The sequence below is a fragment of the Pituophis catenifer genome, unplaced genomic scaffold (assembly GCF_029215685.1).
Source record: "Pituophis catenifer annectens isolate HBS135680 unplaced genomic scaffold, rPitCat1.0.hap2 SCAF_1, whole genome shotgun sequence".
Taxonomy (NCBI): Eukaryota; Metazoa; Chordata; class Lepidosauria; order Squamata; family Colubridae; genus Pituophis; species Pituophis catenifer.
The window spans coordinates 100,094,815-100,202,011 of record NW_027256881.1 but is presented as its reverse complement, the minus strand read 5'-3'; the positions used below and the strand labels follow the sequence as shown (position 1 = coordinate 100,202,011).

Below are 107,197 nucleotides of genomic sequence, written 5' to 3'. Positions count from 1 at the left end.
TACTGATATAACAGTTACAGTGACTCTGTGAACTGAATAAACTGGAGTTAAGATTGCTCATCGAGTTTAGCAACGATGCAGAATAATCTCAGGTCATGCTTGCAAAGCAGAGGGAAGGTCACCTGCAATACCAAGAGGAATCCCATGGCTGCTTTGGGATTTCTGAAATAAATGTTGTAGTCCATTGCAGACTTTAAGGGGTAAGGAAGGTGAATTTGCGTCTCAGAAATTTGATCATTTCAAAATGTAAACTGGGTTGTTTTGCCCTACCTGCATTTTCAAGCACGGAATTATAATTTAAAATAAAATGGTGTGTTTGTTGTCATCCCAGCCGCACTATTAAGTGACCTTATATTTAAATAGCATGATATTGTGGTACTTGATATGTTCATGTAACTTCTTGGATAATTCAGTTTTAAAATTAAAAACTAAGAAACTTCCCTTCAGAGATGTTCTATTATAAAGTAAAAATCAGTAAAAATCTGATGGTATCTTTCGAAAACCAACCTTCAGCAAATTGTTAAGCTAGAGTGGACATAACTATAATTGAAAATTCTAAATCTATCAAGAGTTGGTGATATGCACTGAAGCCACCTTTCCCAATTTGTGCCTTCTAGATGTGTTTGACTGCAGCATTCATGATTCCTAATCAGCAGGATCTTTGTGTTGGGTAAAGATTAAAGGAATTTAAAACCATAATATGTAGACATAATCAGATTGGGGAGGCTAATTGAAAAAGTGACTTTCTTAAAAATTAAATATTGTCATTGTGAAAAGAAAAACCAGTGCTAATTATCTCTACAGTACCAGTATTTTCTATTCAGAAAGCCTTATTGTGGCTAGCATTGGAGAAATAATTGAAATTTTGATCATTAAAAAAAAAATCTTGATCAAAATACATTCACTGATAATATTTTTACTGCCAGAATTAGATGCTTGCAAGTGTAAAATGAATACCAGATGTGATTAAAATGCAATGTTAGTGTTTCTATACCACTGTAAATGATGATTGAGTTGTAATGACGAGGATCATTTTAATTATTCTTATTCTTACTAGATAATTAACTACTGCTGCAGCTTTTGTAATAGACTGCCTGAAGTTACTGAATATTAATATACATGTGGAATAGACACTTTGAGAGTTTGGAATCTGTCTTCTCTCTGTACACCAATAAACATGACTGAAGTTATTCTGAGGGCACTTTGAGTGCAGATCAAATTGTGGGGAAAGTAAATCAAGGGAACCTGATGGCTATGAGTGGACGTTGTCTTACCTATCATTGAATGTGACCCTTAATATCACTAGGGGAGATCATGTCTCCCAACAGTGTATGTATATTACATCTTTTTGGATGTGTGCATGTTAAAGTTAATAGTACAAAAAACTATGAATCACTTTGACTTATACCTTTTGATACTTCGTTCTATTTAGTATGTTATTTGCCCTAAGTATTGCAATTATTGCTTGGATATTTTTTTTTCTTGTGTGTTTCCAGTGTTACAATAATTTTGCAATAAAAATGAAATCGTGTATTTACTGGGGAATTGGAAAATGTTATTTTTCTTGAATAATAGTAATAGATCTGTTTATTAGGGAATCGATTACAAATATGCTGTATTAGATTTTTCATTAGAAAGTGAAAAAGGATTCAGTTGTCTTTCAAAATAAGCTATCATACTAGGAAAAACAAGATGATAAAAGACTTGGGCAACAACAAAGATGTAATATAGACTTTATTATGAAGTCAATATAGACTTTATTATGAAGGACAAGGAAAACTATTTCATGAAGAATAGCAACAAACAGGCAAGCAGAGGAAAAATTGGTTTTAGGAGGACAAGAAAAATAAAATACATTAAAATGGGATTACTCTTGAGTAACCATGGAGGTTATAGAGACAAATGTGGGTGATTAGTAATAGAAAAATTATAGTATTACTCTACAAATGTGATTCTAAAATGATATATATTTGTAGAGGAAAAAGATATACAAGAACTAATTACAATAGATGGTACTCTACAAGAGGCAAGATGCCAATCAGGAAATCATTGATGTAATTATTGAATTGTTGAATTCAATATTGAATTGTTTAATTTTATAATCTTCCAAATTTTTAATATACTAATCACACTATGTCTATTAACATTGACGTGACATTGATGTAGAGATTAGAAAGCAGTGATATAAAATACATGTACTATGATGAGCTTGCTCTCCATCATAGTATTTTGCTGGTGCTTGTTGCATACTTGCAAATGCCAGATAAAAACTGTAGTTACTTTGTTGATAGGAATAGATTCTCACAGGAGTCAGAGGGGGAGTGGCAGGTGAGCTGGAATCAATATCAACATGAGATGTGGAGCTACTTTCAAATGCTACTTGAAAGAATTTTGGGGAAAAGCTTGGAGAGAAGCTGCAAGTGAAGCTGGTGGCTGGCAGCTAAAATGCCAAAATTGATTCTGCCCACCTAGTCTAAACATAGTAAGAGGGCCTGTTGAGAATTCCTTCTCCACAGGAAAATTTTCTGCCAGGGTATATAGGGACAAGGTATATGTAATACTGTTTGTGTTCCACAATATAGTTAAAAATATTTCAGCATGCTGTTGGCCTTAGGTGAAATGTCTGGCCTACAAATATTGTCAATAAATACGAATAATTTGTTTAAAGTTCAGAAGGCAACTATTTTGGGATTTTGTCTTCCCAAAATAGTTGCCTTCTGAAGTGGTCTTCCGGGTGCGCTTCAAGGTGTTGGTCATCACCTTTAAAGCGCTCCATGGCATAGGGCCTAGCTATCTTCGAGACCGCCTGCTGCTACCGACGACCTCCCATCGACCCGTGCGCTCCCACAGAGAGGGCCTCCTCAGGGTGCCATCAGCCAAACAATGTAAGCTGGTGACCCCCAGGGGGAGGGCCTTCTCTGGGGGGGCACCTACCCTCTGGAATCAGTTGCCCCCAGAGATAAGGAGAATCCAAGACCTCAGTGCCTTCCGCCGTGCCCTTAAAACCCATTTTTTCCAGCAAGCCGGGCTGGCTTAAGAAGAAATTTTTAAATGTTTTAAATTGGTTTGTGATTTTTAATTTTGGGGCCAAATTTATTTATATAGATTTTAATTGTTTTTAATATTTATATTTCATGTTCTTAATTCTGGCTGTACACCACCCTGAGTCCTCAGGGAGAAGGGCAGTATATAAATTGGAAATAAAATAAATAAAATATTTTTGCTTTATTGACTATAGCAAGATTTTTGCTTGTGTAGTTCAGGAGTCAGGAAGAGCAGTAAAGAGCCAGATCCTGCCCATCTGCCTCTGTGGGCATGGCTGAAAGGTCTGCAGGACAAGGAGCATGGCAGCCATTGAATATTTGATACCACTGATGATAGTACTTTTTTTGGAACTGCTTTCAAGGGTTAGAGAATGAAGGCACTGATTAGCAATGGTTCTTCCCAAGTGAGCAGTTTCAGTTAGTGTTGTTGAATAATACTGAAACAAGCACTATTGGAAAAGTTTTGATTTTTTTCACCATTTATAAAGTGTTTTACTATTGTCTGCAGATTCTTGGTCACCCAGGTCATGGTTGTCCCAAGGGTGGTTTTTCAAGAGGCAACTGGACTTTGTGAGTTTTCTTCTTCTTTGAAGAAGTTTCGCTTCTCATCTCATTCAGAGCTGAAGAAGCTTCTTGGATGAGAAGCGAAATGTCTTCAAAGAGAAAAAAAAACCCCTAGAAAGTCCAGTTGCCTCTTGAAAAAGCACTTTGGGTTTTACTATTGTGTTTTGCTTCTTCACAATGATATCAGGAAGCCCCTGAGAAAGACTGCAAGTAATAATTGAGCAATTGGTGCACAATGAACAAGCAGTTACAAGGACAAAGCTTGGAACCTAATTATTATACTGATGGTAACAAATATTCATGTTTTGCTTGAAACCTAGAGAAGTCTTAGATGATACAATATAAATATAGTATTGAATGTGTTGACTGTAGAGTTCACCAAAAGGAAAAAAAATGAGTGTCTCTTTTTAGGAATTTCTTTCTAATAACATTTTTCTTTGCTATAACACTTGTGAACTAAGCATGGATTGATTCCCGCTTGTGCAATGGGAACGAATGGTTGTATCTGGGGTGGTTTTACAGGGCTCAGCTTTCTTCCGTGTTAACATTTAAATGAAGCTGTTGATTGGGGCAAGGCACCATTATTAGATGAAAGATAGCATCAGGTGGAGACCATGACCAGTTTTTGCTGGTGTTATCATTTCAAGCCTTTTTCTATTGGGAAGCCTTGACAAAAGTGACTGAGGCATTCATCACATCAGATGTAGCACACTACACAGGGCAGCTTTTGGAACAATCATGAAGTTGTAATGAGTCCATAATATGAAACTTGTCTACCTACTGGTAAGTGCACCTTAATAGTCTTGACAACTGTGCTACATTTGCTGCACTGACTGGTGGTTTGATTCTAGATCCAATTCAACATACTGGTCATTACCTTTAAAATCCTACAGTCACTCCAGGATACTTATTGGGACTATCTTTCTTGACCAATCGCATACAATAAGCACCAAGCCCTAATATGAGGGGGGGGGGGACCCTCACATCCCCTTTCCTAGAAGCCAGATATTATCTATGTCTGCCCCCACAACTGAAATATATTGCTTTCCTGGTGGGGTGTCTCAATCCTCTTGGCTTTAAAAAAAACACTTAAAAGCTATTTATTTCATAAGACACTTGGACTGATTAGTTTGGGATGAACACTTTTTAAAAAAGATTTTTATAGATGTTACAGAGCAAAAAAGATGTTGAAAAAAATGTGATAGTAATATTTTCCCCTATCATATAAACACAATTATTAACAGAATTCTATGGTGCAACTCATGAGATTTTATATTCACTGTAGTTGCTTGAATCATCTATTTTTGTGGCCATTTTTCTCCTCCAAAGATCAGTAGGCTATAGCATTTGCCAGCTCATATATTTTCAAGGGCTGTATTCTTTCAGTAAATTCTTCTATTATTTTATATATTAATTACAGGCTTTTTGAATAGCAACACTGAGCAATTTCTATTCATTAAAGAGAACTCTTAATTCATGTCAATTTAGTAACATTGTTTAAAACATTCCAGTTCAACTACAATGAGATTTAAAAATGCACATTTATTTGATTTTATTAAATTTACTATGGTTGCAATAATTTTTAAAAACAAAATGATTTCCAATTAAAAAAATGAACTGTGACCACATAATTTCTTATTTTATACAGTTATACAAATATTCTAAATACACATTTTCTTATGATGGCAAATAAATTTTAACTGTACAGTACATAATGAAATATTTAAGCATATTTAGAAGCAATAGAAATGTCTATACAAAAGCAAAAATGGATTTTTTATTTAAAGTATTGCAACAGTCCCACAGTTTTATAACAAAAATGTCTTTGCACAGTTCCTCACAATGCCCCCATTAATAGCCAAAGCAAGACAGTGATTTTAGAAAATGTTTCAAAAATGCTACACTTACTACTGTTTGCAGTTTCATCAAAACAACAAATCTACTTGGAATCAAGCAAAATGAAGAAATATCCCAATCAACTTTAAAATTGTATAAAATCCATTGCACATTATTTTAGTCAGTTATTTGAAAAGTAAAAAAGTGTATTTACAAAATATTTTGCAGTCAAAATTTAAAGTTGATGAGTTATCAGTAACACACATCCTGATAGTTCAATAAAACACAATAGCAGTTTCCCAAAGATTTTCAGTATTACTACAGAAATCCACAGGGAAATATTTTTATTATTCTGAAATGGGTTTACAAGATGTTAACACAGTTTTTTCAACATTTGTCTTATAAACAATGTTAAAAAGGCAAAAGAATGGCATCATTAAAAATGGATTATTAACAGATTATCAAATGTATTTTTAATTTACTTAGAACAAACATTCATTAGTTTTAGAACACGTCAACAATGTATGAAAATCCTGGACAAGATGAAATTGAAGGACCATGCAGGACAGTTTAGAGTGGTAAACATTGAAAACAAAAATAGCACCTGGAATCCTGTGACATTAGACAATCTAAAACTGATCAAGTAGTTGACGAAGATATGGTGCCTTAGATAATTCTCGGCTCACTCTGGAGACTTTGAAAAGCACCGGACAGTTCAATGAAACACATGGTATCTGTCGATCAAAGCAACTTGTACAATTCTTGCATATCTAGAGGAATATATAATTAATTAGTGCAAAATACACTTAACTGGGAAACAATACATAATTAGCGTGAGACAGTATATGGCTATTTCTGTTCAAAGTAATTATGTGCAAGACCAGATAGAAAAGAAGACATTTAAATTTTCTCAGCCTCTCACTGAGAAAATAAATAAATATGGTAATAATAAAATAAATAAAAGGAGGCTGGGAAAACTAAGATGGCCATTGATCAGGAACATCTCAAATGGTCATAAAGCAGGTTAACGGTAATGTGGTTATCAAAAAATAATGAAGAAAATGCTGATAATCCATTAAATTGTACAATCTTTCAAGTTTCTAGTTCTTGATTTTGAAAAAAGTTTGTAAGTATTGAATGCCTGGGACCGGGGCGGGGGGGGGGGGAAGAACTACACTGTCTACTCTTCCTCTAAGGATTGACGCAAGGCGGTTCTAATTTCATGCATGAAAACACATGATTTCCACCAAATCCTTATCAACTCATTTCAAGCCTATGGTCTTCCACAGACCTTGAAGATCTGTGGACCCTGAAAATCAGAATGAAACATAGTGTTGAAGACTACTAAGGATACATAATGGTAAACGGAACATATGGTCCATTGGATGAATGCCATTACTTTAAAAATTAAAACAAACTATACTGGACTCAACCGTTCGTTAAGTCTATAGTTTCCAAAATAGTGACATAAGTTTATTTACTGAAAAATAGTGCATGCCTAAAATGCTTGTCAGTATCCAGAGGACTATGAACTGATCCAATCTTATTGGATAAATCAAACCTTTTTATATGCTAAAAGATAAAGTCTCCAAAGGCCAAATTGTAATGATTATATTAATATATTATAGGTAGTCCTTGCCTTAGACCACAATTGAATTCAACATTTCCATTGCTAAGCAAGGCAATTGTTAAGTGAATTTTGCTCCATTTTATGATCTTTTCTTTTGCCAATGTTGTTAAGTGAATCATGCAGTCATTAAGTGAATCTGGCTTCCTCCACTGACTGACTGACAGAAGCTGGCTGGGAAAGGTTACAAATGGTGATCACATCACCCTGAGACAAACAATGCAACTGTCATAAGTATATGCCAGTTGCCAAGTGCCCCAGTGCCATGTGACTCTGGAGTTGTTGCAATGGTCATAAGTATGAAAACCGGTCATTTTTTTCACTGCGGTTGTAACTTTGAACAATCACTGAACAAATGGTTGTAAGTTGAAGACTACCTGGAATGTTTTCTTGGCAACAGTCATCTGGGATTTTTTTTTTATCCAGTCTAGCTTTCAGCCTTGTAGCCTCTATGTAGCTACATAGGATGTTGCAATGAGAGAGGGAATTGGGAAAAATGGAATGGAAAAAAATCGGCCACTGTTTTCCTTTGAAGTGACATATTTTACAATCTGGACCTAATTACAGCATAACCAGGAGCAGTGTACAGACATCCACTAGGGTACATTCTGTATGCTCTCATATTTGGTACAGAACAATAGTTGGGAAAGATATATGCAAAACACATGTTTCTGAAAAATGTGATTTTTAGAAAGTATTCACTATGGTGTAAGTTGGGTACTTTGAAATTCGTATTAAAGAAAAATGCACAGAATGATTATGGGTTTCCTTCCAGGTTTTTTTTTTTAAATCACAGAAACTATCTTTTAGTTAAAATTCTTCTAAGCCTCCCCCTTTAGAGCAAAAATTTTAAAAAATCTGACAGAATGGAGTAAGGAATAACATACAGCATTGATATAAACCACATTTAGGCTGATCAGCACATCCCAGCTTCTAACTGAATGTAAAATGCCTCTTGCTTGTTTAAATGCTCTCTCAATAGAAATTAAGAGCAATTTTTTTAAAAAAGCAGTCTCTGTAATAAGGTTCCATGAAGAGCACAATGATTTTTACATACTTTCTCATAATCCTATACAATTAGTGTCCTTGGGAGGATGCCGCTTGACATCATCACAAAAATGTCATGTATCCATCAGACATTGAGACAGAATTACATAATGTTGTCATTTGAATGACAACATAATTTTTACATGTTGACAGTTTGTCATTATCACTGTTGTCAGAAAAATGTGAAATATTTTAAAAAAAATCTTATCCCCCAAATTCTCTTTGAGTAAAGGCACTAAACAAAGCTCCTATCCTTCCACATAAAAAGTATGCAAAAAGTATGTTATTATTTTTTTCTTCTTACTCTTTTAGAATATAAAATTTATATGGTTTAGAATTTAAAATATTTTAAGAGTTCCAGCCTCCCTACTACATGCATCTAAAAACCAGTCTAATAGTTACAATTAGCATGTTAGTTTATCTGAGTATCTGCTCAATCTTTCAGAACACCTTTTATGAAAATTCATAAATTATTTGTTTCGAGTAATGTGTCCCAGTTGCAAAAAGTTAAACAGACTATTATTCTCTACCAGTTTTATTCCCACCTTGGTTATTTGTTCATGTTTACGCTCCAACTCTCTGATTTCCTGATTTAGCATTACAATAACATGCTGTGGTTGGCTCCTACATTTATTGCAGATTCCATGCTGTGTTAATTCATCACACACAGGGCAATGTAGGGTGGTGAAATATTGGGAAATTGTTCCTTTTCGGCATTCTTGCTCAGTGCGAGACATTGTGGACACTTTCTGGATCTATATGGTACATCAAATAAAGTAAAATATATTTAGTAAGATACATATGTACAAAAGCTTTTCCTCTGTCAGCATAACTTTATCTTCATTTATATTTTCCTCACTATGTCTTGTCATTATATGTTCCTTAATACATATCAAGAACTGTTAGCAAAGGTCAACCAATTTATTTTATCTTTGAGAGCTTGAGTTTCGCAATTTTGAAGGTATGGTTTGATTTAAGGGAGAGCCAATGGAATCTCCAAAGTGTTAAATTAAATTAAATCAAAGAGCTACAGGAATAATATTTCCTGTCCTAGGGAGGTCACTGTTCCTCAGATAGGCGGGTGTGAATCCCTTCTTTTGAAATGGGACCCTGGAGTTCAGTCAGGGCTGTTGATCACGTACCTCTCCCCCAGCTGCGTGGCCTCAGCCCTGCCCGCTACTAGATGTCTTAGCCGAGTTGGCGGTGGAACTACCCAACCTTTTGGTTGTGGGAGATTTCAACCTGCCGTCGGCTGGTGAGACATCTGAGTTGGTACGGGAGTTCATGACCTCCATGACGGCCATGGACCTAACTCAGATTGTACAGGGCACAACTCACATTGGAGGACACACACTCGACCTGATTTTTCTCTCTGGACAGTGGATAAATGATCGTGGGGAGGGGACTTTATCTATCGACCCTCTGTCATGGACCGATCATTTCCTCCTTAGGTTTGACTTTCCCACTGCCATCCCCCGTCGCAGGGGTGCGGAACTGGTAAGATGGTTCCGCCCCAGGCGCCTGATGGAACCCGAAAGGTTCCTGATGGAGCTTGGGTCATTTTCCGCCTCCTTAGCTCACGATTCATCCGAGCCCTTGTCGCAGCCTGGGAACGGGCTGTGGTGGGGGCCCTGCATCGAATCGCTCCTTTGCGGCCTCTGATCCGATGCAGATCCCGGGCGGCGCCTTGGTTCACCGCGGAGCTCAGGGAAATGAAGCGTCGGAAAAGACGCCTGGAAGGTGGTTGGAGATCCTCCCGATCCGAGTCCGACCGAACACAACTAAGAACCCATATTAGGTCTTATCTTGTGGCGATGGAAGTGGCGAAACGTAACTATTTTGCCACTCTCATTGCATCTGCAGAAAACCGCCCAGCAGCCCTGTTTAGAGTGACCCACTCCCTCCTTAATCAGGGAGCGAGGGAGGATCCCTTCCGACCCTCTGGAATGGATTGCCCACCGAGCTCCGGATAGCCCCCGACCTTCTTTCCTTCCGTCGCAAGCTGAAGACATGGCTCTTTCGTCAACTCAACTGATCCGTTTGGGGATACACTGTTATAATTTTAAACTGTTTTTAATAGGGTTGTTGATTTTAATTTATTTCATTGTGATTTGTATTGGAATTTGTCATTTTGTAAGCCGCCTTGAGTTCCTAGGGAGAAAGGCGGCATATAAATTGCAATAATAAATAAATAAATAAATAAATAAATAAATAAATAAATAAATATTTCAAAAATTTATTGTGGTGGAAGCTTTGAGGATGGTGATGTTCTCTAAAAGGTCCATCATTTCTGCCATTAACACAATGAAGCAGCTGCTGGAAATTTGAAGCTTCTTTAATACAGCTAGTGATGAATAATTCAATACTAGCTGTATTGAAAAAAATTCTTTAAAAAATTCTCTGACATCTGAAGCAGTAAAAGAGGAAGTAACGAAGTTGAATAATTCAGCTCAAATCTTGCCACTCTTAAATATTAAATTCAATCTGAAACCCAGATAATCTGATACATTTTAAAATTGGTATATTGTAAATATACCTCATTTTTTCACTTCCACTGTTACAATCATGCATTATATTTACTATTTCACGTACTCACCCTTGGTAATTCATTATACCAACTGAAAACATCTATGCCAATGAGAGATAAGATCCTAGCCAGGGGAGGAAGAATCTGCTTGGTTATATAGTAGGTTGCATTCAGCCTCAGATTTGGGTCTTGCAAAACATCAATGGGCCGTCTAACCAACTGTATGAGAGGCAATCCTGGCATGCCATAAACAATGACATACGGAACTCTTTCACCAACACGTGGCTCAGACCGTCGGTCATAAGCAAGCATCTTTCTGCGGGGAGAACAACATTAGGTTTCAAAATCCATCTGCTGCATGTGGAAGTGACAGAAACACCAAAATTCAAAGAAACTTTAATTTTATCTGACAGTTTATATTTATTTCTTGCAATTCCTTTACATTACTTCTACCAATTACTACTATGCAAAATATACAAATGAAAGAACCATACTTTAAAACTAAGATAAGGAAACTAAGACAAGATAAAGCTATAAGAACCACTCTGATCTAGGAGTTAATGCTCCTATCTAGAAATCAGGAGACTGTTGAGTTGTAGACCAACCTTAAGAATAAAAGCTGGCTGAGTGATTTTAGACCAGTCATTCTCTCTCATCCCAACCCACCTTAAAGGGCAGTTGTTGTGGGAGAAATGGGAGGCTGAAAAAGTATTTCATATATTCGCCATTTTGAATTATTTATAAAAATACAGCTAGTGCTCAACCTACGACCACAATTCAGCCCCATATTTCTGTTGCTATGTGAGATAGTTGTTAAGTGAGTTTTGCCCCATTTTACAACATTTATTGTCAGTTGTTAAATGAATCACTGCAGTTGTTAAGTTAGCAAAACGGTTGTTGAGTGAATCTGGCTTCCCCATTGACTTTGCTTGTCAGAAGGTTACAAAAGGTGATCCCATGACCCTGGGGCACCGTAACTGTTATAAATATAGGCTAGTTGCCAAACATCTGAATTTTGATCACATGACCATGGAGATGTTGCAACAGTTGTTAAGTGTGAAAAATGGTCATGTCACTTTTTTCACAGCAACTCCTAATGGTCAGTAAATGAACTGTTACAAGTTGAGGATTACCTGTAGTGAAGGCTATTCATTCATTCATTCATTCATTCATTCATTCATTCATTCATTCATTCATTCATTCATTCATTCATTCATTCATTCATAAGAATTCAGACCTGGCTGATGGTAAAAATGTGAATCTACAAAAAACCTCTACTTTTTATACCTTAATAAAATGAAACACCTTTCAATATTCCTGGATGATATCCAAGTATGTTTTCCTATTCACCCTAATATAAATGATTTAATATCAAATGAAATATTAACATCCTATTACTTATTGTTACTACCTTGTAATCTCTAAAGCTGGAACACAAGCACCAGGTCTGTATGCAGAACTTCCTCGGTACTCCTTTGCAAAGATGAAGTCTTGCATGCTAGCCTTCCCTTCCAATAATTTCATGCACTGATTTTGCACATATTGCTTGATATGACTTATATCACGTGTTTCAAATAGTAGTTTAATGGAACGCTCAAGTATCTGGAAAAGAAAAAGCAAGCATGTTTTCAGTTGTCCTTTCAAAATTCAATTAAAGATACTTGAAATGATGGTGGCATTTGGCAACATTACTGCACTTGTGTATTATCAAATACTCTGGGCAATTTACAAGGAAGTCATCCCTCTTTTTACAATTGGTACTTTCATCAACTAAAGAATGAACCCGCTAACAAAAATGCATACTTCATGTCTATTTTACCTTGGAAACAGCAGGACAAGCATCTCTTCTGACAGTTTCTATGCCTTTTGCATCAAATACTGGATCTTTCTGATCCAACGTTTCATACATATAACCAACATATCTCTTTTTGGTTTGCAATATACATGGCAAATAAACCTATAATAGGGAAACAAACATTAGAAATTGCAAACTTGTATCAAAAATGCACGTTTCTAAAACTATATACCCTTAATAAAAAGAGCTTAGTTGTAATCTTCCAACAAAGCATTTAATTTAGACTCTGAGTGACAACCTCCATATGTGACAGGCTTTGAATTCTATTTGCAAAATTAGTTGCTGTAGTACCTGGAAGACTGCCCTTTGTGCCATGCTAATGGGTTGGGCCAGGCTTGGCTTCGCATAGTCCCAAGGAGCTTCCTGTTGTGTCATAGCTCTGTAGCTAAGGAAAGCACCACAGAGCTGTGCCGCACCAGAAAGTCCCTTTGTGCTGTGCGAAGCCCAACCCCAGCCCCAGTTCCACCCTGCCCTGAAAAGGCTTTTGTCCTCCAGAACTCTGTTGCCCAAACTAATCTTTGCCATCTATTTGCTACCACAATACATGCCCATCCTGGCCCTTCTCAAGGCCATCTTCCACAGGTGTTACAAAGAAACTGCCACCAGCAACCTTGAAAGAAAAGTTTCATGAGGCCAGCAGCTGTTTTACGAAGGGCGAGGCTAAGCAAATTTGGCCACAGAGGGAGCAAGAAGATGGTAAAGGTCAGTTAGGGCAGCAGAGGCCATGGAATGCAGGGAGCCAAAAGGTTATAGATGGAAGGAGAGATAGACTGGTGGGGGAATTGAAGCATCCTTCCAGTGGTAAGTAAGGGCAGGCTACCAAGTGCCTGAATTCTGGTCACATGGCTGTGGGGACGCTTCAATGGCTCTTCAATGACGCTTCCGGCACCAATTTAAGGCCTTTCAAACGATCGCTGAATGAATGATTGTTAAGTCAAGGTCTACTTGTAGAAGTCAATGGTGAAATACCTATTTCATATGCTGTGAACATGTGAAAGACTCCTAATTTAGTCTAATAAATATAAACACAGTGAAATTGTTATAAAATTAAAATGCTTTGAAATGTTACATGAAGAAATGAATAGTAAAACTATCGAGTGCAAAAATATCTTTTAAAACTTGTCTTACCTTTTCAAACTTCAATTTGACTGGTTTGGGATTGGTAGCTGTGACTGCTTCAGCAATTTCTTGACCAATTTTAAATGACTGTTCCTTGGTAGCTCCTTTCAGTAGTACAAACATGCTAAAACAAATGAATTGGGTATTTAATTTTTCCCATAATTGTTTAAGCAGCACAATAAGAGTTTATAACATGGCAAACGGGATACGGGCACTTTTGCACAAATTACAGTTCTAGATATCCAGACTGTTTCTGCTTACTTTAGTCCTTTAGTTCTAATTTTGCCTTTTCTTGGAGAAAAAATTCTGCCAACTTTCTATTCTACTGTTTGAACTAAATTCTTATACAGATTCAAAAGTTCTTATATTATATGACATGTCAAATTTTTCAACTTTCAATTTCCAAACGTTAGAGGTGCTCAAAAGTTGTGACATGTCTTGGGGATTGTAAAGATATTTTGCTTACTTTAATATAATTTAGATGTGCTTGGTAAGTAACTACATAAATATCATAACTTTTTATCATTGTTTGTTTCATATGAATCTATCTGATGTGATTAAAAGAACAAAAAACAACTAAACACAATATTGGTTAGCAAGCTTCTTCTTAATTACCTGTCTGTGTCCCCATATACAACCCGTGCTCCCCATTTCTTTGTATCATTCACTAATTTTATTGCACGTTCCAAGGTCTCTCTGGCTTTGTGCACAATACTATCAGCAATCTGGAGATTCAAAAAACATATTACAAAAATCTTAGAATATTTTCTTTCACCTAATCATGCAGTTTTCATTCATTTACAATACTCTTACTACTGTTTATAAAATTATATGATTTGTTCTACACATCCTGCAGAATTTTTATAGCAGAGTAAAAATATAGATGGATGATTAAACAAATCTATTAATGTATCTATCTACATACATTCAAATTAGCTTTCTGATCATTACATTCAAAATGCATTAGCATACTGTATATACATACTTATTCCTTGGAGCCAGAAATTACACGGATAAGAGACCCTTTCTCTTACTTCCATCAATTGGCACTCCTTGGATCTATGGGTTTAACAGTGCTGCCCAAGCAGTTTTAATTGCTCTTTTGAGGACAAAGTGAAAAAATCCTGTCCTCTGTGGCAAATACCCAGAGGATGACAATAACAATTTCATTAACACCTCTACTGCAGATCTCAATGTCTGGAAAGGTTTATAACAGGAGTTTCGATGTCTTGTAACAATTTGTAATTTACTTAAAAAAATTACAGAATAGCAGAGTTGGAAGCGACCTTAGAAGTCTTCTAGTCCAAAACGTTGCTCGAGCAGGAGACCCTATATACCTTTCCAGACGAATGGCTGTACTATCTCTTCTTAAAAATCTCCAGAGTTGGAGCACCCACAAGTTTTGAAAGCAAGTAGTTCCACTGATTAATTGTTCTAACTGCCAGGAAATTTCTCCTTAGTTCTAGGTTGTTTCTCTCAATTAGTTTCCATCCATTGTTTCTTGTCCTGCCTTCATTTGTTTTCGCTAATAGGTTGACACCCCCTCTTCTTTGTGGTAGCCCTTAGATATTGGAACATTGCTATCATGTCACCCCATGTCCTTCTTTTCATTAAACTAGACATACACAATTCCTGCAACTGTTCTAATGTTTTAGCTTTCAGTTGCCTGATTATTTTTGTTGCGCTTCTCTGCACTCTTTTTAGAGTCTCAACATTTTTATATCATGGCGACGAAAACTAGATGCAATATTCCAAGTGCGCTCTTACCAAGGTCTGTGGTAATAGCCCTTCACCTGATCTTGATTCTATCCCTCTGTTAAAGCAGCCTAGGAATGAGTTGGCTTTTTTCACAGTTGCAACACACTGCTGGCTCATAGTTAAATGATTGTCTACTAGGACTCCAAGGTCCCTCTCACAATTGCTTCTATTGAGCCAGGTACCACCTATTCTATACCCGTGGATTTGGTTTTGTGCAGTTTGTGTCTTAATGATATTGCTATTGTTATTAGAATGGGGGACTAAAATGTTGAACAATTAAATAATGAAGGCCTATATTTATATTTATACATATTTATATTATATAAATATGTATAGTAACATTACAATTATATAAGTATGACTTAAATAATGAATAATATTAATACTATCACTACTACTTGTATTCACAGAAATGTTACCCAGATGCCTCACTATTCATGTATTGATATCAATGTATATTTTAAAAAAGAGAGAGATTAAATAACCATTTGTCTAAATGGTATAGGGACTCCTGCATCAGCAAAGGGTTTGACTAGAAAACCTCCAACCCGCTTACAGCCCTGTTATTCTGTGTTCTATGTGTTCTCAGAATTATCTGAACTAAATCAGTATTCCTGTACTACAGTTAGTAAACCAAGCCTTTTTTCTTCTAATGTATTATGCTATATTTGTGTGTGCCTTTGATCCAGTTTTTGGCTTCTCATGACTGCCTGGACAAGTCCCTGTAGTTTGCTTAGCAGGGTTTTCTGGAAGTTTTTGCCTCTTCCTAGGATCACTCTCTTCCTAGGGCTGAGAGTGATTGACTCAAGGTCACCTTTCGGCTTCATGCAGAAGTAGATCTGATAGGTTTCCAGTGCCTTAAGCACTACATCAAAATGAGCCTCCATTATTGTTAACAAATTAATATTTTGTTTTCAAATACTTACTTCACTACATGGCATCCTTCCAGAAAAATTAGCAGCAGTATAACCAAAAGTGACGTTTGCTATAAGTTTAAGACCAAGCTGACGTGCGTCAAGCATTCGTGTGATAGTTTTGTCAAATTTGTAAGCTTTCATTGATTGCTTCACCATTATTCTAGTCTTTAAAATTTCTTCCAGCATTTTTGGCAGTACACCCTTTCTTACAGAAGGCTGTTACAAAACAAAAGCAATAATAGTAATAGCACTATTAATCCTCATGTAAATACTGTCTTTTTCTTAATGATATGTTTAGGCAAACTGTCCCCAAATGTCTCTAATACTTTAATTGACATCCTTCATGGTTTCCACTCAACTTTTCTATTTATTTATACATACACTGGAACATAGCTTGGCTCCATCCTCTTTCTTTAGGATAGCTTAGGACCCCTTCTGAGTAGGGTAGCTATGGAAAGGATGTGTTATTTTCATTTCTTTCTTTGGGGTAGGGATACGATACTTGCAATTCTGCAGCAATATGGGCGAATAAGCTAATATCTGAGTATTAAATTTACCTTTTTGTGAAATGAGTATTATTATTTATTTATTATTTTTATTTATTTTATTAGTCATATTTCTATGCCGCCCACTCTCCGAGGACTCTGGGCAGCTTACACCAAATTCAGTATACTAAATAGCATATTGCCCCCAACAATCTGGGTCCTCATTTTACCCACCTCGGAAGGATGGAAGGCTGAGTCAACCTTGAGCCGGTGAGATTTGATCCGCTGATCTGCCGAACTAGCAGTCAGCTAAAGTAGCTGCAGTACTGCACTCTAACCACTGCGCCACCTCGGCTCATTTTGTACTTTTTGAGTACTTTGTGGCTGAATTTTGTGGTTGGCATTTGGGAGTTCAAATACAATGTCCACTTTCTACTCAATTTCTTATCTGGTCAACTTGCCTTTTGAGAATATGATAGCCTCATATGATAGCCCTTAAGCAGTCCTTTCATTTCACTAAAGCTCTCCTTTGCCTGTTACTTTTTACTTTTCTTAGGGGAAGAAGATTAACTTGTGGTTAATAATAGGAAAGGGATCCAACAAAGTCAAAGCAGGAGAATTTTGTATTATTTCTTTTTCAATTCTCTATCCAATTTCTGGTTAAAACTGAGTTTCTTACTTTAAATTTTTTTAAAAATCTATGAATCAGTAAGAATCAGAATCAGAGAGAACCTTCTCCCTTGTTTTTCTTCCTAAGGGCTGACACGGGATGAATCTCTTCTTTGGGTGTCACATCATTCTGAAGCCAAGCACACCTGGGTGTCCCCATAGATAATGCTGCTCATCACACTTTTGAATGCTGAAAGGACGACTAATTTTTTTAAGTTCAATACTGTTTATCAATACCTACTATGTTCCCTAAAATTCTATAATTTATTTCCCATAACTATTAAGAGTATGAAGCTGAATTTATTTACAATTAAAGACAAAATTAAAGACAAAATACAAATAAAAGTAACTTTTATAAACACAACATTATTTGCTAAATAAAATAAAGTACCTTAACAAAAGCTATTCCACTGGGTGAGATTGTGATATCATGTCGAAGCTGGTATAGCAGATCAGGAGACACTCTCAGAGATGTGCATCCAAATTTAAATTCATCATTTCTAAAAAATAAGGAAGAATGAATGGTTCTAAACAGTCCATCTTTTCAGTCCCTCTCATGACCCAGCTTTTCCTGCTTGCAACCTCTATACTCATTCACTCACTTCTTTGCCTACTATTTTCTCCTTCTATCTTACAATCTTTTTTGTCTAGTTTCAGTTAAGTATGAATACATTTTTCCCTCTCTTTTCAATTGTGCAAAAATACCAAACTTCTTACAACAGACTAAAACAACAATATCCTCAACAATAACACTACAAAATAAAGCCAACAGATAAAAGCTGTGCTATTAATTACAAGTTTGGGAAAATAGGATGCTTTTAATTCATCAGCAACAGAACACAGAGTTGTGCTCGTAAATTTCTCTAGAGAAAAATACCAGTTTCTATTCTGTTGCTGAAATCTCCTCACTTGTTTCACTTATTTCTCTCAATACGTTTAGATTACTAATCTTTTTTTAGATCAAAAGAAAGATAGTTTGTAATCTTCATTATTCATGTAATAACTGTAATTCATTGTTAGGAGTTATATGGGGTACCCTTTTAGCCTATTTATATGAATCATGTCATAAATTAATACAATTAGCAAAATATGATATATTTGAATCTGCACAGTCACCATGTTTTTTTCTTTATTTCTTTTTGTTTAAGCAAATGCTCTCTCCAAATTGCCAATTATATCAATTAATTATATTGCATTTTAAAACTTGCATATATAGAGGTTGTCACTGATTTACGATCACAATTGGGACTGGAATCTTGGTCCTTCAGCAAAACAGCCATTAATTGAGATGCCCATGTGATCGACACAATCCCAGCATTCCCAGTTGTTAAGACCAAGAGAGCTGCCTGCTGGGAGGACATCTTAACTCCATATGGAGCCGAGATTTGCTCTCCACTCTGATCAGCAGCCCTTTGAGAGCTGAGAGCTCTTAGCCAAGAGCTGAGATTCCCTCACAGCAGGAAGCCCTTCAACAGTGACTCACTCTGTGTACTTGTGTGTGTGAGAGAGAGAGGTGGGGGGAGAGGGAGGGAGGAGAGGGAGAAGGAGAAAGACATTTTGTGACTGGTCTTAACTGCTTTGCAGGCCAGAAAGCACTCTTTCTGAAGGCATTGTAAATTTGAACATTGTTAAACAACTACTTGTTAAACAAGGACTACCTGTATTATTTGTCTATAGGCAAGACAGTTTTTTAAAAGAGAAATTTTAAGTATCCTAGAATTCTATAGTCACTTATGTAATCTGAAAAAGAGGGTTGATCATTTGTTCTATTAGTAATACAACTATGCACAGAGATTTAAATGATTAATACTTACTTCCCCAAGTTTTCAATATGTCCCAAGCATGTGGAAAAGCAGTAATTGTATGCTATCACTATGGATGGGTATAGAGACTGAAAATCTAGCACAAGGACAGTATTACTATAGAAACGGGATTCTGGCTCCATTATTAAAGGAATGCACTGAGGGGCTCTCATTTGAGCTCGCTGTTGAACGCTAGGTGTCACAGCAATGTAATTCATTGGTTTGGCAATTCGTAGCATCATTGATTCCACACGATACTAAATAAAACAAAAACCTCAGTAATTAGCAATCCAACCTAGAAATTGAATGCATGTTTATCAACATTATGATGAACAAAAGTCCAACAACTCAGGAGCAATTTATTCACAAATATTAATAATTAAAGCTATAATGTGGAGATCCCAGCATCAATAGCTGGTATAAAACATTAATTAGGAAATAAAAGCTGCATCCCATGTTTATTTTTCAAAGGAATGCCTATCTACTCAAGAACACAATTCTGAGACCAAAGGCAAGTGCCAGAGATAAGACAACAGAAAATATAATCTACCCTAGAACTAATTCAGGAACCAAAAGTATTTGTGGCTAGTTATCTCTCTTCTCAAAGAGGAAGGATAGACCTGAAACCAAAATAAATTTATTTATTTATTTATTTATTTATTTATTATATTTCTATACCGCCTTTCTCCCGTAGGACTCAAGGCGGTGTACAGTCAAGAAAAATATAGACACACAAACATCATAAAATTGCTAATTAAAATTGTTACTTAGTTTGGTCAATTAAATAAAACCCAGAATTAGATAACATTTAAAAAATCATTTGCATGTTTGTATGTTTAGCCCTGCCTGTTGGAACATCAGGGTCTTGAGGGCACGGCGGAAAGCACAGAGATCAGGGATATTCCGTATCTCCGGGGGCAGTTCATTCCAAAGGGTTGGAGCCCCCACAGAGAAGGCCCTCCCCCTGGGAGTCGCCAGTCGACATAATTTGACTGACGGTACCCTGAGTAGTCCCTCCCTGTGAGAACGAACTGGTCGGTGGGAGGCTATTGGTGGCAAAAGACGGTGTCGTAGGTACCCAGGTCCTAAGCCATGGAGCGCTTTAAAGGTGATAACTAACACCTTGAATCGCACCCGGAAGACCACCGGGAGCCAGTGCAGCTCGCGTAGGAGAGGTGTTACATGGGCGTAATGAGCTGCGCCCATAATCACCCGCGCGGCTACGTTCTGGACCAGTTGGAGCCTCCGGGTGCTTTTCAAGGGGAGCCCCATGTAGAGAGCATTACAGTAGTCCATACGGGAGGTAACTAGGGCATGAGTGACCGTGCGCAAGGCGTCCCGATCCAGAAAGGGACGCAACTGGCGGATCAGGCGAACCTGATAAAAGGCACCCCTGGCCACGGCCGTCAAATGATCTACTAAAGATAACCGTGAATCCAGGAGGACACCCAAGTTGCGGGCCCTCTCTGTGGGGAGCAAGATCTCATCCCCTATTGTCAGTGATGGTACCAGCTGACTATACCGGGACGCCGGAAGCCACAGCCACTCGGTCTTGGAGGGGTTGAGTCTGAGCTTGTTTCTCCCCATCCAGATCCGCACGGCCTCCAGGCAACGGGACATCACAGCAAGGGCATCATTGGGGTGGTCTGGGGTGGAGATGTATAGCTGTGTGTCATCAGCATACTGATGAACACTCACCCCAAAACCACGGATGATCTCACCTAGCGGTTTTACATAAATGTTGAACAGAAGGGGTGAGAGGACTGACCCTTGCGGCACCCCACAAATAAGGTGCCTCGAGGTCGACCTCTGCCCCCCTGCCAACACAAACTGCGAACGGTCAGAGAGGAAGGAGGAGAACCACCGAAGAACAGTGCCCCCTATTCCTAACCCCTCCAGCCGGTGCAGTAAGATACCATGGTCGATGGTATCAAAAGCCGCTGAGAGATCTAATAGGACCAGGATAGAGGAGCAACCTCTGTCCCGAGCCCTCCAGAGATCATCCACCAATGCGACCAATGCCGTTTCTGTGCTAAAGCCTTTAATGATTGGCTAAAGCCTTTATGTTACAGCTTGTCTGTAACATAAAGTAATTGTTTATGTTTACTATAATTCTCCACAAATTAAAAAGGATATGTTCATTTTTAAACAATTAAATCAAAGCAATTAAAGGTTACCTGTGATCCTCTTGTCAATACATGCAAGAACTGAATTCCAAACAGCCTTGCCATTTCACTTGTTCTGCCAATCAAGTCCACTTGTTCTAATAGCTGTATATTCCCACGAACACGACTAATATAATAATCTACGATTTTCCACCTTTAAAATAAAAGCATTAATATGTAAAATATTCAAAATTAAACCACAAGAGTATTTTGAAAAAAAATGCCAAGAACTTGCTAAGAGTTTTAAAAATGAAAAACAATACAATATTACTCTTTGATACAAAAGTTAACAAAACTGCTATATGATGGCTCTACTGAAATATGAACTTATGTATTTCAGATCTATTCATACTACTGGCTTTCTCTACAGTCACTATGGAAAAGATTTTTCATCCACAAAGGTGCAAATCTCATATTTAGCTGTGTCAATATTAAGACAGGCAGCTGTATCTTTCTCCAGGGCTATTGTGAATATAGACCTGAACTTCTTCTCTCTCATATATAATACTTGATTGGGGGTGGGGGTGGTGTCATACATCATGGCCCCTTTTGCTTGTACTCTTCCCGGTACACTATGTGTTTGAATCTTGAGATGATGAATCTTGAGATGAAGGGGGGAAAGTAACCCTTATTTGATTATTAGTGTTGCAGGGAAGATTGTAGCCACAATTTCCTTGGTGCCCTTTGATTTGGATATATGATGATATACGGTAAAAGCTTAGGCAGTTGGAAATCTGACTTGTGGTTTCAGTTACTTATAGAAATAAATCCATGCTACATTTTAGGAGGTACTGTTAGACCTCAGAAAGGAAGTAGTTTATTGAGATCAGCTGATGGTATCTAGGTGACCTAACATACCTTTCTGTGAAAAGTAAAAAAAAAAAAAAAGAGTTGTGAGGAACGTGAGGATCACCAAATGCTGCCACCTTTTTCTGTGGCAAATTTCCATAAAGCTACAGAAGATGCATTGTGAATCTTTAGACAATATCAAATATCTTTGTTATTGATTACCACCTATTACCTCAGAATACAAATTGTCTTGTGAAGCTTTGAGACAATGTGAAATAATTGCAAATTCAATAGATTAAATAATTCTGTTTGTTTACAATAGCATTGACCTGATAATTCAGATCATGTAATTGTCATACATTTCAGCCGATTCCATGAGAATTGTATTTTAAACGTAAAAGTAGAGTGGTTTATCAAGCTTACTGTATTCTTAATTAGTTGTATAGCAATGTATTTTTAGATAGCACGGCACTATTCAGTGAATAGACTTATAACAGAGCTATATAACAAAACACTATGAAAACAAGCAGCAGCAGGCCTCATACTTGCCATGAACTGAAACGGTCCATTTCTTCCTTTTTTTAAAAAAACTGAGACTTGTTATGAATTGAATCTAATAAATTCAAGTCATTTGTTAATATAGGACACTATTATTCCACCAGTCATGCAATGTCTTTCCTAAACAAACCACAACTAAATAGTGTTCAAGGTCCAGAATGGCATTCCAAGCAGCAATTAATCTAGAATGCAAGTCTAATCTTCTGTTCTCCTTTTCACACACCAACAGAAGAGAAAAAGATCAGGGGGAGACTGCAAGCAATTTGATCAACCACAAAATGTGCCTGATGACATCAGGAAAATGAATTTGGAGGTCTGATCTATAATGCTGACCTGTTGATTTACAACTTCAGAATGTCACTTACAATTATAATTTCTCTTTTTTAACATATATAATAATTGCATTCAGTACCAGGCAATTAAAATGCTCATTACAGACAATTACCGATAGATGTCTGCCTTGTTGTCAAACCAATCAGACAGAACACGAGAAGTGAAGAGTGGGAAACGCTGATGAAGTATATGAAAGCTCACATTTTCAAATGTATAGTTGGTCAAAGCCACCTAAAAAATAGAAAATTTGGATTATATTTTTCTATAGTTTATATCCAGAACATGGAATGGAATTACATAGAAATAGGTTGAAAACTGAGACAACTTTTAACAGTTTCATTTTACAAAGAATTTGGTACAGAACAGGGCAAGGATTCAGATTTCAAACACTAAATACTGACCAAAATCTCAGAACATATGCCAGGAAAATGTTGAAGGAAGACAAGAGCAAACCCTTTACACCACCAAGAGACACCTTGGGCTCTCAGTGACTTTGAGCTTTGATAGGCTTTGCATCACTAAGATAATCAGAAATGCAGCTAAAAATACTTCCCATCTCTATCAACCAATAACTAATATATTATTGCTGCATTCTAATAATGCAGAAAAACTAGATGGGAGAAAAATCAGCAATAAATGTGTTTCAAGACGAATAGGTTCTATATTTATATCTATCTCTGGTTATTTCTATCTTAATTCACACAAAGGACCTGTCCTTCTATGAAGCCAATCAGGGCAACCATCAGCATCGGATGCCTCAGCCATAGTCAGATATTAAGGCCACATTACAATAATTTAAAAAATATCCCTGATCCAGTATCTGTCACTAGCCTAATTGTCCCTCCTCCACTCAAGAAGCAGGGACCATTTGCTTTTCCTTAAAAAATATGTGAGTGATAGTTACCTAACCTAATCATTACAAAGTGCAGGAAATCAATTCTAAGCAAAGGAAAAACAAATTAGCCTATAAAACTAATTACAGCATGATTACAGAAACAGAGTTAATTCTAAAAGTCAAAATATTTAGAAACTGGTAGTTACCCATAGGATACTGCTAAGCAATTCTGGGAGTTTATATTCAATGGAAGAGAATACCTATAGTTCAGGATTGAACGGTGGGGAGTTCTTACTGCTGAGCTTGGATGCTTGCTTGAAGACATTTCATTATCCAACTAGGTAACATCATCAATGCAAGTGAGTGCGGGGTTTGCTGCCTATTTATATGTAGTACTTGCTCTGCCACTTTGGTGGGGAAGTGGTTTTCTCATTGGTGATTCCTTGATTAGACTATTTTTCTACATGATTGTCGGGTCCTTTGTGCTCTCCGAGCTTGGTTTTCTTGCAGGCTGCATGATTGTTCCTGCTTACCCTTATGTGGGCTGCTGGAGGGATGTGTAGCCTTTTTGTTTCCTTCCTAGGTTTCTTATTGTCTATTTTGTGTAATATGTATCTGTGCATCTATTGATGACCAATTCATCCTTCAACAACTTCTTTGAAGAAATGATTACACTCAAATTGTACTCACACATCAGACACGAGATTGGAAAAGAATGACTTACAATAGAAGAGAATGACTTAGATTGACACTATACAGACAAGTTTAATTTATATATTTCAAGCAAAATAACACTAGGTTAGTAAGCAACTGTTCTTTAAACAGAAAACCGCCCAAAAGATTAACCAGGATATATTACTGAATTATCCAGCAATAGGTATCTAGTACTATTTTGCTCTACCCAACCTTTGCTATTTCCTCCTTTCCTCCACAATGCAATAACTCAAATAATGTAATTTGATTCTTTCTATAGTATTCTGAAGTCAGCAAAGGTACAGTCAAATAAATTGTTCCCTGTATGCTTTGGACAGTTGTTTGGCAAAAGAGTGAAAGAATATAATTACTAAGATATTTCCAGATTTTGTATTTCTTTTATTATTTAGAAGCAAGTAAACTGCCTAGATAAAGAAAACTCCATAAGCATATTTCTAACATTCTGAAAACAAAATGAGTAATTTATTTCAGAATAAGCCCTTTGGAAATGTTATTTTATAATAATCTGAATTTATATACACCTAATAATCCTATTGCCCTTTTCCTAGTTTAGTAATTTTGCCAGATGTTACCTCATGTCTCATAATTCTCCAGATATTTAATATAACTCTTCCAACAATGTTTATTTCACTCATTGTATCTGCTCCATATTCATCTAGATCTGAAGCAAATCTGTTCTCTTTCTTATCGTCTAAAATAAAAAATGAAAAAAATAAATTTAATGACAAATACTAAATGTGCAAGTATCAGAACAAATCATTGATTTATTATAATGGTAATAAACCATCCTGGCAAGTTGTATGCTGTATCACAATTTAAGAATACAGACACAATGCTCATTTTTTTCCCTTGCACCACTGAACCAGGAGAAGAAAAATTTAACACTTTAAGAAACAGACCTGCAGGTCTGAATTTATGTCATAACAATGCATATATACCTTTGGCTTCATAGGTAATAAAAATCTGATTGCCTATCCCTCTGTGGCAATTATACTTCATATTTGCTGCCAAACATCAGGTCCCTTACCAGAAATAAGGTTAGAAATACCAGTAGAATATGGGTACAGCTATCTAACATCACAAATTTAGTAAGTCAAATTTCTCTATTAAACTGATGAATTAACAGCTTGCTATAGGGGCAGAATGCACTCAGCTAATGGTCATTTCAAAAAAATGGACAGAAGACTCATAACTAACACATGGTTCACAAACACACCTGGAACACGAGAGATCATCTGACATAAATCAACATCCAGAGCAGCAGCTCTCTGTAAGAGGTATCCCCAAGAATGCATTTGGACTTCATAGCCTAACAAAATATCTGGATCATACCTAAAAAGAGAAAGATATGTCTTCATATAACCAATTATTTAATTTAAATTTATTCATTAAAGCTGCAAATGTCACTAAATTAAATAGTTTAATTTCCTATGAGGTACTGTGTGGAAAGGAGTACACAAATTTGATCTTAAGTACTGTGTACAGATAGCCCTCGACTTATGACCACAATTGAGCCCAAAATTTCTGCTTCTAAGTGAAAGAGCTGTTAAGTGAATTTTGCCCCATTTTACTACTTTTCTTGCCACAGTTGAGTGAATCACTGCAGTTGATAAGTTAGTAACGTAGTTAAGTGGAATCTGCCTCTCTCTTGAATTTTCTTGTTAGAATGTTACAAAAGGTGATCACAACACCAGAACACTGCAACCATCATAAATATGAGTCAGTTGTCTAGCATCTGAATTTTGATCTTGTCACCATGGGGATACTGCAATGATCGTGTGAAAAACGGTCATAAGTCACTTTTTAAAGTGCCATTATAACTTTGAATGAACTGTTGTAAATCAAGAACTACCTGTATTGTCATTATTTGTCAAATAATTGGATTGGGATTCAAGTGAAGATGACAAATTAATTTGGAACCTGGAGTTTTTGAATTCTAAAAAATGCTCTGGCCTGACTAAAGGCATCATGGATCTGGAGAGTGCTGAATCCTATAATATTTCATTCAGATAGAAAAAATTGTTGATCCACTTGATAGAAAACTATTCTAATGCTAATTAATTACCAATTAAAAATAATCAAGAATCCGTTTAACAGAAACATTGGCTAAATATATATATATACGTATATCCAAAACTATTTTGCTTACCCTTGTGAAGAAAATGAAGAATATTTATATTCAGAATAATAATTTCATTCTTATCAAGACATTAATTCTGTGCCTGAATTGTAGCATATCAAAGCTTCTGCTGGGGGATTCATACATGAATGAATGAATGCTTCTTCTTATAAAATATTTTCTCTATATGGGAAACTAGACCTAAAAAGATTGACTAGCTCAGTGAGACTACACTATGTGCACTATGTAACATAAAGCAGAGTGTCAAGGATTTTTTTAGTCCAACAAGTTTTTGAAGGCTTTTTTCTACACAAAAATTAGGATAAATGAATTCAGAGGGGCATTTTTGTAAAAAGAAATAAAAAAAATACCCCGGATGCTTGAAAATATAGCAGTTTTTTTAAAGAATTTTTCTGTGTATCTTTAGTTACATCTCTTTTGTGCGGGGGTCTCTTTAGTAGATAGAAATGGAGACCTTAATGTAATTGATACAATACAGCTCTCTGGTTCAGAAATCTATCTAGCTGATACACTGAAATAACAGGAGTACTTTGAATAAATAGCAATAATTGGGTGCGTATGCTCCCAAGTATTGGGAGAGTTAAGAAATTTCTTAAACATTTCTGTTACTTAAATTCTAGTTTTATAACCCGGAAAGAAAATGTGTGTGTGTGTGTGTGTGTGTGTGTGTGTGTGTGTATGTGTATAACAATATAAAACAATATGAACTCTTTATTATCAGCTTTTCTTCAATATAGTCATAAAAATCGATGATGATGTTTTCCACAGTTAAAGTATGGCATCTATTCCTGCCCTAATGTTTATGACGAATATTACTAATTGGACAGATAATATTTTTGTGCACATTTCCAAATTCAAATCCAGTATTTTCAATTAAATAAAATTTATAGCATGCACTTTCTTCCGGAAGTTCAAGGTAGTCTACATAAATTATCTCTTACAATTTTTCCCACTGATCTCAAATCATCCCATGAGCTTTCATGGTTTAGAATGGAGTTGAACCTGGGATTCCTTGGTGCCAATCAACCTTTCGACCATTATACTAGACTGGTTCTCCAATTATGTTGTAGCAAATCATGTAAAAGATTCCTAACTGACATGTTGGTGAGCCATAGTCTAAATGAGTAAATAGGACTGAGTAAGTAGGACTGAGATATATAAGTAAATAGACTGTTAAGTAAAATAGTTTTACTTATTTGGTTTGCAAACTTTGCCAAAACTTCACTAAGTAAGACACAGATCAGAAGAAGTTTATATGTAATCTAAATTATATCATTCAGATTTGTCCAACTTTAATACCTGAAAATCTTATCTGTATTAATGTGATGATGGATTCATTGAATTATTTCAACATACTCATAAGACAAACAAAATATTCATTGAATTTTAATGGAATTTTAAATTAAGATATGTAACTTGTTTGATTACAGCAATGCTACATGTTTATTGCTAGTGTTATTTCACATTAAAAAGGTCACTAGTGAAGTAACAGGAATAGTTACAGCTATTAAGTTTTTAAATTCCATTTTCAGTTCTACTTGGTACAGAATTCACAGAAACTGAGCTTACAAACTAAAAACCTTCATGGAGAAAGCCATTGCAGTTTAACTAAATACCTTCTCGGAGTGAAAATTTATTAATATATTTCACCATCTATAACCAGGCAAGTTTCTTTGATAGGAATATATATGTGTATGTCTCAGATTTGGTCCACAGAGACTTTTCTGCACTATGACTTTTCTGTCATTTCAGAAACCATTTGGTTATTTCTGTACATTTGTTTTGTATTCCTCAATTACAACAGATAACCCAACAATAAAAACTGTAATCAAGTACACTGAATACATATTAAGAGATCAGCATTAATTTAGCTGCTCTGCTAAATTTTATTTTTCTACCACATGCAATTCATAGTCATCAAAGATATTACACTGTATAGTAGAATTATACAGTTGTAGTGAAAGTTTGACCATTTCTTCTCCTCTCTGCTTTTCTAATAAAGCTATGAAATTTTCATTTCCACTAATCACAATTTAATGTGTTATCCAAATAAAAAAATCATATTTTTAGCAATAATAGGAGGGAACAAGAAAGGTTTGTAAACTATAGGTTAAAATAGCTTGTTTCCATTAACCAATATTAAAATGAACTATAGTTGTTAGGTTGAGTAACATAAGCCACACTTAATAGGTCAGTCACCAAATTGTTTCAAAGGAGAGACAAGATGCATATTCAAAAATTACCTAGCCTTCAAACTACAGATAGTTTAAACCATTCCCAAACCTTTATTTTATCTGCAAAACAATATAGAATGATCTTTATATGAAGCTGACTGGAATGTGGAAGTGCAAATTAACATATTCTAATTCGTGTCTTTGTCTCATTCAAAAGAATTCTCGAATTTCTACTAAACCCAACAAAACTGAATTTGCAATAATGATAATAATTCATAATATTAGCAACAAAAGCTATTTTGAGCACTGTTTTGTCCAATACAATATTTAATGAAATTAATGTCATAACCAAAAATAATGGGTTGGGGGGGAATAATAAAAATTTCAAATATACTCAAATCCAGGTGGTCATTTATTTGAAATATAATTTCACAGATTTCAACCAGTGGTGGGATTCTGCCGGTTCTAGGCAGTTCGGCCGAACAGTTTGTTAAATTGCTGGCTCGCCCCGCCCCTTGTCCCGCCCCTCCGCACCACTATTTATTGCCAATAAATAGTGGTGGGCGAGGGGCGGGTGAGCCAGCAATTTAACAAATGGTTCGGTGTTTTTTTGTAATTTTATTGGCCCGCGGAGCCAGCTGATCGGCTAGAGGGGAAAAAACTGTTTAAACTCTTGCCGCGGGGCTTCAAAGGGCCTCCCTACAGCTGATCAGTGTTAAAAGAAAACAAATGAGTAGACCGATGGTTCCCAAAGTGGGCGATACCGCTCCCTGGGAGGCGTTGGGATGCCTTAGGGGGGCGGTTAGAGGCAAGGGGGGGGTGGCAGGGGGGCGCTAGAGGCAAAAGGGGGTGGCAGAGGGGCGCTAAGTGGCAAGGAGGGTGGCCCCCACCCTTTGGCCTGTGCAGTTACCTCCTTGCAAGCAAACAGCAAGAAAAAACAACTCCTTTCAACTACAGTGTAGGCTAATTAGCCCGTTGATTAGATCGGCCTCCCAACTCTCAGCTGATTTGCTCTCAGCTGTTTTGCCCAGGGCTCTGCTGCTTGTGCAAAGAGCTAAATTGCTGGAGCAGATTTTTTTTCTCCTTATGCAAATCAACCTTAAAACGAAACTGAAAGTAAAGCAGGCTGTTGGCTTTGCTGTAACGTTGGAAATTTAGGCAGCAGCAGATTTCTTTTCTTTTACCTCACCAAAAAAGGTAGGTGCAAACAATGGGAAATTTAGGGCAAAAGAGGAGTTTTCAAGATTTTAAAACACAAAAGAAAAAAAAGCTCTATTTAACTAGGGAATTGTAATAATTGAGATACTATTAATTGTATATTGTGTTGAAAGCAGAAATGGTTAAGTTGTGGTTTGGAGGAATATATGGGGGAAATTATTTGGTTTATTATTATTGGTAAATATAATTAATTGATTTGTAAGAAATTGGATTGCATAGAAATAATTGGAATATTCATGTTCATATTGATTAATATACAAAAAAGATAGTTATATAACTAATTGATTTATATTAAAATGTTGAATTTGTATTAAACAACTGTAATATTACATAATTAACCAATGTGAGGATGGATATAAAAATAGATGACAATGGGAAGGGGTATAATATAGAATAGAAGGGAAAAATTGAATTTGATTAAGATTAGAGATAAGGATGAAGGGTAATATTGTTTTTTTAAAAAAATAGATGACGAATAAATATGGCAAAAAGGAAATATAGAAATTGTAAATTTAATTGAAACGACTAAACACCATAGGTTCACTGCTGCCGCTTCCCATACGGGAGAAGAAAGAGATGGAGAGAAAGAGAAATGAAGTAGAGAAATGGGGGAGAAAGAAATGAAGGAGAGAAATGGGGGGAGAAAGAGAAATGAAGGAGAGAAGGGGGGAAAGCGATGAAGGGGAGAAAGGGGGAGAGGAGAAAGAGATAGAGAGAAAGAAATGAAGGAGAGAAATGGAGGGAGAAAGAGAAATGAAGGAGAGAAGGGGGAAAGAGATGAAGGGGAGGGAGAAAGTGATGGAGAGAAAGAGAAATGAAGGACAGAAATGGAGGGAGAAAGAGAAATGAAGGAGAGAAGGGGGGAAAGAGATGAAGGGGAGAAAGGGGGAGGGAGAAAGAGAGATGAAGGAGAGAAAGGAGGGGAGAAAGAGAGATGAAGGGGAGAAAGAAAGATGAGAGAGATGAGACACCCAAAAATACCTGTTTAAAAGAAAATACTGGGAGCCACAAAATCTGGGTGGGAGTAAGTGATATGGAGTTGGCAATGCCCACCCAGGTTTAAGGTTGTATTTAAGTGTTTATATGTGTTTAAGGTTGAGTGTTTAAGGTTGCAGACATCCGATCGCTTCACCCTGCAGCCAGTCCTGTAGGCCTGTGCCCATCTTCCACCTGGGCAGCAGCGGCCTACCTACCCTGGTTGTATCACCTTGCCCTGCAGCCGGCCCGAACGCCCGCCTCGGACTGCCTCCGATTGCTCCAGCAGGTCATTTTTATTTAATTAATTTAATTAAGAATGCTGCAATGGGCATAAATGATGACCAGTCAAAAGTGCAAGGACCTGTCAGAAATCACTTTTTTCAGCCCTCTGGGTAGTCCCTATGTGCATATGGACTACTCAGAGGGCTGAAAAAGTTATTTTTGACCGGCCCTCGCACTTTTGACCAGTCCTTGAACTTACGACTGTCCTCACATTTTATGTTTTGCGCCCTATCTTGTCACCGTGGTGAAGAGAAATAGTGGTGAAATGACTGACATGGTTGTTAAGAATGCCGCAACGGGCATAAATGTCAGGAAGGTCATAAGTGCGAGGACCGGTTAAAAATGTGAGGACCAGTCAGAAATGACTTTTTTCAGCCCTCTGAATAGTCCCTATGTGCATATGGACTAGTCAGAGGGCTGAAAAAGTTATATTTGACCGGTCCTCACACTTTTGACCAGTCCTTGAACTTACAATTGTCCTCACATTTTACGTTTTGCGCCCTATCTTGTTACAGTGGTGAAGAGAAGTAGTGGTGAAATGACTGACACGGTTGTTAAGAATGCTGCAACAGGCATAAATGTGAGGATGGTCATAAGTGCGAGGACCGGTCAAAAGTGTGAGGACCAGTCAGAAATGACATTTTTCAGCCCTCTGAGTAGTCCCTATGCACATAGCCACACCCACCCGGTCACATGACCACCTAGCCACGCCCACCCAGTCACATGACCACCAAGCCATGCCCCCAACTAAGCCACGCCCACAGAACCAGTTGTTAAAAAAATTGAATCCCACCACTGATTTCAACATAGAAGAATTATTATTTTGCTAAATGAAACCAGAGACTGAAAGTCCTGCATTAATTTGATTTTAGAGGGGGTGTAACTTTTATCCCTCGAACAGTAAAAATATTGTATCAAAACTATCTAAAAGTACATATCAGTCCAATCATTGGCCAGTCCTAGGAGCTGACATGCAGCATTTCAGGAAGTGTTTACCAGGTAACAACCCAGATGTTTGGTTTGCCTTTTTCATGATAGAGAAATCAGTGTGCTTTCTTCATTCAGTGAAGCCTTCAGCGGTCAAGTCTTCATTTGTTGATCTTCAGAGATAAAGAAAAATTGTAATGTTCTATTGTTTGGAATGATTTTTTTTTTTTATGCAGACAAGTGATATTTTTTCCTATACTTCCAAAATGGTGGAAGGTTTTAAAAAATTAAAAGAACAGAATTGGTTTGCTATTTCCAAGTTGTTTTGTAAGTCAGACGGAGCAGCGGATTCCCAAAAAAGAGAAAGATAAAATTAATTTCCTTACCTGTAATTTTGTCTTCTCTGAACAGGAATCCGCTGCTTCGTCAGGACCCACCCTTTGCTGGTTGCTTTCAGCAACTCTAGTATTCTGGTTTCCTGGATTTGGTCAATGCCATTCTCATCAGAAGTTTTCTAGTTGGAGAGAGAGAGAATTGCAAATGTACTCTGCCTAGTACACATTTTCCTTGAGAATGTATTCCAGCCAGAAGTTTCAAAGTTTAGCTTTCTCGATAACAATAAGACTTCAAAGCTTTGGCAGTTGATTTGAAGAAAGACACATCTGAACTTCTATAAGTGCATGATCAGAGGATGCTATAAGAGCATGTAAGGAACTTGAAAAAGATACACCAAACTGAATTTGGAAAAGGAGAGGTTTCCCTTTGGAGAAGACATATGTAAAAAAAAAATCATGCCTACCTATTTACTTTTGCCTGAATCACAAGGAGCAATGAGCTTTGCTCTGAAATTGTCATAAAAATCACCCCTTTCCTGCCTATTGGTAGATTTTTTTTAAAAGTTGTATTGTAAGACAGTAAGAAGTTTTCTAGATTTCACATGCATCTTAGGGATATTACAATTTCAGTACTACTGATGTGAATTCTGGTTTAGAGATCTGAATAAATATACCTTAAAAGATAAATATATTGTTATGAAGACCCAAAGCAAACTTTTATAAAAAAATAAAACTGTTAAAATATGGGGACATAAGAAAGAGAAAGGAGACCAAAAGTCAAACAAAATTTATAAGCTGAAAATAAAAACAGAATACTACCTTTTAACAATATTCACTACCTCCTGGAAAAGTGCTCTCTCATCAGTAGCATATGTGACTTCCAACCCTGAGATACCAGATCTTGCAAGCAAAGGGGCATGTTCTCTATTACCTGAAAAGCAAATTAAAATGGATTTATTTCTTAAGAAAAACTTGATCATTTCAGTTTTGATAGTGAGCAGTACAAATAGTACTCCAGGCACTCCCCCTTCCTCCACCTGCTGCAGACAAAGCATGAACAAGTTCATGTCAATTTTTTATTTAATTCTATCATATTGAAAAGCATACACATTTTTGAATTTTTTTAGAATGCTATACCACTGATTTTTCTAAGGTTCAAACGCTATAACTTTTCACAAACATGAATCACAATAAATCGTCATATGCACCATTTTATTAATCTATACTAGAAAAATGACTGTTGCATTATTTACTATGATGATACTAAAATTTTTCTTAGATTTTAATTCCTGCTACCAATCTTTGTTATTCTACATTATGAATATGCCTGATTTGGAAGAAGAAAACCATGCTACATTAATCTCTATCAATATACACCATTTAAATATTGCTGGTCTTACACATGACAAAGAGGTAGAATATTAATCAATATAGATCTCATTAACAAAACTGCTTTGGTATCCAAGCACTAAGCTCTCTATGCAAAGAGCACCTTGCTTTCTCTTATACAAAAGATCATGGACTATCTTTTACAAGATATTCTTCATATAGGCAGGAAACAAACTGATGGGAATGATTCTGGATAGAAGTGGCTACTGAACATTTCTCAATGTAAAGATAGGGTACACTCTCTTTGAGGACAGTGCAGGACTATGATAATCAACTGAGATTAGGAATGAGCATTATGAAACATGGTTTTTCAGGCAACTACTATGTAGCCTAAGGCCTGCCCATAGGACAAATGGAAAAATATTCAATATTGTTAGAAATTTATTGATAATCACATCAAAACAATTAAAAACACATTTATTACTTCTAGTTCCAAGTAAATTATTTTTAAATAGCCACACAACACATACATGGCCAAAATCAAGTTGAGGTTGAAACACTTTCGTAGATTTTTCTATTTTAATTTGATCATGATTTTTGTTGTAATGGTCCAACATTAGTCAATGTGTTTTTAGAATTTAAAAAGTTTATGGTAGAGCAATCACAAATGAGATTTTACTTTGTCAGCCAAGAGTATCTTAAATGAATAAAAAATTCAGTATTAATAACTCTGCAACATTAAATACAACCTCTGTTTTTTAAAGAAAATGTGCTAAATCTATTATGGTTGAATTCAGTCTATATGTTTTCTTTTTAGTTTCTGAAGGCAGCCTCTAGAAAGACATAATTTAGTAAAAACAATCTATTGCTTTAAAATTAAATATTTTAACGAAAAATGCTATCAAAGGATGCTAAGGTAAGAATAGGAATTACTTAATAACCAGAAATAAAAGTGGATGAAAGATATGTTTTATCATGTTACATTATGTTATTCAGAACTTTAATAACAGCATAGTTACTGAATATAAATCTAAGAGTTTATTATTTTATTCTTGTAATTAAGTTTAAATATTTTTTTCACTAGCCTAAACCAGTGGTACTCAACCTTTAACAGCTGGAGAGCCACTTCACCATTAACTGTTGCAGAGCATAACATCAAACATGAATATTGCAATTTTTCTTCATGGTGCTACCTGATTTTTGGTGGTGCTTGTCACCACATACAATATTTACTGAAACATGTCATGGCGTATCATTTTTCCCCATTGCTGTTATCCTTGTTTCTTATTGGTTGCTGGGAAAAAAAGGGAGGCTTCCCATTCTCTCCCATGGCTGCTGGGTTGGAGTGATTTCTATTCTTACCTGGCAGGGGGATCCCAGCAGCTCCTTCGCTTTCCTCCTATGGGAGGAGGTACTTCATTGACTCCCACACTGCCGGTCCTTTGGTCAGTGCTCCCCGCGCTGCCTGATAGAGTGGAGCGCCGATCAGATGCCTACACTGCGAGAGCCGCCTGTAGGGCCTCAAGAGCATCCAGCTCTAGAGCCACAGGTTGAGTATCACTGGTCTAAACAAAGCCAAAAAGGTACAATACAATAAGGGCCCTCTTTAGACCCTACAAAGATCAGAGAAAACCACACAACAACCCTTATGCAACATATAACATATTCCATGTTCTATCTTTATTCAAACCAATTAAGACAGATTACCAAAACTGAATTCCTTGAACAGTCCCAGGAAATTAAAAAGGACTAGTTCAGCACAAGAGTTTTGAGGCCTGCCATCTAGGATATGCTTTCCTCTTTATATATCTTCAGGACTTCTGCAGGAGCATGCTACAAGATATTAAACACTGTTTAATATACACTTAGGTAGGTGTTAAGCATTACAGCCCTTGCAAATGTTCATAAAAAGATATAAGGTGGAAACCATCTATATAAGTCTATGATTCTACAATGAGATGACATGAATTTAAACACTAGCAAACATCGTTCAAAACCATATTTTTATTTATTATGTTTATTAATACCTAAATACAATAAATTCAAAATATTGGCAATAATTTTAACGAAAACAAAATGAAATAAGGACCTTGGCTTGTGATAGTTCTTGCTCTGTCTTTATCAATCACTATAGCACCAGTGATTTCCATTTTTTCAGTATCTGGCAATGGTGTGTCAGATGAGATGCAGTAGAATAAAGCACAGATAGGATCAAATTCAGGATCCGCCTCCAAATCTCTTCTTGTTCGAGCATGCAATTCTATACTTAGCAGTGTAAGATACTGTACCTACACAGAAAAGTTTACATTATTATCTCTTATTAAAATGATTTAAAATAAAACACTATAAGCAAAAGCTTTATCAACAATCAAGCTTTAGTTTATCCTTTAGCTGATTAATGTGAACTTTTTCAGGAATCAATAAAATCATGCAATTTAGTGCTAAGAGTTTATTAGATTTCTATACCGCCCTTCTCCCGAAGGACTCAGGGCGGTGTACAGCCATATTAAAACACATAGATTTATAAAATTTAAAACCAATTAAAATCGAAATATAAAAATTTGGCCGCGAATTAAAACATACATACATTTTAAAAATTCATACTAGGCCAGTCCGGCTTGCTGAAACAGAAGGGTCTTAAGAGCGCGGCGAAAAGTACGCAAGTCGGGACTAAGACAGAGCTGTAGGGGCAGCTCATTCCAGAGCGCTGGTGCCCCCACAGAGAAGGCTCTTCCCCTGGGTGCCGCCAGTTGGCATTGTTTGGCCGACGGCACCCTGAGGAGTCCCTCTCTGTGGGAGCATATTGGCCGGTGGGAGGTTGTTGCTGGCAGAAGGCGGTCTCGTATATACTCCGGTCCTAAGCCATGGAGCGCTTTAAAGGTGGTAACCAACACCTTGAATCGCACCCGGAAGACCACTGGGAGCCAGTGCAGCTCGCGCAGGAGGGGTGTTACGTGGGTGCGCTGAGTCGCACCCATAACCACCCACGCGGCCGCATTCTGGACCAGTTGGAGCCTCCGAGTGCTCTTCAAGGGGAGCCCCATGTAGAGAGCATTGCAGTAGTCCAGACGGGACATGACAAGGGCATGCGTGACCGTGCGCAGGGCATCCCAGTCCAGAAAGGGATGCAACTGGTGCATCAGGTGAACCCGATAAAAAGCTCCCCTGGCCACAGCCGTCATGTGATCTTCCAAAGACAGCCGTGCATCCAGGAGAACGCCCAAGTTGCGTGCCCTCTCTGAGGGGGCCAGGGTCTCGCCCCCAATAGTCAGCGATGGAACCAGCTGACTATACTGGGATGCCGGGAGCCACAGCCACTCGGTCTTGGAGGGGTTGAGTTTGATCTTGTTTCTCCCCATGTTTATCCATCCATGTTAATGGATAAATTAGTGAGTGCCTAGGAATATTCGCCAATCTTGATTTAAATACTTTCATTTTGAAAATTTCAAAAATGATCTGAGAAAAATGTATTGAGTATGTAAAGCATTTTCAATTAAAAAATGAGTTACCTCATGTAAAGCCTTTGCTTCTTGAAGGTTTTGTACACTTATTTTAAAACCGTAAGAATTGTTCAAAGATGGTCCTTCAATCTGAGAAGTTTCTTTCTTTTGAGTATTTATAGTAGTGAACTGGTTCTGTTAAATAAAACAACAAACTTATTGCTTAACGCATTGTAAGCCGCCCTGAGTCTCTGGAGAAGGGCGGCATATAAATCAAATTTTAAAAAAACAACAACAACCTTCTATTAAGGCTAATTTTTTGATAATTTAAATAATTTAACTCTCACAATCTTATTCATTCAACTGGTGTGTATAAATACTCAGACCATATTCCAGGTAGAAAATCACTGCCATATTGTTATAATTTCTAATGCTTTTTTCACAATTCCGATGGGAGCCTCTTTCTGTTAACACAAGACTTATACCTGGAAAGTGCCTCTGAAATAACCACATGGATAGAGAAAGCTTGCATACTCCCTTCTTCAATTTGCTGCACTCAATTATAGCTGATTACAAAAGACTAGGAATAGCTGCACCACTAATACTGACTATATCAGTAATACTGTGGATTTAGCATTTACAGCCACATGTTATAGCCACATAAATTGCAACTTATACCATGTAAAGTATTTTCTAGGTTGTTGCTAATGCTTATTAACATATCCTTCAATCAAAAAGATCAAACTCAATATGTCAAATGTGTTCTTCGAACATGGAAAGTTTAAGTTCCCCAAAAAGCATTAAATGTTCTTCACTATCAGTGTAATCTTTAAATGCATTTTCAATAGTAAATGCATACTTTTATGTGTAAAAAGCTAGCAACAAGTTTTCGTATTAAGTCATCAGAAATCAATCTAAAAGTGATTTCTGATATGGAGTATCACAGAAAGCCATTTTACAAATAATTCCTAAGCAATTTTCAGTATTCAAAGGTATTTATTTTACTCTACTAGACTCATTTCAGACTGCCCTATCATATCAACTTCCACAAAGAAGTTAATCTAGAATGAAATGAAGCAGGATGATCTTAAAACAAAACTTAAAAGACAAAAACCAAGTTAGCATAAAGTTTCATTCTTTCTTCTTACCTTAATTTGTGTTGTTAAAAGTACTTTACGAAGTGCATCAACATTTTTTCCTCGCCTAGAACTAAATTTTTGAACATCTCGTCCTATGGCTGAAAAAAGAATATTAATTTGTATTATAAAAATTTCTATGCATTTCAGTTACATAGCTCTAAGCAGCTTAAAATATAATGAGCATGCACACCAACAAAACAAGTAAACTGTAAGACCAAATTACAGTTGGTAATAAATACAACTCTGAATTAACTTCAATTCATGGCAGAACTGTATAGTTTCTTGTCAGGAATATTACAATGACAATCAAAAGTCCCTTCCAACTCTGATATTCTGTATTCTGTACAATGGATTAAATTATGTACAAAAACTTTGAAGGTTTATTTTAATTAAAAAGTTGCAGAGCACATGCTTTGCATTCAGAAAGCTACTGGTTCAATCACTAGCAACTTCAAATAGTGAGTAAAAATGAATATTTTCCAGATAGAATACATGTTGTACATGAAACAAGCAAATGTTAACCCCAATACTAAATCACAGAATGACATTTGATCATATTTTATTTTATATATTATGCAAATTAGGTAAAATGTTGCAAATTTATTAATCAGTGTCTGGAGGCCATTTAGGTCTCAATGGAAACAGACTTTGGCGCAAGCCTGAGTGGCTTTAGTATTGGGTTTCCCTGTGCTGGGTAGGTTTTCATTGTTGGTCTTGGATGGATTTGAGATTAATAAGCAACTCTCTGATCTTTCTGGACTTGAGCAGGTGGCAGCTGGTATACAAATTCATCTTGTGTGCCAGTTGTCTCTTGTTCTCATCTAGGTGGTCCTATGGTCATCTAATGATCTACATGGGGCTCTACATGGGGCTGCCCTTGAAAGGTATAGCTATTTCAAAATGCAACAGCCTGAGTTGCATGGGTATCTCATTATCATGGGTATCTCATTATGCCCATGTGTTACTACACAATCTGCAGTGGCTGTCAGTTGGCTTCAGGGTACAATTTGAAATATTGGCCATTACCTATACAGTCCTTTTTGGCATAGGGGCTCGTTTTCTTAGGGACCACCTGTCTGTAGTAGTTTCTGCCTATTTGGTACATTCAGGCAGAATGGATATGCCTCAGATCCCCTCAATTAAGCATTGTCATTTTGGGGGATTGAAGAAGTGTGTCTTCTCTGTCTCTGCCCTCTGGAACAGCACTGCCAAGAGAAGTATGGTGTTAATTTTCTTGGGACTCCGGGCTCTAAAGACCAAGTCTGGAGTTAGTGCCTCTGTGGAACTCATCAGATTTTTATTGGTTTGGTTGTTTTTAGTCTGGGCTGCCACTTTTTGTTTCATGCTTTTAATTTTTTAAATCTGGATACTGTAAGCCACTCAGGTGTTGTAGGGTGGGCAATCATAATAAACTTAATACAACAAGTAAGTAATACAGTAACCAACCAAATTTAGTTTTAACTGCTGCATTTCTTTGGTCATAGGCTTACCTGATAATGGAGTACATCCAAGTGCTTCTGGTTTTCCTTGAGATATATGCTCCCTGATAGGTGTACTATGAAAGCAAGTATCAGAATTGCCATCCGATTCTTTGCTCAATGGGGAGACACAGAATGGTATTTTGCTTTCCTTTTTGACAGATTTCTGTTCTTTCTCAGCTACATATTTATTTTCTTCTAGAGAAGACAATACACCCTCTGAGTCTTCTAAATTAGATTGCTTAGAATCAGTAGATACAACTTGTTGCCAGGGAGGAAGTCCTGGTGAATCAGGAGAACTATAATCGGTACAATCTTCCTCTTTTTTATCCTTATCTATTGCTGCAGTGACAAGTGGCATTGTCTTTACTTTAACGGTAGACTTACTCATTTCAGAGATATTTACGCCAAACTTTTCCATAGTTTGAGGTGATGTGGGATTTGAAGATGAAAAGCACAGATCTTTTGATTGTACAGCAGGTTTGCTTGATATACCAGAACTCACAGCAACCTTGACTATCTGATCACACAGATTCTTAGGCAAAGACATATTGTTCAAACTCTCATCAACCTTTTCTATTTCAATTGATTTGATGACAGCTCTTTTTTTAAAATATTCATAATCATCTTTGGCTTGAAGCCATGACTGAATTTGCTGGTAGCTTGGTGCACATTTGCAAGGCATGATCACTATCTTTTTGTCATTAATTTTACGGGTATTCCTTTGTTTTTTATCAGTAGAGAATTGGCTATTTCGAAGGGGAGAACCTGGCCTAGGACTCTGTGCCATTGCCAAAAATGCAGTCTTCCAGAGTTGTAGTCCCTCCAAAGAGAAATCTCCTTCAAATTCAAGTAGATCATTTGGAAGTCTAGATTCTACTGTAAGTACTCTTCCTCCAATCTCTCTGTAAAAATAATTACTTAAATTATTTTTCTCATAAACAGAATTTATTTTACTAGTAGTCTTATTTATTCTTACTGTTTTCATTCATCTAATTTCATGTAAGTATACATTTATTGTATAATGGAAACTTTTCTATCTTCTATTGAAGCCCTCAAATCTATTTTAAAAGGTCTTCAACCTCCAACTCAGATTTGGAAAGAACAGAGGGGTGAAGAAGAACAGAGAATCTGATTTACCAGGAAAAAGTATTATCTTCAATACAAAACTACTGTATACAATAACATATACAAATATACAATAAATAATAAAATGTGGTTAAATTACCTAAGCAAAAGAATAAACTTAAGTCAAAATCCTTTAGGTTCTAAAATAATAGATCCAAAGTAATAAATTGAAGTTAATAATTTACTATGAATAACTTTGTTGATACCCAAGAATATTTTTCTAAAATGGTAATTTATCTAGTTTCATTTAAATACTTCCGAATAATATCCAATCATTCCTACATGTCATGTTCACAATGATTATTTAACTATACAAATAAACTGGAGTGTCTTATTTTTATAGCTGAAATTTAATTGTGATTCTATGTAGCTCTAACCTTCACCTTGTAGGCCTAATGGGTCCAGAAAGGAAGGCTATATTAAATTGTATCCAACTTTTTAAATCTTATGTAAAAATTTAAACATTTCTATTGATATATAAAAAAAAGAAATATGATTACAGAAAGTCCTATTGACTATCTGTATAACCAAATTACCTTGGCTTTTCAGGTACATCAGAGGGGTTGCTGCAAAAAGGTTCTTGATAAATTGTTTCTGCCAGATCATGATCTAATAAAGTTGACATGATTTCTTCACGACTGGGAGGTGACATTAGAGGTTTAAGGATGTGAGCAGCACGAACCGTAGAACTCCCATTTTTTGATTGTGATGGAGAGCTTGTAGATCTAGGTGAACTGTCAGGCGTTGGTGTTAATCCCTCATTGTTTCTTGAAATATACAACTCTAAATCTTCAGAAGCAGCATCCATAAGTTCACCATCGGGGGAAGATAAAATAGAAGAAAAAGAAATACTAGCTGAATCAGGCAATTGCCCAGGTTCAGAAATGACTTCCTTTCTAAAGGGATTTTGACTCCAATCACCATTTGGAGATGAAAGATTAAGAAAAATTGCTTTCTTCATAATATTTCTATCCAACTGAAGTTGTTCTTTAGGACACATTTCAGCCTGCTGCCCATCTGCTGGTGAACCAGGTTGAGAGGTAGATGGGAGAATGGTTTTCCATTGATTGTGGAGATGATTTTCATTGTTTTCCAGACATCTTTTATCAAAAAGTTGAGGACTATGTTGGCCAGATCTTAACCAAGATTGAGGATCTGAATTATGCATATTTTCTTCCTTAGATATTTTATTATGATTCAAAAATTCAGTTTCTGCTGTTTGACCTGGATAATGATCCTGAGCTACATCACTCAGAAACTTCTGTGGTAAATTTTGATCTGCTGGGACAAATTGACTTGCAGAATACAAACTACAAAATCCAGGCTGCCCTATGGCATTAATATCAAAATTGTAATTATGATCAGGTGACAGACTATCTTCAAGTGAGTAACAACTTTCAAATCCTGCATCTGAATGAAGAATAGAACTATCAGTAAGTGTAACGTGGCCAGTTTTATTACTTAGTTGTTTTGCTGAGTCTTTTAAAAGCTTGACCACCTTTTCTTTAGATTTTTTATCCTTGGGAATACGAGGCTTTCTTGAAGATGCAACTGAACAAAGTTTTTTAGCCGGTTTATTTGAATCAAGAGGGAAGGAAGCATCTATATTCGACTGAGATTTAACTGATGCTTGTTCATGAATGTTGTTCATATGCATTTTCTGTTGTCTCTTTTGGAGTAATTCTTTCAGAACTGCTAAGCCAGAATGCCCTTCATTGAATGCTGAAGGAGTTATCAGACCCTTGCTCTTACATTGAGAATCTGTTTGGGCTTGAGATATTGTTTCCGACACTACTTTTTGTTTTGTGTTTTTTTCAGGGCTAAAATGTGCCACATCCAAAATAAACCCCTTCTGTTTCTGTTCCCATTCTAATTTGTTCACCGGACTTCTTAAAGAAGCTACAAAGCATTTTTTTGGTAACTGAAAAGATCCATGGCTTTCCTCGGTTTTTAAAAAAGAAGAAATATGATCAGCATGCTTTGTTGCTTCTGACAAATGAACTATTTGCTGCTGATTATCTTTACAACGCAGGAAGTTACCAGGATGAATCTGATCAGTATTGATCACATCAGAAGAAATACAGTTTTCATTTACATTTCCCACAGAGGATAAAAGTTTGTTTTGTGAATTTGTAACTTCTTCTGTCTTTTTAAGTGCATCCTTAGAACTATATGCCTTCAGTGCTACCTGAGATATACAGTTACACTGATCATATACATTATTTTGAATTGAGGATTCTTCCATCCTAAATATACCACTCTGACTGTTAGATCTTTGGAAATTTATTTTGGCTTTTTCCCTTCCAGATATCAGAGAAGCTATGCCTGGATGAAGATCCTCTGTCAAACTGGAACCTTGGTGCCCAATAGGCTTTTCATTTTCCAACAATGATTGGAAATAAATTAATGGATTTACTTGGGCATTAGCTGTTAATGAAAGCTGTGCTGAAGATGGATGTCCCATAGAACAGCCAGTTGATGCAATCTCTTTTGTAAATGGTTGTGAATTTCCCAGGTTGCGGACATTCTCAGGTAAATCCCAGGGATGTGGTGTAGGTTTAAGTTCTGCTACAGGAGGAATACTATTTTGACCATCTGCAACTGTCACCAATGTTGAAACTTTAAATTTTTGTTTCTGTTTTGATCTTGGCTTTTTCTTCAAATTATTTCTAGGTTTATTAGACTGATTGCTTTTTTTGCTTCTTATGGTAGCATTAGCAAATTGCTTTCTACATTTTTTAACCTGAGTTTTTGACTGAACGTGTTTTCCCACATTGGAATTAACAGTTTTACTGCTGAACGTATTAGTATTTTTAAACACTAATGTTTCCTTTTCTAGATTACACACAATTTCTTCGGCATTTGGATCAGTGGGAGACCAGCAACGGGGTGGGGATACATTAACTGGACTTGCACTTCTTTCTGACAGAAAACCTAATTTAGACATAACATCACTATAATTCAAGTCACAGTCTTCAGTTTCAGCACTGTATGATGGCAGAGGAGGGGAAAGAAAGGCATGAGTCCTTTTTCTGAAATACAGGGTTCTTCTAATAGTTTTACTTTTTATATTTTGTGGTTTCCCACCCAGCCTTTTCTTGGCGGACTTACATTTTGCTTTTCTTTTGTTATTTTTCTTTGGTGTTAATGGATAAATAGGATATTTGGTTGCAGGTGAATCAGGAACTTTTGGCCAGAAGTCCTTCAAAGGTGCAAGCTTCTTATATAGATTCAATCTCTCTTCAGTAAGAAACACTTGTTCCTCACTAGAATCTATTTTTCCCAGCTTTACAAGCATATTTTTCCGCCCCCTGAACCTATTAATAATAATATATTTTATAATAACAGGTGGCAATTTTCTAGAAAGTCGCCTTCGTTTTCTACATTTTTTAGAACCATCCACATCTTCATCATTTTCTATAGTAGAATGAGGTAGCATGATTTTTGAATTATGTATGCCCAAACTAGATTCACTGTCTTCAGTTTCATAATTTATTTTACGTTTAGCTCTGAGTGTATATTTATTACCACACAGCCCAAACGTTTGATCAGATTCTTGAGCAAAATCTTCAAAATGACAATCAGTATAATTGTCTGTGGACATTTTGTTTTCAAAAACCATATGATGAACTTGAGTATCATTTGGTAACAAAATGTCTCTATCAGAAATATTGCTACTTGCATTATCTTGTACATAGCAGCTTTCTTTCATAGATAAAGCATCCATGGCACTTGCAGACTGCTGATTGCTAAGAACCATTTTCTTTTTATTTCGTTTTAGCTTAGACTGTTTTTTGCTATGTTGTAGTTTGTATGTCACAGGGCCCAACTTCTGCGGCTGATTGAGACAATTAGAAAGAACTACACTAGGAAAGAACATATAGTGTGCTGCCTGTTGATTTACATTTGTTTTTTCAGTCTTGTGTTCCTCAAATTCTTCATATCTAAGTTTAAAGTTATTAAGGCTATCTCCGTCAGTGCTTTTTTCAGAAGAAAAAATAAGAGTCTGATTACTCTCTGAGCAAGACATAGTTTCACAGTTTTCTGGTGCTGGGAAAAGGCTATTTAAATCGGTAGTGTTTGCTTTTATATTTATTTCAGATGTTTTATTTTTGGAATAAACTAAATCTACAAAGTTAGACTTCTTTGTTAGAATATTTTCACTAATTTGGTGGTTCATATGCTGAGATACATCCTTTGCAACCTTTCTAATTCCAGCATACTTTCTGCTAGGCAGGTGTCTGCTTACAGAAGATATGTCTTCACACAAAACAGGATCTTTTTCACTTTTATTATTTTCCTGATGTGGCTTTTCAGAATGGAGGATATTGTTGAAGGATGCTGGGTATTTCATGTTGTAAATACTTTCATTTGAAAGAGAATGGATTGATAAGTCAGGTCTTATATCTATCATGCTTGGTTGAGTAAGACCTTCTAAGTCATCAGTATTCAAAACATGAGAAGAAAGGGCACTTGTGTGTTTACATTGAAAAGTTATTTTGGCAGATGATGGGGGTTCCAGAGTAGCAGCATCTTTATGAAAAATTGTAGTCTTTACAGTTTTGCTTGTTGCAATTGCAGAGGTGTGGGTCCGAGAACCTTCATTGTTCAAAGGATTGTCTAGAACAGAACAGATGAGGGTTTTTTTACTATTTTTTCTCTGAGGTTATATTGTTTAAACTATCAGCAAGTATAAAGATATTGCTTGGCCAAATAATAATTATTGATGATAAAAGAATATAGTTAAAGAAATTCTAAAAGCATCAAGACCATAATATGGTATGAGGGATACTTTAGATAACATTCATAGAATTTCCACAATATTTGTAACAATATTATGGAAAGCTCCGAAGTCATGACAATGACGCTTAATTCTGGCTACTCAATTTTTTGTTGGTGAACCACTTGAAAATATTGGCTCAATGTTATGATTGGGGTGGTTGAAAACAAACTCAGCAGTTTCACCTAAACTTAACTTTGTGATATATGTGGGGCAAGATTCCTATCAAACGTTTCTGCAAAGCACATAACCCATATGTGACAGAGATTATAATGAAGAACTATTGTTTCTGAGAAAAATGCAACTGCATAACCCTTTTTAAGTATACTTACCACCGTTTTCATCTGCAGTTCCATCTAACTGAGGTATAGAAAGGCTTGCTAGAAGCACATTATCATTCCAGTCCATATCATCTTCAGAAGAACTATCATCTTCACCTGAACTTTGATTTCTACTTCTGCCCATTGACCTACAAGAAATACAACCTATTTTACACATTTAAAAACTTCTGACTATAATCTGATAGTTCAATAATTATGACACATTTAATCTTGGACAGAAAAGACAAATCTGTACAATTCACTTTCCAGGTCGATAACAGTCTGATGAGTATTATTGCTGTGATGAGACCACTTCCTACTCAGATCTAAGACTGTATCCCCTTCCTGGGCAAAAGTTATTGAGGTGACATAGCTGTTCAGATTGGATCAAACTAAATTTCTAGATAAATTTCAACTAGGGTTTAAGTCTTGTTTGAATTGTCCATCCTATTAGATGGCTTTTGCTGAGACATAGGTAGGCAGAGTTGATTCTCTATGATTTTTGATACAATTTATCATGGCATACTAGAGAGACGCTTTAAATTTGTACCTGTTTTAATGAGTTGCAAATGAATGCTACATGTGTCTTCTAACGCTTTCAATTCTCTTTCAAATGAAGCACTGCATAGGCTTGTTTTATTCCTCCACCGATAAGCCTAATCTCTCCTCTCCTTTATCAAAATCCTTTCCAATCTTACTATGGTTTTCAAAAATATGACAATTAGAGCTAAATAATATTTAGAGAAAACCAGTATGACTATATTTTAATTAGGGCTTCTAGATTACCTTGGTTAAAGTCATATCTACTGCATATTAGACTGACTGAGTTTACATTTATTCCTGTACCTTGTCCTTCAGACATTTTCTTGATATTATATTAGATCATGGATAATATCTAGATTATAAAGATTTTCTTCAGTAACATGAAAGGTTCAATACAGGTTGATCAGTACTTTTGTCATATATCCAACTTTACCAAAAAAGAATATACCTTCTCTTTGCATCAACATCATTTGAGCTGCTGTCCCATTGTTGGGACATTAGCAAACTGAGCTCCATTTCTTCTTTTTCAATCTGTGGCTCATTTTCTTCATCATCACTATTCTGAAGATTTCTATAGTGTCCAGAAGAATAATGTTGTGATGACGCATTTTGTTGTACAATATCATATCCATCATCTTCCAATCCAGCTAAAAGATGTATCATGGCTTGATCAGCACTGTTATTCACTATAGAAAAAAAAATGCATTTTTGTATTTGTTTTTTTAAAAAAACATTTTCTGTTAAAAACAATCCCTGCATTGATTTTTGTTTTAATAAAACCTAAAAACCTCACAATCTCAATGCCATAATGAACAAAAATACACAAGATTTTTCATTTTATTATCATTTCTCTCATGTATCCTGACATGTGTTTACTGAATGGTGGGATATGATCAATATTATGTTGACTTGTATATTCCATGTTGAGCACATATCAATGGTTTATTTATTTATTTAGCATATAGTGATGGTACATTAGCCAGGAGACTACAGGGTTAGTACAGAGTAGTTGTTTGGCTGCCTAAGGCTGCTAGTCCATTTGGTTCACTCTTGCATGCTATCCAAGGTGCACCACAGAGGGTGAACCAGATCCACACTCAGAATGGTTAACAGTGTTCTTCAGTGTCATCTGGGGCGTTTCCTTCTGATGTTGCCTCGCAATTGGGAGTTGCATTTGAGCAAGTCCTGCACCAGTTGAGATTGTACTTCCATACAAAGTACCATTATTTTTTCCATTGAAGTGATATCTATTTATCTATTTGCATACAGCATGCTTTTGAACTGCTAGGTTGGCAGAAGATGAGGCAAGTGATGTGAGCTCACTCCATCATGTGGAACTAGGACTTGAACTGCCAGAGCAAAGATCATCTCCAGGTTTTTAAACCACTAAGCTAATACACCTTTTTACAAATGAATGGTGACAATGGAAAAAAACAGCTATGAGTTGAGGAAAAACTGGACAACCTTCTGAATGAATGCAACCTGGAAGAAAAATATATGTTAGGTGATATGAATGGACTGATGGAAACCAGATAATAAAATGCAGAAAAGTAATTTAATAAATATTTTTCAGAAAAAGGTCCATTTGTTTCAAATTTTTGCCTTTGGCATATTTAAACATACATATAGCAAAGGAAAGAATCTAAAGCATTATTTGTTATAAAAGATTGAGAGAATTAGTGAAGAACACCAGAAAGAAGAGTTATTTAAAGTGGGACAGGCCCATCTGAATGTGCTAATAACGGATTTGGGGGAGAGGTAGATATGGAAGACGAGAAATAAAGGAAAATAAAGTGAAAGAATGACTGAATAAAAATGTAAGTTTTGTATGATAAATAGTACAAGATAAATTCCAAGAAAGTACATGAAAAATGAACAGAAAGAAAAAGTTGTGGAAAATACTTGAATTAGTGTTAAAAATATGGCTTTAAAGAATGCTATCAAAGAGAACAAGGGTAAGAGGAAGACAAATATGATATTAATGGAAATAAAAATTATATTAGAAGTGGGTGAAAAGGGTTTAAACACAGAGTCTTTAGAAGAGTGTACAGAATTGATGAACTTATTTGGGAGGAAACCGAAAGGAAAGAATAGGGGAGGAAACATTTTAGCAACTTGCAAGGAAATGATAGCGATATGTTGAAGAATGCTTTTGAAACAAAGACTAAAAAATGTCAATGTCCAGGAAAGAAGTGGATTAAAATGCAGTGAAAATGCTGAAAAATGGTAAGGTTACAAGGTACCCAGGGATGAGCAATAGATTTTGTATGGATTTGGATGGGCACATAGGGACACTGAGGGTCAAAAGAGTCCATGGAAGTCATGGAGGAGTGCTAAGAGGTGCTATGGGAGTCAAGTAGGGTCCACAGGAGGATAACAAGGGTCAAGAAGGGTGCATGAGAGTACCATGATAGTCAAGGATGGCATGTGGAGGTGGTATGGGTTGGATCAGGGAAGGTACACGTGACTAGCATGGGTTGGGGACTAATAATAATAATACTAATAATTCTTATAGTACTTTTTAATTATCTGATTTCCTGGCCTTTTAAACAAGCAAGACAAACAGGGTGATTATTATAATAAAGCTACACAAATGAATTATAACCAAAGTAATTAAAACATTTTAATATCTATATCTAAATATTTTTAATCCTTACTTAGAAAAGTCTTTGTAAATAATACTTACTAAACACAGGAGTATTATTAAATCTCTGAGATACGGGTTGGAAATATTGACTATTTTCCATTATATTCAAAATGGCTTCTTCATTTATAAGTGCATCCTCTTTATATTTGCTTTCGGAGTCTTCTAAAAAATGAACAAAGATTCTGGATAAGCTGCCAATACTGTTTTATAAATATCACAAGACTATCAAATTCTTTAAATGTGCATTTAAATTTTGTGAAGATATAATATGTTGGGAACATGCTTGTGGTTCAAGAGAAGTAAGATGTATTTACACTGTATACTCCATTTTAATAAAGTGATCCATAAAGAAGCTTTCTTTTTCTTATCTACTGGTTCTTTTTGTATATACATTTGTTTTCTCTTGTTCAACTGTGCCCAACTCTTGCAAACTGCCCAGACAAGTGCCAAAGTCAGCCTGCTGGCTTTGTGCCTAAGGTAGAACTAAAACTGACAATATCCTGGTTTCTAGCCTGGTATCTTAACCACTACACCAAGCAGGCTTTCATATTATATATTATATATACATACTACATATAGATATGTAATAATATGTACATACAATATGTACATATTACATATTATTTACACTCAAATATATATATTAAATTTCCTTTATCTCCAAATACTGAGTAAGCAATAAATGTGAATTGTTACTTTCTTCAGCAGACTGGAAAATTAATCAATACATTTTATATATAAATCTTAACAGAATCTGTTGAAAATTTAACAAATAAAATATGTTAAAATGTTCCATCTTAATTACTTTAATATTACCAATATTCCTAATAAACACATGTAGTTATAGCATGCCATGTATATTTGTCTTAAAAGTTCCTTGTAAGATGAAGTTAGTCAAGATACTTACCAATAATAAAAAGCATATTAACATTAAATAGGATTATAGACACTCATGGATATTTACACAAAGTATATCAATAAATTGGTAATAAAGGATAAAATAAAATACAGATGAGCCTGAAGATCAATCTGTTCAGTGGAAAAGTTCTTGTGTTTATTTCAATATCTTCCATTCTGCGTAAACCAGTTCTAATAGGACAAGTCATGTAATGGAGGAAAACAACTGCTGTATTAATAATACTAACCTCTGTGCAGCTCCTTATCACTGTGTATTTCTATCATATTTGCTGGTGAGCATGAAATAACTTTAGGTATCTCAGAATGTAATGTCACATCAGCAGAGAATTCTTGTGATTCATTATTGCTGTCTATTGAGCCAGATGTCCTAATTAATAATTAAAAAAAATTAATGTGATTGGTGAATTCAGAGGTAAAAAGATGAAGATTAACATGTAAATTAATACTTACACAGAAAAATCACTTTGCTTGAGTATTTCTTTAAGTCTCTTCTGAAAGATTCTTTCACTTTCTGTTGGGGCCACAAATCCACGATCTTTTTTTCATGAAAAAATGTAAGGAATTTAATCACTATATTAATATTCTCTCCCCTTAAGAATTGTTACTAAATATTTTAACTGAAAATAAAGCAATATATCATCTGTAAATTGCCAAGCCCATCAAAAAAAAAAAAAAAAAAAAAAGAATCTGAAACTACACTACACCTATTTGGATTCTATTCAGAAGTTCTGAATAGAACTTCTCTGACATATCCACAAAACATGACATATTGGTAGTCCTCAACTTATGACAATTACAAATAGTTATATATTATTTTAATATATTAATATATAATGATATATATTATATTACGAAAGTGACCTAAGTCACAACAGTGTTGAAAATATGACTTATGACTCACGTGCAAAATTATGGCTGTTGCAGCACTTCTAACTTGAGGCCTTAACCATTTCACTAAACTGGTTATTAGGAGCAATAATACTGACACAAAATGGTGAAAGATTTTGAATTATTTCAGGAAGGTAACATAAAATGAAGTGAAGCAAAATATACTCAAATTAGGCAATGAGTTTCAGAGTAATTCTTGTCAGTGTAACTGTAAGACATAGGTGGGCAATTGATTTTCCCAGGGCTACATGAGAAATTGGGACTGTTGTGGAGGACTAAACCAACAGGGCTGTGAAAGTGCACAGGCATGCATGGACGCACATAGATAAATGGGGAAAAAAGTAGTAGTCACCTTCAAAATAAAAGCAATGCAATTGTATTGCATACATGACATATAATTATTTGCATTTAATTTCTAATTTCCGACTGAGTTCACATGGGCTGGAAAGGGACAGCCAAAGGGCCGGATGTGGTGACCATAAAATATCCAGGTCTGGTGCAAGATATTAAACTAATGCATTCTTGAATTTTCCAGATGCTAAAAAAACCACATGCAATTTATATATCACTTCTTAAATACAACACTTTGCAAATTATGGCACTGCATTCATATTATTCTAACTTTAAGAATGAATCAAAATTAGACATTTTACTCCAACAATTCTACCTTGTGAATCAGGAGGAGTAATTTGTGATGACTCTTTGTTCTTCCTACGCCGCTGTTTCTCATCCTCCCATATTGCTTGTAACCCTGGATTCTGACCAATCTGGGCTAGAACAGAAAAAATGCAGCAGAATCAATGGCAGTGTCAAGCTTATCAAAACACAGCGTTACAAAAGGTCTTCTTGAATAACAATACCGAGAAAAATCTGCTCTCCACTATGTTTATCATGTTAGGCTTGTTTCACCTTTTACCCAGAAGCTCAAGAGATAACATCTCTTGACCTAAAGTAGCTGACCTAGAGTAGGTGACCTAAAATCACCTACTATGATTTTGTAAACGTTATTGGTTGAGGGTGGACTTGACTGGGTACAGTTTTAGCACCTTCCCTACTGGCTATCAAACAACTTATTTATCTTTTTCCAATAAAATATAATATTGCTTAATGGAACTCAGATATTTTAAGTGAAGGAATTATACACTGAGCTGCAAAAACAACAAACCTGCAAATATACCATGTGATCACACAAAGAAAAATGCTTTACCTTCAATATCCAATCTATTTAAAATATCAGCAGCTACTGCATCCACTTCCAATTCACAGGTACTCTGTGGCTCTACACCTTCCAATATCAAAGAGCTGCATTTAAATTAAAGTTAAAAAGAGTATATTATGTTGTATTTTTTAAAAAATATATTATATTTAAACATAGGAATTATATGTAAAGTTTTATATCAAAATTCAGAAATAATTACAGATTTACAATGGTTTTAACCTTAGTTCAACTAAAGAATGAGAAGCATTAGATATGTACAAATGATAATTTCCTTCTTATTCTACCAGGGCTAAAAATGAGCTTCCACCAATCTTGCATAACAACACAAAAGTAGGGACTAAAGGTATTTGTAAGCCCTGAAGAGCAGGATATATATCATTGGCATCCTTCAGTCTCAAGAGACTATGGTATCGTGCTCTGGAAAGAGGTCCTAAAACAGCATCTAGTGTGACTAAAAAGGCTAATTCGAAAGTGGCAATCCCTTCCACACTAAGGGCAGATACATTCTGTCCCCTGCCCAGCCCCCAGATTTCGCTGGTTCCGGGACTGCCTCTTTGCCTCAGCCTGCCGAACAAGTGTATATAAGTGTATATCAAGATATATATTGGGGGGACGGGACAGACTGACATGTCACAATCAGGTCAATGGAATTAAAGAACAAGATTAGAGAAGGGATTGTTGAATATGAAAAGAAGTCTGATTCTGTATTTACAATGCAAGTACTCTTCAAATGTTGAGGGTCACACTTGTGATAATTCCTGCTAACATGGCTAAAAGCCAAGGGATGAAGAAGTTGCAATTTCAAACATTTGGAGACTATTAGAAGTGAGTGTGCACATGCATGTACGTAGGCTAACTATAAGTATTAGAGACAAATGTTTATTTCAGATACATTGCGGAAAAATGTGTCAGCAGCCATAAAATATAGGAGAAAAGTGGGTCAAATGTCATAATATTTCAAAGTAATATTAATTATTTAAGAGATCCTTAAGTCCAGGACAAATCTCCCATTAACACATTCTAAGTAAATAAGAATATATGGGTGCTAGCATGTTCTCAGAAGTATATCTCTATCCTAGTGTATAAAACAAAATAAATTCAAAATTAAAGGAAGAACTTTTATTGTAGCCCACTGATTTAGATTTGTGGCCCTACAAATCAGTCAATCTACAAATTTAATCTAACTAAACTAGTTAAACCTGAAGCTATATTTAGTACTAATACATGTATATAGATATCCCATGGGTTAGGATACTTGCTAAGGCAAATATATATCCAGATATGACAACCTAGAAATCTGACTATCTTCCAACTGATGGGGTCTGGTAGCAGATCTTGTCCAATTATCTCCGCAACTTCCAATTTCTTCGAATGCATCACCTATATATAAAACATAGCCAATATGTTGTATTAGAAAACATGCCACTTTATTTGAATCTTTATATATTAAACATTTGAAATACTGCTTATTTAACAAAAAGTTTATTATAGATCATTTATTGGCAAAACTCTGTAATAAAATAAGCATGGAATTAAATAGAGTTTAAGTTAATCCCCATCTGCATTTTGTTTGCTGCATGCAACTTTATCTAAGTCTTTTAAATTGAGAGATCATTGGAAGTGCAAAAGTATATCTAGGAAATTATCTAATTTTCAGAGAAAATTATGAATTCTTAACTCTCATAGTTTGAGATGCATGGTAGTAGCTGTCTTTGAATTACTTAACAAAACGAAGTCTGTGTATATGTAACAACACAGCCACTCATCATAGTTGCCATCATACAAGACTATTAGAATACTTATTCACGATGATGCCTATCTTCTATAACGAAGCAGCAATTGACAGCCAAGTAAGAGCAGAAAAACAATCTTCCTTATGTTACAGAAGATCCCAAAGGGAAAAATCAGTATTATGGCAGGAGTATAAGAAACATGAGAACAATTTACAAGAGTGGAACAAGTTTTATGTAACTTATTCCTACATCCAATGATTAGCATATTAATGCAAATGTACTATGACAGGCAGTCCTCACTTAACAACTGCCCTGTTTAGTGACCATTCAAAATTAGGATGACACTGAAAAGGTTACCTTTATGACTTGTCCTTGCACATATGACCATCGCAGCATTCCCATGGTCATGTGATTGAAATTCAGGCATTTTACAATCAGCAGGCATTTATGACCATTGCAGTGTCCTGCACAATTTGTGCAAATTCACAGCCAGCTTCTGACAAGCAGAGTCAATGGAGAAGTTGGCAGTAAAATTACAAGTCACAATCATGATATTTTGTTTAATGATCATAAGTACTTTGTTTGACTGTGGCAGAAGTGGCATCATAAATCTGGTACAGTCAAGTTATTTTTCACTTAATTACTGTGTCACTTAGGGACAGAGTTGCCAATTCCAACTGTGGTCATTAAGTGAGGACTAGCTGTAATTAATTAATATAGTTCTTCATAAACCAAAGCTTTAAAGTGCAGCACTGGCCATATCTGTTATGACTGCATCACAAACCTACTATATATATATAACTGATTTGACAATTCTGGCAGAAAATGACTTTTAAGAAATTGGCAATATTCAGGTAAAATATATATTTTCCAAAAAACCTATAAAGTGCTCTTCAATATTTGTTTTCCCACTATTAACTTCTGACAGAAGAATTAAATGCTCATTTTCATCAGTGATTTTACACATAAAAAATTATTTTGACAAATCTCTTAACAATAAATGTGGCTGTTATCTAAGGCCAAAACATACAGAGAATGGAATAGTGATTATGAAAAAACTTATTATTGTACCCAAAGCATCTATTAGAAAATACTTTAATAATTATAGACAACAGATGAAGAACTATTGCAAGACATGTAACAGAAAAACAAACAGCAAATCCAAAAGAAAGAAAATGATCAAACAGCAGAAATAAAAACACTCAGCTCTTTCCTCAAATTGGAAGATAGCACTGTATAAATTTTTATATAATCTTTCGAAATAGTACAAAATAGCAACAGTACAATGAAAGTGATGAAGAATGGAGATATGCAAAATATCAAGGAGGATTGCACCCTGCAGGAAGAACAGCAGAGCCCAGTCTGACTCCAGTACCGAAGTACCACTGTGATTGAACTCTTCAAGCCTGGGTCTGGTTGTTTGTACTTGACAATTATTCCCTCAATTACAAGCAAAGGGAAAGGAGCCTAAACAATAACTATGTACATTATGGTATCCCTATAAAAATGACACAAAGTATTAATTTTTTATTTTCTCTTTTAAATGACAACTACACAGACTGGATTAATATATTGTATCTATCTTTTACATGTATCTATTGTCCACCATGGTTGGCTATGTAATCACAACAACTAAGTTCAGGAAGTCATGTGCTTATTTTTTATGTATGAGGAATTGCTGCTGTGTCATTCATTAAAACACCAAGAGGGATACAAAGTTAAAAAAAACATGGAGAAGCAATACTCAGCCATTATAGCTGTAATTTTTTATTCTGAAAGAAGAATGAGACTCTTGGATTATGCACCCAGCAGATATTAATGGTCAAAATAGTGTGGAACGTAAGCAATTAATACAAAGGCAACCATTATTTTCTTTAAATTACCATCCATAATTTACAGTTTATTCTAGAGGCTGAATTGTCTGAATATGTTTGAGATAATTTCCATACCTTTTTTCTTTATTTTTCTAAACTTGACTGCAGCCAGATTGATTAAATTCATTCCATATAAATTATAATCTATAAAGAGCTGAAGGAGGTAGGGAATATGAGCTTCATGAGGTTGGTAAATTTTATTCATTATAGCTCCACCTTGTAGAAGCTCGCATACTCTAAATAAAAAAAAATCATCAGTAGTATTTCAAGATTATTTTTAAAGAAATATTTAAACATGGGAACATTACTGAACATAAATGGAATACAGTAGTTTTCTGATATCTGTACCAAGAATTTCAGCTACACATATAACATTTTAGATAGTAAAAACAAGATAAGATGAACCTAAACACATGCATTTGAGGTATCTACAGATGTCTGTGTCTAGCTGTTCCAAATATTTGTTTTGAGCAAAAAGAAACTGCATACAGGTAGATCTCACTTAACAACCACAACTGGGCCCAGATTTTTGGTCTAAGTTGTTGCAGTCATTAAGCGGGGACCTGATCTGATTTTATAACCACTTTGACAACAGTTGTAAAGTGAGTCACTGCAATCATTAACCAAATCACATGGTCATTAAGCAAATTCAACATATCTAATGGGCGGGGTTTTTTGCTGCATAATTACAAAAACCATCACAAATCACAGTCATGTGGCAGTGGGATGTTGCAACTGGTTGTAAGTGAGAGCCAGTTGTCAAGCGCCTGAAATGCTGTCATGTGTCTACTGAGGGCCTGTGTTTGTGGCAGTCATAACTTCAAGGACAGATTGTCACTTTTGTTGAGTTCATCATAATTAAAGCCATGTTTAATTAAAAGCAGAAACAAGAATAGATGCCTTTTTGTGGGGAAAAGTAATAAATAAGCCTAAATTTCACAATAAGTCACTAAATAAGTCACTTAATAGTTACTGTTGTAGCAGCATTCAACATTATGACACTTTTTAAAGCTTTTTTTTTTCCTACTGGCCAAGGGCTGCAAGAAGTACAGCAATGATATTACTACATTAATGAAAGCAGAATTTTTCATTAAGTTTATCCTTTTGGAGATTAAGATCCAAAATGCTATATGCTAACTTTGTAAACCGCTTAGAGAGGGCTGTAAAGCACTATGAGCGGTATAGAAGTCTAAATAAATTTTTTTAAAAAGATTATCTATTAATTATGCAAATGAAGCTTTCCCATATTTTGCTACTGAATGTTAGCAAAAGCCAATTACCTGGGGATGAGGGCAGGTAAAATAGAGGCAACAAATTTGTTATCTTTATTATATGGTAGGAGCTGTAATGGTGCAGAGATTAGAATGCAGTATTGCAAGCTAACTCTGCCCATACTCAGGAGTTCAATCCTGACCATTTTAGCCTTCCATCCTTTCAAGATCAGTAAAATTAGGACCCAGATTGTTGGGGGCAATATGGTGACATTTGTAAACTGCTCAGAGAGTGCTGTTAAGCAATATGGAGTGGTATATAAGTACTAAATACTATTGCTATCTACAGCTCACAATACCTCTGTGCACGCAGGTAGTCTTTGACTTACGAGTGAATTTTGGTGGTTTAAGTTGGGCACGTTTTAAGTTAAGGCATTCACCAGATCACATGATTTTTAGGACCCTTTTTACAATGGTCATTAAGTGAATCACATGGTCATTAGTTGAAATCATAGTTGTTGAACAAATCATGAAACATTTTACAATTGCCAGAAGTGCTTTACAGGTGATAAAACAGTCTTTCCAAAGCCACCATAAATCCAAATTATTGCCAAAAGTCAAAGATTACCTGTACAGGTAACCTTCAGCCTGTACAAATAGGCCTTAACTTACAACCATTTTGTTTAGCAACCATTCAAAATTATGATATGTCAGCCCTCATTCCAATCTCTAGAAGTAGTAACAAAAGAAATATTTACCTTTTTACCATAGCAGGATTGTAAAGATAGATCTTCATAAACTGCCTTTCTTTTTCATGATATCCATAAAAAGGCCTGGAAAACAAAAATTCAGTATGATATTATATTCTGGTTTGTCCTGCTCCAAATAATCACTTTGATGAAGTGGATCCACATATACCTTAAATAACTATCAGTGGAGTAATAGGAATCTTTTCCATCACAGCCCAATCTGGAATGAGATTAACAAGAAAAAAAAATCTGCCTCTGCCTACAAGCATTCATTGATATTCATCTGACTAGCAAACAGCCAACAGCCTGGTCAGCTTCAGCATTTTCGGCTCCCCACGTCACATTTTCTGCCGGTTACAGTTAGCGCCACCATCGATCCCGTTGCCTGGAACCAGACAAAAATGTGATGTGTGGAGGCCAAAAACTGGGTGTGCGAAGGTCAAAAATACTATGTACGGAAGCCGAAAACGTGATGCACTGAGGCGGCGATCGGCGGTGATGTGTTGTGGAGATCCCCACAGCTTGGAACAGGTCTAAAACAAGGCGTGTGGAGGCTGAAAACGGCTGGCGGATAGGCAGGGCTTCGGCAACCTTCGGTGTATAAGATGCACAGCAATTTTCACCCACTTTTAGCAGGGGGAAAGTGTGCCTTATACTCTGAAAAGTACAGGAGTTGGCAACTGATGGTGGCACAGTGGTTAGAGTGCAGTACTGCAGGCTACTTCTGCTGACTGCCTGCAATTTGGCAGTTCAAATCTCACTAGGCTCAAGGTTGACTCAGCCTTCCATCCTTCTGAGGTGGGTAAAATGACGACCCAGATTGTTGGGGGCAATATGCTGACTCTATAAACCACTTAGAGAAAGCTGTAAAAGCACTATGAAGCAGTACATCAGTCTAAATGCTAATGCTAATTACATTGCTATGATAGACAAATATTGTCATACACAGCTGTGCTTATGGCCTACCCCAAGGTCTTTACTTTGGAACACTGTGGCAGCTAGATCAGCACACTTTTTTTATTGCCTTTCCAAAAATACAGATGACAGGATACTTTTTTGCTTATCGTGCAGGTAAGAGCAATTGCATAGTAGCCCTGATAATAAGGTAGGGAATGGCAACCACATTTTTTTACTTAAATTCCAAATTATTAATTAAGGCTTTTAGAATAAATCTACACATTAATTCCCAAGATTATTCACATACGAATAAAACAATCGAAACAAATGATCAAGTATGGCATATTATGGGAATGCCATAAATGACAGTCCTGCTAATTCCTACATTTGAAGCAACTTGAAATTTCTACCCAGATTTATCTTGCCCTACAAAAGAAATATTTCTACTTTTAAATAATGGAATTTCATAAATGTTTAAATTTAATAACATTCTTCCAAAGTTAACCCACCTGAACTGTTGATCAACTCTGACAACAGAAATCAATCTATACTAACTATGGAAATGTTTAAGTATAAAGTGCACTCTCATTTAAGAGTTAAGAAACCTTTAACTATAACTTTAGAACCACTATTAAGGTACATGGAAAGGTTAAGAAACATAGTTTGTCTCCATTAAGAGAGATATCTTTACTAATGTAAGGGCTGAGGGGGAAGGGAAAAGGCTGAAATACCAGCTACCTTTATTTGTTCTACTAATTCTCACATTAAATTACCTTTTCACAATTTCTTTCAGTTGCTCAACCATTGTAGCTGCCAACCCCTAACAAAGCTTGTCTGGACTTAAAAACTAAGCAGGAATATAAGAACCCTTAGCTACATCAGGAAACTGAAGAACATCTTGGAAGAAAGCAATGACAAGTTACAATATTTCTATAATATTACAAAACTGAAAATCTATCCATAAAATCACCAGGCATGACGGGCTCAGCTTCAAGAAAACTTTATTTTTCTTCAATTGTGCAGTTCTTACACACTGGTTTCACAAGAAACACACAAGAAAGGAGCTGAAATACCCTAAAAAACTATTCATCTCATAATCTCTCAAGAGAGAAGGCATCGAAACATCATCAAAACACTTAAAGGAGTGTTCATAAGCTGCTTTTTTGCATAAAGGACAAACAGCTTTCATCAGAACTTTCTTTCAAAACTCAGAATGTCCAGAGTGCTCTATATTCCAGGCTGAACAAAGCTTGAAACACTTAAAATATTTTGCTACAAGGAATAATTAGAACACAAAGAAAACCTTTGGTAATCCCTGATTTTTATCCTAGGGTTACAACAGTAGATAACAGTGATGAAGGGGGTAATTACATATGCCTTGTCTAAGAAGAATTGGGTTAAACTTTAAAAAAATACTTCAAAAGTTATCATCAGAAGCAACAGAACCAATTAAATAAACATTTCTCTACACAATCAATTTTAGAAACACAGCAGAAAATAATATAGCATAATTCACAGAGCACAAAAAATAGTAAAATGCAGACTTTATGGCTATTGGTCTGAAGTCTCTCTTTCTCTTATTAATGCCCAGCATAGTATAGATCTGTATTTGGCAACCTGCAGGCAACACACAATAAAAGTAATAGTTTTTATATATCATATGCAGTAAGAAACATCAGTAGGGACGTGCAGATTGCACACATTAAATGTTCAAACAAAAGCTAAAAGATCTTTGCACTTTGACTTACAACCTGAAATTTAATTAATTATCAACACTGGTGTAATGCATATTGGTTATAACAGCAACCTTTACATTTGCATTAACCACACTCAACACAAAACAACCCAACAACCCATTTTTGGTGGAAGAAGTTGCAAACAATAAATTGATTCAATGGCTCCATTGTTTATAATCTGATATTGTCTCTTAGCCTTTTATTGAACTTATTGAATGTTTTTAAAATTGTTTTAAATGGTTGCTTTGTATGCCATCTAAGTCATGCTATGTGAAATGGGTACCTGTATAAATTAAATAAATCAATCAAATAAATCTATCCGATAAAGAGAAGGTTACAGAGGTCTTTACCAAAATTTGGTTTTGGGATCATTTAGTAACCCGGTGTATCATCCATGCCAGTTGATGACTAGGACCATCAAACAGAGTCTATATCTAAAAATATGATAAAAAAAACCCTGTTTCTTCTACCTCATGCCCACTTTCCCCACTAGTCTTGACCCATGGCATCAAAGATAGAATCAGGCCAGTATTTGGATTACTGGAAAAGGATTAAAAACCATGCTCACGTCAGAACTTGAGCCTCTTGGAACATTTGAAACACCTCACAAAGCAGCCCAATTTTGCTGTGAGTTTGGAATAAAACCAATATGCTGACTCTAAGATTAGGCCAAACTTGCAGAACGTGTGCACTTTATTGTGAGTTTAAAAATCTTGTAACTGCCTTTCAGGCCTGCAATATTTGCACATATCGGTTGTGTGACACTTCAGAAATAATTCAAGAAAGATGTTTTAGAGCACATGACAGCATGAAAAAAGAAATAATCTGCAACTCTTAAAAGCAGACATATCTTTCCTCAAGATTATATGGCTAGTCTCTCCAACTACATTTGTGTCTCTCTCTGCTCCAAAATATATTTTCAGAATCAACTCTGAAGTATTGCACAATCCTAATACATATGTTAGTTTTACTTCTTAGCACACAAACAATACTAGTTCAATATTTATCATGTTGTGGAAGAATATGCATTCAAATTCCCATCTTGCAATGATGGATTTCTTAGTTTCTCTCTTTTCTTCTAAGTTTTAGAGATCTAAGAGGCTCAAATTCTGATATGCATATCAATGAAAAATGACATTCATCACTTTTCCTCTTAACTGTAATCTTTCAGTTATTGTCTTTCCTACTCCCTCTCCACCTCTAAAATCCTCCATTTAAAAACAAGGGCAAAAAGAAGTAATTATGATAGTTTACTCAGTTGCAGCTTTTTAAAAAGTTAAATGATGCTGAAATTCCAACCTATACTGAAAACCTCCAATTTTGTTAGGAAAAAAATAACGGAGTTGGTTCACTGTGAAAATTAAAAGGCAGGTATGGCTACAGTAAATAGAATTCTATGAGGAGAGTGGGAGTCTGTTTTGTATATACAGATACAAATAACAGACAACCCATGACCCACTGAGACATGCTTTCCGAAATATTGCCTTATCTTATAACAGAATGACCACAAGGGGGCAAAAACTTAAGGGAAGCTATTTCTGACTTCCAGCTGGCTTCCCCCATTGACTTTATTGGTGTGAAGCTAGCAGGCAGTGTCAGAAATCACAATCATGTGATTGTGGAGGTAGAACAGATAATACTATAGCACCCACAATTTTGCCATTACAAAAGTTCTGGAGATTCTTGAAATTTCAATCTGATGAGAACAATTGTAGATGCATTCTTTAAATTAATCCATTTGAGATACCTTGATTCAAAAATTGTTGCCCTACAATGCACCATTTTGCCCAACTCAAAGTTACATACAAACAGGTAAATAAACAGGCAAAAGAGTTTTAGTAGTATATAGATTATTCTCAAAAATAATGTTATTATTTAACTATGTTTAAAAAATAAATCAATACTTACATTCCATATACTAGTGACACTTTAAACACATGCTGAATAGAAGAAGATGGATTTCCTAACGTGACATTGAGTGCCCGGTCAATGCTGAATGCCAAACTACGCAGATAATGATCTGGCAAATGTCCATAACCATCATATGGCACATACAAGTAAGGGAAAATACCATGTAAATGGAGACAAGTCTTCTGACCTGAAGAAGAAACAAATTGTTCAGAATAATTCTGAAAATTCAGAAAGACATAACTTTCAAATAAGTGCTTAAAGCAGGTGTGAAATATAGATGTATAAATATACTATTTATCTATGGTACATTACAGATTGCAGTTATTTACACTTTGCAAATGATTCCAAATGGATATTTAAGACTTTACACAGGAACCGTAGTTCTCAGATATTTATTAAAGCAGTCCATTTCTTTTTAAAAAAAATAAAAGCTACTTTAAGGACACTATTGAAATGCAATTCCTTTAAGAGTCCTCAGGTTCAAAAGATGCCTCAAAAAGAGAGGCTTCTTTAATAAATAGCAAAAGTATTACGCTTGTTACTAATGTAGACTGTCACTAACTCCTCTGCTAGAGGGGGGGGGGGGAGGAATGGAACTCTAACCATAAAAATATACAATAAATAATCTGAATAGATCAGCCCAGTAGGTCAATATATTTAACCTTGTAGCAAAAATTTATCAAAACAAATAATGGTCTTTTATGCCAAATAGAAAAAAGATTACTGTTATAAGAAATCAGCATAGAAGCTTTAAATCAGTACTGTGATATGAAATTAGAAATCTAAATTTTGCATTCATTTGCTTGCAAAAAATAAGATTTTGTGGGGTTTTACTGTTTTCACTGTTTTTAACGCTTTTTATTATTATGTATACAACATAGGTAAAACTGTAAGTTCCTGTCACAATAAAATTTCAATTAAACAGACCAACTGAAATAAATAATGTCTATTAAACAGAAGCTTTGCAGATGCTTATTAAATGTAAATTCATGTAATTTACTTAAAATATATGTGATTTATATAAATACGTTCTGCATAATCTTACAAAAGTTACATACATTTATATCAAGTGCCCAGACCACTTCATCTGCTATTTTCACTATTTGGGGACTAACTTCAAGATCATACTTTACCATTTGCATCCATAGTCCTCTGAACAAAAGTCCATAAAACTGAAGTTTTATTGAACTCTATCCAATTATTATCAGAGCATATGTGATCTGTTAGCACTCAATACACAGAAATATCATTCAGGGTGCTTTTATTTCAGGAAACTATTGTATTTCCTGTCCTTTCTTCCACAGATAAAACTGTCAGGGTTAGGGTTATATTAAAATATTCATCCTGTATACAATTTACATACCAGTATTACAATATAAGATATTAAAACACTAAAATAACACAAATAATAACCTCACATATTATCATTATTGAAATTTAATTAACTCAGAATATAGTAACAGAAAAATTTAATAAAAAGAAACAAGGACCACATATATCCTCTTCTTAGAAGATCATAAAATAAATAGAGAGGGAAGACTTAAATCAGGGGTCCCCAACACCTGGGCTTCTATCGAGCTGTGAGTTGTTCAAAACGGGGCCACCAGAAGCAGCGGTGAACGTGCACGTATGCACATCCCCACTTGCATGAGCAGCAAATGGAGCTATGCATGCTTGCCCACCCCTCTTGCTGAACCATCCCGCCCCCCCGCCCCCAAACTGGTCCACAAAGCCGGAAAGGTTGGGGAACTCTGCCTTAAATGCCACAGTGAAATATCAAACAAATATAAACAGATTTCTTATACCAAATCTATTACAGGAAAATTAAAATAAATATTATCAATTAATTGCCTTGGTAGTACAGGGGTTTAAGGCACCCTGTTATTAAGCTTATTAAGACCAGCTGCCTGCAATTACTGCAGGGTTCGAATCTCGCCAAAGGCTCAAGGTTGACTCAGCCTTCCATCCTTTCTAAGGTAGGTGAAATGAGGACCCAGTTTGTGGGGGCAATAAGCTGACTTTGTATAAATATACAAAAGGATGAAAGCTATTGCTGAGCACATTGTAAGCCGCCCTGAGTCTTCGGAGAAGGGCGGCATATAAATTAAATTTAAAAAAAAAAAAAAATTAGGGGGAAGTCATATAAAGGACGTGCTGAGGATTTTGCGCATTATCTGCACGATAAAGTCACTCAAATTCGGGAAGGCTTGGACTCTGACTAGGTAGGTACAGGCGGGTTGTCCGAGGTGTGTCTTGAGACTATTACCTGGGATGAGCTTGACCCTGTGACCACCGAGGACGTGGACAAGATGCTGGGGAGTTGAACGCAACCACATGTTTATTGGACCCGTGTCCCTCCTGGTTGGTGCTGGCTACCCAGGAGGTTACACGAGGCTGGCTCCAGAGGATTATAAATGCTTCCTTGAGTGAGGGTCTCTTGCCTCCTGCCTTGAAAGAGGCGGTGGTGAGGCCCCTCCTCAAGAAGCCCTCTCTGGACCCAGCTGTTTTGGCAAACTATCGTCCAGTTTCCAACCTTCGCTTCCTGGCGAAGGTTGTTGAGAGTGTGGTGGCGCGACTGCTCCTGCAATACCTGGATGAAACCGTCTATCTAGATCTGTTCCAGTCTGGCTTCAGGCCCGGGTACAGCATGGAAACGGCATTGGTTGCGTTGGTCGATGATCTCTGGAAGGCTCGGGACAGGGGTTGCTCCTCTGTTCTGGTCCTATTAGACCTCTCAGCGGCTTTTGATACCATCGACCATGGTATCATGCTGCGCCGGTTGGAAGGGTTGGGAGTGCGAGGCACTGTTTTACGGTGGTTCTCCTTCTATCTCTCCGACCGGTCGCAGTCCGTGTTGGCTGGGAGGCAGAGGTCGACCTCAAGGCACCTGGTTTGTGGGGTGCCACAAGGGTCGGTCCTCTCGCCTCTCCTGTTCAACATTTATGTGAAGCCCCTGGGTGAGATCATCCGTGGTTTTGGGGTGCAGTGCCATCTGTACGCTGATGACATCCAGCTGTATATCTCCACCCCAGACCACCCCAATGATGCCCTTGAAGTGATGTCCCGGTACCTGGAGGCCGTGCGGATCTGGATGGGGAGGAACAGGCTCCGACTCAACCCCTCCAAGACTGAGTGGCTGTGGCTGCCGGCGTCCCAATATAGTCAGCTGGTGCCATCGCTGACTATTGGGGGCGAGACCTTGGCCCCCACGGAGAGGGCGCGTAACTTGGATGTCCTCCTGGATGCATGGCTGTCTTTAGAAGAGCATATGACGGCCGTGGCCAGGGGGGCTTTCTATCAGGTTCGCCTGATACGCCAGTTGCGCCCCTTTCTGGATCGGGACTCCTTATGCACGGTCACTCATGCCCTCGTCACTTCCCGCCTGGACTACTGCAACGCTCTCTACATGGGGCTCCCCTTGAGGAGCACTCAGATGCTCCAACTGGTGCAGAATGCGGCCGCGCAGGTACTTATAGGGGCGACATGGCGCTCCCACGTGACACTTCTCCTGCACGAGCTGCATTGGCTTCCAGTGGTCTTCCGGGTGCGCTTCAAGGTATTGGTTCTCATCTTTAAAGCGCTCCATGGCTTAGGGCCCGGTTATTTACGAGACCACCTTCTGCCACCGATAACCTCCCACCGGCCAATACGCTCCCACAGAAAGAGCCTCCTCAGGGTGCCGTTGGTCAGGCAATGTCGGCTGGCGACTGATCCCGGACCTCCGGATCTTCCGCCGGGCCCTGAAGACTTTTTTATTTCAGCAAGCCGGGCTGGGTTAAAAATCTTTTAATTGGGGAATTTTATGGGTAAGGGGTTTTAAATTGGGGAAGCCAAAGATAAATTTAATTTCGTTTTTATAGTATTTTAATGTTTGTATTGTGTGTTTTTAATTTTGGCTGTTCGCCGCCCCGAGTCCTTAGGGAGAGGGGGCGGTATAAAAATTTTAAAAATAAATAAATACATAAATAAAAAGAATTTATATAGAATATGACTAAGATTGAGCCTTCTTCAATTTGATGCTTAAAGATATATTGGATTTCAATTCTATAATTCTAGGTTGTCAAATATTGCCTTACTTCATAAATAAAAAGTTATGTATTTTTATAGCCAGTTTACTTATGTACTAGAACAGGGGTCTGCAACCTTAAACACTCAAAGAGCCATTTGAACCCGTTTCCCACAGGAAAAAAAAAAACACCGGGAGTCACAAAACCTGGGTGGGCATGGCCAACTCGACATCGCTCACTCCCACTCACAGTCATTAGGGCAGAGAACCAGGAACCACAAAACCCTTTTCTCTCTCTCCCCCCCCCTCTGTATCTCTCTCCCTGTATATATCTCTCGGTATCTCTCTCTCCCCCTCTGTGTATCTTTCCCCCTCTACCTCTCTCTTCCCCCACTCCCTGTATCTCTCTCCCTATCTCCTCCTCCCTCCCCCTCTCCGTATCTATCTCTCGCCCTCTATCTCCTCCCCTCTGTATTACTCTCCCCCCTCTCTCCTCTCTCCCTATCTTCCTCTCTCCCCCTCTCTGTATCTCTCCTTCTCTATATCTCTCTGTATCTCTCTCCCTACATCTGTATCTCTCCCCTTCTGCCTCTCTCCCTCCCTCTCTGTATCTCTCTCTCCCCCTCTGTATCTCTCTGTATCTCTTTCCCCCTCCCCTCTCTGTATCTCTCTCCCTCTCTCCTCCTCTGTATCTCTCTCTCCCTCCCCCCCTGTGTGTGTCTCATCTCTGTGTCTTAATGTGTGTGTGTGTGCGTATGTGTGTGTGTGTATGTGTGTGTGTTTATCTCTGTATCCGTGTCTGTGTCTCTTCTCACTCTTTCGGAAAACCTAGCAAGCTTTCATTAGGACTCTTCGCTACTCCTTTTCTTTCTTCTTTTTGGAAATCCAGGCTGGCTGAGGAACAAGCGCGAACCGCAGCAGAGGCTTCCCTTCAGGTGACCCTCCTCCTCTTCCTCTCATGACCCCCTGGCCGGCTGTGGAGGAGAGTGTGCGCACAAGCAGGGAGACCCTCCTTAAGTGAGCGGCCGCCTGCTCCGCACGTGCCTTTGCTGCGCTTTGGCCGAGCCCACTGGCTCGCTTGAGGGAGGCGCAGCAGAGGGCCCAAAGAGCCGCAAGCGGCTCCAGAGCACCTGCACTAAAAGGACCAGCACTTTAAAATGAATATGTCAGCGTTCCAAATTAGGCTTTCTTCCAGCGCTGACATAACAAGTTGAAGCAGAAAGAGCGGAAGCTTGATTTATTGCTGAGATGAACTTTTACCTAGTTTTGTATATACAGATAGCGTTTCCTGGGAGACGAGGGTGGGGGCTGCATTCCTGTGAAAAGAACGTGCCGGGATGTAGAGATGGATTTGTATGATGGCCAATGGGACGTTGGGGCTGGAGAGCGGAAGAGGAGGGGGTTGGAAGAAGGGGCCAGTCTGGCTGCAATTTGAGTCAGAAATGTCGGATTCTGCTATGCTTAAAAATAAAATGTTTCATTAGACAGCTTGCGCTTGAGAATGAAGTTTATTCAAGATAGCACCGAAACCTGACAGACAGCCAGACTCTCCTCCAAATCCAGGCTGGCTGAGTTTAAATCATACCGTTCCCTCCCAGACATCTGGTCGGACGGACTATGGCTGAAGCCAAGCTCTCGGAGGAAAGCCTGCTTCAAGAAACGGGAGGAGCAGAAGCGGCCGTGATTCCAGCCAACTTGGAAAATACAAAGGTAAAAGATAAAGAAAAACCCCTAAGTGAATTGGGAAGGGCGAGCTGGGGATGGGAATGGCAGCGAAGCCCAGACAAGGCAGCACCTCCCCACCCCAGGATGAGAGACGAGGCAGAGGACTACCAACACCAAGGCTGGCCCTCCAGAGCTCAGCACAGAGAGGAGAGGGCAGAGAGGGAGGAACCACCCCAGTTCAGAGGGAAATTCGATGGTGACCCAGACAACCTCGCCCAATTCCTCGATTCAGCTGAGATATACATAGAGCGGTTCGGACACCTCTACCCTTTCCCCAGAGCCCTAGTGAATGCTATCTCGGAAGGGCTGGAGGGAGAAGCAAAGAGGTGGTCAGCATCACTCTACAAATACAGGGCCCCCCAGCTACAAAATGCGGATGGGTTCTTGCAACTATTGAGAGCCCGTTATGAGGAGGAGGAGGAGGACCCCTATGTGGAAGACGAGCTCAGAAACCTAATGCAGAGGGGGAAGCCTATCAGAGAGCATATCCGTGAATTCAGGAGAGTCATTGGGACACTGCCTCCCCTACCAGAGCGATTGCTGGTGTATTTTTTTAGAACAAGCCTAGATAAAAGAATTTCCCAAGTGACTGCCTATCGTGACATCCCAAACCGACTCGCTGAATGGTTCCGGGTAGCGATAAAAGTCGACAGAGGGCTGCGGGCGAGTGACACGTCAAAACCACCAGAGGAAAAGGAGAGAGGCCGACCAGACCAGGGGCCACTCAACAGACGAGAAACCCCAACATCACAGCCCTCCTACAGACCAACTGCCCCACGGAGCCCACTGAAATGCTACAGATGTGGAGGAAGCGGCCACATAGCAGCAAGATGTGGAACGCCTAGACCGGGACCAGCTCCACCGCCCAAAGCACGACCGGAACGAGGGCCCAAGCGCGTCACCCACGTACCACGGGATGCTCCCCAAATCCCTGAGTTTTTCGCTCATCTGACCGAAACCAGAGGAATCCCAGTGGAGGGAGATCAGTCCCCCGAACCCTATGACACGGAAGACGAAGGCGAGGATGACCCGATGGTGAGTGGACCCGTCCATCCTTTTCTTTTCCCCATACGCCTAACAGCCCCCAAAACAGGGGCCCAAGAGACTTTCCAAGCCCTAATAGACTCGGGTAGCACATGGTGCCTAATCAACCTACCCACAGTTCTAAAATTGGGAATCCGAGCTAAACAGCTCAAACAACCAATTCGCTTCGAGCAAGTTGATGGGTCCCTAGTGGGAGGAACGTATGCCACACACTTGACTGAACCCGTGAGACTAGAACTCGCAGATCACTGGGAGACGATCCGCTTCATAATAGCCCCCAAGATGACAGAACCAGTCATATTGGGACTCTCATGGCTCGACAAATGGGGCCCAATCATTTGGTGGCAAGAGGGAACCCGCAGGCTGAGAATAGCAAAGGGGCCCCAACCCCTGCCGCCCCGACCAGAAGAATTCCCTCCCATGCTGAAACCCCAAAGCAGCCCTCCACTACAGAAGAAAACACCACCAACACAAGGGCCCCTCCCAGAAGGTGCAGCAAAACAATTGGCAGCCGCACCCACCACCGCTTGTAACGCAAACCAGATCCCAAGGGAGTACCAAGACCTTGCAGGGGTATTCAGCGAGGCCGAGTGTGACATTCTGCCCCCCCACCGCGAGACCGATTGTGCCATCGAGATTATCCCAGGAGCGAAACTACCCAAACCTAAAATGTATGCTATGACGCCCCGAGAAATGCAGGAAATGCGGGACTACATAGACAAAAACTTACAAAGGGGATTTATTGAGCCAGTGAAACCAAGGGTAGCGGCGCCGGTCATGTTTAAAGAGAAAAAGGACGGCTCCATGAGACTGGTGGTCGACTTTCGAAGTATCAATGCTGTTTGCGTACACAACTTGTACCCCCTCCCCCTCATGAAAGACATGTTAGCCCACCTAGCTAAAGGGAAGGTTTTCACCAAACTAGACCTTCGAGAAGCTTATTACCGAGTACGCATAAGGGCAGGAGATGAATGGAAAACAGCATTCAACTGCCCCCTGGGTAGTTTCCAGTTTAAAGTAATGCCTTTTGGATTGCAAGGAGCCCCGGCAGTGTTCATGCAGTTAATAAACGAAGTCTTACATGAACACCTTTACAAAGGGGTCCTTGTCTACCTGGACGATATTCTTATCTACACGGAGACCATAGACGAACATATACCCCTCGTCCGCCAAGTACTGGAAAAACTGCTATGGGCAAACCTATATGTCAAACTGCCAAAATGCGATTTCCACCAATCACGGCTAGACTACCTGGGCTACCGAGTATCAAATGAGGGGATAGAGATGGACCCAGCCAAGGTCCAATCAGTTCTACAATGGCAGCCCCCTCGCACCCGCAGACAACTGCAAAGTTTTCTAGGTTTTGCGAATTTCTACAGACAATTCATCCCCTCGTTTGCAAAGATTGCCAAACCTTTGACAGACCTCCTAAAGACAGGAAGCCCAGTGATGAAACCTCGCCCGGGACAACCCCTACAGTGGGATCTGATCTGCCAACAGGCATTTGAGACGCTAAAAGGACTGTTCGCGAGAGAACCTGTCTTAAAACACCCGGATCCAGAACAGCCTTTTGTCATCCAAGCAGACGCAAGTGATGTGGCAGTAGGAGCCGTGTTACTCCAAAAGAACAACCAAGGGGATCTACAACCCTGCGCCTACACCTCCCACAAACTCACCGATACGGAGAGGCGATGGGCGGCGTGGGAGAAGGAAGCGTTTGCAGTAAGGTGGGCCTTGTTGACCTGGCGGCACCTTCTAGAGGGAGGCCAGAAACCATTTGAAGTCTGGACTGATCATAAAAACCTAGAGGCCCTAAAAACCCCACGAAAACTGTCGCCCAGGCAAGTGCGGTGGGCACAATACTTCAATCGTTTCAATTTCAAGCTTAAGCACATCCCAGGTGGGAGAAATTTCCTGGCTGATGCCCTCTCCCGGATGCCCCAATACAACAGTGAGCGGGAGCAGGTAGTGAATGCCATCATCCCCTCCACCCAAGTTGCGGCCCAAGTGATCACCAGACGGCAACGACGTGACCAGCAAGGCCAACTTGCAAGTGACTTAACTGCAAAATTAAAAAATGAAACGCTGACAGACCCCTGGTATCGGGACAATCAACATCTCTTGACAAAAAGAGATGAACTAGCATGGAGGGGGACGAAGCTCTATGTCCCACAGAGTTTACGCATCCTGATTCTCAAGAGGAGCCACGATGTTAAACCAGCAGGACACTTCGGGTTCCTAAAGACTCTGCACCTAGTACGGAGGCAGTTCTGGTGGCCACATATGAGAAAGGACGTAGACAGTTATGTAAAAAGCTGCACCATTTGTGCCACGATGAAGACAAGGCCAGGGTGCCCGCCTGGATTGTTGCAACCAGTAGCTGAGCCAACAAGACCATGGGAGGAGATTGCAATGGACTTTATAGTAGACCTACCGAGGAGTAGTGGAAATACAGTGATCTGGACTGTAATAGACTTATTCTCCAAACAGGCACACTTCATTCCTTGTAGTGGACTGCCGTCAGCCCGTCAGTTGTCCAAACTATTCCTGAAACACATTTACCGCCTACATGGAGTCCCCAGGAGAATCATTTCCGACAGAGGGGTCCAGTTCACAGCTAAGTTCTGGAGGGAGTTTCTACGATCCATAGGTTCATCCCAAGGGCTCAGCTCAGCATTTCACCCGAGCACCAATGGGGGGGGCAGAAAGACTGAACGCTATGATAGAACAGTATTTAAGATGCTATGTCGACTACCAGCAGTCCAATTGGGCAGACCTCCTATCTTTTGCGGAGGTTGCATATAATAATGCTGTCCACAGCAGCACGGGGCTAACCCCGTTCAAAATAGTGAGTGGCATGGATTTTGTTCCCATGCCAGAATACCCGAGGGAGCCCCCTTCCTCAGTCAGTTTGACCGACTGGATGGCAATGTTGAGACAAACGTGGGAAAATGTTAAGAGGGCGCTGGCAAAGGCGGCTCAATCTTATAAGGAACAAGCAGACAAGCACCGAACTCCCCAAAGACCATTTCAGCTAGGAGAGAAAGTTTACCTCTCCACCAAGTACTTGAGACTTAGACTCCCGAGCAGGAAATTGGGCCCAAAATTTATAGGACCATTTCCTATAATAAAAATAATCAACCCCGTTACAGTGCAATTGCAGTTGCCACGGCTTTTGGGGAAAATTCACCCCGTTTTTCACAGTAGCCTTCTAAAACCTGTAGTGGGGTCTACTTTAAGGCCAACGCCACGTGAACCCCCTGGGCCCCTGGTTGTTGGGGGCCAAACGCACTACGAAGTGCAGCGGATTCTTGATTCAAGATGGCACAGGGGGCGCCTTCAGTACTTAATTAAATGGAAGGGTTACCCATTGTCAGAGGCTTCCTGGGTGAAGAGCGCAAACATCCAAGCTGATCGCCTTATAGCAAAATTCCATGCAGACCACCCGGGAAAGCCGGGAGGGGGGGGTGCACAGCCAGGGAGGGGCTGATGAGACTAATCTTGTTGTGTTTTCCCTATGGGATAGGTGATGCCGCAGAAGTGAAGGGAGAGGGGCCGGATGTCAGCGTTCCAAATTAGGCTTTCTTCCAGCGCTGACATAACAAGTTGAAGCAGAAAGAGCGGAAGCTTGATTTATTGCTGAGATGAACTTTTACCTAGTTTTGTATATACATATAGCGTTTCCTGGGAGACGAGGGTGGGGGCTGCATTCCTGTGAAAAGAACGTGCCGGGATGTAGAGATGGATTTGTATGATGGCCAATGGGACGTTGGGGCTGGAGAGCGGAAGAGGAGGGGGTTGGAAGAAGGGGCCAGTCTGGCTGCAATTTGAGTCAGAAATGTCGGATTCTGCTATGCTTAAAAATAAAATGTTTCATTAGACAGCTTGCGCTTGAGAATGAAGTTTATTCAAGATAGCACCGAAACCTGACAGAATAGACATAATGGATAAAGTGGGACTGGCATTTTGCATAACCATGTGCATTTGTGATGGCCTAGCCCAGAGGTGTCAAACTAAAGGCCCGATCTGGCCTGCCAGGTGGTTAGATATGGCCCCTAGGGCCATCCTGGAAACAGTGAAGAACCGGGCCGACTGGGTGCTGATCTGCAACCTGATGGCAGCCAGACTTAGATCTGCAGCGCTGCCTTGGCCCCGCCCTCTGGGTGTGCACACAGGAAGCGGCAAGCACACAGGGCTTGGCGTCCCTAGTGATTGTGTTCTGAGCACTTCCCTTTCACCCAGGATGCCAGCCCTCACACGTTTGCCACCTCCTATGCACATGCCAAGGGAGCAGGGTTGAGCCAGTGGCACAGATCTAAGGCTGGCCACGATCCAGCCCAGATAGCCGCCATCAGGTTACAGATCAGCTGCTGTACTTCCAGTGGCATCAGAGGCGAGGACCATGTGCTCTGTGGCCCCGCTCCAAGCTCTCCCCATCGGAGGGCTCCAAAAGGAGCCATGCACCCCGTAGGGGTGGTGAAGCAAAGGGGGGTGTCTTGTAGGTCGAGGAGAGCTGCATCTCTCCTCCCTGACTTGGAAAATCCCCCTCATCCGAAGAGCAGCGACAGTCAGCATGGCTGCCATGAAGCTGGGGACAGTCAGAACACCTAAAAAAGTGCAGGAGTGAAAAGAATAATGAACAGATATTGTTTCTGGGTGAGATGATTCTTCTTTTATTTAAAAATTAACCCCAAGGAAAAGAAAAAAACTATGATAAGAGACTCTAAAAAGATAATGTTTAAACTGCGAAAATAAGCATTTACAAGATTTATGTTGAAAAGCAAGTCGAGAGCGCCATCTACTGATGAAAAGAAAAGTGACTCCTAGAAATTTAGAGGAGGAAAACGATATCCAGTAGAGGGCTGTGACTTTTAACTGTTTATTGTCTTACACTTACCAGAGGTGGAAATAAGAAAGACGCTTTATAAAAGAAACTCTGGGAAACTAGAATAAAAGACTAAATTTACAGAGCAGATTTAAAGAACTTGGAAAATAGCTTGGACTATTAGAATATAGAGTAAACGTTGGAACTGGCCCATTTAAACAAAAGACTTTGTTTTGAAATAAATGGCTTTTGATTGGAATTAATATCTGCTGTAAAAAAGACAGCATGGAAATTTGAGAGGAAAATGCCATCCACTAATATTTGGAAACCTATAATTTTGAAATCTTGAAATAGATTGAGACTTTTACTGTTTAATGTACCTATATCGCTATCATGACTGGAGTTGAAGGAACAGCTATGGAAATGAGCGGACTTTTTAATGAGATGACTTTGTTGTTCCAAAATATTATGGATTTAATTGATGGTATAGGTGAGAAAATGGAAAACATTCTGCAAAGAACAATGAACAAAGATCAAACTGCCCACGAACTGGAGGAAGTAACAGATTGGGTGTCGGCAACCTGCGGCTCTTTGGGCCCTCTGCTGTGGCTCCCTGTCCCATCACTGGTTGGCATCGCCCCTCGCCCCTTTTATTTCTTTTTTTGGATATTTTTGGAAATCGAGGCTGGCTGAGGAACGATCGCAAGCTGCGATGGAGGCTTCCCTTCGAGCGACCCTCCTCCTCCTCTCGTGACCTCCTGGCTGGCTGTGGCTGAGCCAGAAGCATGCACACACACGAGAGACCCTCCTTAAGTGAGTGCCAAAGCGCAGGAAAGGCACATGCGGGGTGGCTGTCGGCGAACCGGTTATCTCTGATGGTTAGCTTGGCCCTCCCACCCGCCCCTGGGTTATACATACAGTGGGGCAAAAAAGTATTTAGTCAGCCACCAATTGTGCAAGTTCTCCCACTTAAAAAGATGAGAGAGACCTGTAATTGTCATCATAGGTAGATCTCAACTATGAGAGACAAAATGAGAAAACAAATCCAATCACATTGTCTGATTTGGAAAGAATTTATTTGCAAATTATGGTGGAAAATAAGTATTTGGTCAATATCAAAAGTTCATCTCAATACTTTGTTATGTATCCTTTGTTGGCAATGACAGAGGTCAAACGTTTTCTATAAGTCTCCACAAGGTTGGCACACACTGCTGCTGGTATGTTGGCCCATTCCTCCATGCAGATCTCCTCTACAGCAGTGATGTTTTGGGGCTGTCGCTGGGCAACACAGACTTTCAACTTCCTCGAAAGGTTTTCTATGGGGTTGAGATCTGGAGACTGGCTAGGCCACTCCAGGACCTTGAAATGCTTCTTACGAAGCTATTCCTTCGTTGCCCGGGCGGTGTGTTTGGGATCATTGTCATGCTGAAAGACCCAGCCACATTTCATCTTCAATGCCCTTGCTGATGGAAGGAGGTTTGCACTCAAAATCTCACAATACATGGCCCCATTCATTCTTTCCTGTACATGGATCAGTCGTCCTGGTCCCTTTGCAGAGGAACAGCCCCAAAGCATGATGTTGCCACCCCCATGCTTCACAATAGGTATGGTGTTCTTTGGATGCAACTCAGCATTCTCTCTCCTCCAAACACGACAAGTTGTGTTTCTACCAAACAGTTCTACTTTGGTTTCATCTGACCATATGACATTCTCCCAGTCCTCTTCTGGATCATCCAAATGCTCTCTAGCAAACTTCAGACGGGCCCGGACATGTATTGGCTTAAGCAGAGGGACACGTCTGGCACTGCAGGAACTGAGTCCCTGGCGGCATAGTGTGTTACTGATGGTAGCCTTTGTTACGTTGGTCCCAGCTCTCTACAGGTCATTCACTAGGTCCCCCTGTGTGGTTCTGGGATTTTTGCTCACCGTTCTTGTGATCATTTTGACCCCACGGGGTGAGATCTTGCGTGGAGCCCCAGATCGAGGGAAATTATCAGTGATCTTGTATGTCTTCCACTTTCTAATTATTGCTCCCAAGGTTGATTTCTTCACACCAAGCTGCTTGCCTATTGCAGATTCAGTCTTCCCAGCCTGGTGCAGGTCTACAATTTTGTTTCTGGTGTCCGACAGCTCTTTGGTCTTCACCATAGTGGAGTTTGGAGTGTGACTGTTTGAGGTTGTGGTTGTGTCTTTTATACTGATAACAAGTTCAAACAGGTGCCATTAATAGAGGTAATGAGTGGAGAACAGAGGAGCCTCTTAAAGAAGAAGTTACAGTTCTGTGAGAGCCAGAAATCTTGCTTGTTTGTAGGTGACCAAATACTTATTTTCCACCATAATTTGCAAATAAATTCTTTCCAAATCAGACAATGTGATTGTCTGGATTTGTTTTCTCATTTTGTCTCTCATAGTTGAGGTCTACCTATGATGTCAATTACAGGCCTCTCTCATCTTTTTAAGTGGGAGAACTTGCATAATTGGTGGCTGACTAAATACTTTTTTGCCCCACTGTACCTTATATTCGCTCGTTTTTAGACCAGCTGAAAGGCGCGGCAGAGCGGAATGCTGCGCCTCAGCTGTTCCTTAATACACTGTGCTTGCATGGAGCGCAAGTTTGGCATGCATGCACGAAGCGTGTGCATGAAGCGAACCGGTGGTAACAGCAGTTGAAACCCACCACTGCCTCGGTTATAAACAAAAGGCTATCCTATCCCACAGCAATAAAGCCACACTTGATAAACTACAAGTTCCTCACTCTGCTTTAGGTAATCTGGCCTGTTTAGAGCTGCAATGTTTGACATGTACAGACTTTAGTTGTTAATTTAGGCACTTTTTACTGATAAAATGAAAAGCATAGAAATTATAGAAAAGTAAACTATTTGTTCATTTCAATTAACTGAAACTCCAAAAACATTCTGCCATCTGTTACTTGGGACAAAAAATGTCTTTTTCTATAATGAATGAATGCTAAATCTGTAAACATAATCATAAGGGCTGCATTTATACTATCTAACAATAAATATAGGGTAACAAATATGTATACAAAGATGAGAAAGAAATCAGCTGCAAACAATCCCAGCAACGTTTTGGCTACTATATCATAGCTCAAAGGAAAACAAACAACTGCTAGAACTGTGTAAAGATTTGAATTCAAATAGAAAATAGGATTCAGAATATACATGGACTTATCTGTCAAAAACACCTTAAAATATCTGTTAACTCTTTCTGGCCATGCACAATTGTTGTTTTGGAAACATGCATTTGGTTTAAAGTGGTCCCAACAGCTGCAACATGTATATTTGTGGGAGCTCTGAATCACATTCTGCTCTTCAAATCTGGATTGCTATACAGCACAACCCTTTGCTGAACACTTATTTTTACATGCATATCTGAAATATTTTATTTTATATATACATTGTAAAAACAGCAGTTTAATATTGTTAGTATTTTTATTATTATATTACCTCTTCGCTACAGGTATTCTAGAATACCTGTAATTCTAGAAATAAAATCTAATTTTGTCGAAGAAAAAACAAAAATTAGCTTTTAACTTTTCTCCCCAAGATTAAGGCAACAGCAAAAACATTGTCCTAATGTTAAACTTTAAATTAAAAGGCCCAAAGAAACTGCTGTTTCAGCAGCTTGGTCAACTGGATAAGTGGATTTCAACTTCCATATATTCAACACTGCTATTTAGGAAATTAAACCCACAGATATGAGGAGCACTGGGGAACACCACATAGAAAGGAAGATACTATACAAATGTATTAAAAATATTAAAATCATAGCATTCGTAAGTTGTTCTATTAAAATTTATACAGTTGCTTTAGATTCTTTTTATATTACTAGTAAAAAAGCTAGGTTCTAAGAAACCTTAAACCATTTTTTTAAAAAATGTACAATATATCTATATTTGTTTTATGATGGTAACAGGAGTGCCAGGATTCTTGTGGGTACTTAAGTGAAGTATTTGTTAATATTACTTTTTGTGGCTATACTGAATTTTTCTGGCTATACCTGGTTGTAGAGGTAATTCAGATGTAGCTCTTTTCTCTGAAGTAGTAGACAGGTGGAGTTTGGGGCTTAACTCATCTGGAGCAGGAAAGCAACTTGAGGTAAACTTTTAAAGACACCTGGAGATTACACTGAAATTTTTTAGAGGCAATATGCAATCTTATGAATTCACATTTTGCATCTCTACTCTTTTTATCTAACTCTCTTAATTGACGGATCTATTCTCTTCAAAACTGTTTAACAGAACTCTAAAACAAAAGCACGCTCCTTGCCTTTAGCCAAAAATGTAAATCCCTTTCTATTTTCTTACAATTTGTTTTCCTTCTCTGCTACTACTTTCTTAAGAAACTGAAATGATTAGGCTTCTACTAGGTTGCATGGAAGTCTATTAAGATATACAGGTAGTCTTCGATTTACAACAGCTCATTTAGTGACCATTCGAAGCAGTGGTGAAATGTAAAATTTGTTACTACCGGTTCTGTGGGCGTGGCTGGGGGAGGGGTTAAATGTAACTGGGTGGGCGTGGCCAACTTTTTTTTTTTTACTTTTAAAAGCATTTTTTTCTACAACCTTAAGAGGTTGTAGAAAAAATGCTTTTAAAAGCCTCTGACGATCCCAGATGAGCTGTGCAACGATCAGAGGCTTTTTTTTTCTTTTAAAAGCATTTTTTTCGGCCAAGGTTCAGCTGGGCATGGGGGGGGAGAGGGATTTTTTGCTACCGGTTCTCCGAACCCTCGCTACCGGATCAGGTGATCTGGTCCAAACCGGGAGTATTTTACCCCTGGTTCGAAGTTACAATAGCACTGAAAAAAGTGACTTACAACCATTTTTCATACTTATGATCATTGCAGCATCATAGTCATGTGATCAAAGTTCAGACACTTGGCGACTCATATTTATGATGATTGCAGGGTCCTGGAATCATGTGATCACCTTTTGTGAGTTTCTGACAAGCAAAGTCAATGGGGAACACGTTCATTTAAAAACCATGTTAACTAACTTAACAACTGCAGTTAAGTTACCTATAAATGATGGAGAGAAGGTATCCTGTATCTGTCATTATTTAAAAAAATTATTATATGCCGATGTTGTTGTAGTACTTTTCATGGGGAAGAAACTGTTTAAATAGATTCCTCTCTAAAATACAGGTAGCCCTCAATTTGAACCACAATGGAGCTCAAAATTTCCATTGTTAAGCAAGGTATTTGTACATGAGATTTGCCCCATTTTATGACTTTTCTGGCCAGTTGTTAAGTGAATCACTACAGCTGTTAAATTAGTAATCTGGTTATTAAATGAATCTGGCTTCCCCATTGTCTTTGCTTGTCAGAATGTCGCAAAAGATGATCTTATGACCCTGGGACATTACAACCATCGTAAAATTGCATTCAATTCTTTTATGGCAGCTTAATTACTACTAGAACTCTCCTGAAGTAGAATTGATGTAATGCTGTAAATAGAGCATCACAGTCCATCTGCCCTATAAAAAAGAGTGAATATTAATAATCCAATTTTCTCCATAAAGATTTAATAAAGAGAGTCAAGATTTAAAGCTGATAAAAATAAACTGCCTATTTAGAAATGAAGGAAAAGTAGGTATTGTAAACATCAGATGAACCTCTGAAAAATGGAAAGGGAAAAGATCTCAGCAAAATTAGTACTATGTAATTAAAGACCAATTAACCTAAAACAGTTAATAGTGATACAGCAGCCATAAAAAGCTTTGTAGATCAGCTTTTGAATTCAAGCTTCAGCAGATGATAGCTTGTTGATTCTGGCTGAATGTAATAGGGATGGCCTTGGTTAATGCTTGGGATGGGGAGATGATTTGGAATGCCAGACTCTTGGCAAGACTGTTAATTTTTTAAAAAAATCCTGGAAGGAGACAGTGGCAAACTTCATTTAGTATACTGTCAAAAAAGTCACGTATTTTTCTGAACTCAATTTAATTCACCATTTACAAAACAGCAGGGTGGATAAAAATCAATGTTTTTTTTAAAAAAATCAAAAAAATCAGATTTTTTTAATTTAAATTGGATTTTTTTTATTTAAATCGGATTTTTTTGATTTTTATCGAATTTATTTTAATAAAAAACTTTTGGGGTAAAAATCTATCATAAGATAGTTTTCTATTTAAGATACATAAATAATTTAGTTTATTCAGCATGAAATGGAGCTTAGTTATGTAGCTTGAGGCTGTATATTCTGCAACACTGGGACTATCGGTGAGTCAACAGTGGGTCAAAGGAGTAGCAGAGATGACAGTTACTGTTTAAAAATTATGATTTAAATCGAGTTGATTTAAATCAAGTCTTTTTACTAGTGATTTAAATCATGATTTAAATCAACTTGATTTAAATCAAATCCACCCTGCAAAACAGTAAGCTTTCTTCTGCTTAAATGCTATATGTGAAGAATAGGTGTCATGGATTTGAGAGAAGAATGCTTTCCCCCATTGATGGCCCTGTTTAAAAGGTTTTCTCAAAAAAAAAAAGTAATATTTTTGTTAATTTTAATCTACTCTCAGTGCTATTAGTCTAGTTTGCTCATCACAGATTGCCCTATCCAAGTTAATGTTTGCAATCTGAACAATTTTTAAAAATTCTGAACACAAAATTTCTAAACAGTTACAAAAGCAAAAATTGGCTTTTCTTCATGTTCAACTGAGAATATTAAACAAAGACTAAGAACATGTTATAGGATCACATAAGATGATTTTCAATTTTGGTACCCAGACCTTGTAACATTTTTTTTTTACAATATCTCAATTCTAATACCCACTGAAATGAATTTTTTGAACTCTAACACTTCTGTTGTTCATATTACTTTTTTGTATGGCTAGTCTGGATATGCTGTTTAGCTTATTGACTTCTATCAGCAGATCAGTAAGTTAATATGTTTAAGGGAATGATGAAATTCCAAAAATATAATCATCATCTTCCTTAAAAGGTTGCAAAATATTTAGTGATGTGAAAGCTTGGGAAGGGAAGAGGCTGGGAGGTTTTTGCTTCTTTTTGAGGAAGAAATTATCACTATTTTATGGTGGATACTTATGTAATAGTTCATTGCTGTAACAAAAGCAAGAATAATACATTCCCTATCTTCTTCAAATGACAACAATTTTGTTATGATTGGTGACAAAAACTGAAATAAGTTCCATGACAAATGTTACAGAAATAAAAAGGATGATATTAAAAATGTCTAAGCTAATTGCAAAGTAAGAGACAATGAATTAAAAAACTGAAATATAGGAGTAGATCTAAAGAATATAAAAATTAAACTTGCAAAAATACTTAACTATTAAGTGAATGCAATCCAATATTGCTATATAAAAGGCTAAGATATTAAAATATTGATTTAACAACCACTACAGCCTTAAATGATAAATACAGGTAAGCCTCAGAAGGCAACCATTTATTCAGCAACTGTTCAAAGTTACAGCACTGAAAAAAATGGACTTACAACTACTCCTCACACTTACAACTATCTCAGCGTTCCCATGGATACACAATAAAACTTTGGGTACTTGGCCATTGGCCCATATTTACAACTATCACAGTAGCCCATGGTTCTTCTGTTCTGTGTGACTGTCTCCACTTCAACTCCACACATACCTATCTCCCCCCCACCCACTGCCTTTTGACCACCCTGCACAGAATGGCAGAATGAATATGCTGCTGTATTCTGCTCCTGGTGCTGCCAATACTTGATTCCTCTCCTCCTTGATATTATTTTTTTCTTTTTTCTGCCATCACCTTGCCTTGTCTCCAAAGGGCTCATCAATGCTAGCCAGCCTTAGACCCCATGATATGGGGATTTTGTCAATGCTGGACTCAGAGGCAACAGCGAGGGGCATTATGACAGCAAGGACAAGTGGTACCAGAATACAGCAGTGTCTTCATGTCTGCCATGCTATGCAGGGTGGTCAAAAGGGCAGAAATTGGGGAGAGTGGAGAGATAGGTGGGTGGCAGAGTTGAAGAGGAGGCACTTTGCACACATCAGAGGAATTGACCCTGCCTCTCACTGCCACCTCTGACCCCAGTGTTGACAGAGCACCTGCACTGTGGGTATTGAGGTCCATCCACAGGAAGAGATGCAAGGAAACACCAAGGAGGAGGAAGACAAGGACACCGCTGAGTATAACAGGGAGGATGGTCCACTAGGGGAATGGAATATAGTATCATCTTCATCTTAGCCATGTTGTTCAGGGTGGCCAAAAGGGCACAGATGGAAGGGAAGCTAGGCTAGCAGAGCCAGTTGAAGCAGAGGTATTTCATGCAGGGCAGGAGAAATGAATTGGGTTTGTCTGTGTCAGTGATTCCCTGGAACTATCACTTGCTTTGGAAGAACTGAAGCGCTGGACTAGGAGGTTCAACACAGGAATGGCTTAGATGGAGCAGGAGCTGTTAGGAGGCAGGAGACTTAATTGCCATTTGTAATCTTCCCAGCCAGCTTCTGACAAGCCAAATTAATGGGGAAGCTGTTACAAACCCTGGTCATATGAGGCCCTTACCAGGCACTGGAGGCCTCCCAGTGATAACTGGGAGTACTGAAACTCCTGTGTGGTCATGTGATATTTTGCTTAACAACTGTTTTGCTTAGTGACAGAAATTCCAGTCCCAATTAGGGTCATAATCCAAGGATTACCTGTGAGGATACTCTTAAAACTGATTAAGATTATTCCTGACTGATTGAGATGGAGGGTGAGTATATGTTTCCTATGTTTTATGACAAACTGACAAGATGGAAAGTAAGACTGCTGCTCTGCAGGTAAAGAGGGCAATATAAGGATATAGGTTAATTCTATTTCCTTAAGCAGGCAAGATAGAAGCATTTTTGTGGAAGTACTATTAAATTGGTTTTCTAGGAGTGCAGATGTATGTTGTATTTAGCCAAGGTAAATGTTTTCCTACCAAAGGTAGGTCAAAGAAAGGCGGCTGCCAGAAAAGGTATAATGACAAAGTTGGTCTGATTTTTTTTAATCTATGTCAAATATTTATTGTTTTATCTTTGAGTTTTATCTTTTCAATGTATAAATATTTCAAATATAGTGAGGATAAGGCCCCAGAAGTTCAGGTTAGTCTTGCACATCATGATTATATCCTCTGAAGTGCCATAAACTCTTTTATAGAAATTTAAGTACTAACCCAAATTTTTCAGAAGCTATAGTTAGACCACTATACAGTATATATAAAATATCTGAAATACATTTTTTTAAAAAGGAAAACCTGAAGAATTACATTTATTTGTTAGGGTTAGTTCTAGTCAAATTCAATTCCAATTTCACACAGTATAAATTCAATCGACTAATTTTGAATTTTCACATATGGTTGTTTATTTCTGGACCTTTATATATATAAATATATTTATATAAATATAAAAATCATTGCTAAATCTCATTCAAACAATTTATTTCAACAGCCATTTATACTCTCTCTAAAAACAATTGCATAAACTTTTTTAAAAATGATTTTGTGTTGTTTTTATTGATTAAATATCAATAAAGCAAACCAAATTCTTGTCAAAATAAACCCTTTGGATTTTAATAAACTTAAAAAAAATTCCTAGGAGTATACCTGGCTGAACAGTTAAATACTCTTTCAAGTAAGCATAAATAGGATTACAATGAAATATATTAAACTTTTTTATTGTACAATACTATTTGTGTAAGTTTTATCTAAATATTTTGATACTATATTTATTTGGATTTTGTTTTACAGTCCATGGTTTTCAGGCTACAATTTATTACAACCCCCACCCCCACCCCCACCCCCTTAGGGATCTTACTGATCTAACTAACAATAAACTCCATAGGATAACTATCATTTTATCTTGACTTACTTGTCAAAACGTATGCTACTGGCCATTCCATACATGGCACAGATCTATCTATACCTATTGCAGAGGTATGGAAGGGAGAGGTATTTTTGCTTTTGTACTTTTTTTCCCCTGGAAAGCATTAAGGCACTTCTTTCCTTTGATTTAAAAAAACAACAGTGAGAGAAAGGAGGAAAATATATTTATTCCCAAGGCAACCCATGGGCTGTATGAGATGATGTTATCTCTACCTTTGATGGTTGTTGTTATTTTGCAGAATATCTTCTGGTCCTCCTGTTACACCCCCCCTTTCTGTGCCCTGGTGAATAAAACATAAGCAATCCCCACCTGTAGAATCAACACTTGCTGCTATTGTTAAGTGGATTTGTGACAAATACAATTACCCAAAGGGATATATCAGAACCAACAGTAGGACTTTGAAAAAAGAATGCTTTATAAGAAACTACAATTAGATACAAAAAAACTAGCCTGCTTTTATAAAATTATCATTTTGTAAGATTAGGAATTATGAAATAATACACTGAGTATTATATAACTATTCAAACATTCTCCATTTACAAGAATTGAGGAATTGCAAAATAGTAATTATTAGAACTGCCTAGAGTAGCCCCACAGCGAAGTAAGCAGCAAATAAATTTAATAAATAAATAACCAAATATAGCTAATGTGCTATTAAAAAGTGTCACTATTATCAGTATTAGTTTTTTTGTATTTGCATTGAGTCCCTTGATGCATGTCTCTTGCAGTTTCCATTTCTGTCACAAATTTGGCCCACCAGTATTTACATACATACATGCCCAGGCATGCACACACGCGCGCGCGCACACACACACACACACACACACACAGAATATTTGTCTGGGGTTCTTGAAGATTTACATGACATTTGCTAAACCTAGTTTGCTAAAAGCAGAAGAGAATATTATTAACTAAAATAATATTGGTCTTATATAGATTTTATTAAAGAGCAATATATATATTTTAAATCCTGTGTGCCTAAGTGTTAGAATCATCCTTAGACCAGACATATCTATTGCTGATAATTTTATGATCTTTTTAGGATAGCAATTTAAAGATGGGGTTTTTTTTGTCAGTTATCAAGAATCTCCTTCCTGTTGTCTAGGATTAATAATGCATTTTTAAAGCACATTCAACACTCGTACGCTTTGCCAGAAACAGAAACTCTACACTGTAGCTCCGAATGTTATGTTTGGGGGGGACGGGGACGACGACGACAGCCAAGGTGAGTTATAGCTTAGCACCGCCATCAGACAAAAGCAGTATTTATACAGCTGGATTTCATTATGGTTATAATACACGGAGGCGGGAGTGGAGAGTGATCACTCGCTTCCAGCAACGCATACAGACGGGAGTGTGTGCTCTTTACACAGAAACACGCCGAGATCCCCCCCACCCTTCAACCCACCTCCCGGCTGCACCGCTGAGGGTCACACGGCGCAGTCCCTAACCAGGGAAACGCGCCCTGCGCGGTTCACAAGTCAGCCCCCCGGCACAACGCTCAGACGTGCAAAGGGGCTGCCATTCCTTTCCCCGCGATTCCCAGACGGGGGGCCCGGGAACCGCCGAGTTTGCTCAACCGCAGCGGCGGCGGCGGGAGCAGGTAGGGGAGGCTCCCGCTGCAGCGCGCCAACGTCTCGAGGCGGAAGGCGAAGAGGGAGAGAGAGGGGGGGGGAGGTCGGGGAATCCTGGTCCACCCACCCCCCCTCAAAAAAAATCAGAGCTGCTCACGAAAAGGAAGGGCAGAAGGCAGGCAGGGTCCCCAGGGCCAACAAAGCCCCCTTCGCCTCGGCTGTGCCCGGAGCGGGCGCCCGTCCTTACCCGACGGAGTGGCACCGAAGACTCTCACCACAGGCACCTTCTTCACGGGGGCCTCCCTAAAGGAGGACTGGCAGGGGTCCAGGCCGGGGAGCGGGCTGCTCATGTAGTAATCGGCGGTCACGACCCTCACTGAGAACATGTTCGCCGCCACGAAGGAGAGGCGCCGCTGAGGGCGACCACTGGGCGCACCCCGAGGCTGGGGCTCGGCGCACCCGTCCGCAGCGCGACAGCGCAGCCCCCGCCTTCTTTCCTCAACACGCCCGGCGCGCGCGCGCTCCCGCGCTTGGGCGAACCAACGGCCGGGCGGTCCTCAAGGAGGGGAGAGCGAGACGCGCACGCGCTGCGCCGGGTCTCCGCTGTTTTCTTTCTTTTTTTTTTTTCCCCCTCTCTCCTGTCACCAGGATCGAGCGCCAACCGGGACGAAGCTCTTTAGAACGAGGCGGACCGCGCGCGGCTCGTCGTGAGCAAACCCCACTCTGTCCCGAGCTTTCTCGGTTGCGGTTGTTGTTGCCATGATGATGACGTCATGAGACGGCCACCTTGGGGAGGGGGGGTGGCGGTTGGGGAGCGAAAAAGGTTGGATTCTTTTTTTTTTCCTCGCGTAAGCAGCTTCAGCTCCAAGGCGACTTTAATAACCGGCGCGCACGTTTGGGCTTAACAGAATCATTGCTATCGATAGTCCGGCTTTCGAACTCCAAGGGCTGGGAAAAGTTATACGGAGAGCGCAGTCGCGATTAGGGACGGGACTGATAACTTGTAAAGAGATCATATTTAGCCGCCATTTCAGAAATCGAGCCCCTTTAGCTCAAAGGGAAGGAAGGTGAGTTCCTCGGGCGCCATGGAAGGGCGTTAGAGGGAAATTGTGTGAGGAGCAGAAGTCGCGGGAGAGGGAATAAGACCGGGCAACGTTTCCTGCGCGCGCTTCTCTTTCTCCCCCGCCCCCTCCCTCCCTCCCTTTTAACTGTTCCTGCCGGAGAAGAGAAAGATGAATGGAGCGCAGCCTTTAGGGTGCTCGCGCGAAGGGCGGGAGTGGCAAGGAGGGCGGGGCCTCAGCCGCGCGCTGCGGAAGAGGAACGTGCTGCTCGGGATTTTTCTCCCCCCGCCCCCTCAGCTGCGGAGCTCGGCGCTGACAGCTGTTCTGCGGTGGCGCGGGAACTTTGGGGGCCGCCAGCCAGGTGGCGGTACAGTTGTTAGAGCCTGCGCTGATCTGGTGGTTGTCTGAAACCTGCCAATCGGGGTGACAAATCAGCGGTGCGATCGGCTTTTTATGGGAGGGTGTGCGCGCGCTGAATACCTTCTCTACAACAAAGCGACGCGTGCCTGCACAAATTCCAATTCGACTACATTACGGAGCCCAGTACCCTGAGGGTTTAGAAAGGGTCAAGTGCCATGCATTTCTCATGCTGGCCCCTTGGCACAACGACCGTCGAACTGCAGCCATTTATCGGAATTTAGAATTCGTATATCTGTTTCACTGATCAATGAAATCTCTGGCTGTATGATATTTTCTTAGTGATTGCATAATAAAACTGTGCTACTGCTATAGTAAAATATATATATATATTCACCACAAATTATATCTATTTTTCTTTTTCGACTTTTTTTTTTTTGCTTAATGTACACCTATACAGATATTCTGCCTTTGTTTAAGAAAAGGAACATTCTGTGATAACCGAGGCATTGTACAGAACAATATTATGTTTTTCTAGTTTGGAATAATTTATTTATTTATGCATGCATGCATGCAACAAATACCTTAATTTGGTATTTGGTGTCTTACGTATGTAAGGTATTGATGATAGATGGTAGATAGAATAAGGTTATTGTCACTTTGAATGTACACTAATCAGCATACATTAAAATGAAATTTCATTGCATACAGTATTGTTCATAAATGTTCATCAAATATAAAAGTATGCAGAATGAGGAGAAGAGGTACAGTTTTGAGTGGTTATACCATGAAAGTGGATAGAAACTTGAAAGTACATGAGCTTTGTTTACCCAAGACATTTAAGGTTAACCTATCCATAGTTTATTTAACAAACTATTCTGGAGTCATTCAACTATGAACCATAAACTAACCGTATGGATTGGGTTCACACTGAATATTTGGTTAGAATGGCAGCAACAGGCTGATGTTCTCTAGGCTCAGAAACTGAGCAGGTTTGGGACTGGTTAATATTTGTATGAGAGACCAAATAATAGTAAGGCTGTATGGGTTGAATTAGGAAGTCGTCAAAAGCACCTTCCTGAAGAACGGGAAAGGCATTTCCATACTGCTACTAAGAAAACTCCATAGTTATATCCATTATCATGCTAGGGGTTGTATTGGGAGAAGTCAATAGAGAATTCTCTATTTAATGAGAAATAAATTCAGTATATTGTATAAACACAGTCATAATGCAGTCTGCAGTCTGGTAGTCTAACTAAATTTTCTTCTCCATGGATGGAGAGAAAGCACAGTCTCGGAGGAAAGCTGACTTCATATGCAATATTTACTTTTTATTGGAAAAGGAATAAATGTGTCAGTCGCGATTTTGGGTTTGCTGATCCCAAGCTGTTGTAGCATCTTAATACCTCTCTTCCCAGCAGTCTTAGAGATGACCTATATTAATTTTCCTTGTATTCATCTCAATGCAATGGAATTTATTTTAACAGAAACATAAAAAACCCCACCTTCACTGAATCCAGACTATTTCAGGCATCAGGGAATTCCCACTGGAAATAACTTGCACAACCTTACATTTTTTATTTCTCAGTTTTGAACATATGCAAACTTGCTTGTTTATTAAATAGAAATTTTTAAAAATAATTTTGTGTACAGTAAAAATGTAATTTTATTTAGTACTCAGCAGCAAATCCTATTGTACCTAAAACAAAGACCTCTGTCCATTGCCCTTCAGAATGTCTAATGTGTGTTGCTAGGCAACAATCCCAATAATGAGCTGTAAATTTGAATAAGCTACCGATATCAATCAAAGAAAATAAAATAGCTTAATCTTAAATATGGATATTTCTTAACTACCTTTTTGCCCTAAATGACCTCTAGATTTCCACATCATATTAAAAACAACAAAGCTAAGAGCACCAGCAAATTGAGATTTAAGTCCTCTGTCAAAATAGGTGATCACTGATATTAAATTAATAACTATAAATATATCAGAATAGATGTATTACTAGGATGCAAAATGTTATATTTTTACTGTAGAAATGCTAAAAGGATACAGAGACCTAAATTTCTTAATATTAAAGTATCTTACTAGGGGCTTGGCCATACACAACATACTACCACCTTAATACCCCACCCCTCTCCCAGGCAGGATTCTTTATAGTAGCCTTGTTTACCTTTTGTGTTCTTGGACAAATGAACACACTTCCAAACAAAGCACCTTCCATCTTTATTGTTTGTTTGTTTTCTGATAAAGTTATGCGTCTATTTAGCCCAGAATCATTTAAAAAAATAAATACCCTGTAAGCTGTTACTTTATTTTTTAGCTGTCTTTTTTTTTTTTTTTTTTTTTTTGTAATTAAAACAGGTGAAAGAGCTTGGAAAGCCCAGGGGAATATTGTTCAGTCCCTATTAATTGATAAATACAAATTGCATTAAAAAAGAAACAGTCTTACATAATAGATGGACTCTTCTATGTCAATTTTTATCAGGTGATTTTATTCATTCACAAATATACCTAAGAATTCTATATATATCAATACAATAGTGACGGAAGGAATATTGATTTTATGTTTGGAAATGTTAGTATAGTGTCTATACAATGTATAATTTTAGTTGCAATATTTAAAAGAATAAAAACATAAGTAGCCATTTTTTCCAGTGTTTTTAGGTCTTGTTTCAGTTTTTTCATCAAGTATACTTACCTGTTCTTCCAAGGAACTACAAAACCATTTTAAAGGAAAGTCAAAGCAAAATAAAAATTAATGTAGTCTTTGCAGCATTGCCTTCTTAAAAATTGGGCTCATGAGGAATCTGCAGTTGTACTGTCCTGATTAGAAAATATAAGAGGGCATGTGGATGGGGAAGTCTGATGGGCTGTCTGGGTAGCTTTGAAGACCAGAATAGAGGCACATAGAGAATAGTGCAGGTTATGGGGGAAGAACATTCACGGGTAGCTTATAGAAATTAGAGTCAAGCAAGATGCAAAGGATGTAAGAGCAGTGAAACAAGTTGTGTATGCTGTGGGCCACAAAAAATAGTGCTGGTCAACGGGAAAGAAGGAGAAACCAGCTGTAGAAAGTCAGCACCCACCTACCCTCCTAGAGAATGAAATATTTTGGGGAATATTAAAAAGGCAGGATAGAATATTTCCCCTAAAGGAGACATGGGGAAAAAATTTAAGGGATTCAGAAACCGGCACCAGTCTCCCTGCCCCAAGCAGAAACTGAGGAAATCCAGCTTTTAGAAATGCAGATTTGTTAATTCATTAAGAAAGACTGGGTCAGATGGATACTCCAGATAAGCAATTAGGCAAGACAAGATTAGCTGCTCAGACAAACACCTAGGATTTGCATTTCCCCTTTTGCCTATAGAGCCAGCCATGACTCCTATACGACCCCATAGAAATCAAAAGGTATAAAAACCCACCCTACTCTCAACTCCCATTTTGTCAGCTGTCCAAGAACTGCATCTGTGTGTGTTGGTACTGTTCATCAATAAACAGAATCTTTCTTTCCAATCAGCCTCCGTTTTATTCCCAGCTTGGAAATGGAACTGGATTTTTCATCCAACACAGCCCAAATATCCAAGCCAGCAAAAGAAGAGGCCACACTCTGAGTAGAACGGGTCTCTTTACTAAAGTCTCAGCTTGGCATGTGGTGAACAATAGAGTAAAAGGGTTTTTTAGCCAGCATTACTGGCTTTTGCTAGCCAGCTGGCTATACGGACTCAGGACCCTCCACCTTCCTGTTCCTGGTTGCCTCCTGGCCGGTTCCAACAAGTACTTTTCAGACCTGGATGGCTTCTGAACCGACCATAGCTGGCTCGTCTTCCTGGCTCCTCTCCCAGCGTGAGTCCCATCACCCAACACCCATCCTGGCCCCATACATTCCCCTCCCCCTACGTGTATGTGGCAACTCTGAAACAGCGCATTGTGGCCACTGAGCGGCGCACTGTCTCGGACATTGACAGGCAGCCCTCTCTACCAAGCAGAATCTGAAGAGAGCAAGCATATGCACAGATTAGTGGACCTGCAACCCACCCCGGGTGTCCTGCCTGGGCTTCAAGGGAGTTTACTTATGAAATTTGTTGGTCAGTCTTTCCGCCCGTACGTCTTGGCTCCTCACCCATGAGGCCTCAGACATGGGGTACCCTTTCCAACAGACTAAGTACTGCAGGACCCCCTATGCACCTGAGAATCTAATACTTGGCCTATTTCATAGTGGGTGTCCCCATCCACCATTATGGATCTGGCTGGGTGTGGGGTCGAGGGTCTACTGCTTGATGCCACCACTGGCTTCAGCAGGCTGCTGTGAAAGACCGGATGGACCTTCCCCAGTAGAGATGAGAGTTTTAGTTGCACTGTCATGGGGTTGATTATTCTGACTATGGGGAACGGACCCAGGTATTTCAGACCCAGCTTTCTGCAAGGCAGCTTCAGTTTAAGGTACTTTGTGGAGAGGTAGACCTTTTCCCCTACACAGAATAGCTTTTATGGTGACCTTTTCTTATCCGCCTGGAGTTTTTGGGTCTCATCTGCTTTTATCAATGCTTGCTTGACATTCCCCAAACTCCCCTCAGGTTATCTATCCACTCCATCAGGCTGCCTAGTGAGGGGACCTCCCAAGAGAGCTTGGGAATAGGGTCAAAGTCCACCCCGTGTACCACCTTAAAGGGTCTTTGCCCCGTACTGCTGCGTACAGCATTATTATATGCCACCTCTGCCTGATGTAATCCATCCTTTATTGTAGCTGCTTCGTCTTGTACTTGATTAATTTTCTCTTTAATGGCTGCACATTTTTGTTCTTGCAAAAGGCATTTCAGTTCTTAACAGTTTTTATTTTCTGTTGGTTATCATGAATTTCTTCTTCTAATGTAGAGATGACCACTGATTCATCTACATTTTCAAGGTCTGTAATTTATAAGTTTGTTTTTCTCATTGTTATCTGCAATTCTTTTTTGTGCTGCTGCTGCTGATCAGTCAGATAGCCAGCCAGTAATGCTGGCTAAAAAATAATTAATGTTGTTCATTCCGGTCTTTCTCCTAGGCTGATATTTCTCTTCCTGTGATTTTACCTCAGGCGTGTATCATCTTTTAGTCAGAGTCTGTGTCAGTGTTTTTTATTTGGTTTTTTGGCCCCTTGGGAACTGGGGAGACATTACTTTAGACTCTGGTTTGCTCAATTTCCATAATCATGCACTCATTTGCATTCCTTTCCCATACATAGTAATTCTAATAAAAAATGTTTCTTCAGACAGAAGGAGATTCCTGGTTCATGGTTTAAGTCACTCTTGGATTAAACACACAAATATACATAAATAAATAAAGGGAGGTCATGCTGCTATATTTTGTAGCCTGCCAATATGTATTCTATTCATGCTCTGTGTTAATTGAGTATTCAATAGCCAATTTACATGCATACAGTTCTGCAGAGAAATCCAAGATTCCTGCATTAGTAATACCGAAAAAACACTTAATATTGAATCAAAAAATTCATAAAAATTGTATTTTTTCAATCAAAAAGGTAAGGTAAAAGAGACAGAAAAAATCTTGGTAATTTTTTTTGTTCAGGACCACTTTATTGGTATATATAGTGTTAGTACTTTACAAGGAATATGGCATTAGTTATTTAATAATTGTTTATGATCCTGATGTGCTATTTATTTATATTACATATTTGTACTATATAGTAAAACAGATACATAAAAATAGACAAATGCTATAATTCTGTGATGGCGAACCTATGGCATACGTGCCAGAGGTGGCATGCAGCACCCTCTCTGTGGGCACGCAAGCAGTTGCCCAAGTTCAACTCCGCCATGCATGTGCGCATACCTCCTGCTGGCCAGCTGGTCTTTGGGTCTCTGCCGCCCATTCAGGGGGGACGCAGCATGCACAGGGGACGGGCGCATGCACGGGGGGACGTATGCACAGGGGCCACACGCACATTGCATTTTTGGGGTTCAGACACACGCGCGCAGATTCAGGGGTGCGCACGCACTCTTTGGCCACTCAGTCTGGAAAAGGTTAGCCATCATTACTATAGTTAGTTCTCCTCAATATTATCAGAAGTTCAGGATTGTAGAGGAAATAGCAGTTACACCTGCTTCTCTCATTGTCATAAGATACCATTCATCATGTTGCCTTCCATCGCATTCAGATTTCTTTGACCTTTTCCATGATTGCAAATGCCTAATAGCTAAGAACACATCAGACATTATTATGCATCTTGTTCCGTGTTATTAGTTTCCATTTCATAACGTGGCTTTTTGTGTACTGATAGAATTAGGAAAACCTTTGTTGTTAATTATTTGCGTTTCTTAATTGATTTATATGTTGTTACTTCCTAAAATTTTTGAAAGCTACCTATAAATGAAAATCACATACAACAATAAAAAATTAAAAATAGTATAGTGAGGCATTGTGTAGGTTCTGAATTGAATACTGTCTCTCTAGGTAACCTGCTTCCAGTTAAGCTGAATTCTGTGCCCTGAAGGTGTTGGAAAGAGGGAAGGGCCCATTCTAGTCTGGGGGGCAGGCTGTTTCAAAGGGAGTTGTTCTGGTAGAAGTGGGGGGAAATCAGCCATTGAAGCAACTGGTCATGGAAATATTACTTGCCCTATGCTTAAGTGGACTGAATCAATGTCAGATCAGAATTCAGTTCTTCCAACAGCCAGTTGATAAGCTGTATTATATTAATTTTTATTGCACCCAGAAGCAGACAAAAATCTAGCCTTAGAGTTCTCAAATGCTTGGAAATGACAATATATAAAGTATTTATCTGAATGGAAGGTACACTAATTTGGATTTTGCTTTTTAATTTATCCAGTCAAAATGTACACCTGAGTCAGAATGATAGTATGGAGTAAAGCCAACATGGAGGCAAGCTAATTCTTTTCTACTGGTACTATGATACTATGTGCAGAGATAATCTACTCCCAACAAGAGTCCAGTCACTATAACAACCTAAAGCAGCTGAAATTGGAAGCAAGTAGTAGGACAACAACTTATTTGATACTCTTCATTGCTGTTCAGAAACTCAGCCAACATTTCTATTGAACAGTGTTATCAGTGAATTGGGTTCTAAACAGAGACATAAATTTAGAGGGTTCCAAGTTTCCAATCTGGAAATCTTTGGCAGATAAGATGAAAGTAGTGTACCATTTCCCCACTGTTCTATCCTAATATTTTGTGTGGTTTCAGAAATACCTAAAATTATCCTTGGTTTAATATCAGAATAAAACAAGGTTAGAAAATCACAAATTGGCTATTGGCTACAACTAATAGCTTTAATAGTATGCGTGAATAGTATGCATTATGCTGGGCATGGGGAACATTCATATGTGCAACTTAGATTTAATCTTAAAATATATGTAGTTGATATAATTATTTTTAATGTGTATGCTTTTCTACTTATTTTATTTTTCTTCTCCATTAACGTTACAATTTGGCTGTAAGATTTGGAGGTATTCCCAGAGATATACCCAAGATTTATAGAATGTTGTGCAACTTCAACCTAAACATTCCTGTCCATTTTAGACCTTGTTATTGTTTCTGAAGCAGCTGTCTCACCCTTCGTAAAACTTGGCATCATTTTGGAGTACAGTATGTCTTATTTTCCATATCCTTCTCAATTTCAACAGTGAACTGAAAGTTTATGTAGAATTAATAGTATTTATCTGGACAGTAGTTATTTTGGGATTTTGAGGAGGAGGAGGAGCAAATGATAGCTGTAAATTGGCAAGAATTAAAATTTAGATCTAGTGAATAAAAGGGATCAAGAATTTGCATTAATTTTTCATACAGGATCCCTGGGTAAACAGGTTGCATTAGAATCTGTAGATTAAAGAATAAACCCATATCTTTTGTTTTTGTAAGTCTTACCAGAGCACAATAACATAAATTTGTATAATGTGCAAAGAAACTTGAGTAAGTTAATGGTCATGGCTTCTCAGTAATGAGACAAATTTAAATATGATCTGCTTCTATGTCCTCACCTGAACTTGCAGGACTCTCATATCTGTAAAAGATGACAACTCTTGCTATAACCAGACCAATATGAATGACTATTTTTAGAACTGGCCAGCCTCCTTATTTAGCCATGATAGAACTGAAGGGGTTGTTTGCCATAGCTCAGCAATAGACTATAAGAAATCCTAGATATAATTGTGCCTTCTCTAGAATATAACAGAATAAATTTGGCTTGCAAGTAGTTAATACTTTTAAAGTAAAATAATAGCAAAACAGTATTAAGAAAATTGTACTAATAACATAATTTTTGAAATAGATATATGCCTTTTATGTTGCTTTCTGTAAATTAAGAATGAGGATTAATCTACCTACCTTCCTATCTAATTATCTACCTACTTATAAATATATTTAAAGCCACATAAGATGCTGGCTTGTAAGATGATTTATCCATCTAGTTCATTATGGTCATTACTGCATTTATATATTCTGCTAAAACACAGTGTTGTTGTTTTTTTGGCTTAGTATGTGAACATTGCTGGTATAGCTGGTAAATTATGGATTATTATTTAGCATGTGGTTGGAATTTAGCCAGTTGATATTTTTTAACAGAGTTGGGAGGGATCTTGTAGGTCATCTAGTCCAACCCCCGCCCAAGCAGGGGTCCCTACACCATTTCTGACAAGATGGCAGTCCAGTCTCTTCTTGAAAGCTTCCAGCGATGAAACTCCCACAACTTCTGAAGACAAGCTGTTCCATTGGTTGATTGCTCTCAGAAAATTTCTCATTATTTGCTCTATAAATCATGACTGAACAGGCAATAAGTTAATATGATGTATCAAATACAGTCTTTACTTTCACATCTTTTTACCTAAAAGTGCCATACATTTCTATTCTATGTTTCAGGCTGAAGCTATGATCTTAGGCTTTTCCATGGACGATTTAATCAGGCCCAAGGTCTGTCCCTATTTTGAAAAGTTGAATTCATTGGTTAAGCTTTACTACATGCAACCAACACGTGAAAGCAGTACCGTCTGAGCAACAAGGCTACCTGTTTGATGGTAAAAAGAGAATACAAACAGAAAATCAGTTAATATAAGCACCCCTGTATTGTAGCCCTCAAATAGGTGGCAAGAGTTTTTAAAAACATGCTACTTAATTCTAGTAAGTATCATACTATTCAGTCTGCTTTGCACAGAAAAAAACAGTCCCAGCAGTACCCCTTAGCCTAACTTATGCTACAGAGATATTGAGACAATAAAACAATAACCTTGACCAATATTAGTCCAGAGAGCATTATTCTGCAAATTGCAAAAAAGACTGATTTATAAAACAGGGGGAGTGATATAAGCATCTGTTTTGCTTCCAAACTGACAGTCTCTAGACCACCCATGTCTGATATTAGAGGCAACTAGTGGAGATCTTGTATAAAATGTTAAAATAAACAGTTGTCTCCCTAACAGGAATGTTTCTCTTCCATTAACTTCATAACAATGTTTAAGAGACACAGGAATTGGGAAAGATAATATAATGAATGAAAAACAATTTCTTGTCACACCTTATTGCTTTATTATAATACAGTAAAGGACTCAGGATTGGGGCTGTGTTCAATCCCATTTTGAACTCAGTATTACTATATGTCAAAAGGAAGATATTTTTGAAGAGTCTGTTTTCATTTCCTGTTTCCTGAAGCCCTTTTCCTGTTCAGGTTGAAAGACTCAACACTCTGCCATTTGGTTTGGTTGCCTTCGATCCTTCTCAGGCTAATGGAGCCATTCAACCCATGTCTTCCAAACTCCAACCTCAGAGACCTCCAGAAAGCTGGAAACCTCCCTAGACCATTTGCCATTTTCATGGCTTAAAAAGCGGTCTGTTCCCCCCCCTCCTTCTTTCTGAGCATTTGGAGGAACTTTTTTAATGGAGAAAATTGTTGGCTGTTAGCCATCTTGAATTTAAAGCAGTAAAATGAGGTAAACATTTAAATAATATGTAGATAAACAAGTCCTCACAATCTATCATTTTCTGTCCTTGAAATAAACTGCTTATTATCTGACATATGAGTTTATATTATTATATGCCTTGTTTCAATAATTCCAGTTATTTTTTTGGATTGAGAAAAATACACCTGAGGCATATCTATTATATAACTTGGGAGGGGCAATCTTATATCTAGAACATACAGACCACTTTGTACTCATTTTGCACCGCTGGGGAGCACTTTCAGGTTCTACTACTGAACAAACAAAAAGGTTACGCCTTAAAGAGTAAAGGCCCCTGTGGTGCTGTTAAATCCAGTGGTGAAATCCTCCGCAGTTTGCCACCAGTTTGCTGCCCACGCATGTGCACCAAACGCACACTGCGTGCACATGCACAATGCATGCCAAATGTGCACTTCATGTGGAAAAAGGACACTTAACAAGGTAAGTAGAACAGCAAGGGGGGAACAGCTGTGCCGCACTATTTAGATTTGCCAGAAAGCAGGATTTCCTGCTTTCTAGCAGATATAAATCATGCAGCACAGCTGATCGTTGGAAATACCGGTTCGGACCAACCGGTAGCTTTTTTTTTTACTACTGGTTCGCTGAACCAGTAGCTTTTATCACTACCGGTTCGCCTAAACCGGTTCAAACTGGTAGGATTTCACCACTGGTTAAATCCCTTTAAAACTCAGCTCCACCTTTTTTTCCAGCAGTCAGGGCCAAGCCCAACCATCTACCCATCTTTTGTTGCCTCCAGGCAGAGGGGCATGGTCAGTGTCATCACTGAAGTGGTTAAGGGACACATTTTTCAGTTTTTCATGTATTGAGACTGAGAAATTATTTTAAATAGCTGCATGGAGATTTGATGGCTAAAGGCACCTCTTATACTACCTTAAAGCTTTTCAAAAGGCTTCTAAAAATGCTGATTTTGCTTTTTCATTTCAAAAAGTGAGGAGCAAAATGCCTTTTAAACATCCTATACTATAATTATACCATTGGCCGTGCTCCTGTCATCCCTGAAGGCCATTTTTAAACCTTTAAGTCTTGTTGACGTGGTAGCTATGTATTGTTTAACCATGATGCAGGATATAGTCCAAATACAGGAATTACGAATAAAATAACTTCCCAAGAATTGGAAGTAACATTTAAAGAATTATTTTCCCCTCAAATAATAATAAAAACTTGAAAGTGTGCATTTCTTGTGGCCACCAATTCCCCCCCCCCACAGTACTTTAAATTATGTTCTGCTTTGAATGGACATCAGTGGTGGGTTGCTTCCGGTTCTGTCCAGTTCTATAGAACCAGTAGTAAAACCAGTGGGAGGCTCCGCCCACCTGCCACGATGTCATCATGGGTCATTGCGCATGTGCAGAAGCTTCTGCGCATGCGCAGAAGTGCACACAAGCAGAGCAAGCGCGCGTGCTCCTGCTGCGAACTGGTAGTAAAGGTAAGTAGAAGCCATCCCTGATGGACATGATAGAGATTTGAAGTGTAGGAATAGAGAATTAAGTGATAAACTGAAAAACAGTGGCATGTTGTTGCTGTTCATTCTGATTTAGGAAAAGGAAAGCTTTCTTTCTCATGTTTGCTTCTTTGTGATGAATTTGCTATGCATTGAGTGATGCCTGGGAGATTTGGTGTTTATCTGCTAGGATTTCCAGGAGCAATTGAGAAAACTCATTATGCATATTTATCACATGATCCAGTTCATTAGACAAATAGATCAGGGAGAATAAGCTATCCTCCTGGAAGACTCTTCAGAGTTCCTACACAAACTGTTTACTGACGCACAGTCTTCCTTGGTGAGAGAACAATGTATTCTTTGGTAGTGAAATGAATGAGGCAGGAAGTTCATTCTCTCGTTTTCTCATTCAGGATCACTGAGAGGAAACACTCAAAGAAAGATGTCTTACAAGGAAGCTATTGAGAATTGACATTCTGGTGGCATAAATCAGTAAGCTAGCTATGAGACAAAGTCTAAATACTTATCTTTTCCAGCTACAGACCATTTTACTTCACAGCCAGCCAAATTTGAAAAAGCAATCTTAACATTTAGACCAATGTTTTTCATCCTTGACAACTTGAATATATGTAGACTTCAACTCCCAGAATTCCCTAGCATCTTGACAGAATTTGCATCGCACTCGCGGATCAGGCTCAGCTGGGCTTTGTCTATGAAAATAAAAAAAGCCAACAGCAGTTGCAGAGTCATGGCGTGCTAGAAAGCTTCTTTGGAAAAAAAAAAAAAAAGCTCTTGGGTTTTAGCTGTCCCAAAAAAGAAAAAAAGTCAAAAGCAGTCCCAGAGCCATGGCATCTCACAAAATCCTTTTGCAAAAAGTTGCTGAAGTGTAGTGGAAATGCATGATCTTACTTACTACCTTACTGAGACTCGGAGCTATGAGGGGTCAAGCCTGGAATGGCTTGGATATGAGTAGGTACTCACTCAAAGAGCTGCAGTTCCCAGTTAATGACGGCAACCCACCCCGGACTGTGGTCACATGACATTTTGCTTTATGACTGCATCAGCAATAGAAATTCTGTTCCTATTGTGTTCATTAGTCAAGGACAATCTATATTTGTTGCAGCAGTTTGTAGCTGACTTTTGTACTGGCTCAGTTTGATGTAAAAACATTTTTCATATAGTACAAATGCATGCTTACTATAGTCACATTATGTACATTTTAAGTAGGAAATTATAGGCAGGTCACATGGTTTTTGTGACCAATAGCACTGTAGTTGTAGCTTGGGGGGGTAGCTTTGTCAGCCCTCCTGGGTAAACATGGTGGGAAATGAGCTAAATCTATTTTAAGGCTACGTGTACAAAATCTTGCAAGTGTGAAGATACAAACTTCCCACTGCCATTTTTAAGTGTCTAATCAATGAGGGTGGATCCTTCCTAAATTTATTTCTCTGATTGTTGAATGACTCTGGATTCCTCCCTCTCTTGTCTTATTTCCAATACTGACATGCACACGTACACACACACACACACACACAAAGCACACTCTGTGTGTGGGTGTGTCACTGCTTTATTGTTGCTGTTTTATTGTCCCTTAGCAGCATCCCCCAAATGAATCTGGTAACAGCACAGAATTGAAAACCACAATTGTCATAAGGGCCCATTGTAAGGAAAAAATGGATATATTGAAGCTGTGTGGTAAACATTTATATCCTCCCATTGCAAATTTTTCCAAGCAGCTTACCATAAATGAGAGTACAATAAAATAAAACCATATAAACAAGAACGTCATCAATGCAGTAGCATAACTTGAGCTGTGTCATGCAGCACTGCTGCAATTTGACCTGGGGAAGAAACGTAACAGAATTCTAGAGAACATAGTGTGACTTGCATGGAAGATTCTTGGCCATGTTAATTTTTCTGAAATGATGAATAGGCACAGCTGTGTTGAAGCGTTATTTTTAATGTAAGGATCAAACAGCTGTGATTGTGGCACAGTGGAAAATATATCAAACTGAAATGCCAATTATCATAAGGGCAACTATGACAAAGGGAAAGTAGCAACATATGGAGCTAGAAAGCTGATCTTGGCTAAACACAATCCTATATGTATTGTTTGCTTGAATTTAAATAATTTTTATTAATCTATTTAAATTAGGAACATAAAATCTGTGTTTTACCAAGTCAAACCATTGGTATAGTCTCTCCTTACTTGATAGCTGTATTCATATAACACCTATGGTAAACGTAACCATGGGGCTTCCAGGCAGTGGTGGGATGCTGCCGGTTTAACAACCAGTTCGGTGATCATGCGTTTCTCTACCGTGCCAATCAGCTGAGAAGATAAAGGTAAGTAAAGCGCAGGGGCAGGCGGGCGGGCCAACCTGATCGTCAGAGTGAACCGGTTCACTCCCAGCTGATCATCGGAGCTACTGGTTCACCCAAACTGGTCCGAACCGGTAAAATCTCACCCCTGCTTCCAGGGAAAAAATGGCTGACCAAAAATAGCTCTGCAAAAAGTGGAGCTGACAATCACAGCAGAATTAAGAGTCAGTGAAGACATTTCCTCTTTGTAATTCCTCTCCAGACAAAGAAAGAACTTTGAGATCATCCTCAAAATGTTCCAGACATTGCTGGCCTTAAATATTGTGGAATTACTCCTCTCACTTTCTTAGAAATTATACCTTTAACTCTAAAGTACTCAAGGCAAGAGTCTCATTCTGTTGCAATTTGGACCGTGTAATAATAACATCAGAACAGTGGGATGAAAAGCACTAGCCTTTGTCATGCTTTCAAGAACAATCATTCAACATAATGACCAGAATCTATATAGCTTCTTTTGCAAATCTGTCCACTGCATTTATTTCAGTCTGCAAAAGGTTACACGTATATCTGAAAGTAAACAAAATTGTTTTTTTCCGTGATAAGGAGACTATAAGTGGTTATTTTCCGCTTATTGCTATACAGCTTTGCTTCTTTTAAAACCCAGGTATTCAGTTGAGCTTCATTAATGTGGACATGTGATAAATTATAGTAATTATCTTTCTCCTTCAACAATCTGCCTCTTTTCTGTTGCACAGTTATGAATTGTTTCTCCCTTTGAACTTTGCTGTAGTTAGAATTAGCAGTGGTTCGGATTTCTGCCCTGCTAACACAAGATAAGAGACACTGGGTTTTTAACAAGAGTCCTTTTAAATTAAGTAGCTTTTTGGACTAAGCACCTTTGTTTATCTCGTTTCACATGTAGTAATAGGTCTTGGCTTTCTCATTTAAATTGTGTTAAGCAAAGCCTAAAGATGGAATAACCAGTTTGTTTTTCTTTTTTAACTAGTACATGCTATTTTCCTGGGTTTACTGTTATTCTAGGGAAACGGGTTTTTGCAGAACCACAAAGGAAGAAGATTGCCTACATTAATCCTTTTCCCTACCAACTACCATCATCCCTGCCATGTGCTATGATCTCAACCCTGCTACTGACTGTTGTTAAGAGTGAAAAATATGTTTTGGCCCTACACTATGAGAAATGAGCAATTGTTGGTACAGTATCTCAGCGGTTCTGAGATGAATTCTGTAAAGTACAAGTATCTTTCCAAAAGTTTACCGTCCTTTTCATCTTAAGGTGAAATGTAAAGGTTCAGGGATGTGAATGTTGTGAGTGCCCTTCCTTGATGTATTAATTAATTATGGGCATTTCTACACTGTAGTATTTGCACCAGGTTTTTTTTTTTTATGTTCCAGTTCCTAAAGAACACTGAAAAGCTTACTTACAATAATTGTCAAAATGATGAGAATAGTGGTAATTGAGAGAGAAGAGCTGGGTGTGGTGAGGGTTCCCAACACTGGGGGAATAGACCTCCCAGAAGTTCATTAGAGATGCTGTACACTTCAAGAAGAGAAGTGTAGCCTGCTGGGATTTTATATACAGTGCAGTAAAGTCATCAATACATCAGATTTTTGGACACAATAGTTGTAAGAACAGATCGAGAACTAACCCAGTCTGCTGCAAAGGTACATGTATATACGTAAAAGGTACATGGTAGTATCTTTTATATAGGTATGGCCAAACTTAACATTAAATGTAAGGAAACAGGCAGAAAGACGTGAAATCCAGCAGGTTCTGATAGGTTCTGGAGAACCGGTAGCGGGAATTTTGAGTAGTTCAGAGAACTGGCACATACCACCTCTGGCTGGTCCCAGAGTGGGGTGGAAATGGAGATTTTGCAATATCCTTCTCCCAGGAGTGGAGAGGGAATGGGGACTTTGCAATATCCTTCCCCTGGAGTGGGGTGGGAATGGAGATTTTGCAGTATCCTTCCCCTGCCACACCCACCAAGCCAGACCACATCCACCGAGCCACGCCCACAGAACCGGTAGTAAAAAAATTTGGATTTCACCACTGTACCAAACTCAATAGTGCTCCCACTCTGTATGGAGTATTTTTTTTTAAAAAAAGAAACACTCTCATTGCTATATTCTGTTTATAGTTATGATATCCACAGACAGTAATTCTATAGATATATATAATCCTATGCCTTTGATGTCCGTATATTCTGGGTATTCTTCAGATTGGTGCCTTCTACCTGATGGAAGGTATAATCTAACATATCAGGAGGATACCAAGTTAGGGAAAAGGAAAAGAAATCCCAAGCAAATAGATAATAGTACTTTTGAGTGAGGAGATAGAAATAACAGAGTGTTCTGACTGAGTGACAAGAAGACAGTAGGCACCACTAGACATCTGTGGAACAGATGGAAGATCTCCTGCTGCTGAACGACTAGTAGGTCCTAGCAGATACTGAGTAGTGTATTACTACTCTATTGGCCATGTTAGTGCTGATTAAGCTACCTTAATTCTTCCAAAAATCTACTGATGTTTCTTGCTACCTACCTCTTCCTTCGAACAAAAGCTTGAATCAGGCCTCTTGCTGTTCTCCATGTCACCTTAGCAGATATTCCCTAGCTTATTCATAGTTTGCTACTGTTGACAAAGAGTTGTTAAACCCGTGATGGTGAAACTATGCCCCATGTGCCAGAGGTGGCACGCAGAGCCCTCTCTGTGGTCACGTGCACCGTCGCCAGCTGCTCTGCTGGTTTCAAGCACGCACATGCGTGCCGGCCAGCTGGTCTTTGCGGGCATTGGCGCAGTGGAAAAGGCCAGAAAACAACACAAAAATGGCCAAAAAACAGGCATGCATGTACCGGCCAGGTGATGTTCGGGTTTCCGATGCTCCGGCACTTGCAAAGACCAGCTGGCTGGCGCACATGCACATGCTGGAAATCGAAAGACCAGCTGGTCGTCTGGTTTCCGGTGCTCCGGCATGTACACATGCACACGCATTCCAGTTTGGGCACTCAATGCCGAAAAGGTTTGCCAACACTGTGTTAAACCATTATTATAAGCAATAGTATCTGTTATCAGAAAGAACATATGGTAGGCAGGGCTGGATTTAGATGAAAAGAGGCCCTAGGCTATTCCACTTATGAGGCCCTTTCACCTATAGTGAAAGTGTAATTTTAATTTTGCTAACAATTTGAATGTAGGCCCCTCTTGATCTTGAGGCCCTAGGCTGAAGCCTAGTTAGCCTATAGGAAAATCCGGCCCTGATGGTAGGTATTCATTTTGAGAACAGCCATATGGGAAATGTAAAACATGGCTTTGCTCTAAGACAGAGCAAGAGAAGGAATATTCTGAATTATGTTATGGATCATCTGCAAACTATTTTTAAAAAGATAAGTCAAGTGCCTAACTAAATAGCATCCTTGAAGATCATGACTATGTTTACTAACAATAAAAACATTAAACTCTCATGTTTTTCTTACCACAAAAATGACAGTCCATATGAAAAGTAACTCCTTTATCGTGTACATGAAACAGCATTGGAATATTGTTTTACAATATATGTCCATCTGTCTGACAACAAAACGAGATGTGCGCCAACAAGAGTATCCTGGCTTTTTTGTGGGTTTTTTTTTTTTTTTTTGCATATTCAGCCTCATTCTAGTATTTGTTTGCTTTGCTGTGGACTTGGAATGTTGCTCAAGACAGAAGAAAAGCAACAACCATGAAATGCATTTTTCCATTTGCAGTTTGTTGAAATGCAGCAATGTGCCTGATCAGCATCAGAAAGAGACATTCAGAAGGAAAGGAAACATATCGGCTTGCTGCACCCCAAGACAAATTCTATTTGTGGTGGGAAGGGGAGAGGGTGCACATGCCATTCATTACCCAGAAGAGTAGCCAGGAAAACTCTGGCCATCAGCCAAGATAATTGTACAACATTTAGTCCATGTGTGCTTCAGATGTGTGCTCCCAATGGAACAACCTGGAGAGTGGGCAGAGGTCCTATTGGAGGCGCGATATACTCCTCTTCTCTCAGCAACCGCAAGAGAATGTTCTTTTTATTCCGAGGCCAATGGTAGATGTGAGTATTCTGAAGCCAGGTAGGTACATGTTCCTGTGGAGAAGGAAAAGTCAAAGAGAGAGAGAAGAATGTGGGTAGGAAAGAAGAGAGAAAGAAGCAATATATAATCCCTCCTGATTCTTGATAGCAGCTTTTGAGACATACTCGCCATTCGAGTTACAGACTCCACATTTGACATGAGTTTCCCATCTTCCTCATATGTCTTTGCCAATAAACTAAGCAATAAGTTAAGCTGTGGATTTCTTTTCTAAACAATTTCAGTAAGTCCTTGTGAAATCACTTGTATGAAGCCTTTTCCCAGCATGTTTATTGCTTCTTATATCATTCTGCTTTAAAGTCCTATAAAGAGCCTTGGTGGTGCAGCAGACTAAGTGCTGTTATGTAGCACTTAGCTACCAGCTGCCTGCAATTAGTGCGAGTTCAAATCTCACCAGGCTCAAGGTTGACTCAGCCTTCCATTCTTCCCAGGTAGGTAAATGGAGGACCTGGATTGTGGGGGCAGTAAGCTGACTTTGTAGAAACACCGCTTATGAGGGGCCAAAAGTCCTAATAAGCAGGTATATACAAAAGAATGAAGACTATTGCTATAAGTGCATTGTAAGCCACCCTGAGTCTTCGGAGAAGGGCGGCATATAAATTGAACTAATAAATAAATATAAATCTGCATTCCATAGTTATAATGTTGAGGTACAGTAAAGTCATGTAGCTTCCCTATAGCTCTGATAGCAAAGCTTCAGTAGGATCTTGACTAACCTACTCTAGATTATGGTAGTAACTTTTCCCATGCTGATTAAGGAGAATTTATAAAGATTTTCTTGTACGTGATATTACAAGGGGAGTAGGAGGGCTTATTTTGTTATCTTCCTAATGTACAGATTTATAGATACAACCGCCTATTTGAATATGATTATGATCACACCTCATGCTAAGTTATAACCAACCAAACAAGGATTCATGTTGTAACAAAGGAGAAGTCACAAAGGAAGAATGCAGCATCTGGAATCCCCATCCCCCCAAAAAAAAACTTTTTAAAATTTTCAAAGTGAAAGAGAAAATAATCAGTATATCAGCTTCTCAAGAAGGTAACAAAATGTTAGCAGGTAACAAAGAAAAGGCAAAACTAGTCAATTCCCATTTTAGCCATTTTAAAAAACCAATATGGAAGTATGTGTTTCACTAAGCATTGTGAAGAGCAGGATCAAGGAACAGATTTGTTTTCAACTGTTAAAATACATTTTTTCTATATTTTGAATCAATTCAAATCTCCAGGGTCAGATAAACGTAATCCTAGGGTACTGAAAGATTTGCTAATGGTCTAATAGACTGTTTATAAAATTTTGAGAAGTTTGAGATAATGGGTAAAGTACCAAATGAAATGAGAATGAAAAATGTTTGAAAATAATGTTTGAAAACAAATCAACATGGATTTGTCAACTATACTGCATCACTAGAAGTATAGTTTCCAAATCACTGGAACTAATAGTGCATTAGTACTTCATTGGGCATTAGTCAGACCCACCAGTTCTGGGCATTAGACTTTTAATCTGGATTCTTCTTAGATTAACTAGGAGTGATTCAGAAAAGACCAATGAAGTAGCCCGGGAGACTAGAAATGTAATCTGAACAAAAGGTATCACAAAGAAGGCCAAGACTTGTTCATTACCATTGCAGACAGCAGGACAAGTAAGAATTTAAAGTTATAAGAATACAAGAGTAGTTTAACAGAAGAATTAAATACCTAGAAGGGTTGATGGTCTCTGCATCATTAGATATTGGATAGCTACATGTCACCAATGCTTTAATTTGAATTATTTCCAATTCTGTAGTTCTACAAAATGAGATTCTGGCCTACACAGTATGAGAACCTAGTTGGGTGTAAAAAATCTTTGCATATTCTGCAGAACAGATTTTGGGTACAGATTGAGAGTAGAGGTATCGTTTTGATATAAATTATAATTCTGTTTTAAGAGTATTGTGAAACATTCTTCTAAATTCTTACATCAAATGCCAAAAGAATTTTTACTTCACGTTCCCAAATATTTTTTTAAAAATGTTATTGATCCAATTGAAATTTTCATCAAGCACCAAAATGGAATTATTCTGCCTTAGTCATATTACCTTTTTTGCATTGGGAAAGAGCACAGGAATGAATCTAAAGTTCATGCTTCCTTGTTGTATAAATTCAATTTGCATCTGAAAAAATACAAAAGAATGAAAATTTGTCAACATTAATTTCAGATGTATGTATTCTGATTTCTAATGTACAATGG

General features: G+C 38.2%; 2 protein-coding genes across 2 annotated transcripts in view; both read right to left on the bottom strand.

The window, feature by feature from the left end:
* Window positions 1-5,130: 5,130 nt before the first annotated feature.
* Window positions 5,131-86,104, bottom strand: REV3L (REV3 like, DNA directed polymerase zeta catalytic subunit). The gene is made up of 32 exons (XM_070932810.1): window positions 85,931-86,104; window positions 62,636-62,825; window positions 58,104-58,178; window positions 56,210-56,370; window positions 53,817-53,907; window positions 52,516-52,610; window positions 51,976-52,080; window positions 50,871-50,955; window positions 50,648-50,787; window positions 49,542-49,664; window positions 47,304-47,541; window positions 46,325-46,461; window positions 41,749-45,832; window positions 40,097-40,989; window positions 38,616-38,704; window positions 37,537-37,662; window positions 36,117-36,315; window positions 33,518-33,629; window positions 25,861-25,976; window positions 25,217-25,335; window positions 23,208-23,326; window positions 21,428-21,569; window positions 19,263-19,507; window positions 17,840-17,948; window positions 16,304-16,510; window positions 14,235-14,344; window positions 13,629-13,743; window positions 12,465-12,602; window positions 12,057-12,247; window positions 10,715-10,961; window positions 8,664-8,873; window positions 5,131-6,214 (listed from the first exon to the last, which is right to left on the bottom strand). Exons 1-32 carry the CDS (start codon window positions 86,067-86,069, stop codon window positions 6,074-6,076), a joined length of 9,291 nt encoding a protein of 3,096 aa, XP_070788911.1. The 5' UTR covers window positions 86,070-86,104; the 3' UTR covers window positions 5,131-6,073.
* An 18,268-nt stretch (window positions 86,105-104,372) lies between these two features.
* The window catches only part of TRAF3IP2 (TRAF3 interacting protein 2), a 16,937-nt gene continuing 14,112 nt past the window's right edge, over window positions 104,373-107,197 (bottom strand). Inside the window, exons 10-11 of the mRNA XM_070932801.1 lie at window positions 107,046-107,120; window positions 104,373-104,960 (exon numbers count right to left, since the gene is read on the bottom strand). Coding sequence (XP_070788902.1) covers window positions 104,802-104,960; window positions 107,046-107,120 — 234 coding nt within the window. The 3' untranslated portion in view covers window positions 104,373-104,801. The remainder of the gene's footprint in view (window positions 104,961-107,045; window positions 107,121-107,197) is intronic.

What these genes read in the sequence shown, in the direction of transcription:
- REV3L (XM_070932810.1), bottom strand. Translation starts at nt 86,069, where the DNA reads ATGTTCTCAGTGAGGGTCGTGACCGCCGATTACTACATGAGCAGCCCG. An exon ending in GAAGATAGTCAGATTTCTAG is followed by an intron (nt 52,611 to 53,816) that starts GTTGTCATATCT and finishes ATTTAAATGCAG; the next exon opens with CTCTTTGATATTGGAAGGTG. An exon ending in CCAGCTTTAGAGATTACAAG is followed by an intron (nt 10,962 to 12,056) that starts GTAGTAACAATA and finishes TTCTCCCCGCAG; the next exon opens with AAAGATGCTTGCTTATGACC.